This window comes from Antechinus flavipes, chromosome 4 (genome assembly GCF_016432865.1).
Source record: "Antechinus flavipes isolate AdamAnt ecotype Samford, QLD, Australia chromosome 4, AdamAnt_v2, whole genome shotgun sequence".
Taxonomy (NCBI): domain Eukaryota; kingdom Metazoa; phylum Chordata; class Mammalia; order Dasyuromorphia; family Dasyuridae; genus Antechinus; species Antechinus flavipes.
The window spans coordinates 290,126,324-290,248,219 of NC_067401.1; the positions used below are offsets into that span (position 1 = coordinate 290,126,324).

At 35.7% G+C, this 121,896-nt stretch overlaps 3 protein-coding genes across 10 annotated transcripts; 2 read left to right on the forward strand and 1 right to left on the reverse strand.

Annotated features, from left to right (window-relative positions):
• The first annotated feature begins 23,473 nt into the window (after positions 1-23,473).
• On the forward strand, positions 23,474-81,203 carry CCN6 (cellular communication network factor 6). Its single transcript, XM_051996728.1, has 6 exons — positions 23,474-23,667; positions 40,085-40,336; positions 66,107-66,396; positions 67,506-67,748; positions 75,539-75,732; positions 80,874-81,203. Exons 1-6 carry the CDS (start codon positions 23,474-23,476, stop codon positions 81,153-81,155), a joined length of 1,455 nt encoding a protein of 484 aa, XP_051852688.1. The 3' UTR covers positions 81,156-81,203.
• A 1,311-nt stretch (positions 81,204-82,514) lies between these two features.
• Positions 82,515-112,671, reverse strand: TUBE1 (tubulin epsilon 1). Of its 2 annotated transcripts, XM_051997559.1 has the most exons (12): positions 112,489-112,671; positions 112,282-112,355; positions 109,035-109,087; positions 107,410-107,467; positions 100,459-100,574; positions 94,820-94,941; positions 93,588-93,775; positions 93,191-93,369; positions 91,798-91,938; positions 87,081-87,221; positions 86,400-86,574; positions 82,515-83,392 (listed from the first exon to the last, which is right to left on the reverse strand). In XM_051997559.1, the coding sequence occupies exons 1-12, from the start codon at positions 112,511-112,513 to the stop codon at positions 83,234-83,236; spliced, it is 1,431 nt and encodes a 476-aa protein (XP_051853519.1). In that variant the 5' UTR covers positions 112,514-112,671; the 3' UTR covers positions 82,515-83,233. The 2 variants fall into 2 exon arrangements, with proteins under 2 accessions (XP_051853519.1, XP_051853520.1); XM_051997560.1 differs by lacking the exon at positions 87,081-87,221.
• Positions 112,672-112,760: 89 nt separating this feature from the next.
• On the forward strand, positions 112,761-118,453 carry FAM229B (family with sequence similarity 229 member B). 7 transcript variants are annotated; one of them, XM_051997563.1, is made up of 4 exons: positions 112,761-112,849; positions 116,545-116,706; positions 117,480-117,618; positions 118,211-118,453. In XM_051997563.1, the coding sequence occupies exons 3-4, from the start codon at positions 117,494-117,496 to the stop codon at positions 118,326-118,328; spliced, it is 243 nt and encodes an 80-aa protein (XP_051853523.1). In that variant the 5' UTR covers positions 112,761-112,849; positions 116,545-116,706; positions 117,480-117,493; the 3' UTR covers positions 118,329-118,453. The 7 variants fall into 7 exon arrangements, with proteins under 7 accessions (XP_051853523.1, XP_051853526.1, XP_051853525.1 ...); XM_051997561.1 differs by lacking the exon at positions 112,761-112,849 and adding an exon at positions 113,220-113,342; XM_051997564.1 differs by lacking the exon at positions 112,761-112,849 and adding an exon at positions 113,220-113,342 and having other exon boundaries at positions 116,548-116,706.
• The last annotated feature ends 3,443 nt before the right edge of the window (positions 118,454-121,896 follow it).

Below are 121,896 nucleotides of genomic sequence, written 5' to 3' on the forward strand. Positions count from 1 at the left end.
AGGGGAAGTGATGTATTTAGATCACTTAGATTTGGTAAAGTCAGAATTTGAACTTACTTCCTATAACCTCAAGTTCAGTGCTCTTTTTACCTACCACACCATTCTGCCTCCCTATGTCCAAAATCGTGAGTGCGGGTTTAAAATGATGATTCTAAAGGATAGAGGTCATATCCAGGTAAGATGTCTTGGAGAAGGTCCAAGCCAAGTTTATTTATATGAAGATGCTTATTAAATGCTATGTAATTATGATTACGAAAGTGCTTGAAATATGTGTGCCGCATGTTTTTAAACTAACAAACTAATAAATGTATAATAGGAATACCAATCAAGGACAGAGAGAACAGTTAGCTTCAGAATTGCAGAAAATAGTCCTTTTCTCCCTGTCTCTGCAGCCTGGCAGGCTTTGGTTACATGTGGGCTTTCCCTCTGTTTTCATTTCCAGTGGGTATGTTTTGAGTTGGCATACAAATCTGATGTGTGAATGGCGTGGGAGTTTCAAAAGTTGCGTTGGTATTTCTCCTTTTAAAATTAATAGTGGAATCTTTATGAGAGTTGTGTAGGCTCAGGAATGTGCCACACATGGCTTCCTAACTGCATAATTAGGGAGATCAGTATAATAAAATAATTCTCATTCATGCCAAGGTAGGCTTATCCCACCCCTATCCCCATCTATCAACTGAGAAGCAGCTGACACCAGGAGTCATGAAAACCTCACAGTGTCCTTTGATTTCATTATTAATATTGATTTGGATTGTCCTGGGATCCTGGTCATGTTCAAGTTATTTCATGGTGTTCCATGGAGTTATAAAATAGAACTTTCAACTTGGACTCAAGGAGACCCAAGGAGATTGAAGCCCATCTCAGTTTCTTACTGTGTAACTCTGCACAAGTCACTTGACTTCTCTGTGCTTCATCTTCCTCATTTATAAAATGAGATAATAGTATTGCCTACTTAATAGGGTTGTTGGGAGGACCATATGAAATAATGTATGTAAAGCATTTTGGAAATCATAATATATTATTTAATTTCAGCCAATATTATCTACTAGACTAGGGGTTCTAAACCTTATTTGTGTCATAGAAGCTTTGGAAAGACTGGTAAAACCCATGTGTTTTTAGATACATAAAAGAAAATACACAAAACACAAAGAAAATTAATTATTTTGAAATATAGTTTTCAAAATATATAAAAAACAAACAAACCCAAGTACATATGAAGAGGTTGGGCTCCCTTTGATTCCCGGTGTCAGGGAGCTAAATGAAGAACTTTGCGGTTGTGTCCCCAAATGATGAGGTTTGGTGCAGGGCAGGGTGTTGTGGGAACCCCTTTGGTCAGCGCAGAGGTCCTTCGTAAAGGAATTTATGAACCCAAAAAGGTAGACTGGCAAAAAGAAGTTTATTATTGGTATTGGGAAGTCAGCCTTTGCTATGCATGAAGAGAAGGACTGAATTCCTTGGTGGCAAGGTCCCGACAGAGAGATATAAAGTTTGAAGCAGAGAAATCCCAGCAGGAAGGTAAATAGGGCATAATCCTATGATGACCTCGTTAGCACCCTGGATACCTTAGAATCAACCAGAGTCAGGATAAGCAAAAGTCCTCGGTCTTTATTCTTGATCTTTAGAGGTAGGATTGAATTGGATGGAAGCAGAATTTCCATGATCTTCTTCTTCCTGGTCTATAGTCAAAGTGACCCTGGCTAGTCTTACTCCATCCCCTAGTCCCTCCTACAATTCTCTATATATACCAATCATCGAGCCAGCACAGGATAGTGGGAAGGACCATTTTCCAAGTATATACTAATAGAGTATTATCCAATCAGTAATTAGCCTTAAGTGCTCGGTTGTCTGGACCTTAGTGCATGAACTCAAGAGTTTCAGTCCTCTACATAGTCCTGGTAGGGAAATAGGAGAGAGAGATAAAGAGGGAGTAATACTGAAGGAGAATATCATTTCAGCGTGCAGAGGATCGCAGCTCATGTCAAGGGGAGAGAGTGGTTCCTTGGCAGGGCATGGCATGCTAGGTCCTCTGCAAAGAAATAAATTTAAAATCACCATTTTACAAGGAAATCTGAGACAGACATTTCAACCAAATGACATTCCCTCAGTGCTGTCACTGCCCCAGACCTAGATGAGACCACTTACTGGGATTTAAGCCAATTTTCAGCTCAATAGCGGAAATCTAGATCTCCAGCTAAATGAGATTATTTCAATTAGTCCCACCAAGATAAACCACTTTGTCTTGATTCCCTGGGGCGGATCTCACAGAGGCAAGTACAAGGAGAATCTCTCCTTCAAGGAGCTTCTCAAGTGCTTTACTTCATGGCTCATCCCCAAAGTCAGAGAGAGAGAAAGAGAAAGAGTTTCGGGGCTCCCCTTGCCCCATAGACCCAGGTTAAACATACCTTTTTAAAGAACTAAATAGTGAACTCCATTAGGGTAAGGAATATCTTATCTAAACTTTGCCTAGCATAGTACTCTGTATACAATGAGGACATAATAAATGTTAGCTGAATTGAAATTAATTGCTTTGGCATACATGTTATAGAATTATGGAACTTGCAAGGATGTGCTGCTGACAAAGTGAGCTGATTGCTAAATTTCTGAAATCAGCAAACTAAAAGTCAAGGTTTCGTTTATTCCTTTGTGGATTGACTAAACTTAAGAAAGTGGTAGAGAAAATATTAATAATGTAGGTGAAACTTAAAAGTATTTCTTGTAGGAAGTAATTTTCCAATATACCCTTGCCTTTAGGATGGGAAAGTTACTCCAATGATCTTTAAGCTCAGAGGCATCTTTATTATTACACTTTCTAATTTATAGCACTATGTTGTTCTCCCTATTGTCTAGATGGATCTGTAACTTGAATTTGAGATCCTGATTCAACACACTCATGTTACTTATGAATGATCTAAGTTCCAGAGTCTTGAAATGCTTTGTCATTGGGTTAGCAGAACATGTAGGGATAAAAGCACTGGAATTAAAGTCAAGGGAGTTTGCATCAATCAATAAGCATTTATTAAGTTCCTACAATATGATAGGCATTCTGCTAAACTCTAGGTATACAAAAGATAATCCCTACCCTCAGGGGGTTTACAATCCAATGAGGAGATAATATGCAAATAAATATATACAAAGTAAGCTAAATATAGAATAAATGGGAATTAAGAGGGGTTGGGAAAGGTTTCCTGTAGGCAGTAGGATTTTATTTTATTTTATTTGTATTTAAAGCTTTTTATTTTCAAAATATATGCTCCTATCTTAGATGGTAAACAATCCATTATATGTTGTACATGTTAAAATATACGTTAAATTCAATATGTGTGAACGTATTTATACAATTATCTTGTTGCACAAGAAAAATCAGATCAAAAAGGAAAGAAAATGAGTAAAAAAACAAAATGCAAGTGAACAACATCAAAGAGTGAGAATGTTATGTTGTGATCCACACTCAGTTGCCATAGTCCTATCTCTGGGTGTAGATGGCTCTCTTCACAAGATCATTGGAACTGGCATCAGTCATCTGATTGTTGAAAAGAGTCACATTCATCAGAATTGGTCATCCTCTAATATTGATGTTGCCTTGTACAATGATCTCCTGGTTCTGCTCATTTCACTTTGCATCAGTTCATGTTAAGTCTCTCCAAACCTCTCTAAAATCATCCTCCTAATAGTTTCTTATAGAACAATAATATTTTATAACATTCATATACCATAACTTATTCAGCCATTCTCTAACTGATGGGCATTCACTCAGTTTCCAGTTTTTTGCCATTATTAGAAGGACTGTCACAAACAATTTTGCACATGTGGGTCTCTTTCCCTCTTTTAAGATATCTTTGGGAGATAAGCCCAATAGAGACACTGCTGGATGAAAGGATATGAATACTTTGATAACTTTTTGATCATAGTTCCAAATTGCTAATGGCTGGATTTGTTCATAGCTCCACCAACAATGTATTAGTGTCCCTGTTTTCTCACATCCCCTCCAACATTCGTTATCTTTTCCTATCATCTTAGCCATCTCAGAGGAATGTAGTGATGTCTCAGAGTTGTCTTAATTTGCTTTTCTCTCATCAGTAGTGATTTAGAGCATCTTTTCATATGATTAGAAATGGTTTTAATTTCTTCATCTAAAAATTGTCTCTTCATATTCTTTAACCATTTATCAGTTGGAGAATGGCTTGAATTCTTGGAAATTTGAGTCAATTCTCTATATATTTTAGAAATGATGCCTTTATCAGAACCCTTAAATGTAAAAAAATGTTTTCCCAATTTATTGCTTCTCTTTTAATCTTGTCTGCGTTAGTTTTTTTTGCGCAAAAAGTTTTTAACTTAATATAATCAAAATTATCTATTTGGTGTTCAATTATGAGTTCCAGTTCTTTGGACACAAATTCAGAAGGTAGGATTTTAGCTGAGAATTCCAGGCTATTGCCAGTTTTCTTGATTTTTGTCTTGCACTGGATTTGAATGACCCTGGAACTAAAAGTGAGGCTGATGACTTTGTGCAGCTCTGCTTCATTTTAAATCCATCCAATTCTTGGGCAATTCAAGACAAAACAAAAAAGAACAAGAGGAAACCAGGGAGGTCAGTGTTCTGAGATGTGCTGCCTCTTCAACTTACAACATGTGTAACTTTGAGAATGTCATTTCAAGTTCCCTCTCTAAGACTCAGTTTTCATCTTCTATAAAGTGACACATTTAGACTCCTTGATCTCTAAGGGTCTTTTTAGATGAAAATCTTCTGAATCCAAGTGTTTCTCTTCTTTACCACTATCCTCATATTCTGCCTGTTTGGACTCCTCAAATAAGTGAGCAAGTCTTCCTTTTTAGAGTCTTTAAGTTGTTTTTTCCTCTTCTAAATTTATCACAAACAGCTGAGTAAATCTCATGTGTTTTCTGTTATACACATACATACACAACACACATTCTCTGAATTATATATTCCTAAGTATTTCACTTTTGATTTTGTGAAATAAACATTGGTAGACTTGCTCAGAAAAACATTGTAGACCTCAATATTTATTCTTATTGATTATAGCAGTATAGCTTTAGAGCTAGATGGGATAGTAAGTAGAACCCTCTATTAGAGATTCTTAACATGGAGTCTACTGACCCCTTGAAAGATTCCAATGGATCAGTGAATTTGGATGGAAAAAATAAACATATAAACACATATATGTACATATATGTGTGTATACACACTCATATATATATGTAGATACTCATATATATGAGTATGACACATTCATCTATATCTAGATATAACATTTTCACTAATTTCAAACTGAAATTTAGCATTTCCTTCAATTATATAAAGTCACTATTCTGAGAAAGGGTCCATAGACTTTGCCAGACTATCAAAGGGGTTCATAACACAGAATAAAGTTTAAAAACTCTTGCCTTATTTTAAAAATGAGCTATTGAGACAGAGGCCCACAGAAATGGATCAACTTGCTAAAGATCACACAGGCAGTAAATATTAGAGTTAAGATTCACCTCAGGCTCTTAAGATTCCTAATCCAGTGTATTTTCCACTCTTTCCCATCATTAATCATTCAATCAATCAGCAAACCTTTATTGTGCTCTGTTACCATGAATGTGGAGGCCACATGTTGCTTGTGGTTCTCAAGTAAGAATAATTTTCTTGTTAGTGCTGAAGGGTCAGTGAGTTATCAGAACTATTCTGGCTGCTGCTTTGTCAACACCAGCAGGGAAGGTGGCAAAGTTGGCAATGTTTTTGATCATTCTGTTGCTCTTGGATAAGCTGAAGTTGGAATGTAGTTTGTCTTTGTGCAGATATTTATTATGATTCTATCATACTGGGTGGCCAGTGCTGATGGTAGAGGAAAAACTTGTTTGGGGTTTAGCTTCAAAGCATTGGCAAGGACAGGCAGGCACACAGATCTGAGATCCTATTATGACTTCAGTTTTCAGTTCCATTCAGAAGACACATACTAAGCATCTACTATGTTTCAGCAACTGTTCTGGGCATTAGGGATACAAAGACAAAAAGAAACAGTTCTTATCCTTGAAGTACCATTGGGAAGAAACAATAAGTGCACCAAAGTAAGTGTAACAAATCTGTACAAAGTAAGTACTCAGTCGTTTGGGTGAGTGAAAACCATTAATACCTGGGCAAATCCAGAAAATGTCTCCTAGGAAGTTGTGCTTGAGTTGGGATTTCAAAGGAGAGACATTTCAAGAAAGGGGATCAGTTTCTGCAAAGGCTCTCCGGTGGACAATGTAGCATAGAGGGACAGCAAGCAGGGAAAATGGTTGTAATGTAGTGTGTGTCTCTGTGTGTATGTATCTGACAGACAGAGACAGAGACAAAAAGACAGTGACAGAGAAACAGAGAGAAAGGAGAGACAGAGAAATAGAGCCAGAGAGAAAGGAGAGACAGAAACAAACAGAGAAACAGAGAGAGCCAGAAAACTAGAGAAAGAGGAGAGCCAGAGAGATGAGATATATATAGAGAGAAGAGACAGAGAAGACAGTGAGAGAGAGAGAGAAAGAAAGAGAGAGAGAGAGAGAAAGAGAGAGAGAGAGAGAGAGAGAGAGAGAGAGAGAGAGAGAGAGAGAGAGAGAGAGAGAGAGAGAATGTATGAAAAGATAGATTGGAGAGAGATTGTTAAGAGTTTTTAATGCAAAGGAATTTCTATTATATCCTAGAGGCAATAGGAAGCTACTGAAGCAACTTGAACAAGGAGAATGTCTTGTTCAAATCTTCAGAATGTCAATTTGGCAATTGTGTGAAGAAACTAGAAAGAGGAGAGAATGGAATGATTTTACACATCTTACAACTTTAGACATATTTTAAAGTCCAAGTGGATTTTTATAGGTAGAAACCATCCCTCATCTACCCTCAGGGCACTTCATTTGTACTATCCACCACAATTACATAATTTCATATATTCCAAGTACTACCTTGAGGTCATCTTTGATTTTTCTATTTTTCATTCACCTCATTCAATTTGTCACCAAAGCTTGCTTCCAAATTGGGAAATACCTTTTACTCTGAAACATTTTCTTCATCTTGTGGCCACCACACTTCTGAGGTCTGCCACCTCACTCTGAGATGAGTACATAGCTTCAAGAAATCACTGGTCTAGGCAGCAGAGATTCAAACCTCCCCCATCCTCAGCAATATTCCAGACTTACTTTGAAAAACATGACTTAAATTTTCTTAAGCAGTGTTCAGGAAGAGCCTGAGTTTGAAAAGCTTACACTAAGTAGATCTCACCTTCAATTTTATTTCCCAATCTTCCTTATTTTATCCTGTCACTCTATTTGTCCCCTATATATGCTTATATTCATTCTGTGTTTGTGCCTTATTGCATATTGTTCTCTCCACTTGGAACAACTCCTACATCTCTCCTCTGCTGATCCTACTAATCCTTTAGGATCCAGCTCAAGTCTTTATCTCCCCTGAGAGACCTTCTTCAATGACCATAGCCTATTTTGATTTCTGCCTTCTCTGAACCCTAACTTATTTTAATAGTCAGCACCCCATGGTTCTAGGTATTATGGGTGCTACTTTTCTCCCTGTAGCTAAATTACAGGCTCCTGTAGGGTAAAGAGCACATTTTAGGTTTCCTTTGTATGTGCCAAAGCACTAAATGTGATTTTGGTTCTGTTGAAGATACTTCTTGTTCCAAAAGAAAAACACACATATGTAAGTGGGAGTAGTTAAAATGATGTGGGATTTGTCCTTTGTTTATGTGTGAATTAAATTTAAGTGAGGCAGAGTTTGCACAAAGTTGTCAGCTTCACTTTCCCTTCCAAAGTCATGGAAATCCAGGAAAAAAATCAAAATATCTAGTGATGGACCAGGATACAATGGATGAACTTGGTACCTTCAATAACTGACCAAGCTATAAGCTCTTCCTCCACAATACATGCTTCATTTGCCTTCGTGACTGTTGGAACAAATTGTTTTTAACCATCTATTGTACTGGAGAAGTCTTCATCTGCTTGGAGTAGACATCGCCCAATGCATCAAAGGGTTTGATGCCTGTAAGTTACCATTAACCTGGTTTAGTCCATTTGTCAAGATGGCTTACCAGAGTGTGGCCATTATATCCCTGCTACAGATTCTTGGAGACATAGGTGAGAGTTGAGTGCCAGATAGACACCAAAAGTAGATGAGCATCCCTGAAAAAGGTTTGGCAAGTGCTCACATCAGAGGTACTAGTTTTCCTGAACACCCTATAAACTCCATACAAATGATGGGGATACAGGAGGCAGCAAGGAAGGGTTGAATCTGAACTCAGATCCCAGTTCTGCTTCTTACTACCTGTATGTCCTTGAGAAAATATGGTAACTTCAGTTTCTATATGCAAAAAAAAGTAGTTCCACTTGATGCCTTCTGCATTCCCTTCCAGGTCTAGATTACTACTGCTAGCTACTAACTGTCTGGCTCCTAGTGATGTAGCTTGAGGTCCAACGTGATGTGGGTGATGTAGATACCAGATGAAATGGGTTTGGTCATCTGAAGAATTTACAATGGCCATTCTATTTAATAAAAGATAGATTTGTTTAGCTCACAGACAAAATGAAAGAATACAATAGACCCTAGGAATGGTAAATATGAAAGAGTTGGAAGAGTATATGAAAAACAAGTTCCCCAGTGGAACTCACAATTACAAAGGGAGCACGCCATGATGTTGGGACATGCCCTTAGCTGGCAGGTTAAATACTGAAAGGGACTGAGTGCCCTAGAAGAGCTAATTAGTGATAAGGAAGAAAAGTGGGGTTGAGAAGCATAGTGGAGTTAGGGGAGATACCACATGGCATGGGTAAGGAGGGATAAGGAGGAAGATACCATGAGGAAGAGTGTCATGGTAGACTGATCCTGTAGAAAGCCACAACTCTGGAGAAATATACTTAGGCAAGGATTCTTACAACAAGGTGTTAACTCAGTAGAATTGATAAGACAATGGTTATCTAATTTAGCATGGTGATTAATAGTTCTCTAGGTCAGTACAGGTACTTAGTACTTACTATAGTTCTATAAGACTGACACCTATTCTACAAGATTCACACCTGTGATGATGTAATTATAATAGAGTATATAAGAGCCACAAGGCCTGGATGAGAGACATTCACTCCATCTCCCATCACTGTGGTGGCTGATCTGTCCTTCTTCATTTCTCCTCTGAGACCAAGGTCCACCTGAAGGGCTTCCAGAAAGCTAGCTTGAGCCCCAGGCAAGGAGACAGATTGTGAAGGAGACAATAAAGACTTCTGGACTTTTTTTGTTTTAATAGCTTTTTATTTACAAGTTATATGCATGGATCATTTTACAGCATTGACAATTGCCAAACCTTTTGTTCCAATTTTTCCCCTCCTTCCCCCCACCTCCTCACCTAGATGGCAGGTTGACCAATACATGTTAAATATGTTAAAGTATAAATTAAATACAATATAAGTATACATGTCCAAACAGTTATTTTGCTGTATAAAAATAATCAGACTTTGAAATAGTGTACTATTAGCCTGTGAAGGAAATAAAAAATGCAGGTGGACAAAAATAGAGGGATTGGGAATTCAACGTAATGGTTCTTAGTCATCTCCCAGAGTTTTTTCACTGGCTGTAGCTGGTTCAATTCATTACTGCTCTACTGTAATTGATTTGGTTCATCTCACTGCTGAAGAGAGCCATGTCCATCAGAACTGATCATCATACAGTATTGTTGTTGAAGTGTATAATGATCTCCTGGTCCTGCTCATTTCACTCAGCATCAGTTCATGTAATCTCTCCAAGCCTCTCTGTATTCATCCTGCTGGTCATTTCTTACCAAACAATAATATTCCATAATATTCATATACCACAATTTATTCAGCCATTCTCCATTTGATGGGCATCCACTCAGTTTCCAGTTTCTGGCCACTACAAAGAAACCTGCCACAAACATTTTGGCACATACAGGTCCCTTTCCCTTCTTTAGTATTTCTTTGGGATATAAGCCCAGTAATAACACTGCTGGATCAAACTGTGCATACACAGTTTGATAATTTTTTGAGCATAGTTCCAAATTGCTCTCCAGAATGGCTGGATGTGTTCACAATTCCACCAACAATGTATCAGTGTCCCTGTTTTCCCACATTCCCTCCAACATTCCGCATTATCTTTCCCTGTCTCTCTGGCCAATCTGACAGGTGTGTAGTGATATCTCAGAGTTGTCTTAATTTGCATTTCTCTGATTAATAATGACTTGGAGCATCTTTTCATATGCCTAGAAATAGTTTCAATTTCTTCATCTGAGAATTGTCTGTTCATATCCTTTGACCATTTATCAATTGGAGAATGGCTTGATTTCTTATAAATTAGAGTCAATTCTCTATATATTTTAGAAATGAGGCCTTTATCAGAACCTTTGACTGTAAAAATGTTTTCCCAGTTTATTGCTTCACTTCTAATCTTGTCTGCATTAGTTTTGTTTGTACAAAAACTTTTCAAATTGATATAATCAAAATTTTCTATTTTGTGATCAATAATAATCTCTAGTTCTTCTTTGGTCATAAATTCCTTCCTCTTCCACAGGTCTGAGAGGAAAACTATTCTATGTTCCTCTATTTATTTATAATCTCATTCTTTATGCCTAGGTCATGAACTCATTTTGATCTTATCTTGGTGTATGGTGTTAAGTGTGGGTCAGTGCCTAAGACTTTTGGACTTTATTCCTGGCTATTCTCACATTGTACATTTCTGAACAAAAGCTAATCCAAAGATTTTAAGAAAGCTAATCAGAACATTACAAATCCAAAGGAAGATAGCAGCCATGGGATGGCCCATGTGTAGATTTTATAGGGAAAATTTAACTTCAGGGACATGACTGGGATTTCTGACAGGGCAGGGCAAGGTGACTTGAAACCTCTACAGAGAGTGGGTCTCAGGGGTTGACATAACTTGGATTTCAGACTGGAAAACTTCTTAGAGGGTAGGACCATGGAGCTAAACTGATCTCTCAGTACTTCTGCCTGTTTGCCTCAGGGATCAATTCTTCAGTTTCTCTCAGTTCAAAATACCATTCAGAACCTCATCACTAGCTACCTAGCATTTATGTAGATAGCATTTAAAGTTTTCGATGCACTTTACAATTTTTATCTCACTTTATCCTCATCACAACCCTGGGAGGTAGGTACTATTATTATTCCTATTTTATAGAAGAGGAAACTGAGGCAAATAAAGGTAAGCGATTTTTCCAGGATCACATAAGCTAATTAGCATTAGAGACTAAATTTGAACTTGTTTTTTGTTTTGTTTTGGTTTGTTTTTTTGACTCAGCTCACTGTTTTTCCTAATAACCATTTCACTGGTTATCCTGTGATGATCTATGATTACATGAAATCACAACTTCACTGGGATTCAGTTTCCTAATCTGAAAAATGAGAAGGTTGGATTAGATCAGTGAGCTAAAAAACATTTATTAAGCATCTATTATATTTTAGGCACTTTACTAGCACTGAAGGGGAAAAAAGCAAAGAGTAGTCCTTCTTCTCAAGGAGCTCACAATCTAATAGTGGAGGTATTATATGTATGTATAACTATGCACAGAAAATATTATAAATTGGAGATGATCAATAAAGGAAAGGTGCTTAAACGTTGATAAGATCACAGAATTGATACTGTAAATCCAAGAGGGTGAGGAATGGGATGGAGGACAGGGATAGGCTTCTTATAGGAGGGATTTTAGCTGGGGCTTAAAAAAGCTAGAAGATAGAGATGGGAGTGGAGGGAACATTCCAAGCATGGAAGACAGCCAGAGAAAATTCCCAGTCAGTAGACAGAATTTCTTCTGTGAGGAATAGAAGGAGGCCAGTGTCACTGGATTAAGGAGTATATGGAGGTATGAAAGGTGTTGTTGTCTGATCTTTGTTCTAAAAGAGGACCATGACATCAGGGAGGTGACACTATGAGAGGTAAGTGAACCGGATGTAAGTGGGGAAGGGCTGTGCAAAATCACCTGCCTCACTTTTCCCTCCAGGGCCATCTTGGTCCAGTGGTCAGATAAAAATCAGGATGACTGATGATGATCCTGAATGCGATAGGAAACCTTGACATTTTTAAGCTGAGGTCTTCAACAGGTTTAACTGAGGTTGCATCTATCCAGAAATCAAAGCTAGGTAGCAATTGAGGCAAAAAAAAAAAAAATCTAAATAAATACATCTAGGAGGGGAAGACACTGGCTGAAGCAGAAATGATTGCTATTTACATTCAACCTAAATCATTCAGGAACCAAACAAAAGACCAAATGAGAGTTGGTCTTGTACATATATTGGTGGCCAATCAAAAAGAATCTGAGTGCTTTTGGTTTAAGATTTGGTCCTTAAGGTGTAAGACTAGAAAGGGATATGTGTGTGTGTGTGAGGGAGGGTTAGGTTATGAAAGTTATTTAATGCCAGATAGAGGGATTTATATTTGATCTTGGAGCCAATAGAGAGCCATTAAAATTTATTGAGGAGGGAGTAAGTAAGTCTGACAACTGAATGGAGAATGTTGATTGTAGGGAGAAAAACTTCAGGCAGGAAGGCTAAACAGGCTATTATAACAGTCTTGCTATGACATTCTGAGGATTTACACCTGATGATGGTAGCAGTATTGAGGAGAGAAGTAGGACATATATGAGAAATGATACAAAGGACTTACCAGCATAATGGATATGGAAATAGAGAGAGGTTAAGAAATTAAGAAAGATACTTAGGTAGGGAATCACTGTGATCAGGAATATGGTGGTACCCTTAACAGTAATAGGGAAGTTAAAAAGATGGGATAGTGTGTGGGGAATGATTATGAAATAAATCAGTTTTGGATATGTTGAGTTTAAGATATCTGTGAAACATCCAGTTCAAGATACCTGATAGACAATTAGAGAAAGATAAGAGAAGTTTGGTCTATAAAAATAGATTTAAATCCATGGGAACTGACAAGATCACTAGTAAGAATAATAGAGTGGAAGAAGAAAGGGCCCATGTCAGAGGCCTATAGGACACTCACAGTGAGTGGGTAGTATGGTCTGGATGAAGATCCAACAAAGGAGAATGAGAAGGATCAGTTAGGTTGGAAGAGAAGTAGGTTCAAATAATGTTATAGAAGCCTAAAGAGGAGAGAGTATTAATTAAAACAGGACACTTGACAGTGCCAAAGACCACAAAAGTCAAGAAGAATAAGGATTGAAAAAAGACCATTAGATCGGTCAATTAAGAGACCACTGGTAACTTTGGAGAGAGCAGTTTCAGTGGAATGATGAGGTCAGAAGTCAAGTTGTAGAAAAATTAAAGAGAGCAAGAGGAAAGGAAGTGATGACATTTATTGTAGATAACCTTCTCAAGGAGTTTAGCCACAAAAAAGAGAAGAGCTATGACATAATAGCGTGAAGGGAATGGATGAATGGATCTAAAGAGTATTTTTTGAGGATGGAAGAGACATGGGTATGTGTGTGGGTGGTGGGGAAGTAGTCAGGAGACAAGGAAAGATTGAAGATAACTGATGGAGCAAATTTCCTATGACCTATTTCACCACAGGAATAGTGCAATTAGCAATTAGCAATAGTGCAAATAGGATAGAGCAATATTCTTGAAAAGAAGAATAGAAGAATAGGATCACTTGTGCATGAAAAGGGGTTTATCTTGGTAGATACAAAAGCCACCTGTTTCTGTGAGACAGGGCTAAAGGAGGAGATAGTGGCAGAAAGCATCTAAGTTATGTGAGATGAAGAAGAAGAAGAAGAAGAGGAACTCTTGGTAAATGACTTTAATTTTTTCAGTGAAATATGAGACGTGATTCTTAGCTGAGAAGATAGGAGAAAAGGAACCATGAGAAGTTTAAAGAGGGAAGAAAAGGTTTGGAAAAGCTGCTGTGCTCAGCTGTGTCATATAGTAATGAGAGCCCAGTTGGATATGTCACATTAATTTGCACTGAATCCAGTCAATCCAGTTTCATAGTTTTCTCCAGTTCTGACTAGCAGAACATGAATAAAATAGAATAATAATCCAAGACTGAAGCTTGGAAGGACAAGATTGGCAACAGGATAAGGGGGCAAAGGACTCAAGAGAAGATAAAAGTATAGAATCAAACTGATTCACTGAAAGGTCAAGACGAACAGGAGAGGAGAGTAGCCAGTGTAGTACTGATGATCTGGGAAAGAATCGAGGAATTGGAAGCCTTAGTTTAAAAAAAAAGACAAGTTTTGGATTTGTAGAGTGAGGGGTAGAATGACAAGAATAGTGAACAGATAAGGGAATTTGATGAAGAGTTTGTGAACATTAAAGAGGTCCATTTTGGTATGATGACAATTAAGAGTATGCACATCTCTTTGTGTAGTTGAGGTGGGGTGGTGGAATGGGTCATGGGAAATGAATAAGCATAGCTAGCTATCTCCTGCTCTTATACTATCCCTTAGTATAACAGCAGGAGTTGGGGAGAAGAGAAAAACTATGAGTCAGTTGTTGAACTCTGAGGAAAGAAGATAATTACCTTGGAAGATGTTAGATAAAGCTACAAAAATTTTGACTAGGTGATAAATAAAGACTGAAAAAAATCTAGAAGGAGAGGTTACTGAGTGTTGGTGGTAGGGGGTGAGTTTAGAAGTGTCCATAGGAGCAAGGAGTATTCCAATGTTCCTTTCTTGACCAATGAGAGGAGAAATGAGTGAAAGTACAGTCATTGCTGGAAAGACTGTCAAGAAGGATGTGCTTTCAGGAGGAAACCGGTCTCAGTGAGAGCCAGAAGATGGAAAGAGTGGGAAAGGAAAAAAAAATAGAAGATGAAAGCACATTTGTTCTTTCTGGAGTGAGCATTCTAGGGAGCACAGTTGAAGAGATGGATAACTTTCGATGGGACATTGAGGTTAGGGTTGAGGGAGATGGAAATAAGGGAGCAAGTGAAGTCTGAATAATGATAGTCAAAGATTTCGAATCATTGGGATAGGCAGGGTATATGAGCAGGTGAATTCAGGGAGGTTATCTACATTACTTAGGACCTGGCACAAGTTAAACTCTTTTAAGCATATTAATAAGTTCAGTCAAGGGGTCCAGTGTAGGAAGTTGTTGTTTGTTGGTATTTCTTTTCTTTCCCTTTAGACTAGGTCAGACAAGCCCAGGAGAGCAGTGGATTGAGTATGATAAAGTAGAACGTCTCTCCATCCAGGCAGGCAAGAATAGGTAAAGGGAGTATGATAGAATGGCATCTTTCTTCTGCCCCTGCACTCAGGAAGAGACTAAGAGAGGAGGATGGTTGTTAATGAAATGGTATCAGTCTGTCCTCTTGCCACTGAATCCAAGCAAGTGGATCATGTCTATGATCATTTCCAGCATCGTATCTATGATCTTATGAAGTCACTTAATCTCGCTCCGTCTCAGTTTCCTCTTTTATAAAATAAGGAGTTTGGAAAAGGTGATCTCTGGAGCTATGGGTCTATTACAGATATAATCCTGTGATTTTATCAATGTAATCTTTATGGGGTGAGTCACTGGAGAAAGGTGGATTTTTACTGTGCTCCAGAAGACAGGTAATTGTTGATCAGAGGAGGTCATAAATAAAGACCCTCTGTATTTATATTTATATAAATAAAGGCCCTCTAAAGGCCTGCTCTTAGGTTTCTATTCTTGGAAATCATTAGGATGCATATGAAGAGCTATGAGGAAAATCTGAAATGTAGGTGCTAAGAGACAAGACAAGAAATCTGAATTAAAACACATCAAACATAGATAAGCTCTCCCTTCTACATATTCTCTGAAGAATTGTATATTAGATGCTGACAGAAACAAAAGACAATTTTTTCTAACTTAAGAGGGGGCTTACCAGCTGTAGGCTTTATTCAAATGCAGAAGCACCTGCATTTGTGTCCTTGCAACTTGTTATATCAGTGAGGATGTTTTAGGGCTCGAGATGCATTATCCCATTGAATATCTTCATTATAATAGTAGAAAGGTTTAATTACCAACTCTGAAACTGCTCCCTAGGATGAAAAGCAAGCAAACAAACAGAAACAGCTTCCTGTTAGTACTGAGAAAGTGTCCTGGAAAGTCAACTTTGCTCAGATGTAGTTTCTCCATCTGCTCCCAAACTTAGTTTGGATGTGTCAGCCAAATTGGATTCATGCTGGGTTTTAGAAGAGCTCATTGTCCAAGATGACTAGTATGTAAGATGCTCAGAACTCCCCTAAACCATTCATTCTCCTCTGAAATATCCCATTATTAAGAACATCCAATCAACATGCATAACATCTAAATTAAATACTTATGCAAATTACGGGCATGTGTTCTGAGGGGAGAAAAAAGAAGTGTCATTGGGATTAAGGAATATTCTAATTCTTTCTTCTTGACCAATGAGTCAGAGGGAATGAGTGAAAGTACATTCATTGCTTGAAAGAGTAGTCAAGAAGGCTCTGTCATTGGGAGGATATCAAGAACCATCCCATAGTTCTTACCCTTAAGGACCTTGGAATCTAAGGTAGAAAATAAGACATGAATATAAATAACTAGGATATCAAAAGGAATATCAGCATATAATATGGGAAAAAAGTGTAATTATGAGAATTCAACAGAATTAGATGTAACTTCTAGATAGAACAACCAGGGAAAATTTCCTAGAGAAAATGGTGTTTGAGTTTGTTCTGTAACAAGCAATGTAAAAGAGCTGTGTTCATTATGTAAGCAGGCTTACACTTTTTAAGAGCCCCAGTCAAATGTGCTGGGATTGAGAAAGCTTAAAAACATGGCAAGAAGACCGTCAACAGAGGCAAAAACTCTTGTATCTATTTTCATCACCTACTGTCCCTATTGAAAACAATTAGTCTAGTCCTTTTGAACCAGTATCAGGGATGTTTCTGATCCTGGTGATCTGACTCTGGTCATTTGCTTAAGCTTAGCTGGAAAAAAATATTATTGCATATGCAATTTTGTGTGGGTTGGCAGAGTAAGAAATTCAAGCAAGATCATGTGACCCAAGAAATTTTCCATCTGAAATGGAAAATTCTGCTGTTCTATATGTCTTCCCTAGGTAGGAAACACCTAGTTTTGATTGAGACAGGGAGCTATGTCTTGTCTGTATATGCCCAGGGTAGTTTATATTTATCTGCAGGTAGTAACAAGAAATCAGGAAGCTATTCTGATTGCTGGGAGTGGGGGCTGCTGATAAGAACCAAAAAATCTGAACCTGAGACTTCCTTTCTTTCTATTCTCAAGGAAAAGGATCTAGGAGAATGTAAAGTAGAAATGGTTTTGAAATAGTATTCAAGAGATGTGAGGATTAAAATCTCAGCTTTTACAGTTATTAGATGGATAACTATAAGAAATTCATTTACTTTTTAAATCTCGGTTTTTTTCATTTGTAAAACTAAGCTGGTAATAATACATGCTACAGAAATAGGGACTAAAATTATTCTTTCTAGGGAAAGAACATAGTTCCTTTATAGCTGGCCCTTGAAAGGTAGTTCCACAGCACTGCTGTTCCACAGCAATGTATATATATATATATATATAGCATGCTAAATATAATGAAATATGGATAGCATTTTAATGGGCAGATATGAAGAGAATATATACTAGATATAAAGAATGATTTGAACAAAAGTATGAAAAGAGGAAAAGAAGAAAGATCAGAACCATATTGTAGAAGGACTTAGATGCCAGGGTTGAAGAATTTAAACTATAGTTGGTAGATAATGCGATGTTTATTACAGAAATGTCAGGAGAGGAATAGATTTGTGTATTAAAAAGACTAATCTCATTGAAGGGATGCCTATCAATTGGGGAATGAATGAACAAGTTGTGTGTGGTACATGAATATAATAGAATACTATTGTTCTATGAGAAGCAAGATTTAAGGAAAACTTGAAAAGATCTACTTGAACTGATGCTGAGTGAAGCGAGCAGAATCAGAACATTGGACAGTAACAGTAACATTGTGTGATGATCAACTGAAAGTGAGAGTGAGGAAGAAGAAACACCCTCAGGGAAAGAAAAGGCTGAAAAGATTTATGAGACATGGGGGTTGAATAAAGCCTTACCAATGGCACTGAACCTCTCTCCTCTTTCTGTCTCCATTTGGTTCCATCCCTGTTCAAGCGCCACTTGAGACCAGCTCAAGGACCTCGATGAGGAGAAAGTATGACTTCAGGACAGACAGGTGCTTCAGCAAAGAAGTCCATTTATTCATTTGAGAGTCCAAGTTTATATACACAGAAGAGAACTGTTTTTCTATAGGAATCTTGGACTGTGTGATTTACTGATGTCTTCATGTTTTCATGCACTACTTCCTTATTTTTTATTTTCTTGTGCTTAATTAACAGCACTTCTTTGATCCCACCAGAATCAGTAATAGGTCAGGACATCCTGCTCTTTATCTTGATCATGGAAGAGTGGTGAGCCTGCATTTTAGAACAAACCTCAGCTCTCAGAGTGTATTAACCCCTGTAAAGCTTCAGGCAGCTCCATTAGTGCTGGCCCTCTACAATCAACTATGATTGACTTAGTTCTTCTCAATAATATAATGATCTAAAACAATTCCAAAAGTCTCATGAGGGAAAATACTGTTCACACTATGCCCAAAGAGCCACAAAACTAGTACCACTACTGGGTCTGTAACCCAAAGAGATCATAAAAAAGGGAAAAGAACCCACTTGTGCCGAAATGTTTGTAGCAGAAAAGATGCTTTTTGAAGTGGCAAACTGGAAACTGAGTGGATGCCCATCAAATGGGGAATGACTGAACAAATTATGGTATATAAATGTAATGAAATATTATTGTTCTGTAAGAAATGATGAGCAGCCTGGTTTCAGAAAAGCCTGGAAAGACTTGTATGTGCTTAATGCTAAGTGAATTGAGTAGAACCAAGAGAACATTGTATATAGATAGCAACAAGAAGATTTCATGATGATCAAATGTGATGATCTTGGCTCTTTTCAACAGTAAAATGATTCAAGGCATTTCTAATAGACTTGTGAAAGAAAGAGCCACACATATCCAGAGAGAGAACTATGGAGACTGAATGTTGTTCAAGGCATAGGTTTTTCACCTTTTTGGTTGTTGTTGTTGCATTTTCCCCCTTTTGATCTGATTTTTCTTGTGTAATATGACAAAGGTGGAAATATGTTTAGAAGAATTGCACATGTTTAACTTATATTGCATTACTTGCTGTCTAGGGGAGTGGGGCAGGGGCTGGAAGGGGAGAAGAGGACAGGGAGAGAGAAAAATATGGAATGCAAGGTTTTGTAAGGGTGAATGTTGAAAACTATCTTTGCATGTATTTTGAAAAATAAAAAACTATTATAAAAGTGAATTTTTAAAAGTATGTATAGAATGATTAAAAAAGAAAGAAAGAAAGAAAGAAAGAAAGAAAGAAAGAAAGAAAGAAAGAAAGAAAATGTCATTCCCACCCAGAAAAAGAATTATAGAGTCTGAATGTAGATTGAAGTATGTTGTTTTCAATTTTTTTTTTCATGGCTTTTCCTTTTTGTTCTGTTTTTTTCTCTTACATCGTGACTAAGGTAGAAAAATGTTTAACATAATTGCACATGTATTACCTCCATCAGATTGTTTGCCATCTTGGGCAAGAGGATGAGGACAGAGGGAGAAAAATTTAGACTTCAAAATCTTATTTAAAATAAGTGTTAAAAACTATCTTTACATTAATTGGAAAAATAAAACTACTTACTTATTTCTTTTTGCTAATTTCTATTCTATTTACAGATAAAACAAAATAAATGGTTCTAAATTTTGCTCTTTTTTGCTTGTTTCTACTCTAAAATATTATTTACTGAAAAACCCCACCTCATTAATCTTACATTAGGACAGATAGAAAGGACAGTATGGAGAGATTGATAGGAAACTATTTCAATAATGCAGGTGATAGGTAATTTGATAATAAACATAATAGCATTATATATAACTTTATATAGTTTTTTACAAAGCACTTTACAAATATCTCACTTGATACTCACAACAATCCCACAGATAGGTACTATTTCTGTCTCCTTTTTACAAAAGATGAAATTAAAGCAAACAAAGGTTAAATGACTTGCCTAGCACCACAGGGTAGTAAATGATTAAGGATAATCTGAACTAACATCATCCTAATTCCATGTCTTGTTGTCTTAATTTGGGTCTAAACAAGTGTAGTGGATGGTGGTAATGACAAGGAAAAGGCAAATGAAAAATATTGTGAAGGTAGATCCAAGAGCCTTGGTGACTGATTGGAGATAGTGGGTGATGATTTTAAGGGAGTAAAAGATAATTTTATGAGATTATGAAAATGGGTCACTGGGAAAATCATAGAAATCATTGACCAAGGAAGGAAAATATTCTAGAAGGTAATTAACTGACAAAAAAAGATTGGGGGAGGGATAGTTTGTGGTATCATGTATGTATGTTTTATGTCTGCCTAAAACATGGGGAAGTATATATAGAGGAAGATTATAAGAAAGAAATTTCTAGAGAAAATTGTGTCTTCTGAAATGAAATTATCATAAATTATTTAATCAATGCAGAATATAAATTTACTAATTTAAATTATAAGGTCATTATTGTAGCTATTCTGGTATCTCTTTATGAAGGATGGGATGAATATGGAATTTGGATACAAATTAAACAATTTTTAGGAATGTTTGTGTTCATTTCAGATTGAATTGCAATAATAGTGTCATAGACTTGGAGACCATCAAAACCAATACCTTTATTTTATTTAGGAATGAGAAAATTAAAGCTGGGTCAATGTTAAGTGACTTGCCCAAGGTCTCCCACAGTTAATATTGTCTCAAGCAGGATTCTGAACAGCTAGAGGCGGAGTAGAGCTCTGAGCCTAGTCAGGAAAACCTGAGTTCAAATCCAGCCCCAGACACTTACTAGCTGTGTGACCCCAGACAAATCATCTAACCCTGTTTGTCTCAGTTTCTTGAGCTGTAAAAGGAATTGGAGAAGGGCAAATCATTCCAGTATTTTTGCCAAGAAAATCCCTAATGGGGTCACACAAAGTGTTGGATATGACTGAAATGACTGAATGACGATAACAGTAAAAGCAGAACTCCCACTCAGGTCTTCCTAACTCCAGGACCAGGAATGCATTTTCAGTGTATCACTTCATTGCCTCAAATCAACCATTTGGTTAATTGGTGCTGGGGATATTATAGTGGTCCTGGCAAATACACTGTCACTGTGATTTCATCCATAAGATAGGCTGTCAAGTGCAGTATTCATGCCAAATATAGCCATTCACATTGCAAATTCCATGAATTCAAACTGTGTGTGTTCACTTTATTCCCTACAGAATCTTGTACATCTATGGCACATAGCCGGGAAAAGCATACTGAGTTAGAGGATAGAGTGTTGAACTTGTAGTCAGAAAGACCTGGATTCAAATCCTGCTTCTGGCACTATGTACCATGGGTAAATTGGGTAACCTCTTTTCAGTTTGCTCATTTGCAAATTTGGGATAATATTATCTATACTACTACCTAGTGGGATGTTATTTCAAGTGAGATAACAGATGTAAAGTGTTTTGTAAACCTTAATGTATTATATAAATGTCAACTGTGATTATTAGTTGATGGCGGAATATCCAAAACTCTAATGTTGCTTAGTATCTGTCTACATTCATTTCTGCTGTCATTGCTCAAGATTTAAAAGAGAATAGACTACAATAAAAACTCATATTTATCTAGCACTTACAATTTCATGAAGCATTTTCCTCATGACAACCCTATGGTCTAGGAAATGCTGACTTAAGTATGCTCACTTTCCATTTTACAGTTGAGAAAATGAGCTAGACAGCCAGCTGGTACAGTAAATAGAGGGCTGGATTTGGAGTCAGGAGAACATTAGCTCAAATTCTGCCTCAAACATTTTATGTGGGAGACCCTAGGTTAGTCATTTACCTTCTACCTATCTCAATTTCTTTATCTGTGAAATGGGGGTAATAAGATTATTATGAGAGTCAAATGAGATAACATATATAGAGTGCTCTGCAACCCTTAAAGATCTACATAAATGCTTGTAGTAGTAGTAGTAGTCACAGCAACAACACCACTAGTAGTAGTGATAGTGATAGTAGTAGTAGTTGTAGTAGTAGTAGTAGTCACAGCAACAACACTACTAGTAGTAGTGATGGGGATAGTAGTAGTCGTTGTAGTGGTAGTAGTAGTCACAGCAACAACACTACTAGTAGTAGTGATGGTGATAGTAGTAGTAGTTGTAGTGGTAGTAGTTGTATTGATAGTAGAATAGTAGTGGTAGTGGTGAGAGTAGTAGTAGTAGCAGTAAAAACAACAACACTACTAGTAGTGGTGATGGTTGTGATAATAGTAGTAACAGTAGTATTAGTAGTGGTGATGGTGGTGGTAGTAAAAAGTATTGACTCAAAATCATCTCTTCCCATTCTAAAATCAGCTCTCCTTCTGCAATTAAATACCTCCATCTTTGAAAAGTGAAATATCCAAATCATTGTATACTCAATCCACTTTTAGAGTACATGATCAATCTAACTATAGTTTGAAAAATCTTGGCTGCAAAATATATTCAGGTACCAAATTAGAGGCACAGAGCATAGTTCCAAAGTTTAGCCTTGTCCCATGATATGAAGCTGGTTCATCCCTTATCCCAAGCTAGCTGGGCTTTATTTCTTAGTCCCTGATTCTTGAGAAAAGCAAGATTCTTTCCTAGGTCTTTTGGATGATCTCTCACAGATTTAGGACAAAGTTGTTTTTACCATTGTTCTTATAAAGGCATTCTGAATTTATTGTTCTTTAATATACTAGGTTCCATATCAAGAATTTCTTGCCTTACACTTCAATTTAAGAGAGTTCAGTTCCATAAACTGATATCATGGATAATTGAAACTCATATAATCTGAAATCATATCATCTAAGGTTTTTTTTTTTTGTTAATTCTTTTTTAGTCTTGTCTTATTCTTTATCTGAGAGTCATCATTGTCCCCAGAGTGAGAAGATCCTAAAATCATGAAAGATTATTGTGGGATCCTGTTATCCTAGAGAGAGAGAGGACTCTCAGAAAGAATACAATAGTGTCCAAAATTCCCATCCTGCCTTAAGGAAATCTGACTTCATTTCATTCATAAGACTTGAACAACTGACTGTTTTGACCCTATAACGTACTAAACTGCAGTAAAGTAGCTTTCCCAGAAGCAAAATAAAGAATTGTCTTTGTTTAGTCATTTTTCCTGCTGATCTCCCCACCCAACTTGATCACCCTTGAGGCAGGGAGGGAGTCACACAGCAGAAACTTGCCTACATCGGGTCTTCAAACCTTTGGGAGAAAATAGGGGTGATGTTGAGTTATCTCTCTTAGTCTTCAGAGACCACTCTGTTCTGGTCCTATCCTTCTGGTTCCTGCACAGCTCCCTAGTCACAACAATGGCGTGGTCCCGTCTTTGCTTCAGATCTCTGTTTTGCTATTGTGATTCAAAGAGCTTTATCCTGAAGATCATCCTTTCTCGTGTCCAATTTGTGATATAATGACCACTTGCAAAGTAGCAGCAGCTGTAGGCTGTCCGCCCCACCAGGAGCTCCAGAGCCTCTCTGTTCCCAGCTGCATGGAAAGAATGGAATGCAATGGGATTGTGGACCGGAAATCTCTTCAAGGGCAAAAGAAGAGGAAACTTAAACTTGCTGGAAAATATGACTCCATACATTTCCTGCTTTTGCCATGGTCACGTCTCCATTTCTTCCAGTAAATTTCATTGAGGTACTGTGAATATTAATTATACCAACAAGTGTGTGTGTGTGTGTGTGTGTGTGTGTATAAATGAAATTATTTCCTTTGTTAGGTAAAAAGTTAGCCATCACTCTAATATTTAAGCAGAAGCTGCATGTTCTAGAAAGGTGAGGTCCTTCACTGAATGAAATATGGGACTAGATGACTACTAAAATCCCTTCTAATTCTAGATTCTATTTTTCAGCATACAGGATATAGCACCAGGACACACAGAGACTTCTGCAGACTGAGATATCTCAACCCCTACTAAGGGAGACAATCCCAATCCCTATTAGTTTTGCCATGTGAAGGCTGCTTTTCTAGTAAATGATGTGGACAAAACAGCAAATTGTCCAAGCCTTATGAAATGAAGTCTCTTCCATCATTATTTAGTCCCCAGTCAATATATTTCTATTTAACAATATTGATATAATAAGGCATTAGCCAATGGAATGCCATCCCCAAAACATGTACAATACTGCTTATGACCAATCAAAGTGAAAGAAGTTGAGGAGATTGTTGCTATAAAAGCCTGGTAATATGTTTGGTGAAAGGTTTTGCTTTCCATTTTAGAACATGTGCAAATCTATAACTGATTTCCATTTGCCAGCTCTGTAGGAAAGAGATCAAATGGAGTACATTTAAATGGCATAAATTGGCCCAAGTCTCTCTGTCTCTGTCTGTGTCTCTATCTCTCTGTCTCTGTGTCTTTTGTTGGTAAATTTTTAAGTTTCCCCTTCTTTTGCTCTTGAAGAGATTTATGGTCCATAATTCTATTACATTTCATTCTTTCTATGCAGCTGGAACAGAGAGACTCTGGAGACTGGGAGCTCCTGGGAGATCAGACAGCCATAGCTGCCTCCTATTTTGCAAGCAATCACAGTTTCACATTTATGTGTCTGTCTCTCACACACATACTCATTTTTCATTTTTCCTGCCCAGCAATGGGAGAGACATGCTATAAGCCTCTAGATAGGGTAAGGTCTTACTTCTCATTTGAGATCAACATATGACCTGTGAATATGGACTCCAATTCTTTGTCTTTTTTATGTCTATGTTTCCTGCTTTTAGATAAAGGGGTATTGGAGATAGTTATGACTTTCTGAGTTTGCAAAGGTCATAATAGTAAGAAACAAGAATTCTAGGAGCTAGAATCTATGCCATGAATTTGTGGTCAGTCTATATGGTGAGGAACGAAGTCCCTAGTGACCTGTTTCACCCAGCATAGTTCCAGTTTAACCATTTGGGAACCACAGTGATTTATTCATCAGCTATTCTGAATTTTGAAGTCAAGTTGGGATGAATACTATATATAAACTATTTTTAATTTGAGCCCTCTTTCCCCAGGGACTGAAATAATGTAAAAGAGAATGTATTCCCCAATTGTTGGGAAAACATGCTTCTTTTGTTCATGCTGTATCTTCTCAGTAAATATTTCTTTGTAAAAACTAATTGGTTAAAAGAAACTAGAACACTAATCACTAATAAGATATTGGGTGGCACATACTAGAATTTGAACTTGAGCAAATAGAATTAGAGAAATGTACCCCCAAGCTCCTCAGGGGATAGTTCTAGCACCCTGAAGGGTAGCCTTGCAGGATCCAACTCATTTGTTGAAGTGGGAGTTGGTATAAGGAACTTCAGAGCTTTACAAAATCTATGTTAGCATTTTCAAGCCCCCAGTCAAACTCTTCACAAAATCTATATTCCTATGACAAAGAAACCAAATTATCCCTTGTCTATGGCTAAAAAAAAAAAGGTGAGGAGAGATAATAATTGTACCACTCATATTTTGGTGGAAAATAGAATTATCATCAACAATGAAGTTGATCATGTATTGTATTTCATATATATATATATATTCCATTTGAATTGTAAATATGATTTCAGAAATTCATAATATGGAAATATTGGACAATAAGATTTTGAATTTTGTGCCTAAAACATTTGTAGGGTGTCTAGTCCTATGATTTCTTCAGGATGAGAAAATCCTGATGTGGAAATTCCCTCCATTTAATGTATCAATAACTAGGCAACTTTATTCTCAGAGAATAGCTTGGAGGCAATGAGAGAACTTGCTTATGGTCAGACACTTGGTATTTATCAAAATTCATTTGGTCTCAGACCCACGTGTTCCTGACCCCGAGACTGATCCTTCATTATGGAGGATGTAATACATATTTCTGCATTCTCTAGAAATGTGCCAGGCCAGAATGCCTCGAGAGCTGGAGGTGATAGTGAGGTTGCATCCAATAGAGATTGTGGGACTGAGATGAGCAGGCACAGAAAAGGAAATCAAATGATGATGTACCATGTAAAATGATGTACAAAGACATCAGTGGTACAGACGGATCGGACTGTGAGCTCCTCCTCTTCCCTCATAGCTCTCTAGTTGCAAACTATGAGCTGTCCACTCTTACAGATGCTGCATGTGTATTGTGCTGCAGGATTGTGGGGAATGCCGTATTGCTACCATTCTTTCAGTGCTATTTCAGCAAGGCTTTTTCCTGACTTGATGGGTTAATTGGCTGATTTGAAGCTAATTTGGCTGGACACTGGTGAGCTAGCTAGTTTTAGAATTGGGAGCCCACAAAATATCTTGAACTTGGGCTAGTCATTCCAGCCTGAGAATGAATTGAGTAGAACAGCTCACAGCAGTATTCCAAATCCTTTCCTAGTTACATTCTGAACCTGATTAGAATTGATGCTCAAAGCTGTGTAAAATGGCAGTAATAAGAAGTAGTCAAGACATATGTAGACTGAATACCCTCTGGTGGCCAATGCGGACACTGCAGCCTTTTGTGTGGCCAGAGCACCCATGTGGCTTGGAGAAACTGAGGTGACTTCTGAGTTGATGGCTCTAGGAAAATAACATGTGGTAGGATTCTTAGATATATTGATCTCTCTTAATGGATAATCAATTCAATGGCAAACTGATTTTTTGTAGGCTTATGGGAAGTAGTATATAAACTGATTTAAACTTACACTGCACATCTAAATTGTTACAAAAAGTAATACTTCTTATACTACAGCAAATCACAGCCTATTTATATCTCCAACTATGCAATTTTTGACCTTGTTTTTCCATAATTTCTCTATAGGGAATCTGTCTAATATTCTGAAGGTCTTATTCTAGATAGTTAAACATTGTACGTATACAACATAGCATTTAAGGTGTCCATTCCACCTTTTTTTTTTCTCAGTCACATATATTTTTGATGATTTCTTTTTACTCCATTTACTATCTGTCATCATTGATAAGGTTCTATAGTCTATTACTATCTGTCATATACCTCACCCTCCATTACCCTTTTGGTTCCACATGATTTTGATTTTTTGGAAAAGATAGCAGTTTAAAAAGAACTTCTCTTCCATTGATACTTTGTTCAGGCAATGCTTTATGACATGTACTGATGGATAGAATGCTGAACTTGGAATCAAGAAGATCCAGGTTTGAACCTGCTTCAGACACTTAGTAGCTGTGTGGTCCTGGACTAATCAGTTAACATTTCTGAACCTTACTTTTCTCATCTGTAAAAAAAAAAAATAGGTCTCATCTGACCTATAAGGCCCCTTACAGGATATCTGTTGCATGTCTGTTGCTGGATAGCTATATAAAGGATTGGTGTTTTTTTAAAATAGTATTTTATTTTTCCAAATACATGTAAAGATAATTTATATCATTCATTTTTGTAAAATATTGTGTTCCAAATTTTTTCCCCCGTCCCTTAATCTCACTTCCCCCCAAGAGAGCAAATAATCTGATATAGGTTAAATATGTACAAACACATTTCCATATTTGTTACATTGTACAAGAAAAATCAGCCCCAAAGGGGAAAAAAACATGAAAAAGAAAAAACAAACAATAACAAAAATGGTAAAAATAGTATGCTTCATTGCACATTAGTCTCTAGAATTCTTTCTCTAGTTTCAGATGGCATTTTCCATCCCAATAGACTGTTAGAATTGCCTTGAATCACTACATTTTGTTGAGAAGAGACAAGTCCATCACAGTTGATCATCACATAATGTTATTGTGTACAATGTTTTCTTGGTTCTGCTAACTTCATTTAGCATCAGTTGATGTAAGTCTTTCTAGGCTTTTCTGAAATCAGTCTGCTCATCATTTTTTATAGAATAATAACTTTCCATTTCATTCATAGACCACAACTTATTCTGCCATAGCCCAACTGATGGTTATCCACTTAATTTCTAGCTCAAAGGTTATATTCATACTAGCTCTGTGATTGCTTCTATCAAATAAACCTTATGGGATCTTAGATGCATGACAGCTACCTTGCTAAAAGACAGCTTTTGAGACTTCTTTTTGCTTTATTGCATGAGTTTTTAAAAATTAAGAAATAATAAAAATGAAGATATCTTGTATTTTCTACACTTTTCAGTAAATTATGTGACTATGAAACTGGGTTTAGCTATACAAAATCATCTATGAAAACCTATGTGTTATCTTTTCAAATATCAAAGATACATGTATGGAGACCTTTCTCATATTTTATAAAGGTGATAAAGTAGGAATATGTCCTTACTTCCCAGTAACTGATGTCTTAGATACTTACTAGTTGTTTCATTCTGGGAAAGTTACTTTATCTTTCAGCCATAAGTTTCCTCTTCTATAAAATGACAATGATAATAAAACTTCACAATGATAATAGTTATGAGGATGAAATAAGGTAATATATATATATATAAAGCTTTTTGTAAACTTTAAAGTCATATATAAATGCTAGCTGTTATCTTCCTGCCTTTGAGAAGTTCTCCAAATATCCTTAAAATCAAACTGGCTATGAGATGATTTTCTTCTGCATGTATTTGGGCATATTCTGACTAAAAGTGCTCCTTCTACTTTCTCATGCAGATTATCAAAATGTGTTGGAGTATTATAGAAAATCATCATAGTCAGAGATTTTGAGAATAGAGTACCATAAAGAAATTGGTAAATCTGTTCCACTTTGCATTTACTTGTTGTCCTTTCTAGTTTCATCTATGAATGCTCTTAGGTGCATCTCAGAAGAAGCTTTCTATGGTTTTTTTCTTTTTTTATTGCTTGGCTTGTTTTGTGAGGTGAAATTGTTCAATTTTCCATCATCCTTCTGTTATATTTTGCAAATGAGTTTGTATTATGCACTGGCTTTGACCTTCACTACCATGTTTCTGTACTTGTCAAGGATATCAAATCTTTGTTGTCTGAGACAGTTCCTGAGACCATTTGTAAACTTCATTGTAGTAACTGCTTCATATCAATTTTATTTTTCAAGGAATAATGAAAAGCAGATTGAAGTTATTTATTTTAATCTATTTCTCAATTTCGGAGACAATTACTTACTGACACAGGTCAGGTGGAAACTTTGGTAATTGTATATCATTATCTTCCTGTCATTTTTATCCTTTTTAATAATCTGTTAATAATTTTGAGTTTTGCTGTATCTACTTTATAATCTCATTGCACACAGACATGCAACTCTTAAATGACTCCCACATAGTTAACCTCTTGTTTTGTCTTGCAGGCTTCAATCCTGGGCTTCTAGCAGAAAGCATAAGGAGATGTGGATATAGTGTTTATCAAATATGCTGGTGACACAAGGCTGAAAGGTTCTATTCATACTAGATAAGGATAGAAAAAGACCTTAACAGATTAGAATAATGAGATGAATTTTAAAAGAATTAAGCATAAAGTTTTTTGCAGATTAAAAAAAGATCAATTTAATGAGTCAATTGCTTTGACAATAAATTGTGTGGGAAAAAAAATTTAGAGGTTGTTTTTTTTTTTTTTTTCCCCTGAGGCAACTGGGATTAAGTGACTTGCCCAAGGTCACACAGCTAGGAAGTGTTAAGTGTCTGAGACCATATTTGAACTCAGGTCCTCCTGACTTCAGGGATGGTGCTCTACTCATTGAGCCACCTAGCTACCCCAAATTTAGAGACTTCAAATTTAGAACTTTACAGACTCAATGTTAGTGAAAAGGTTGACTTGACAACCAAAAAAACCGATAACATTAGGGGTATTGTTGTTGTGCACAGTTACTTTTTGATGTCCTGACCTAATTTCCCTAATTGTCCTATTTAGTTACTCTGCCTCAGGTTATAACCTTTCCCTCTTAATGTTTGATGAGATAAAGGTCTACCTCAGTTGCTCTGCCCCAAAACCCCAGGCTATAATCATTCCCTCTTAAATGGTTGATAAGATAAAGGTTTTATATCTTTCTTCTTAATGTTTGACAGGATAAAGGTTTATCCATTTTAGATGTCATTAGAATACCAGTAACCTCTCCAGTACCTCCCTCCATTATGTCATCCTAGGTGCTTCCCCCCCCCCCCATTAGGTTATCCCCATCCAGGTACCTCCCCCATTATGTCATTGTTCATGTTATCCTATAAAAAAAGCTTGCCCTCTGATACTTAGGGTTGGATTCTTTGAGATGATAGTCTCATCCAGCCCTGGGACCAAGATCCATTTGGTCCTAGTATATCTCTCCATTTAATAATCTATGAAATTGGTCTCTAACCTCTGTCTTGCTCAGTTTCTCCAGCATTACACTGTGTTGACAACTTGGGAGATAATTATTTCGCTTTACTTTGCCTTGCTCAGATACATCTGGGTTTTGGTTCTAGGTGCCATTTTAGGAAGGACATGAGCACAATGGGAGGTGGGAAATGGGCAGTTTTCTCTTAATACCAGGTCATACAGGATTTGGTTCAATGAACTAGAGTTTTTAGCCTGAAAAAGAAAACACCCTGGGGGGAAAGAAGAGTAAGGGAGACCAAGATAGTCAATTTCAAGTTTTTGAAGGGTTTCATTTACACTAGAAATGTATCTTCTTGTTGTTGGGTCCACTAAGAAAATGGGTGCAAGTTATAGAAAGGTGGATTTCAGTTTGATGTAAGAGAAAAACTTTAATAGCTAAAATGAAACAAACTAGAGTGGGTTGTTGTTAAGGGCACCCTCTTAAGTTCTGTTTTGATTGTAGGACTGAATGAAGAACTCATATTATAGCAATTATAGCAAGGATATGCCATAAGGATACAGTGGCATTAGTCTCTAGAAGATGTCCCCCTCATTTCCACATGTCTGATCAACAGAGCAGGGTATAATGACTCAAGGAGTCTTGAAGTCTACCAAGTCTGAGGATAATTCAGTTTTATGTGGATGGAGATGGGGATGGAAGCTGGGAAGTTGATCCTTGTAGATATTTGTCCTTTCCAATGGTATGTTGGTAACTAATGATTCTTCTCCAGGGGAAAAATGTATTCATGACACACTTTTAAATTTAATCTGCCTATTAACATTTTTTCAAGTCTAGACAATCAACAAATCAATAAATTAAGCTGATTTCTGAAATGTAAATCCTAACACTGAACTTAATTGGCTCTAGGTTTGAGCTGGTTCCAGCATGCCTCAGATCATTTTGATTACATTAAGAGGTTATAAGTAGAAGCTGCATGAACATATCACAATAAAATCATAGAGGGAACTCTTCTTTAGGTGTGGATTATAGTAAGTATACTCTCTATCATCTTGAACATCATTTTCATAAATAACAATCAGGTACCACGCTAAGAGCTAGAGATACAAAGAGAGGCAAAAATGTGGTTCCTGTCTTCAAGGAGATTGAATTCAAATGAAGGAGACAGTATGCACAGTATTGTGTGTGTGTGTGTGTGTGTGTGTGTGTGTGTGTGTATCTATGTATATAAATATATGTGTATATATAATATTAAACTTTATGTGTTATATAAAGTATGAAAGGCAGGTAGTCTGAGGGGAAAGGCACTTGAGGAAGAGAATTGGACCAGAACAGGCCTCTTGCAAGAGATGTGAATCATCTTGAAGGACATTAGAGGGAAAAAATGAAGTTGAGGTGAGGAAGGAACACATTCCAACAACTGAGGACAGTCTTGTTCCAGAAAAGGCTAAAAAATTACGTGAAGATAGTCAATTTTCTTTCTACATTGTTGTTGGTATTTTGCAAGTCTCAGCACTTTCTGACTCTTTGAAGAAAATATTAATGCTATTCAAGCTGAGTTCTAATTTATAAGCCTCTGACTTCTTTCATTTTTTAGTCTTAAACTATATTTTCTACATATTTTTCACCATCATCAGTTTCTTTGCCCACCATCACATTGATGTTGCTAAGCTCCAAGGCATATATTTAGTTGAATGAACTAGTTAATTTTATATAGAATTTCTCTACTTCTTTATATTTTGTAGTATACAAATACTATATACAAATACAAATACAAATACAAATACAAAATATGGCATCTGTCCAAGAATAAGCTTCAACTAACTTAATGGCTCCTCTTGCCATGAAATGGTGCTTCTCGTTAGCTACAATGTATGATGAAATCAACCCTATCAATAATATTATTTGTCTCCAAAGGAAATAATGAAAGATAGCCTTCCATTTTGATGAAAGCATATATTTGGCTGAAGAGCCAGAAAGTTTTTTCAATTTAAAAAAGATTTTATGAACATATTATTTTCTCCCCTCAGACCTCTGATTTCATTGTAGGATGCTGTGAAAACACCCTGTTCAATCACCTCTGCAGCTTACTACCTGTGTGACCTTGGGCAAGTCAATTTAGTCAATAAATCAACAGACAGTTTCTAAACACCTACCAGAAAACATAGGAGGGAATGAAATAATACGTTCTGAAGAGCAATGAGACTCAAGATACAGCCCAACGTGACCTACCCTGCAAATCTGAGCTAATTGCTTGCAGAATTTGTTGTTTCTGAATTTAATTAGCATAGAGCCTGGCATATAGTAGGTTCCTAATAAGTGTTTATTAATTGATCGATTAATGTGCTTTGCAGTATGCTAGATGTTGGAGATATAAATAAAAAAGACAGTCCCTAACCCTCAAGAGCTATTGGGGGAGACCACATGTTCACATTAAGGTAAAAATAGGATATGGACAAAATAAATACACAGTGATTGGGAGGGAATAGAGGACAGATGCTCACAACTGAGGGATTTAGGAAAGGTATCTTGAAAAATATACTTCTGGATCTAGTTTCCTCTTCTGTAAAATGAGGGGGTTGAGCTAAATGAATTTTAAAGTTCCTTATGTTTCCAAACCTTTGTAGTCTATGAAGACAGAGATATTGATGAGATTCATCTTGTTGGGATTTAAGTCTCAAAAGAGTATTATGGATTATCATTTATCATTTAGTTATATTGTTTCAACCTAGAAAATTGTGGCTGGAAAATTTTCTAACCCCAAAGACTTATAGTAGAGGTCAGTCTGACCTCAGAGACACTCCAGGAAACCCAGATGGTTGTAAAGAATGCTTAGATTCCATCCAGTATTTGTTTGTTTTGTGTCCCTTCAGGTCTTGTTTTGGGCCCACCAAATGTTTTGGGTTTGCTAAATTAGGCTGACTTATTGGATGCTATACATCTCAAACTGCTCTTCTCTTGGAGACTACCTACTACCTATGTGTAGCCAACCAAGCATGTGTCCTTATACCTTTATCCAAACTCTTTATAACTTAAAAACTTAAACTTAAAAAAACAAAATAAAACAAAACAAAACTTAAAGAGAGACTCACCCTTTCCTTCCTGCTTTTTTTTTTTTCTAACAAACAACTTAATAATTTTTTTTATAAAATTATTTCAGATTTTGGAGTTTGCTTTCCTGAACAACAATTTCCCAGGTTATCTAGGCAAAGCTTTCATATTTAAAGTAGCAGCAGTTGAATAAAAGCATGTGGACAAGATAAACTGTGACTCTCAGCAACTTCTGTCCCCTTCACCACCCTTTCTTTGCTATATAATAATAATTGCTTTCCTTTTTCCTTTTATTTCATTGGTGTTTTGGTCATATCATTGGGTAAGAACCTTGCAATAAACACATATGGGATCATAGATTTAGTAATGGAAGGAGTCTTAAAGATCTAATCCTACTAGCTTTTCATTTGTTCTTTCAGCTCCCACAAAACCTCCTGCAGTTTTAGTGCTTCTATCTACCATATAAATTGCCTTGAAGCTTCCATAAGCCTCAGTAACCTTGGAGTGGATGAGGAAAGGGGGGAAGCTGAGCTAGTGCCCTTGCCCTGAATTCTTCCTTCTGTAGCATAAAGCTTTTGTTTTGTTTGCCTTTTCCTTACTCTTAAAGAGCCTTTAAGAAATAAGAATTGATCTCTAGGTCATATGAGTAACAAAATAGAATACTAGTTTCTCTGATTCTCACAGCCTTTCAAAATTTTCCAAAATAGAAATTATGTACCAAAGATAAAAGCAACTTTAGCTGTCTCCATGCTCAAAATTCTGTAAAATAGAAGTTATGTATTAAAAATAAAATCAATTTTAGCTGTCTCCATGTTCTAAGGATACCCCCAGCATCCAAAAAGATTGAAAAACTAAACTCCATGTACTGATGCTCATTGACTTTGAGCTCACTTGATATGCTTTTCCCTTCTCACATGTTAGCAGCATTGAGGATACACTAGCAGTCGCAGAGACTCACAATACAATCTTACAATCCTGTTGATCTTCCTCTTTCTAATTCTGTGGAGACCCCTGGCTCCTGCCTGTCTGGGCAGGAACAGACAAGCAGCAAGGCAGATGGAATAAAAGATTTCAGGAATAAAAGTCTGCAGGGGCCACAACTAGGTACCAGTGCTGCAAAGTTGCTGGTACTGAGAATTAGGAACAGAGAGCCAGAAAGAACATGTTGTAAAGGGGACTGAACAGCATTCTACTACGTCTAAGAGAATTAACACAGTATCTACCTGGGCCCAGTTCTGATCATCCAAAAGTCAAGAGACCTGAGCTGGTGAACCACGAATTGCCCAAGGAGGAAGCTGAGGTGCCTCGAGATCCAATCCCCCTAAAAACTACCTTTTTAAGGGACAGAATCAAAAAGGGAAAAAGAGAAAATCATGGGGGAAAGGTTGAAATTGCAAGATTTCTAGAATTAGAAAACTCAAACATCTTGAACATAAGCACTTATATAAATAGGGAAACATTAACAACCAACAAAAATCTAGTAGATTTTTATTTAGAGGAATTTGTGCATCTATGAATAAATACTGCAAAGCAAAATAAAATGATCTAGTACTTCATGAGAATGAGTATCCTGTAAAATGTGAGAACATGGAACCACAACATTTTGTTTCTGAGTGGTTTAAAGGAGAAATGAGAATTATGGGAGCAGAATTTATAGCCTGCATAGCAAAATAATGCACAAAATAGAAAAAATTGAATCTGTAATGGCAAAGAAACAAAAAAAAATAAGATATTAGAAATGCAAATATACAGAAGTAGAGAACAATTTAGAAGGAAAGCAAACATTATTTTTTAAAAATATGCTCACTATGCAAGCATAATATACTGATCTCAAAGACAGGATGAACAGAGATAACCAATGGATCATAAATCTCCCAGAAGAACATGGCAAGACAAAAAACTTAACACTATGATGCAGGAAATATTAAAACTTCTGAACATAGAAAATAAAATACCAATGTAAAGCTTTGATGGATCACCTTCAAAAAGTAAAACAAAAACAACTGAAAGCTGTAGAGAGGCATAGTGGTCCTCAAACTACGGCCCGCGGGCCAAATGCAGCAGCTGAGGACGTTTATCCCCCTCACCCAGGACTATGAAGTTTCTTTATTTAAAGGCCCACAAAACAAAGTTTTTGTTTTTACTATAGTCTGGCCCTCCAACAGTCTGAAGGACAGTGAACTGGCCCCCTATTTAAAAAATTTGAGGACTCCTGCGTAGACTCTGAGACACACAATAGTTAAATTTAGCAATTTACTTCAGAAACTAACAACTTCTGCAAGCAATCTGAAGAAAGACCTTCAAATACAAAGGAAAGGAAATTCTAATAATTCAAGATTATTCTAAACCCATCAGAAAATGCAGGAAGGAATGGAATAATGTCTTCTGAAGAGCAATGGAACTCAGGATGTACAGCTCAGGATGATGTACCCTGCAAATCTGTGCTTAATTATAAATGAAAAAAAAAAGAACTAGAGATCATTATTGATCACAAAATAGATAATTTCGATTATATTAACCTAAAAAGTTTTTGTACAAACAAAACTAATGCAAACAAGATTAGAAGGGAAACAATAAACTGCGAAAACATTTTTACATTCAAAGATTCTTATAAAGGCCTCATTTCTAAAATAGAGAATTGACTCAAATTAATAAGAAATCAAGCCATTCTCCAATTGATAAATGGGCAAAGAATATGAACAGACAATTTTCAGACAAAGAAATTGAATGACTATTTCTAGTCATATGAAAAGGTGCTCCAAATCACTATTGATAAGAGAAATGCAAATTAAGACAACTCTTAAATACCACTACATACCTCTCAGATTGGCTAAGACGATAGGAAAAGATAATGACGAATGTTGGAAGCGATGTGGGAAAACTGGGACACGGATACATTGTTGGTGGAACTGTGAATGAATCAACAAAGAGATTCTGGAGAGCGATTTGGTACTATGCTCAAAATGTTATCAAACTGTGCATACCGTTTGACCCAACAGTGTTACTGGTGAAATTATATCCCAAAGAGATTTTAAAGGAAGATGTGCAAAAATGTTTGTCAGCCCCTTTTTGTAGTGGCTAGAAACTGGAAACTGAATGGATGCCCATCAGTTGGAGAATGGCTGGATAAATTGTGATATATGAATGTTATAGAATGTTTTTGTTCTGTAAGAAATGGCCAACAGAATGATTTCAGAGACACCTGTAGAGACTTATATGAATTGATGCTAAGTGAAATGAGCAGAACTAGGAGATCATTATTCACAGCAACAAGACTATACAATGATTAATTCTGATGTACGAGGCTCTCTTCAACAATGAGATGATTCCAACCAGTTGTAATTGTTCAGTGATGAAGAGAGCCATCCACACCCAGAGAGAGGACGATGGGAGCTGAGTGTGGACCACAACATAGCATTTTTACTCTTTCTGTTATTGTTTGTTTGCATTTTTATTTTTCTTCTCAGGTTTTTTTCTTTCTAGATCCAATTTTTCTTGTGCAGCAATATAACTGTATCAGTATGTATACATATATTGGATTTAACATATATTTTTAACATATTTAACATATATTGAACTAGCTGCCATCTAGGGGAGGTGGTGGAGGAAAGGAGGGGAAAATTTGGAACAGAAGGTTTTGCAAGGGTCAGTGTTGAAAGATTTGCCAGAGAGGACTGGCGAGACTTACATGAACTGATGCTAAGTGAAATGAGCAGAACCAGGAGATCATTATATACCTCAACAATGATACTGTTTGAGGATGTATTCTGATGGAAGTGGATCTCTTCGATAAAGAGAGCTAATTCAGTTTCAATTGATCAAAGATGGACAGAAGCAGCTACACCCAAAGAAAGAACACTGGGAAATGAATATAAACTGCTTGCATTTTTGTTTTTCTTCCTGGGTTATTTATACCTTCTGAATCCAATTCTCCCTGTGCAACAAGAAAACTGTTCAGTTCTGCACACATATATTGTATCTAGGATATACTGTAACCTATTCAACATGTAAAGGATTGCTTGCCATCTGGGGGAGGGGGTGGAGGGAGGGAGGGGAAAAATCGGAACAGAAGTGAGTGCAAGGAATAATGCTGTAAAAAATTACGCTGGCATGGGTTCTATCAATAAAAAGTTATTAAAAAGTTAAAAAAAAGAGAAAGATTATCCATGCATATGTTTTGTAAATAAAAAGCTATAATTAAAAAAGAAAAAGAAGAATTAATAGGATCATAGGATTTGGAAAAGGGGTCTTTGAAATTATCTAGCTCATTTTACAGATGAGGGAATGGATCCAAGGAAATGATGTGACTTGTCCAGGTTTATATAGGTAGTAATGTTGAAGTCTAGATTTGGGGTACCTAAATGAAATTAGGGTTTAATTGAGGTCTAGTGGTAGATTTGGGGTATAGGGAGTCAAAAGGAGCTCCCTTGCAACCCCTTGGATTCAGCGCAAAGATATAGCCGTAAATGAGGTCTAGTAGGCACAAGTCCCCAATAAAGGCATTTATTGGCCTGAGAGCTAGATTGATAAAAGAGGTTTATTATTGGGTTTGGAAGTAAGGAGATAGGGGAAGGTAGAGATAAGGAGGGCCCTGGACAGAGGGTCCAGTGGACAGAGTCTTAACATGGCTAGCATGTTTGGGACCTCTGCAAAGAGAGGGTCCCAGCATGTCCCTTTTATAATGGGAGATTTAGCTCAAGGGGCTTTTGAGTGTAGCCCCAAAGTTGGCTCAGAGGCGGGCGGAGCTGGGACAAGCAAAGGATCTTCTATTGGAATACACAGGGACCAGGATTTGTGAGTCAAAGGGTAATTACATTAACTAGGAGGGGTGGGAATCTTAAAGAAAGGAATCTTTTCCACATCAGTACCAGAACCAGAACCAGTACTGAACTCAATTCCTGTGAGCCCAAATTTAGTAATCTTCTCATTATATCTATCATCTATATCATTCAACCAACCAGCAAATATTTATTAAATACCTATTATGTGCCAGGTGCTGTACTAGATGCTGGGATTGCAAAGACAAAAGTCAAACAGATCTTATTCTTAAGGAACTTACCTTGATGGTAAAATTACTATGATGATTTTTTTAAAGTGTGAACTTCTACTCTAGGTATTTGGTATGAAATATATTAATGAACACTGATTAAATACGTAGAATGTGCAACCAATACAATATCTTACATGGGGACCTAAATTTAGCTCCTTTTCTGCTAATATATGGATGTGGAATACATTGCACTATCTTCTCTTAATGTTTAAAAGGCAGTATTTCTCCCTCAAATGACTTTTGAACCTTTATCTGATAATCCCAGAAAAATTTACAATTTTCAAAGAAGAAGGTCTGCTGAGCCCTGTTATCCAGAACTCTCACCTGAAGGAAATCACCAATCACACACCAGTGATTAAAACAAAACCAAGTGACAAACTAAACCTAGAATCACATTTGATTAAAACAATGGGTCTTGTACCACACCCGACAGAAAAACTACACTTTATTCTTAAGGATAGTTAAGGATCAGAGCATTCTTCTGCCAAGTATCCACTTCCTGAAGATGCTCTTTCTGCAGTGCCTGAAGATTTGTTAAGAGACTGATCTCTGGGTGTGGTTTTTGGAGTCAGAATTAGGTTCCTTACTTTACAATCATGCTGGGCCTAACAGCAAGACTGGTTTTATTCTGCCAAGTTTTAACTGCTGTAATGCTGTAATTTAGCATAGATTAGACCATAAATATAAATCTGTCCGAGTCTTCCCGGGTTAATATGGATATGCTAGGGCATACTTTTTTTAATGTCTTTTTTCAGAACTATGCACAATTGCGGTTTCACTCTGGGGGTGTGTCCTTTCAGATTTATATTATAATGTTCTATGAAAATATAGTACTTATAAAACAATTATTTTCAGACTCTACAAAAATATCTGACAGACAACCAATCAAGGTGTAAGGAGAATCAATAAGATCTGGATTCAAGCCTAGTCTCTGACATATATAGGCTTATATGATCCTGGGTAAATCACAGTGCTCAGGGGAACTTTCTAATTCGAAGTTAAATGATTGCTAATCTGATTCCATGGAATGTAGTGTCTTTACAGAATCATACAATGAAATCAGATGGGAGGGGGGAAATGATATATTTATAAAATCTTCCTTGAAAAACTTGAAAAAAATGAAATCTTTGATAGGAAATCCCTCTCTCTTAAAAAAATGCTAGTTTTTACTGGCAACTAGTAAGATATCCAAATATATGTCTATATGTAATAATATATGGAGAGAGAGAGGGAGAGGGAGAAGGGAGAGAAAGAGAGAGTCAGATGCAGGGACACACACACACACAGACAGAGAGACAGAGGCAGAGAGAGAGAGACAGAGAGACAGAAAGAGACAGAGAGACAGAAACACACACACACACACACACACACACACACACACAGACAGAGAGAGAGAGAAGAAAAAAAGGAGAGAGAAGGAAGAAGGAAGAGACAGAGACACACACACACACAAAGACAGAGACAGAGAAAGGGGAGGGGAGACAGAGAAACAAAGAGCGTGTGATCTTACAATGTTGCATTAAATGTGTGTTGGCTCATTTTGCTTAACTACTTTGTTACAAAGGAGGTGTCTGTGGGGAGAGGGGATGGTTGAAAAGAGACAGTGATGGAAGAAAAACATTTTTCTGTATAGCATCTAAACTGACAGATAAATAAAAGAGACAGATAAACAGACATATCTAGATAGATAAATAATTTAAAGACATCTTAAAATTGCATTTATTTCCATTTAGGGTTGAATGAAAATTTTATAATGAACCTGGTTCTTAAAGGGAATTGTTCTTCTAAGGAAGAGCAATAGTAATCCCAAAGAGAGCGTTTTCTTTAGGAACTATGTGAGCTTGGGAGAAGACAAAGGTTGCCGGCAGGGGAATGAATCGGAAGAGACCGGCCAGGACGATGACAATGTAACACGCTGGGACCCGCGGCAGAGCAAGCAGTCTAGCAGGGCGCGGCGGGGCGGGCTTGGAGCTCGGCTGCACTCCCTGCAGTGGCAACCTCGCCATCAATGCGGCAGTGTTCAGGCACTAAAGAGCAGAAGGCGGGGTTTTTCCTATTGAATATAGCGGGTTGAATTGAGCGGCCAGCTCTGCAAGACCTATAAGTTAGCGCATTGCGCCACCCAAAGTCCTACAACTTTCACTGCAAGTGAAGATGGGAGATGTATCCTGCATAAAGAATTGCATACATAAGAATCCAATTCATAGGTTTAAGGCTGGAAGATAAAACCTCCTAATTTTGCAAGAAATTGAGGATGAGAGTGATTAAACTGTGATCTCACAGGATCACACAGATAGTAAATATCTGAGACAGGATTTGAGCGTAGTTATTCCTGGTTTCTCTACCTGTCCCTAAAGTCCCAGTACCACAACATAAAATTTGTGCCTTCCTCAGCTCTTCCTTTCACCAGCCTTCAAGAACCCAGGAACACATTTGTGGCAAGATGAGACCTTTGCTGGAGTTAAAATACTAGGATTAGGATTTAGAACTGGAAGAGACCATCTGTTCCCCAAGTTCTCCAAGTATGGTCCCTGAGATCCTTGTAGGGGGTGCATATAATAATACTAAGATGTGATTTGATGATGAAAATACTCCTTCTTTTTCCAACTATGTGGTGCCAGAGTTTTGTCACACACTTCAATCAGAACAACAAACTGAGTGCAGAGAGAACCTGTCTTCTATATATAACACTTTAAGGTCTGCTAAGTAATTCACAAATATTACTTTGTTCCTTATAACAACTCTGAGATGAAGGTATTATTATTATTTCCATTTTACAGATGAGGAAACTGAGGCAGGTGGCATTCAAGTGATTTGGGGGGAAGGTCATATTGTTAATGTCTGAGATCAGATTTGAATTTAGGTTTTCTTGACTCCAGGTCCATCACTCTATCGACTACAGCCCAGGGGTCCTCAAACTACAGCTGAGCTTGTGGGCCAGATGCGGCAGCTGAGGATGTTTAACCCCCTCACCCAGGACTATGAAGTTTCTTTATTTAAAGGCCCACAAAACAAAGTTTTTATTTTTACTATAGTCTGGCTCTCCAACAGTCTGAGGGACAGTGAACTGACCCCCTATTTAAAAAATTTGAGGACCCCTGGACGACACCATCTAGGTGCCTCACATTAAAGAGATTTGCAGAATTTAGATATTAAAGAAACTTGCAAACATATGTAAAATAATGCCACTCTTCTCACAAAATTTTTGTTTTGGAAAAGTTTTTTTCCATAAAAATATTTTTATGTTAACATATAATGGACTTATTTTAAATGAATTAATATCTTAGAACTATATTGATTTTAATTTGTAGTGTGGTTAATATTGATAGATATTACCCAAACATAGTTCCTCAAAGATTTTTGTAAAGTATAAAACAGTCTTGAAAGCAAAAAGTTTGAGAACAATTATTCTAGGATATTAAGCACAAAAATTTTTCTTTGGGATTCATTAGGCCTCATATAGTAGCTTTCATTCTTACTTAATGGAAAGTACAATGGTGACCTTTAAAAAGCTTCTTAGCAGCCCTTGCTAACTTTCCATTCTCCTTACATTTTAACCTCTCCCTTCCTCCTACTACCATCCATCCCACAGTGATCCATTTGACACTGGCCTTTTCACTGCTCCTCAAACAGGAAACTCCATCTCCAGTCTTTGAATTTTCATTGATTGAACCGCAAGCTTGGAATTCTCTATCCCTCCTCTCAGCCTTCTGGCTTCCTTCAAATCTCAACTAAAATCCCACTTTCTGTACAAGAAGGCTTTTAGTTTACCCTTAATTCTACTGTCTTATCTCCAGTTTATCCTTTTTATGTCTTATACATACATAATTGTTTGTATTGTCTCTTCTATTACAATGTCAACTTTCTTGAGGGAAGAGACTGACTCAGTATGCTGCCTGGTGGTGTTGTTCACTTAAGCATGCCCAATTCTACCTGACTCCATGGACAAAATCCATAGGGTTTTCTTGGCGAAAATACTGGAGTGGTTTGCTGTTTTTTCCTCAGTGTGTCCCCATTTTACAGATGAGGAAATGAAGAAACTAGGGTTTAAGTAATTAGCTCAGGGTCCCTCAGTAGTAAGTGTCTGAAGCTGGATTTAAACTCACAGGCTGGGTTGGTTGGTGTACTTAATTTTTGAAGAGAACCAAAACATCATTATGTTAGAGTCAAATTAGTGACCAATATGAGCTTGGAATGCTTTGCCATGGATAAGATACAAACAGTTCCTATGGACATTTAGGGTGGATTTTCTGATTTTGAACATCTCACATTTTTTTTGACCTAATTCAATTCTGCTTTGCTGATAGAGTTCTTGGATGAGGGCATACCATGCTCAGTGCTCCTGTGCCAGTGTCTTCCATCTCATGCAATCAATTCTAAAGTTCTTAAGAGAGACCTCTAGAGTGTCCTTGACCGCCTTTTCTGACCACCTTGTGAACACTTGCCCTGCATGAATTCTCTGAAATAGTCCTTTTGGAAAGCATACATTTGGAATTCAAACCATGTGGTCAGCCAAACAGAATTGTGCTCTCTGCAGTAGAGTTGGAATGCTTGGCAGTGTAGTTGGAGAAAGGACCTCAGTGTCTGGTACCTTATCCTGCCAGGTGACCTTCACAATCTTCCTAAGACAATTCAAATGGAAGCAATTCAGTTTCCTGGTATGGTGCTGGTGTACGTCCAGATTTCACAGGCACAACAGTGAGGTCAGCACAGCGACTCTGTAGACCTTCAATTTGGTAGTCAGTCTAATACTTCTCCTCACCCACTCTTTCCTTTAGAGCCTCCCCATCACTGAGATAGCTCTGGCAATGTGTGCCAACCTCGAATGTATGTATATATTCCTGGGAAGTATACTGCCAAGATGAGTGAATTTATCCATAGCATTCAAAATTTCACCATTTGCTGTAATCTGATGATGGTTTCACATATGGATGGTGTGGTACTGGCTGATGGAGTAACTGAATTTTCTTGGTATTAATTGTTAGGACAAAATTAGTACAAGTGGCAGAAAATCTATCATACTTTGTTGCAAATCAGGTTTGGAGGCATTATTGAGTGTACAATCATTTGCAAACAACAACAACAAAAAATCATACACCAACACTCCTTCCAGTTTAGTTTTGGTTTGTTACACCTCTTAGCTGTCCTTCATAAACAATTCTCTTGATAAATAGTTGCTGATTGACTGACTGGACTTTGGTTACTCATCTATAAAATGACAAGGCTAGGTCTAATTGTAATGCCGGAGAAACTGAGGCAGGAGAGAGATTAGAGAGTTTTTAATATTTTATTAATGGGAGAGTAAGATTGCCTGGACAGGACTCTCGTCTCAGATTATCCAGTCAGACAGAGATAAGTATACTGGGACCAAGGAATCCATATTGGTCCCAGGGCTGGAGGACCCAAAGAATCCAGCGTCCAGCATACAGCTGCCAGATGCCATTCTCCAGCAATGAATGGAGGAACCCCAACTTCTTAAATACCTTTTTGGAGACAAAGAAGAGAAAGGGAGGGAAGGTTTTTTTATCAGGGAGGGGAAGCCATAAAACCTAAAAATTCCAGAGACAAAGAAGTAAAGATATCATGGGTTGGTCTTGGAATATTCTAAAGGAATATTGTAAATCCATAAAAGAATCAGGAGATCTACTCTTTTATCTTGCTAATTTATAACCCGAGAGCGAATAATCCTTAGTTTTACTGGGTCAGAGACAGAACAGTTAAGGAAACTGAGACAGGGAAACTGAGTCAGGACAGTTAAAGAAAACTGTGGCATAACATTCCACACTCTCTCTCCTAAATATTCAAACCTTTGAATCTTAGCACCTTCCTCTAGGTATCCAGGAGGTCTTTGACCCACCCTATGTAAAGCAAACGAGCAAAAATAAAACTAGAAAAAATGTAAGGACTCATATGGCAAGAGCAAGTCTCTCCCTGATAATCCCAGAGTTAACAGCTGTACAAAGGCTCCCTTGTTGCAAGCATGTCAGGTCCTTTCCAGTTCTGGAGCACCATCTCAGCCAGAGAATCCAGTTTGAGATGGACAGTTAGGTCTGTGGTCATTTGTGCACTTAACTCAGTCTCTGCTTACAAAGCAGCAGGGTCCAAGGCCCAGTCAGAGAGGCAGCCCTCTCCATGGGGGAAGGATGAGGCTTGTAGTAGCTCCACCCGTCCCCACCCAGAGAAACAGGCAGGGCTGCTACTAGAATACAGATTTCTGAGCAGATTATGCACAGTTAGACCATCAAGGCAGGCAAACTCCAAACTTTTTAGGTGCCTCAAGCCAAACTTCAAGGTCCTTTGAAATCCTGAACTACTTAATGAACTGGGGTTACAGGAATGGAAAAACAGATCAGAGAGACTGCCAGTGTCACGACAGGTGTCTGATTTCTAAAACTTTTCTAAAAAAAATAATCTCAAAACTGAGTCTGCCAGGGAAATTTTAACAAAATAAGGGATTCTAAAACTAAAGCATCCAAATTCAATCTGAACTAAGTGAGATAGGGGGTGGGGCAGAAATGCCTAAGGCAAAGTGAATAGGAGCTAGGGGTTCCCATTCTTTCAGGTATTTTGAAAAAAATATACCAGTTTCCCCAATGTTCTATCTCTACCTCCCCCTTTTTTTTCTCACGGAAAGGAATTATCAAATGACCATTCCCCATATAAATCCCAAGAGCAAATCAAAATCCCTACACATAACAGACTAATACAGTAGCATTTCCTAAAAAGGCCTAAAAACATATCAGCAATAATTTACACAATTTTAACAAATCCCATCCCAAATCTTAAAACACACAGTAATAGATGATCCAGGAAAGGTTTAACAGTCAGTCATCAACCATTCCCAAAGTCCCTCATATCAGTCCAAAGTACAGTCGATGCAGGGTCAAGTCCATGGTCTCATTTTAAAACTGCTGCTTCAGGCTGTGAAGTGACAGGAGGCTCTCATTCCTTGCAGAGTGGGTGTGTGCCGTGGTGACAATCAAAGCTGATCAAAGCTGATCCAGGTTCCAGAAGCAAGCCAATAGCTGTAATTTGACCAAAATCTAGAACAAAAACACAAATCTAACACATAAAGATTGGATCAGTCTCAGATAGACTCAGTTCACCAGACTGTTGCAAAATACGAGGAGGCCAAAATAAATTGGCCAGCAGTTTCCTATGTGACGAGACGAGTTTGCTTTACAGGCCAAGCAAACGGCTGCAGTCTTACAGACCCCTGTTAATTGTCCACTTATCATGTAGAAACCTTAAAGAAACAAAACACAAATATCCAGTAACAGACAGATGACCAGGCGAAATAGTTGCCCAAGCATTTAGGATACAATGATTACATATGACCAGACTGAAAATAGCAAGGCACGACATAATTGAATTGCATTAACAATTCTATTGACCATTGCTCTGATCAGAGAGATCAGTTACAGAAGGAAAAATTCAAGAACATAACTATAACATTAACAGCTTATTAGTCAATTGTCCCAGTAACTGTCACAGGGTGGAGCTTTAAAACTCCCAAATAGCATTAACTAATTAACTCTAAGCCCAAAAACTCCAATAACAGATGTCATTAATCAAATTTCTGATAAATCTTAAACAATTATTTATCATATCATTATAAGTCATAACAGAAAGCAATTTTGTCTCAGTAAGTTCACAACTCAGAACAATTATCATATCTAGGTAGATGTTACATGAGTGAACATTATACATACAAATTATTTTGCTTTTAAAATACCCAATACATAGAAAAATATCCCAAATTGCATATTGTCCATAACATAAACATTTTCAAAAGGACAAAGAAAAAAAACTATTATGTTCAGAGGCCCTTTAAATAACCTCAGGATGACCCAATACAATCAATTTAAACTTATACAAAACACCCAATTCCACATAAAAGAATTCAAGGTTTTTTTAACATAGCAATTAAACTTTTAGAAATATTCAGACCAAAGTATGGATCACATTTATGACCATATCTCTTAACCAAGAAAACCTTTATGAAGAAACAAATATTCAATCAATTACCTAAAAGTATGTCCTTAAAAATCACACTTTGCTGCACTGCCGCAATCAGATAAGAGAAAAAAAAACAGCAGGAACATACTCAGGGGGGTGAGGGAAGGAGAGGATTCCATATGGCCATCCTTCCCCAACTCCTGACCCCTAGGAAAAAAACTTCCCTCAGCTTCCCCACTCAATTTCCTACATGGGGATCCTTTTCAAGATTTCACCCATCAGTTTCCCAATATCAGGTTTTTCCCCAAATCCACCCATTTCCAACTTTCTCTTTCCCCCTTTTTCTCACAGGCTGCTGCAGTCAGCCAGAGACAGAGAGAGAGAGAGAGAAAGATTTTTCAAACTTCTTGATATTTTCTAAGCCTGCAACACAGAGGCTGAATCCTTATCTCTTACAAGCTTACTAACTTTTAACACAGACACACAGACAAACATGGAGCTCCAATTTACTATGCACAGTTGCAACGTTGTTTTCCAACCAACAACATAACAGACAAACCACACAGAACATAGAACATATATGACAGACTACACAGTTACAACATTAAGCAAACATACCCAGAGGATATTCTCCAGCGTCCCAGAAAATACCCGTCTCAGAATTTTTAAACCCGTCGGCATTTATTCTGAGACCACAGGTTGCTAGCAACAGAACAGACCAGAACCAGAACCAGAACCAGATGGTACCGCAAAAGGTACCCAGACAGACTTACTCTCCCGAATGCCGAATCAAATGCCGAATCGATTTTGTTGTCCACTGTAGGCCGGACTGAGGCTGAAGAACCGCTTCAAGGAACAGACCCAGGTCCTGAGCCCCCCTCAGGCCTAGGTGGAGACCGAGAGGTCTCTAATCTCTAATCCAGTTCTCAGTTTCTATTATCTCGGTGGGAACCTCCAAATTGTAATGCCGGAGAAACTGAGGCAGGAGAGAGATTAGAGAGTTTTTAATATTTTATTAATGGGAGAGTAAGATTGCCTGGACAGGACTCTCGTCTCAGATTATCCAGTCAGACAGAGATAAGTATACTGGGACCAAGGAATCCATATTGGTCCCAGGGCTGGAGGACCCAAAGAATCCAGCGTCCAGCATACAGCTGCCAGATGCCATTCTCCAGCAATGAATGGAGGAACCCCAACTTCTTAAATACCTTTTTGGAGACAAAGAAGAGAAAGGGAGGGAAGGTTTTTTTTATCAGGGAGGGGAAGCCATAAAACCTAAAAATTCCAGAGACAAAGAAGTAAAGATATCATGGGTTAATCTTGGAATATTCTAAAGGAATATTGTAAATCCATAAAAGAATCAGGAGATCTACTCTTTTATCTTGCTAATTTATAACCCGAGAGCGAATAATCCTTAGTTTTACTGGGTCAGAGACAGAACAGTTAAGGAAACTGAGACAGGGAAACTGAGTCAGGACAGTTAAAGAAAACTGTGGCATAACATATTAAGCTCCACAGCTCCTTCTACCTCAAATATTTTCTGATTCTAAGCGACCCAGACTTTTAAAAGCTCATCTATTGTGTTGGACTGTCTTGGATTGTATTATGAAGTACATGGCAGTTGGTTCTAGCCCAATGGAAATATATAGTGTGAACCAGAATAATATGACCACTTCACGACTTTCCTTGTTCACATTAAATTGGAACCTAACTATAAAATTAGAACATTCAGAATTAGAAAGCCACACACAGAATTGGAAATTATCTTAGAAGATCATCTTTTTTGGCCTTGAAAATTCATTAGAAAATTACTGTAACACAATAATCCAATGAGCCAAAGAAATCTCATTGGCTTCAACTACAGACAGTACTAGTATAGTCCCTGCCCCACCTCTCCATTTCCTCTTTTATTGTCTCTCTTCTTGTAAGTTTAAGGAATTTAAATTTAACTTATTTAAATTTAAATTTAAGGTATTTGTTCTCTGAGTTCTCCTTATCATTTAAACTCCCTAATTTGTCTGATAAATTCTCTCCTACACTTGTCTTCTTTTGAAAACCCAGCAAATAGGGAATAGAGGTAGTGGACAGAACAGATTACATTTATTTTACATACTCTGAATTTTTAAAAAACTTGTACTTGATTTCATTTAGGCTCTGAAATGCTCAAGGCTCTTTATTTCCATAGAGGTTCCCTTTCCATCTAGGTAAAATTGATGGGGTGAATCCTGAAACTGTCCTCCTTGACTTTTGGGGTGAGCTCTGAAACTCTCCTCTGACAAAGATCCATCCTTCAGGACAGTTAAATAGTTTCATTAAGATTAGCCCAGGACCACTCCCTACTTAGCTGGAACTTAAGTAGTTTCATTCAGTTGGAGATTTAGACCTGATATAACTAGTCTCATTCACTGGAAATCTAGGCCTGGGGACAGTGATAACATTGAAGGAATTTCATTCAATAGAAGCCCTACCCCCAGATTTCTTATAAAATGACCATTTTAAACTCCAGATCTTTGCAGAAGTCTGAAGTAGGATTATGCTTTGCCTTGTTACCGCTGCCTACCAGGACTCTTGCCTGCTGTGAAGATATTCTTTTCTCAGTGCTAACCTTTTGTTATTTCTCTGCCAGGACCTCTTGCCACTCAGAAGACTGTCTTCCTAGCAAAGCTGGCATCTCAGCCAACAATAAAAATCCCTTTTCTTGCCATATTCAGATTTTGGGTTTGTGAATTCTTTCACATTGGACCTGCATGGACCAGAGGGGATTCCCACAACTCTCTGCACTGCCACTAACTGCATCAGAATGACACCTAATTTTACTTTCATTCTCGAGTAGATTCAAGGCCAAAAATTACATTGCTGTACTTGGAAGGGGAAGGAGTTAAAAGGTCATACTGTACTCTTTATCATTACTCCTAATAGATCACTGCTACTTTCCTGGTTAACTAAATATGCTTATAGCTTAAGGAAGACATCAGAGATGGTAAATCTATGTACATTTATCTTAGGAATTATCTACAGACTTAGGAAGGCCATTTTATTTATTACTTGGCTAACAAAGGCAAAAGGATAAGAGAACAGAAAGGAAAAGAAAAATAATTAAGAGATAAATTTCAGTTTGGGTCAAACTTTAGAATATATTATTATTCTCAGATAGAGAAGGCTGGACTTGTGATTTTATTCATTTAAAGAGTTCCCAGTGAGAAACTTCTTCTCATCAAAGGACATCAGCTCTTTAAAATTCTAAGTCCAAGAGAGTAGCGTGGAGCCTGAAGAAATGAAATACCTGTTTATGCTTAGTATGCCAGAACATACTTGACTATGAGGCTAGCTCTGCAGCTATGACTCCATAGTTCCTCTCTTAGAATGCTATTATTATTTTTAGGCAGTCAGAATTAAATGACTGGCCAAGGGTCACACAGCTACTAAGTGTCTGAACACATACCTAGTATATATCTGAGGCTGTATTTGAACTCATGTTTTCCTGACTTGAGGGCTGGTGCTCTATCTACTGAAACACCTAAACTGCTCCTTAGAATGTATCTTTTTAATAAAAAGATATTTTATTGTCATTTGTGAAAGGGACGTAGTCATTATTACCTTAATGGGCTCTTTAAGGATATGTCACACCAGACAAACCTCATTTCCTTTTTTGAGGGGATTATTAAAGTAAAAGAAAGTCAAGTGATTTACATATGGAACAGATGATCTGGTTATCAATTTTTCAACTGGCAAAATGCTTGTTAGGTGGTATGTCCAATATATTGGATCAAAGAATAAAAATCCAAAAGATCTTGCCTGATTAGAAGGATGAGCTATGTCTAATATTAGGAAATAATTAATGACTAAAAATATAATTGTATGTTAAAAAATCTACTTCAGAAGTATAGATAATAATTCATTTGAGAAAGATCTGAGGGTTTTAGTGGACTTCAAATACAATACAATGTCATGGCAGTGAAAAAAAGATGGGATCTTGGGCATTCATTAATAGAGATATAGGATCTATATCCAGGGAACTGACCTGACATTCCCTATTCTTGCTATAGATAGCATAGGACCTGACACATAGGAGATGCTTAATAAATATTGATTGATTGATTGATTGATTGATTTCTGAATCTAAGCGACCCAGACTTTTAAAAGCTCATCTATTGTGTTGGACTGTCTTGGATTGTATTATGAAGTACATGGCAGTTGGTTCTAGCCCAATGGAAATATATAGTGTGAACCAGAATAATATGACCACTTCACGACTTTCCTTGTTCACATTAAATTGGAACCTAACTATAAAATTAGAACATTCAGAATTAGAAAGCCACACACAGAATTGGAAATTATCTTAGAAGATCATCTTTTTTGGCCTTGAAAATTCATTAGAAAATTACTGTAACACAATAATCCAATGAGCCAAAGAAATCTCATTGGCTTCAACTACAGACAGTACTAGTATAGTCCCTGCCCCACCTCTCCATTTCCTCTTTTATTGTCTCTCTTCTTGTAAGTTTAAGGGAATTTAAATTTAACTTATTTAAATTTAAATTTAAGGTATTTGTTCTCTGAGTTCTCCTTATCATTTAAACTCCCTAATTTGTCTGATAAATTCTCTCCTAGACTTGTCTTCTTTTGAAAACCCAGCAAATAGGGAATAGAGGTAGTGGACAGAACAGATTACATTTATTTTACATACTCTGAATTTTTTAAAAACTTGTACTTGATTTTATTTAGGCTCTGAAATGCTCAAGGCTCTTTATTTCCATAGAGGTTCCCTTTCCATCTAGGTAAAATTGATGGGGTGAATCCTGAAACTGTCCTCCTTGACTTTTGGGGTGAGCTCTGAAACTCTCCTCTGACAAAGATCCATCCTTCAGGACAGTTAAATAGTTTCATTAAGATTAGCCCAGGACCACTCCCTACTTAGCTGGAACTTAAGTAGTTTCATTCAGCTGGAGATTTAGACCTGATATAACTAGTCTCATTCACTGGAAATCTAGGCCTGGGGACAGTGACAACATTGAAGGAATTTCATTCAATAGAAGCCCTACCCCCAGATTTCTTATAAAATGACCATTTTAAACTCCAGATCTTTGCAGAAGTCTGAAGTAGGATTATGCTTTGCCTTGTTACCGCTGCCTACCAGGACTCTTGCCTGCTGTGAAGATATTCTTTTCTCAGTGCTAACCTTTTGTTATTTCTCTGCCAGGACCTCTTGCCACTCAGAAGACTGTCTTCCTAGCAAAGCTGGCATCTCAGCCAACAATAAAAATCCCTTTTCTTGCCATATTCAGATTTTGGGTTTGTGAATTCTTTCACATTGGACCTGCATGGACCAGAGGGGATTCCCACAACTCTCTGCACTGCCACTAACTGCATCAGAATGACACCTAATTTTACTTTCATTCTCGAGTAGATTCAAGGCCAAAAATTACATTGCTGTACTTGGAAGGGGAAGGAGTTAAAAGGTCATACTGTACTCTTTATCATTACTCCTAATAGATCACTGCTACTTTCCTGGTTAACTAAATATGCTTATAGCTTAAGGAAGACATCAGAGATGGTAAATCTATGTACATTTATCTTAGGAATTATCTACAGACTTAGGAAGGCCATTTTATTTATTACTTGGCTAACAAAGGCAAAAGGATAAGAGAACAGAAAGGAAAAGAAAAATAATTAAGAGATAAATTTCAGTTTGGGTCAAACTTTAGAATATATTATTATTCTCAGATAGAGAAGGCTGGACTTGTGATTTTATTCATTTAAAGAGTTCCCAGTGAGAAACTTCTTCTCATCAAAGGACATCAGCTCTTTAAAATTCTAAGTCCAAGAGAGTAGCGTGGAGCCTGAAGAAATGAAATACCTGTTTATGCTTAGTATGCCAGAACATACTTGACTATGAGGCTAGCTCTGCAGCTATGACTCCATAGTTCCTCTCTTAGAATGCTATTATTATTTTTAGGCAGTCAGAATTAAATGACTGGCCAAGGGTCACACAGCTACTAAGTGTCTGAACACATAGCTAGTATATATCTGAGGCTGTATTTGAACTCATGTTTTCCTGACTTGAGGGCTGGTGCTCTATCTACTGAAACACCTAAACTGCTCCTTAGAATGTATCTTTTTAATAAAAAGATATTTTATTGTCATTTGTGAAAGGGACGTAGTCATTATTACCTTAATGGGCTCTTTAAGGATATGTCACACCAGACAAACCTCATTTCCTTTTTGAGGGGATTATTAAAGTAAAAGAAAGTCAAGTGATTTACATATGGAACAGATGATCTGGTTATCAATTTTTCAACTGGCAAAATGCTTGTTAGGTGGTATGTCCAATATATTGGATCAAAGAATAAAAATCCAAAAGATCTTGCCTGATTAGAAGGATGAGCTATGTCTAATATTAGGAAATAATTAATGACTAAAAATATAATTGTATGTTAAAAAATCTACTTCAGAAGTATAGATAATAATTCATTTGAGAAAGATCTGAGGGTTTTAGTGGACTTCAAATACAATACAATGTCATGGCAGTGAAAAAAAGATGGGATCTTGGGCATTCATTAATAGAGATATAGGATCTATATCCAGGGAACTGACCTGACATTCCCTATTCTTGCTATAGATAGCATAGGACCTGACACATAGGAGATGCTTAATAAATATTGATTGATTGATTGATTTCTGAATCTGAAGTACTGACTTCAATTCTGGGAGCCACATTTTAGACAACAATAACAGATTGAATAGTGTCCAATCTAAGGTCACCAGCTGGTAAAAGAGATGGGAGATTAAGCTAGGTAAGGATAAATTAACTTTTTTTTTGTTTATCTGGAATTATTTATCATGAAGCATCAATAAATCAGCAAAGATTTGTTAAGCACCAATTGTGTTCTAGGCTCAGAGCTATATATTAGAGATACCAGATCAAACAACAACAACAACAACAACAAACAAAAAACAAAAAACCCAAACAAATTACAAATTGTTCCTGCCTTCAAGGAGTTTATATTCTACTAGGGATTATATTATGTCACACCTCTCACATTTAGAGTAGAAGGTGTCATATAAGTGGGACAAACAAGAAACTTCTAGTCAAGATATTTTGATCTTTTACTGGACAGAATCTGAGGTCTTCAGGACAGCATTCTGCCTTTTGAATTGAATGGAATTGAATCTTTGTCTTCAGATAGAAGATAACTATTCATATCAATTCTGAGATACTGAGTTGTAACTAATTTAGCGTTACCAGGATTTTAATATCTGGGAAGAGGTCTTGTCCTTTTTGTTTTTTAACACCTTTAAAATTTTTTTAAAAAAACATTTTTTACTTAAAGTTTTTGATTTCAAATTCTATCTCTGTCTCCCTCCCTTCCCAACCTTCTTCCTAAAATGGTAAGCAGATATAGGTTATACATGTGCAATTATGTAAAACATTTCTCTATTAGTCATTTTATATAAGAAGACTTGAATAAAAGAAAAAAATAAAGTGAAAAATAGCATGCTTTAGAGTTTAGACTATTAAATAAATATCACTTCTTTCTCTGAAGGCAAATAGTATACATCATTAGTCCTTTGGAATTGTCTTAGATTATTGTATTGCTGAGAACAGCTATATTGCTGTCACTTATACAATGCTCTCCTGGTTCTGCTTGCTTCACTTTGCATCAGTTCATGTAATTCCTTCCAAGTTTTTCTAAACTCATCCTGCTTGTCATTTCTTACACACAATAATATTCTAGTATAATCATATACCAAAGTTTGTTCAGTCATTCCCCAATTGTTGGACTTCTCTTTGATTCTCAATTCTTAGCCCAAGAGAGGTCTTCTCTTTATACCTTAGTTCAATTTTTATGCTCTGCTGACATAACTTAGAAGCAGTGTATATATCTCATGGCTATATTGCTTCTGGCTCAAGGATCACCTTGTCCTATCAACCCTTGTGGTCTGGAGGACGAGCTGTCTCATTTTCTGGCACAATAATTTTTGTTGTTCAACTATTCAGATTGTGTCTGACTATTTGTAATCCTGTGTACCATACTGTCCATGAGGTTTCTTGGCAAAGACATTGTAATGGCTTTTCATTTCTTGCTCCAGTGGATTAATGTAAACAGGTTGAGTGACTTAATAAGTTTCTGAGACTTCAAGCCCAAGATTCTATCCACTGAGTCATGTAGTTGATTTTAAGTTGCACAGATTGTCCTCTGTGCTATAGCTGTCTTCCGTTCTGAAACTAAATTTATAAGACTTCATGTTTATGTTTCTGCTGAGAGTACCAAAGGTCAAAGCATCCCTTGGTTTATTAGTAATCATATATTTCTAGGTAGACAGAATCTTCTGAGAAATAGCTAGTGGAATAATTGCTGACACCAGAGCTATGAATCACCAAAAAAAAAAAAAAAAAAAAAAGAACTCTTCATGGATCAGGAAAGAACCATGTATTTTTTTGGTGGATAGCATCCATGCCCAGATAGTAGTAAAACCTCTTACCTAACAATGTGAGACTCTTGGGGACTTTGTGCCTGGGTTCCAGTCAAAGAAATAATGTCAGCCAAAGTGTGAGGTGCTCTTGCTGGATTACCAATATTCAGTTTTTCTGGCTATCAGAAAACAAACAAACTGATACTCTGAGAATAGGGTAGCATTCTAATATTCCCCTCATTCATTCATTCATTTAACAAATTCTCATTAAACAACTTTGATATACAACTCAGGTGTCAAACTCAAATAGAAATGGATCTTTGTAGCTTCATATTGACTTAGAAAACCACAAATTAACATCATCTCTATTGAAATGTATTTTTATTTACTTTGTTAAATATTTCTCAATTATACTCATACCTCCCTATACTGCTTACACATATTGCAATTTTTAAAAACAAATCGAAGATTTGTGGCAATCATATGCAGTGCCATTTTTCCAAAAGCATGTGATCACATTGTGTCTCTGTAACATTTTGGTAATTCTACATTTCAATATTTCAAATATTTTCACTATTATTATTATTATATCTAATATATTGGTGATTTGTGATCAGTTATTTTTGATGACATTATTGAAATTGTTTCAGGGCACCACAAACTGTGCTCATTTAAGAATGTGAATTTAATTGATAAATATGTGCTTTGACTACTGCACGAGCCATTCCCAGTCTCTCTGTCTTTGTCTGTCTCTGTATCTTCTTGGGTGTCTCCTCTATTCCCTGCGACACAACAATATTGAAATTAGGCCAATTAACAACATGTTATGTTGGCTTCTTAGTATCCAAGTGAAAGAAAGAATTAATCAATGAGATAAACTTTATTGTTGTTTCATTTTAAGAAATTTCCCCAGTTGGCTCAAACTTTGGCAACCACCACTCTGATGCAAGACCCTCCACCAGCAAAAAAGATTATGACTCATTTAAAGATCAGATGATGGTTAGTATTATTTAGCAATAAAGCATTTTTAAAATTAAAATATATACATTTTTTAAGAGTAGTACTATTGCACACTTGACAGACTATAAGCATAACTTTCATATGCACTAAAATCAGAAAATTCTTTCGACTTCTTTTATTGCTTTATGGCAATATTCACTTTACTGTGATGGTCTGGAATTGAACCTTCAATATTTCTGAGGTATGCCAGTACATTTAATCTGGTTTCCTGGAGGCAGTGAATTTGACACCTCTGAATTACATAACACTGTGCTGCGAGGGGATAAAAAGAAGCTTCTTCCCTCAAGGACCTTTTAATGTTATTCAGAGGACAAGATTCACATACTTTAAAAATATACTCCCAAGGTCAGAGAAGGATGCTAGGGCCAGTGATAGTTTTATAATTCCCATAGCTATTGGGGCTGGCTACTGAATCCACTCACGGGTTTTGTGATGGGTTAGATTTAGTCAGATGAAGACCCTGCCACGATAATATAGCCAAGAATGCTAGTGCCTTCCCTCTGAGATTACCTCCAATTTACCTCTAGATATATATAGTTTTTTGCAGATTGTCTCCTCTGTTAAATTGTGTACTCCTTGAGGTCAGGGACCTCACTTTTGCCTTTATATCCTCAGAGCTTAATAAGTGCATAATAAGTATTTTTGACTAAGTGATCAAAGAGGTCACTTGCTGTGGGCACTTCTCTCAAGAACAACAGAATCTTTCAACAATTATAGGGTAGTCCTTTGTGTGGTCAAAGGGGAATAATAGTAGCGAACCCATGTGTCACAGAGATATATCTTGGGAAGGGAGGAAGACTGGGAATTTGTGATTTTGACTGCTGGGGTTTGGTATTTTGTTATACATTGTGTTCTTTCCTTATAATTGATTTGCATATCGGTTATATTCTGAGTAAATGCTGGATACAGTATTCAAGCGTATTTGTGTGTTCATATGTAGAAATGATTCTATTATGTCAAGATCATCACATGACTAGGATTCACTGAAATAGAATGAAGTCCAGAAGTAAGTAAAGTTTACTAGTAAATGGGAACTCAAAGCTAAGTTATGGGAAAAAAGTTGGCACTTCCTCACAGTATAGCAAAGGGATATAATGTCACTGATCCTCTAAAAATCAGGGAATATGGCACTTAATCAAGAGATTTTCATGGTACTCAGGCAGGTGTTGTGAAAACCACTGGGGAATCATTGCTGCTAGTAGTTGTTGAAGCCAGCTGCTGGCTATATAAATGCTCATATTTTTAATGTTAGAAAATTCTGTTTTCTGCATATATATATTTATTTTGTGATAGATCAAGTTGCACACATTTTATGAAGGCACAAAGCATCTAGTAGAGAGTAACATGGATGAGTAGGTTCATAGTTTTCTAATTTCACCTAGGGCTCACAAGTGCCTTGTTTTAGCTCTAAAGACACCATCCATCAACCAACAGGCATTTATTAAGGACCTACTATGTACAAATACAGGGAATACAAAGACACATATATTTTATTCTCAAGGAGTGTACATTCTATTGAATTATATTACTAAGTGTCAAATGAAGAGTATGGACTCTTCATTTGTTAAGAGATCATTGTGGGTTGGCGTTATTGGGCAAATCCGCATGGAATAAGTGGTGTTTGACCTTGGAGAAAGGCTAGGATATGGATGGATGGAGAAAGGATGGGTAGGAAGAGCAGGAACAAAGGCAGAGAGGATTTGTATAGAAATTCTTGCACTATTCAAATATCATCCATTTTAGCCTGAAGCTCTTTCTTGTGGTTCTGCCTTATTCCTTCAAATAGAAGCATCTCATCCAAATGTACAGAAACTAACAAGAAACTAACTTCTCACATTGAGAAGTTAAGAGAGAAAACAGAGTGATTGCCAAGGGAAGGTAAGTAGCCCTTTTTCATCATTTTAATCCAAATTTATCCTCTTGAATTTAGGATTCACTGAATTCCTTCTTGGGTAATGACAGATTAAAAATTTAAGCCTCTGAAAAAGGAGTCTTTGAATGTTTTTCTTCTTTTTCTTGTCCCCTTAGAGTGCCCCTGGCATGTCAATCATTTGCTCAATGTCTATTATATGTCTAGCTCTCTGCTAGGCACTTGGGAGGGAAAGAGGAATTTTGTGAAGAAATGGAAGACATGATCTCCTGCTATCCACCTCTCAGGATTTCTTTGAGAAAAGTGCTTTATAAAACCTAAGGGGCTAAATAAATGTGAGCTACCTTCAGTGACTTTGCAATCATATTTATGAAATAATATGCTTCTTTAATCAGAGAGAAATATAGAATATTAAAAACTTAACCTCCAAAAGGGCAGGTAGATGATATGCCAGGCATGGTGTGAAGATCTGAGTTTAAATCCAATTTCACTTACTAATTGTGTGACCCTGGGCAAGTCACTTAACTGTCTGCCTCAGTTTCCCCATCTATAAAATGTGCTGGAGAAGGAAATGATAAACCACTACAGTATGTCTGCTAAGAAAGCCTGAAATGGTTATGAAAAGTCAGATATGGCTCAACAACAATACTCTGACCTTCTCATTTTACAAATGATCAAAATGAGTCAATGAGGGGTCCTATGACTTGGTCAGCATCACACAGCTAAACACTGGAGACAACTGATTAATATATTATAAATGAAATATTTTCAAATGCAATAGATGATTGAACATGTTCATTCAAAAATATTCAATAAGCATTAATTAAGGGCATAGCATGTGCCAGGAACTGTTACAGGCAATGAAGATATAAAGAAAAAAATGATTTAGTTTTTCCTTCTCAAGACAGCATATTTTCAAGGAGTATACGTATATTCTATTGGGGGAGACAATATGTGCATAGAAAATTAAATTGGGGAATGGAATGAGCATTTATATATATATATATATATATATATATATATATATCAGGCACTGTGCTAAGCATTTTTAAAATATTATTTCATTTGATAATTCAAATATAAAATAAGTGAATAAAGTACTAGAACTTTCTTATTATTATGGCAGTTAGAAGGCATACATATCTATATATCTATATAGACAGAGAAGCTTTGTCTGCTTTGCCATTGTACCTTAAGGAAAGCAAAGCAGGCAAAGCAGAAAATGCATTTTCTTTAATGTATTTTCCATTGATAAAATCACATCAGTTTCAGATGCTGAACCACTGGACCCTGCCAAAGACTTGGGTAACAAGAATTTTCCTTTCTTAGTATTTTGTAGCTGTGGGTGTAGCACCTGCAGAAACAATGATTGGGCTGCATCCCCACAAAGAGTTTGCTTCCCAGGATGATGACTGAAGGACTTGGGCTGGAAGCATTGCAACCCCCAAAGCTTTTAGGCTCAAGGTGTTGGGCTGACTCATCAGGGTCTGAGGGGAGAGGTGGTGGGAGTGCTTTGATTTGCCTGGCACATGTACCTTGCTGCTTCAGGTAGGCTGGTTTGCCTGTCCTGTGAAAGCAGGTGGTTGACAGTTGGTAATGATGGTTACCATCTCCAGGGGAATTGTTTCTCTGGCTAACGGTTGTGAGGGTTGGATTGGAATTAGGATTGGTGTCTGGGAAATGTTACCACGCCCAACAATCTATATGTTCATTGTTGGCAGCTGGTCATCAGTATAGTTTCTGGCTGATTCACTCAATTTCTCTCCTTAATAAAAGCTTTTGGGATTGACCTGGAAGCAGACTTACTCATTTGTGGGATGCTGCTTTTCCGAGACTCCTGGGCTAAGGGACTGAGGTTGCTTCCAAAACTCTAAGGAGAAATTGTGATCAAGGTGGTGGTGGTTTGATTTTTACCGGCACCTTCTGCCTTCTGTTTCTCCTTCAGTGTCCCCTGCTGCTTTGGCAGATTTTTTCAGCACAAATTTCCAGAGGAGAGTACTAGCAATTGGAGCATTGGTTTTCTTACTTAAGGGCAATGAATTGTTTGACGTGAATGAAGTGTTTGACAATTGAATGAAGAGAAGATAGGGAAAGTCTTTTGGGAAACACTTTTTTTTTCCTTTTTCTAAAGAAAATATATACAGCTGATTGCAAAACTGCCTGCATAAGCATAGGAGCAACTGTTTTTGTCCATCTACACATTGATGGAAGTTGAAGAAATAAAACAATTTTGATTTCTCTTTGTTCTGGAAGACTTTATTACCTTGCATTCTCAGAGGAGTTTTTTCTATAATACACACTGGGCTTCAGGGACAACATTTTTAAAAAGTTTTTATTTTTTGCTAAGAAGTTGGAGTTGGGATAGTGAGATGACTTGTCCAGGAGGAAAAGGTACAATCATTATTCTTAGCAACATTCACAGCATCCCTGCTGCACTCCTATCCTTAATCTACCTTGAGATATACCTTCCAGCATCAGGGTCCAATTATTCTTAAGATTTACTTTCTTTCCTAAACTTCTTATCTTTCTTCCAACTTTTTACTCCAGAGCTTTTATGTCATTTAAAAATCTTTTATTTAATTTCTTCTAGGCATTCATTTTTTCTTTGTGGAAAAACCTGTTTTTAAGCCTCTACTGTTGCTAGGGAATTTTTTTTTTTACTCCTTTTTAGAGATCTCTAAATTTGCAATAATTTTTTTTTTGATTTAGTCATTTTTCCAGCTTTAGTTCCTCAACTGAAGCTTTGTGCCCACTGATGCTCTTTTAGGTGGAGTGATTGGCTAGGTTTGGTTTTGTCCTGGGTCTACTTGCTGCCTGCTTTAACCTGGGTTAGACTAGCTCCTCCCTCCTTGAATCTTTGAGATTTAGTTAAACAAAACAAAACAAAATACCGACTCATGTTCCCAAGTTTAAATCTTCCCTCAGACACTTATGAATTATATGATGTTGGATGAGTCATGTAACTCAAATTACTCAAATTCCTCATCTGTGAAATGATCTGGAGAAGGAAATCTAGTATCCTTGCCAAGAAAACCCAAATGGGGTTTTGTAGAGTTGGACATGACTAAAAAATGGCTAAAAAACTTCTTTAAGATCAAATAACAATAAATATTGTTATTGATGAATAAATATATTTCCATACATTTTAAATATTTGCTCATATATGAATAGGATTAATAAAATATACTCATATTTTGAACACGGAATACAATCACATAATATATGAACATATATGCTTGTATATGAACAAATATTTTATTCATCAATAACAACACATTATTCATTGCTTTCTTACTGTTTTCACTGTTAATTCAAATCAAAGAGATTCTTGAACAATTCATTATTCTCCTCTTTTTTACACTTAAGGTTTTTTAGACCATAGCATGGGTGAATAAAATAAATACTTTTTTAAAATGGAATGAGAGCATTGGGATTTTAGCTCATCCTCTATTAGTTGTTATTGATGATGGGGATGATGATGATGATGATACTGGCTATAATGGACGGAGAGCCAGCCTATGTGCTAGTGAGATCTGGGCTCAAAACCAATTTCTGCCACATACTAACTGTAATCCTGGAAAACTCAATTGCTAAGGGCCCCAGGCAATTTTCTAAGACTAAGTTGCAGAACTTGCATTGGTTGAGAGAGTTTCCTCATTGACCAGGGACTTGTCTATACCAATAACATCCCTGGTCTGGTTCATTCCTAAATTATTATTATTATAATGCATTAGAACAGGTTAGTGTGGCTGTGAAATGAATTCTGAACTTTGAAAATGAAAATTCAGCTCAAAAGCATCAGCACAGACTTATGTATGAGGCAGTGTGTGTGTGTGTGTGTGTGTGTGTGTGTGTGTGTGTGTGTCCTCCCAGGCAGAGGAAAGGTAGGTTTTTCAGAGAAGACAGAGGCGAGCTTTGTGTAAGCAATGAGCAGGCCCAGTCTTCTCTCTATCTCTCATTTTTCCTTGGAGGCTGAGCGTAGTAACATGAAGGGACTGCTCTCCTTCTCTCTTCTCATCACTACTTGGGCTTCCCAGGTAAGCTCTGACCGGTTGGTCTTTCTATCTTAGAGGTCTAGAAAAGCACTTATTTCTTTAGGTGAGAAATGAAAAAAAAAAAAGGAAGAAGTAACAGGGGGCAAATGGAATAGCACAGAAGATGTTGGGGAATTGCTTGAAGAAATCCTTCATCACAATTAGCAATCTATTTTCCACACTGAATGAAATCTTGTATTAGTTTAAATACTGAATGAATCCAAGGTGTTTCAAACAGTGTTCATGTTGTAATAATTAGTATGTCTCCTAATAATCTTTGATTTTGATTTTTAATCATTTGGGGGCTAGGAGTGAATGAGTAGGGATTGGGGGATTCTCCTTGATAAATCATCTCATTGGGAAGTTGCAGCATTGCTGGGGCCTACAGTAGGGGTAAACACAGCTTCTTCATTCCCATTCCAGGCCAGGGCCCAGCTTTCCACAACCTGGTTACAGAATGTGCAAAAGCTTGCTGGAAAAAACAGACTTTTGCAAACAAAAAGTTTCCGTTATGTCTGCTTCTTTTTGGAGAAGGAATTGAGGGAACAGTTACCTTTTATAATCTACAGAAGATTATTCTTCTCAAAATGTATGTTTTTCACTTCTTCCAAAGAGCTAGGACTATTTTTGAAATATTTAAAATCCTATCCCCAAAGAAAAGTTTGTTTTCAAAATAAAACTACCTTGTGTGGTCTTGCCATTGACTCGGTTTTGAAAAACAAACAAAAAAAAATAAAGCAAAACAAAAAACTGGGGTGGGAGTGATAGAAATAGAATATGGTGAGTGTTTTTATTTTTGGTTCTACCTAGGAACTGATGATACACAGTCAAATCTATTTTTAAAATTTATTCAGCATTTTAGAAAACATAGGAAGGTATCCACGGCTTCTTGAGAGCAGGACATGGAATTGTCAATGGGGTGGTCTTGGAACAATCTCCTCAGTATTTTACTGTGAAAATATTTTACTGTGAAAACCAAGAGACCTCTTGATGTGTATATTATGGCTGTTAGGATTTTTTTTTTTTTTGTTTTTGCTTTCTGGTTTTGAGGAAGAGACAATATTATTTTTCCTGATTGTATTTCATAAGATTTATATCTGGAATGGACCTCAGAGGTCATCTAAGCTAACCACCTTCATTTTACATATAGGGAAACTGAGTCCCAGGGAAGTAAAAGGCCACTTAGGTTGTAAAGGTAGTAATTGTAGAGCATAATTAGAATACAAGTCTTCCAACTCAAAATTTTGTGTTCTTTCTGTTCCAACATAGTGTCCAATGCGTAGAATGGTGTTCTTGAGGTGCTTAATAATTAATGATTGAACTGAATTGAAATGGTTCAAGAGTCAAGTCTAATAAAGAAGCTGGGGTTGGGAGGGGAGGGGAGGAGAGCTAGAGAGAGGTTTATAGTAATGAAATACACACACACATTTTTTGGGGAGAGGGAGAGGTTACACCTAAAATTTAGTGTCTTTAGGGAATTCCAAGTGAGGAAACTCTCTATGTGGAATGGCAATTGTTTTTCAACTTGCCCTCTTAGAAAGCTGATCCAGGCACTGAACAATCAGATAACTTGTCCACATGGCCATTCTGTGTCATGGTCAGGGCTTAACCCCATGCCTTCCTGGTTCTTGAAATCAGTTATCTAACCAGTAGGCAACCCAGCCTCTAATTCAACCCTAGATTTTAAAAAATGATCACAGTTGAAATGATGGACTTGGCTCTTCTCCGCAATGAAGTGATTCAAGGCAATTCCAATAGGCTTGGGATAGAAAATGCCAATTATATCCAAAGAAAGGACTATGGAGACTGTGTGGATTAAAACAGTATTTTCACTTTTTTGTTTGTTTTTTTTCTTTTTCACATTTTTTCCCTTTTAGTCTGATTTTTCTTCACAACATGAGAAATATGGAAATATGTTTAAAAGGATTGCAATACATATATTAATATTTATTATTATTATTATTATTATTAATAAGTTATATAACCTAAATCAGATTGTTTGCTGTCTTGGGAAGAGAAGAAGTAAGGAAAGAAGAGAGAAAAATGTAGAACACAAAGTTTTATAAAATTGTATGTTGAAAATGATCTTTACATATATTTGAAAAAATAAAATTATTAAATTTAAAAAAAGGTTAAAGTTGAGAGTCTAAGGAGCAACAAAACTGAAATATATTTTATCAGTCTTGAATAGAACTCTTCAGATAGGAGTAGGGAAAAAATCCAGGAAAATTTAAGTAAAGGAAGGAATTCAGGTGAGCTGTGTTAAATTAGCTGACATTTCTACAATCTTTAGTGGTGACTGTTTTGGTAATGTAGATTAGTCAGAATTGCTAAATATGACCAAACTTCAATGATAGGAAAATTTTTTTTCAAGTAAAATCTGACATGGAATTGGTTGGGTGGGTTGGTGTAGCAGAATAGGATTATACATCATAGATTTAGAGCAAGAAAGAACATTATAAGCCACTGAGTCCTATTCCTACCTTTGAGAGATGAATTGGAGAGTCACACAGTTTGTAGATTTCTTAGATGAGATTAGAATCCAAGTTCTTCCAATTCAGTACACTATTCACTCTCAAGTTGCTTCTAAGTGACAAGGTGAGGAGATATCAAGGGCTGATCTTCACTAGTTTTGATGGGATTGTGTTTGTAAATAAAACAAACAAAAAAACTTTTGCAGGGTTCATTGTGAGTATCAGACTATGTAGATAAGTGAATTAATATTTCATATTCTCAGGAAAGACTTTTTCAAGCTCATAAACTAGAACCCTTCTTATCAGATCCAGGCAGAAATGCCCTGAAGATAGCTGGAAATGAAGTTTTGGAAAGAAGTCTGGACCAGAAAAGTAATTCATCTGGTTCTGATACTTCTTGCTTCTTGAGTGACCTTTGGCAACATGATCACTTCCCAGTGTCTCAGTGTCTTCATCAAAAGTGATAGTTGAGATTATGGGAAAGAATGAGATTTCTGAGGATGAGAGTATAAAGTGGAAAAAGAGGATGGCATAATGTAAAGACCTCTAGATAGAAAGAGCTGGATTCTATATCAGACTTAATTACTGACTTCAGGCACATCACTGGACTTTAGTTTCCTCATTTGGAAAAAAATGGAATTTGGAGTATCTAAAGACCGAGTTAGCACTCTGGATGCCTTAGAATCAGCCGGAGTCAGCATAAGCAAAAGTCCTTAGTCTTTATTCTTGGTCTTTAGGGGGAGAAATGAAGGGAATGGACACAGGATCTCCACAACTTCCCTTCTCTTCGTCCACTGCAAAAGTGACCCTGGCTTGTCTTACTTCACCCCTAATCCCTCCTACAATTCTCTGTATACACCAAAAGATTGAGTCAGCACAGAATAGTGGGAAGGGCCATTTTCCAAGCATATGCTAATAATGGGTAATTAACCTTAAGTGCTCAGTTGTCTGATTCCAGTGCACATATTCAGAGTTTCAACCCTTTACAAGAATAGATGATTTTTGAAGTTCTCTAATTGGTCTAATCTTCTATGCATCTGAAATATAGTTACAAGGGAGTGCTGGAGTCTACTTCTACTGGAGAGCTGATTGTTAAAATTTCATATTGTCTTTCTTTAAGAAGGATGAAGGATATTTATAATACAGATTAAACTTTAAAATCTTTTGCATCTTTTTGGGGAGCCAGTCATCCATATATCTGGCCACTGGATCCCAATGGCTCTAGAGGGGAAAGTGAGACAGGTGACTTTGCGCAGCCCTTCCTTCCTTAAATCCAGTTCACTTGTATGTCATAACATCACCTCCTTGATGTCATGGTCTTTTCAAGAACAAAGAACAAATCTTGCCCATATTCTATAACAGCTTCTGTGATATAGCCTATGTGGAATGGAAAAGAAAGATGGAAGTCTACATCATAAATCCATTAGGAATTGCTTTCTAGGAAGTTTTTTTTTTCTTGAGAATCTTTATAAAAAGAATTTTGGGGTTTGATAAATACATAATCTGTTTTACATAAAGCATCAAGTATTTATGATGCTTTGGGGATGAGAGGGCTAGACAGATGCAGATATTACCCTTTTCTTTCCTACCTTACAGAATTAAAGGGGCAGTTGAAAAAGGAAGCAATTGCTTATGATCCTACAGGAATGTTTAAAAGCATCAAGAAGAAGCCAGAACACTGATAGATCTATATCTATATACACACACACACACATATAGATATAGATATATATATGTATATAGATATAGATAGTAATGAATAAATAAATTGATCAATGTATAATTCAGTGCTATGCTATTTAACACTGTCTTGGAGAACTTGTCTGCCACGTACACTCAGAGTTCATAGGACTAAAAAAATCATCCAACTCTTTGTCAAATAATATTTTATAGGGACAATGGGACTTGAACCAGGATTAAAGACTAGGTAGAATTTGGTCTTATTGAGAGGAAAGAAGAGAAGGCATTTTAGGTGAGGGGAGATGCCTAAAACTTTGGTGTGATCCTCAATATCAAACTATCTCTAAGTCCTACTGCAGGACTCATGGCAACAGTCAAGCTGCTGATGGAGAGTCTGAAGCAAAGGTAACAGAAGTTCCTGAAGTGCATCACAGGAAAGAGTTCTGCCATTGGCCCTGCCAGTGCCCTCAGAAGAAGCCCAGGTGCTCACCCGGGGTGAGCCTGGTGAAGGATGGCTGTGGATGCTGTAAAATCTGTGCTAAGCAGCGTGGGGACACCTGCAATGAGGCGGAGGTCTGTGATCCCCACAAAGGTCTTTACTGTGATTATTCGGTGGACAAGCCTAGGTATGAGACAGGAGTGTGTGCATGTAAGTGACATGTTTACATCTTCTTCTTGGCAAGGATGGGAAAAGAGAATTTCTTTCTACAATGATGTGATTTAAAAAAAAAGAAAAGCTATTCGTTTAGAAGATCTACTTTAATATTTAGCTATAAACAAAATGGGCTTTCATTCTTTATATGGATGGGCTCCATGCATAAGCATTGGTGAGAAAATAGAAAGAGATGCAAGTGTATTTAGGGACCTCTGAGGTTTTTGTTAAATAATCAATTTTAAGAGTTTCTTAGTTGCCTTTATGGAGTCTGAGCCATTTGAAAATGCTTGGAAGATTTAAAATCTACATAGAAGCAATTAATGAAGTAAAATGCTTTTTATTAAGTGTTTACTATGTGCCATAGACCATGTTGAGTTTCTTCCTAAATTTAGCCCTTTTGTAATGAAAAAAAAACCCAACTACTGTGATTTCATGAATTTGGATATTTTCAGCATGGACACTTCTTCCACTAATGTAGTTTTATTGATTTATAATGTAGTTTTAGAAAGTTGCCACATCACCAGTTTCACTGCTGGCCAGAATCATTAACTTCTATTCATAATTTGACTCTTGCAGATGTTATAACTGAACTCTCACCATCTTTTAGGCAAAGCAGATGGTTGATTGGTCTAAATACGTCCTAAAGTTCCTTCCTATCACAGTCTCCTCATTGTTTCTTTCCCTTTAAAATAGATGCATATCTAAAATCAGAGAGAACAACCCCAAATCCCAGTCTGGATCTTTTAAAGTCCCACTGAAGTGCAACAGAAATTGATCTCCTTTATGGCTGGCTTCCTCTGTAGCTATTATACTTTCATATTTCCTGCTGTCCTTGGTGCTTAAATATCCAGAAAATGGAAGGAGAAAACAGGTGATTGTTATTTATATAACAATGAGAGTCATTCATATGTAATATTTAAAAAAAGAATCTCTAATTCCTGTTTTGTATATTTAGGTGTGAAAGAAGGTTTACAATGCAGTATACATAGTAGAGACTTTTATATCAGAAAAGGCACAGATATGACTTTTCCTATTTTTGAAGGGAGATATGAAATAGCACAGCTCATTTCTCCTTTTATAATTTGGTTATTTTCTACTTTCAGATCTCATAGCTGTAGGATGTGAACTCAACAAGGTGCATTATCACAATGGCCAAGTTTTTCAACCTAATCCCCTATACAAATGCTTATGTGTGAGTGGTGCCATTGGGTGTACCCCCTTATTTATACCAAAGCAAGTGGACAGTCAATGCTCTGGCCCTAAAGGTGGCAAAAAGTCCGACCAATCCTACTGCAGCTTGAAACTGCTGCAACAACAGATCTCAACAAGCTACCAAACCATGCCAGGTGAGTACAACTAGAGCTATGGCAAATTCCTTTTTAGTTCAATTGATTGAGATAAATTTTGTTTTAATTTATTGTTTTAAATTTTAAATTTCATATTTAGATAAAACAAAATTAATGTTTGCTGCCATTTTTCTTACTATTTACTTTATATAGCCTGGTACCTTGTACAGAGTAGTTGCCCAATAAATATTTGCTACTTCGACTGAACTTAAGTTTGTTGGTGGTGGGTGGGTACAGATCTGAATGTTTTACCTTTTATTGCTATTTAGTTTGAGTTCTTGATCATAAATCATTGTCCAATTGGAATGAAAGAGACCCTGAGCTAGCACCTCATCTAGTCTTTTGCTTATAGGGAGGTGAATTTATGAATCATCTGCAAATGCTATTTTGTGAATTTTCTTTGGTAAAGCATTCTACCTTTTAAAATAACACTTTGAATCAGGGAAATTATTTTGATATTTCATATCCTACCCCATTCTCGAAACTCCTTTCTTCTCATCCTGTCTGTGAATAAAAGTGCTTGTTAACCATGCATCTTCTCAAAATTTACTTGCATTGCTATGTTATAGTCAATTATTACTATGTCTCAGTAACAAACATCTGGAATTATATTTTCTATGTGAAATCAAAAGCTGAGATATAGTATAAATAAGCGAGTTAGAAATTGACTTGGAATTAAAAGTACTGTTTGATTCTATCGTTATTATCTGAACTTGTAAATATATACATATATGTATTTATAAATATGTGTATACTTGCAAATATAGATGTGTGTTTAATTTTTTGAGAACAAGTCTTCCTCTCACATTAGGCTAGAAGAATAGTCGCTTCTCATGGGCCTGATCCCAATACTGATTGACATGGGCATTTGGACATGTTCCATTTTGGATCTGGACCATTTTGCCCTTCCTTGGGCATCCTGGTGCCCCCTTCACCACTTGCTGGACTCAGTGGGGATGCTTGATCAGCTTTTAGCACACTGTAGCTCAGAATTCTTTTACTCACATCCAGCAGCTCTAATCACCTCTGAAATGCAGATTATAAGTGTGTAGTATTGCATGTGGCCCAAATATATTTTTTCTATAAAAACCTATTTTGATGCCAATTTTTTTTATTATTTTGAAAATAGGAACAAAACCCACTAACCTATTATTATTACTTTTTTGTGTTTATGCTTTAATAACTTTCCTATAGAAGGTAAATTTATAATCACAAACTTTGATAGAACTAGGCTCTTAATGGAAGGCAGGAAACAAATACCCAGCACTAATTTGCTAAATGTATCTTTATAAATGCTATCTCAACTGCTTCCCACAACAACTCTGGGAAGTAGGTACTATTATTATTCCCACTTTACAAGTGGAGAAACTGAGGTAAATAAAGATTAAAGTAATTTGCCCAGAGTTATTCATTTATTAAGTGTCTGAATTTAAGGACTTGATTCCAGGTCTCTCTCCAGGGCTCTACCCACTGTGCCTCCTATCTACCTCATAAACCTTATGTCATTTATTCCTCTTAACAGTCCTGGGAGGTAGGTATTATCTTCATTTTACAGATGGGAAACTGAGGCACAGAGCAGTTAATAGTCTTGCCCAGGGTCACATAGCTAGTAAGCATCTAAGGTCAGATTTGAACTTGAGTCCTTCGGACCAAGCCTAGAGCTCCATCTCCTATGGCACTTAATTGTCTGCTGATAGGCATTCGTGGTCTTTGGGCTAAGATCATGGCATAGAAGAGCCCAGTTCCTATACAAATAAATCTCCCCAAAGGCACCAGAAGGAATAATCACAAAAAAATTCAAAATGAAAAGGCTGTTTCTCCATCGATCCAGAACTTTCATAAGATTGCCAGAACCTGTGTAGGCTCTGAGCAGAGAAAGGACAGGTTAGACAGGAAGCATGTTACAAGAGACAAGGCCCAGTTAGTCTGCACTAGAGCTTTTATGAAGACTCATTTTCCTGAGTTCAAATCCAGCCTCAGACATTTACTACATGTATGATCGAGGGCAAATCACTTAAAAGCCTCAGTTTCCTCATTTGTAAAATGAACTGGAGAAGGAAATGGCAAATCATTCCAGTATCTTTGCCAAGAAAATCTCAGATAGGGTCATGAAGAGTTGGACACAAGTGAAAGTGATTGAATGATAAAAGTTTGACCTAAGTGGAAAATCAATCCAGAAACTGAGAGTGGAAAATTTTGAATGCAATGAAGAAATAGTATGGACCAAGAAAAGCCCCAAAGGAAAACTCAGAAGAAAAGAGTAACTTCACAACAAATTTGATTAGCACATCAAAGAAAAGAATGATTTAGCCAAAAGGATTTTAAAATACCTAGAAGAAATGAAGCAAAATATAAAATGTAATGTTAAATGAAATGAGAGCTAAGGAGGAAAGAATATAAAAGAGAATAGACTATAATAGAAAATGGTAAACTTTACCTAAAAATTAGACTTCCTGGAAACTAAAGTGGGCCAAAGAAAAAGCAAAATTAAGATAAGAAATAGTGAAAGAAAATAATGTTCTCCTTCCACCATAAATAAAGATATTCTAACAGACATTAAGTGAGATTAGAAATCAACCTGAACAAGAACCTTTTTAAAAGGGTTGTTAATAGTAATTAGAGTTGTACAACTTCTTGATTTTTTTTTTTTACTAACTATAAATTAATATCCTGTTTAAGTGCCAAAGTATTATAGGGTTAAGTGTATACATAGCTACAATGTGATGCATAAAAATTTTGAGAGACAAAGTTTCTGGATAATTAATCATTTTATTACTCATGCTAGCAAATAAAAGGAGTCAATAGAAGTCTTGAATGACAAAGTTCCGTCTTGAAATGTTTATATGTGCTTAGAAAAGTGGTTGTTCCTGAGGGTGACAATCAACTCCGACTGGTTAATAAGTAATGAATGAATAATATGGTGAGAAGCAGGCTTATTCTAATGATATTTGGGGAGACATGATTGATCATTCAGTCTTGGTTAAAGAGACTTGTCTATGTCCCCATCACCCTAGCTAGGACAATCTAGACAAAAGGGGAATCCCTTCTTACTTGTCTGAATAAAAAATGATGGGCCAGAATCCCATCTAATTCTAATCTAAACTAATAGATCAATATTAATTGATCAAATTAATCTAAACTAAAATTTCTTCACCTTTCAAAAAGATCAAAAATTTTCAATTCAGTCGGTTTCGCCCATATTCAAGGCTGAATAACCTACAAGGAGGAAAGAATATAAAAGAGAATAGACTATAATAGAAAATGGTAAACTGATTTCTAAATGAGGAAAGGAGAATGACTTTAGTCCTAGTTCAATCACTGACTATTAATATACAAGAAAAATAATCACTTTCTTCAATGGAAAGGGAAGCCTGAGATGTGGTGAGGGGGCGGCTAAGCAGTAGTGTTTTGACTACTCTACCATGTTGATTCCCAAAGGAGTTTACTTTTAATGAGGGAAGACAACACATGCAATCAAAGGGGAAAGGGTGGGAACAAGGAGCTGCAGATTAAGGTAACCAGTACACAGGTATGATAAAAGTCTGGAATGCATCCCAGAGAGGAAGGAAACATAGCTGATTGTCCTCAAATGGGGACTCTGGGAAGACCTATCCAATCATAGGGGGAAGCTGTAAGGGGTGGCTACTTTCATTGTTTGAATTCAGGGCTAGAAGGAACTTCAGGATGAAAAGCTGGACTATAATAGAAGCCCAGAGGGTATTCTGAGGAAGAACGAGACATTCTTGGCCTCCTGAAATGGAGTTTCTGGTGATCTTGTCAGTTTCCATGGTTTCAATTATCCTCTCTATACAAATTACTCCCAGATTTACACATCCAGCCAAGTCTCTCTCCTGAGCACCACTAACTGCCATCTGGACATCTCTATCAGAATTTTCCATTGACAACACAGCTTATACACAGCTAAAATCAAACCTATTATCTTTCTTCCCAACTAACTTATTTCTGTCAAGGGCATCATTTTTCAGTTTTCAAGGTTTGTAACCTTGGAATCAACTCCAACTCATCATTTTCTCTCTCTCTCTTCACCTTATCTTGATTTGATCTCTATAATATCTCCATCAGTTCCCATTTCTCTTATGAATTACCACTTTAATTTAGGCCCTTATTACCTCTTACCCAAACTATTAAAAAGACTCCTCTTTGATTTTCTTATTTCTAGTCCATTGCCTCTCCAATCCACACAGATGCCAAATTGATGTTTTTAAAGCACAGGTCTGAACATATTCCTGATCAAGCAGGTTCTGTGGCTTATCATTCCTAGCATATACTATACATTCCTATGTTTGATTTTTAAAACTCTTTACAATCTGATATTAACCTATCTTTCCAGTATTATTTAACATTTCTTTCACCCATGCACTTGAAATTTCAGCTGGAATGGACTATTTGCTATGGAAATGTGAAATAGCTGTACATGCTAAAGAACTTTGTCCTGTGTATAAAGTGCCTTTAGGGATATTTGAAAAAGCAACCTTACTCAGGCGAATGGGTTTTAGATGGGTTTCAAAAATATCTAGTTTCATGAAGAGAACAATCTCAAGAGCTCAATTAAATCGGTTAACTTAGAAGTTCATTAACATATTATAGCTATCTTGCTCTTTTAATGCTGGCCCCACTATTGCTAACAGCTTAGCCCAGCTCCTTTCACAGTACATTAACATCTCTGAAATCATAAGCCATTTAAAGCACATGTTGGTTTCTGGAGATCTAGAACCTCTCAGAATCTGTTATTAAAAAAACAAATCCAAGACTCATAAATATGATTGTCTTTAGGATCCACATACTGTGACTGGGATATCTGGCAAGTCAGAGCTTCCCAACATTTTCCATACTGTGACATTGTGCTGGGTTTAGGGAAACAAAAATAGGAAATAGATTCTTCTCTCAAGTAACTTATAGTTGGAGGATGGGGAGTGGCTTGAGAGGGAAAAGAAATGCTTCAATAATCATAATATTAGGAAGAGCTATAAGTATAAAATGTTAGTATATGCACTTGGGTCCAGGCTGGGAACAACAACAATATTAAAAGAAAATCAGTATTGTAGAGTGTTAAGACCTTTGAACCTGGGTTCAAGTTCAGATACTGTCATTCATTACATAAATCACATAAGTTCTCAGGGACTCAGTTTCCTCAAATGTAAATGTAAAACAGGAGGGTTGTATTAAGCAATCTCTAGGTTCCCTGCACCTTTAATTTTGTGTGAAATTATTCTATTGATATTTTAAAATACAGATTTAGAAATGGGAGAGAATTTTAATATCAGTACAATTCTCTCATTTAACAATTGATGAAAGTAAGCTCCAGGGATGTTACCTAATTTACCTATGGTCCACGATGATTAAATCGTACTTTACCTGGTATATTGTGTTCAGTTCTGAGCACTCTGGCTTAAGAATGATGCAGGTAAGTTGGAGAATGTCCAGAGCAAGGCAACCAGGATGGTGAAAGGCTTTAAGACCACATCTCAAAGAATAGAAGTTATTTTGCCTAGAAAATTCTCAAGGTAGATATTAATTTACAAGTGTTTGATGGGCTGTCTTATGGAGGAGCCTCTCAAAATTTTAAAAAATTTCCTCAAGGCTCATGATACTGTGATCCTTAGGATGAGAATTTTTAGACTTATTCTATTTGGGCAGAACCAGGTTCAATGGGTAACAGTCAGAAAAAAAGCATATTTAGGCTTGATGTTAAGAAAGTTTTCCTATTAGAGGTATTCAAAATTATGATTTTTCTCAGAAATGGCAAGCAAATAATGTTTGATCACTTGCTGTAGGAGTTCTTTACATAGATGGGTTGGATTGGTTGACTACTAAGGTCCCATCCAAATCTTAAACTTTATGAAATTTCAGGACTGGAATTTAAATCCAGGTATTCTGGTTTGGGGCTATTTGGGTTTTGTTACAAAAGGAGTTTAATCTACTCCCCCCAGATCCCTCTACTTTGATTAACTGAATTCCTGTATTAATGAATCTTAATAAATTCCAGTGTTTCTTTACACATACAGACAGACTCACAAAGGCACACATCCTCTCTCACATCAATGTTCTTTATATAGTTGGGCAGTTATGAGGTGTAATGGATAGAATTATGGATCCAGAGTCAGAAAGACACATCTTCCTGAATTCAAATCTGGCCTCAGTTACTAGTTGGGTGGGTCTGGGAACCCACTTAAGCCCTGGTAGCCTCAGTTTCCTCATTTGTAAAATGAACTGGAAAAGGATATAGCAAACTTCTCCATTATCTCTGACAAGAAAACTCCAAATGGGGTCATGAAGAGTCAAAAATGACTAAACATTTATATACTTAATTCCAGATTAGAATCTAGCTTCAGCTTAGTCAGCATGAAATTATGCAGTGGCATAATACTCTCTGCTTTTTTCCATGCTTACTAGTACTGAGTTTTTTTTTAATTTTTATTTTTTTAAAAACTGCTCCCTCCAATTTTTTGCTTTTTGAAAATGTATTCTTTGTCAATCAGATTTCTAAACTTCATCTCCTGGCTTAATTTTAAGTGATGTGATGCAGCTGATTTGCAAAAAATTATTTTCCCTTTATTTATTGCAGATGTGCCAGGCTTTTAATCTACTTCCTGCATTGAGGTCCTTAATTGCTATCTACCTTCCAGATACCCACATTTGTGTCCCCTATCCATCATCTATGAACATATTTCAGATACTACTGTTGCAGAGCCACACTTTTTTTTGGTTCAAGGTTGTATATAATTCAAAGCAACTGATGTTTCTTAGCTGACAAGAAGATAGATTTCTTCTTTTTCTTTCTTTCAAATTGACATTTTGTCATTGTGCCCAGAATTTTTCACACAACAACTGAATGCAAGTTTTAAAATGTTAATTATTTTCCTATTCTCTTTAAGGAATAAATGGGAAATCAATTCTAGAAATGCCTTGGGACTCTGAGAATACCAACATGTAGCTTGTTCAAAATTAAAGAGCTTGACTCTGTGACAGGCATGAGTAAGTCTGGACTGAGACAGCAAGCTCCCACTCAACTTTACTTGGGAATGGAAGAATTATGTCTCCTGCTCCCCACCCAAAACAAAACTAAGCCAAATCAAGCCAGCAGCAGCTAGTGGATATTGCAACAATAGCCCTGCACAATTAGAATGGGAAATTTTGATTGAACTAGAGGGTCAGAGTTTAGGACTCTATATTAAGACTTTTTCAGTATCAGCCTCTAAGATTATTTTTCAGTCTTTAATGAATTTCAAAAGCAGAAGGACTATCTTCTAACAAATTTGAATGAGGAACAAATTAGGGAGAAATACTATACTTGAAGATTAGTTGTCTTGGCCCTCAAAGTACTCTCATATGTCATGAAATTTCCTATTAAGCTTACATTATTTACTAACATTTTGCTTCTCCATATCCCACTAACATCTATTTTAATGTTTATTCTGTAAGAGAACAATTTAGGAAGGAGGCAAAGATTGTGGTTGTATGTATGGAAAAAACAAATTATAAATCAGAATATAGCAAGGATAGTCTAGATAGAAGTATAAATAGATAGAAGTAAGAAAACAAAAACTGCAGTTTTATTTCAGAGGTTATTTTTAAGATCAAGGTAACATTCCTATTCATAAAAGAAACTGGTTTGTTGAAATTTATTTGGGAATTTGGGGAGTGGGATAAAGAGATGTAGAACTAATTTTCCAAAAATTAAGCTACTATGGAAATTTACTTGGTAGATCAATAATTTAATAAAACTGGAAATTAATAATTGGCAGTCTTTTTTCTTCTTTCTATTCCAGTATATAAGAATCTCCCACTTTTCTGGAAGAGGAAATGCCTTGTGCAGGCCACAACATGGACACCTTGTTCTAGAACATGTGGGCTAGGAATATCCAATAGGGTGACCAATGAAAATAGTCACTGTGAAATGAGGAAAGAGAAAAGACTTTGTTATATTCAGCCTTGTGACAGTAACATATTAAAAGCTGTGAAGGTAAGATCTGACTCAAAGCACATTTTGTGGTCCTGCTGATAATTGATCATGGGTGGTTAGAATCTGACAGGGAGCTTAGAGATCACCTTTCCAACTGTTTCATTTTATAAAGGGAGAGATGTCACAGTGGATAGAGCCCAGGCCCTAAAGTCAGGAGGACCAGAGTTCAAATCTGGCCTCAGACATTTTAACAATTACTAGTTGTGTGACCCTGGGCAAGTCACTTAACTCCAATTGCCTTTAAAAAAAAATTAGCTCATTTTACAGAGAAGGAAATTGTTCTGGAAAAGTAATGCGACTTAGCTAAGATCACACAGATATTTAACAGCAGATCTGGGATTTAAATTTAAGTTCTTTCATCTGTTTCTAATTACTCTAATCCTAATCTAATTCTAATTCTCCTGCCCAGCTTTTGTTAGTTTTTAGAATTTCATTTCCTGTGTCTTTCTAAAAAGGGCCTGTCCTTATTCTTTATTCTCTTTCCTCTGAACATTCTAGTTATATTCTTTAAGTCCTTTATATTTATTCTTTTAGTTTCTGTATTCCACATGGAATTAAAGCTTCTAAGGTACCTATTTTGAGTTCCTTCTACTGAGTTATTGTTTTGTATATTTGGCTTCCTGGATTGCTCCTCTCTTTTTTTTTTTTTCCTGGTGAGAACAAATATAGATAAATATTGACATATGATAGGAATTTTCCCATGTTGCTTCATTATGACTCTATGCTCTCCTCATAATTTTTCTCTATATGCAACGAGATCTGAGTTCTGCTCTTCTGGGTGTCAGCTGCCCCTTAGGAGCTCTGGATTCCTCTTCTCCTGAGGCAGGATGAATAGTCTCTCTAAGAAATTACATCCACTGCTTGCCATCTGGGGAGGGGGTGGAGGGAGGGAGGGGAAAAAAAAAATCGGAACAGAAACGAGTGTCAATATAAAGTAATTATTAAATAAAAAATTAAAAAAAAAAAAAGAAATTACATCCACTGTAAGCCTCTTTCACTCCATTTTGAGAGTATTGTTCTTCCTCTGTGTTCTTCAGTGGGACCCATGTCATTTCTGAAATAACATTCCTCCATTTCAAAAGTTCCCTTCCCTCTAAAAGGGAAAAGAATAAGCATTTGTTAAATGCCTATGTGATAGGCATTGTATTAAGTGCTTTACAAATAATATCTCATTTGATCCTTACAAGAATGTTATACTTGTACTTATTATTCTCATTGGATCCATACTGAAGTGTCTTGCCTAGGACAGCTTCTTAAGATTCTGAGGTGAATTTGAAATAGGATCTTCCTGGTGAAGCACTCTATCTTTGTCCTTCCTTTTGCTTTTTCATTTGTTCTATGAGCCCTCTATAACCCGTCAGAAATGCAAAAAAGTTGCATCTTTTCCTCTTTTTTCTTTCCTGTTCTATTTTGTCCCATTCAGTAATTTAGTCTCAGAAAAAAACAACTTCCCTCCCCCCAAATAAAGATATCATTCTTAGACCTTTTAGGGGTCCTCAAACTTTTTAAATAGGGGGCCGGTTCACTGTTCCTCAGACTGTTGGAGGGCTGGACTATAGTAAAAACAAAAACTTTGTTTTGTGGGCCTTTAAATAAAAAAAAAAACTTCATAGCCCTGGGTGAGGGGGATAACCATCCTCAGCTGCTGCATCTGGCTCAGTTTGAGGACCCCTGCAAGTTTTAGTTAGGTTCCTCAACCACGTATTTGACTTCTGATTTCATTGTTATCTTCTTGTGTGTTTTTAGGAAAAAAATCTTTTAATATTTGTTATTTGTTGTTAAATCCTGTGTCTGCTTCCTTCTGTGTAAACATTTGTTTACCTTTTTGTGTTTTTGTTGTTTGGGATATTTATAAAGCAAATAATTTGCTAAGATTTGGTTTTCTCTATAGGATTACTGTGTCTCTCTCTTTTTTTTTAAACAGCCATCTTTTTTTCATCAGGCTCGGTATGTTGCCAGCCTCCTGGAGATCTTTTGTTCTTTGAAACATAATTCTATTTCCTCCTTTGTTTTCTATTGGATGCAGAATAGGCTTGTGTTATTTAAATCTTTTATTTACAGTTGAATGTCTTTATCCTGGTCGGTTATATTTGTTTTTTTATATTTATTTTTATATTTATATTTTATATTTATATTTAAATTGGGTGATAGGAATTATTATATATCCTGGAGTTTGCAGCATGGATTTTCCCCTTAACCTTGAGGGGAAGGAACCTTGAGGTAGTCTGTGGATTCTTTTGATTAGTACTTTGTTTTCTCTGCTCTAAATTTTGAGCAATTATTTCTTGCATTATGGTGTTGAGGTTTTTTAATTTGTCTTAAACTGTCTCTATGAGTAATGTCTTGGGAGATCAATATTTTTTTTGTATAGAGATCAATTTTTCATTTCTTTTTCATTCTTCTGATTCTTTGGTGAGGTTTGTTGTCAAGGAATTCAAATTTTTCTGTTGAGTCAATTATTTATGCTGTGCAGGCCATAAATTCTTTTATAATTTTTTCAAGCTTTTTAAGGGACATCCTACAAATTTTGGCAGACTTTTCCCATATCAGGCCACCAAAATGATGAGATTTAGTCACCAAAATGATGGGGTGACACTCCAAAAGCATATTGGGGTTTATGGGCTGATGGAGCTAGATATCTCAAAAGAATTTGTAGGCATAGACCTCCAAATCAAGGAGCAAAGATTTTGTTACACTGCTAAGAGCAGGATAAATTCCAAGAGAAGTTAGCTATTGTGACGCTTGACAAGTGGACTAACCCCCCAAAAGGAGTTAGCTATAACAAAGATACCATAATCCTGCTTTACAGTGGGCTATCCCCTAAAAGGAATTAGGGAGTTAGTGGGGTACAGTTAAGTCCTTTTATAGGAGAAATATGGGGATTTATCATAACCGTGGTATTATAATGATTTCCACTAGAGACCCTCACCTGGGGTGGGGCTGCGATCAAAAATGCACTTGCACAAAAGATCCACTTAAAGCTGAGATGAATCTCTTCTGTGCTCCCCTCTGCTTGCTTCAGGGAGTAGCTAGACTTCCAGATTTTTCCCCAGTGATTCAGGCTTTCTCAGCGAGGACCTCCTCATTTCTATGCTGTCTTGAAAATCTAGCATATCTTCTGCCTTATCAGGTTCATTTTTCTATCTTATACTCATTCATAGCTGTCTGGACTTCTTTGGATGGTCTGGATCCCATCTTCCATTGCTAACTATTTTCCGTTAATCTGCTTGTGCTCAACATCCTTTCCTCCTGCTGGGATCTAAGATAATTTCAATTTTTCCCTTTTCTCACGTTTTGACGCTTCCCCTTTGAGGGTAAGTCTCCTTGGAGACAGATATTGAAAGCTGTCTCAGCCTCCTCCTACACTGGCAAATTATAATTTACCGGCCTTTCTTTCTGACCCCAGTTCTGAGGGAATAAAAGTAGGCCCGAGGGATGCCAGTTCCCTTTTCTCTAAGGCTAGCGGATGCACAGACAGGCTGCCGACCTGCCACAGTTCCCTCTGGTTCTATGGCGGAGCACTGTAGTAACTCAAAGAACTGTCACGGTACAGACCCAACCAGAGCAAGGCCCAATTTTCATTTTTTTAAAAAAATTTTTCATTTTATAATAACTTTTTATTGACAGAATTTTTATTTTTAAATGTATAACCAATGGGTGTGTGCATGTAGATGTATTTCCTATTTTTTTCCAATGTGGGAACTGCCATCCTACACTACCAACTACAGGGTGTACCACAGGCATTTCACATTCAACATGTCCACAACAGAATTACCTTCACCTGTATTATTAACTGCCACCCCTAATTTCTTTATTCTAAGATTATTCATTTTGAGTTATTTCCTGCACTCTTCCCACCCCCATATAAAATTAATTTTGGGCATTTGACCTCCCTCTCTCTTGCATCCATCCCTTTTATCCTATTAGGAAGACCACTACCCTGGTTTAGGAATTTATCACCTCGCTTGTACTATATACAACTTATACTATATAAACTGAATTGGATTCCATGTTTCTTTTCTCAGTCCTTCCTTCACAGTTAACAAAATCTTCCTAAAGTATCATTTAAAAAATCTTCAGTGGTCTATAAAATAGAAACCCCTTAGCCCTGCATTTGAAGCTGTGCAATCTGATTTCAATCTACTTTTTTGGGGCTATTTAATATTTTTACCCCCCTACATGCCCTTTGTTCCTGAACCCTGAATCCAATATTCCATCTCCCTGTCCTTGTCTCCTTACAAGCTTTCATTTAGATGTTACCATGGGAATACTCATAGTGCCCTCTCCCTCCTCAAATTGCTTTACCTTATTTTTACTTGTATAAAGTGTGACATGGTGCATCTTTCCAGTAGAATAAAACCTTTTTGAAGGTAGGAAGAAGACCTTTTTTTGAGCTTTTTATCCTTAGTATGTGGCATATGCTTAAAGATTAATAAATGATTCATACACTAATATTAAAGAACTGGCCAGGACCCCAGCTCTCAGGAGGTAAGATTATTGTAGGAAGAAAAAAATCTTGTTTCTGAGACTAGGACAAAAGATATCAAGAAGCCTCAGTCAAATCCTTCCGTAGGTGTAAGAAAATCTAATAATTTACTCAATAACAGGTTATTTGGTGACAAGGCCAGACAGACCTACAATAAGATCAACTTTTCAGTTCAGTGCTCCACAACACTGCTCCCCTTAAGATTCGTTTCTTTATTCAAGCACCTACCATACTATACTTTTTGTTAATAATTGTAAACTGCAGTTCATGGCGCAGTGGCTAAGAATGCTAGGTTTGAAGTTAGAAAGACATCTTTCTGAGCTCAAATGTGGACTCAGACATGTACTAGCTTGTGTGACCTTAGGCAAGTCAGCCTCAGTGCCTCATCAGTAAACAAGCTGGAAAATGAAATGTAAAACAGTTCCAGCATTTTTGCCAAGTAAACCCCAAATGGGGTCAAGAAGAGGTGGACAGAGCTGAACATGACTGAAATGATTAAATCACCACAAAAAAGTAAACTATGTATGTATATATGTGTGTGTGCGTGTGCACGTATACATATCAAATGTTTTCTAAATTTGCATCCCCCTTGCATTCAAATTTTAAAAATTTCCTTTTATTTGCTACTTTTTTTTTTTTTTTTTTTTTTTTTTAGATACCCAAAGGAAAAACATGCCAGCCTACTTTTCAACTTTCTAAAGGAGAGAAGCTTTCCTTTTCTGGATGCTTGAGTACTCAGAGCTACAAACCAACTTTCTGTGGAAAATGCTTGGATAAGAGATGCTGCATTCCCAATAAGTCTAAGATGATAACCATACAATTTGATTGCCCAAATGAAGGGTCATTTAAGTGGAGGATGATGTGGATCACCTCTTGTGTATGTCAAAAAATCTGCAGGGATCCGGGGGATATCTTTTCTGAACTTAAGATTCTATAAAGAGTTTTAACTAAAAATAGTAAATATTAAATATTAGTATAAGCATAATCTTTACAGCACCAAATACTTCTTCCAATAATTCGTGTGGCTAAAAAAAGTGAAAAAAAAATACATTAATGATAAAAAGAATAAGCATAGTTATGTCTAGTCATATGAATTGTGTATGGTTTGAATTTCTGGAAGTTCTTTAAACAATATCAAATTGACTCTGAAAAACAAGAAATGTTGAGTTCTAAAATCTCGATACCATAATTGACTATCATAGCAAGATTTGATCATATATTTAGTAATTCTATAAAGAAAAATACAACCTATTATGTATAGTATTAGAACAGCTGATGCTTTTTATAAAAACAAGTAAACATACTATTTTTTAAAAAAATAGCGATTTAAAAAGTCTAAGAATGACTAGTCCCCAGAACTGTATCTCGATCCCTTAACCGAAGGGTTATAATGTATTACCTTTTGAAAATACGCCTGCATCAGGACTAGGAGATCATTATATACTTCATCAACAGTATTATATGATGATCAATTCTGATGGATGTGGCCATCTTCAGCAATGAGATGAATCAAATCAGTTCCAATAGAGCATAATGAACTGAACCAGCTACACCCAGAGAAAGAACTCTGGGAGATGACTAAGAACTATTACATAGAATTCCCAATCTCTCTATTTTTGTTCGCCTGCATTTTGGATTTCCTTCACAGGCTAATTGTACACTATTTCAAAGTCTGATTCTTTTTGTACAGCAAAATAACTATTTGGACATGTATACTTATGTTGTATTTAATTTATACTCATATTTAACATGTATTGGTCAACCTTCCATCTGGAGGAGGGAGTGGGGGAAAGGAGGGAAAATATTGGAACAAAAGGTTTGGCAATTGTCAATACTATAAAATTACCCATGCATCTAACTTGTAAACAAAAAGATATATAATATATATGTAATATATATCATATATATATTATATAAATATTATATAATATATAAAGATACCTGCATCCCTTTAATTCTTGTGAAGAAATAAGACTAAAGAATTATATAAAAACAAATTTCTCCATATTTTTCACTACCCTACCATTCTTTGGCTATCAGCCATTGTAACATTTTTAATTCACAAAAGTTTTTTTTTCCTTTTCCATATTTCATTAAAGGCTCTCTACCTGGATAGAAAAAGTTTCTGACATAAATGAGATAGGAAAAATCTAATGATTTATTTCAATTGATTTACTAGCAGAAAAAAAAAAGAGTAAAGGATTACCCTTGAATTATAAATGAAATATCTTGTATAGAAGTATATAGAAGTGTATAGAAGTCATGCTACAAATGAATATAATTTAAACATTTCAGATTATAGCAACTTTATATTTATTTCACTTGCTTATATAAACAATGTCCAGAAAATGTTGAGCATAGAAAAGTTCTGTGCTTTTGTATACACCTTATTGTGCAAAGTAATTATAAATAATAGAATTTTATAAATAAAGCAAATTTACTACTATGGAATCAATCTGGTTGTATAATAAAATCACATATTTTGAAATTATTTTATATTATTTTGAATGAAAAATCCAAAGTTGATTTCACCCCCAACTGCTGATAAAATCAATGTTTACTTATATATATTTTTAAACAACTACCACTATTATCACTATATATCAGATCAATTTTAAAAAAGAATTGGAGGCCCTATAATGTATTTTTAAAAAAACATAACCAACACAAGGCTTTTTACTAGTGTACAACTCCTGAATATCAGGTTATAAAAAGACAAATAGATTTCATAAATTTTAAATCTTATTCTCATAACTCTTAAAAAAAATTATGGTTCTTGTAAAGATGGCAAGTAAGGTTTAGAGATTGCAGTGATGCCAGATGTAATATGGCATATTTCCATCAAACAACCTTAAAAGACACTTTTCTCCTAGACAATAATGTTATCTGTTACTCTGAAGAAAATCGACAAAGATTTCTTGAATGATAAGTTTTTCTGAGTGACAGAATACTAATAAGTCAATCATCAGGAAACCAAAAATTTTTAACTGAAAATAAAAGTTTGTGAATGTGTTTTTATATAACTATATTTAGTCTCAGTTGATCTTCTACAGGCAAGTCTTTCGTAGCATCTAATTCATCATATCTCTCTATAAGAGATGACAAAGATGATACAGCTTCTGTAAAACAACTTTCTTCCATTCCATCTACTTGTAGATAGTGATGAAGATGAGCCTAGAAAAAAATTGGTTGAATTTGATCACTTTGGCAATTTCTTCCTTCAACAAGCATCTATTAAGTATCTATTGTGAACTGAGTTAGGTCCTAGCGAAATTCCAACTCTAATGGAGATTACAACATAGTTGGGGGATGAGGTACAAACCTAGATAACTAAAGATAACTATAACTATGAAGATAACTAATATTAAAGAAGTTATGTTACAAATGTACAAAAACAAGTACTATGTGCAATCCAAGGCAACTAATCAGAGATAAGGGACTGCTTAATAGAGGAAATGGCATTTGAGTTGAGTTTAGAGAATCACTAGGAATTCAAAACGTGAAAAAGGGATTAAAGGCAATAAAAATGCATCTTTTTTTTGGAATTTCTCTAAATAGTGGTTTAGTAATCACTTTTCAATTAGCTTTTTCAGGACTATTGAGTAGAATTCATCTAGGCATAGTGAGTTGAAGTCACTAAGTGCAGCTGGAGCCCTACCTGATCATTTCCTCACTTATTTTAGTTGCCTTCTCCCTGCTAAGCACACACAAAAAGGAGGAAATTTGACCATGAACTTGATAAGAGGAGACTCAAGACTGGACTTTAGCCCAAGAATATTAAAATTTATTCAAAAGGAACTGAAAAAGGGTTGGAAGGTAAAGTACCACGATATGGTAATATATACTACTATAAAGAAATTTAGGAAACTGAGGGGAAAACATGGTTAAGACCATTCTGTTGAGGATCATAAAATATTAAACCATCCCTCAGTTTCCTCATCTCTAAAACTAGAGTTTTCTAATCACAGGATTTCCATGAGGTTCAAATGAGATAATATATACAAAGTCCTTTGTAAACCTTAAAGGCATATATGATGGCAGTGATTATAGAGATAGAAATGATATTATAGGGGATATATTACAAACCCCCTAAACAAGGAGAAGAAATTAGATGAAGAATTTCAGAAATTGGTCACAAACCTAGTCCAAGTTTAATGAGATATGGAGAAGCTTTGTGAATTAAGAAGATAGTAATGGCAATATGCAAAGACCATTCATACAAAAAAAATTCAGTAATGGGGATTTTAACTATATGAACAATTAAGTGATATGTTCTGTTTGCCAAAAGCTAAAAAATTGAGAAATATGTGATTTGACTTCATAATAATTTCATCTTTTAAAAAGTGATTAAAATAAAAAACAAAGAAAATTTTGGTTCTAGATTTGACTCTTTATTAATTGTTTGCTAAAGTAGAAAAGAACTGATTCTTCTGAACAAGTGACTTCTCTACCACAAAACTCATGGTAGAGAAGAAAGCCTACTATTCCAAAATGTGCATTTTAGATTTTAGAAGAGCACATTTCAAAGTGCAAGAGGAAAAGATATGGTCTAATTTTTAAAAAAAATTATGTAATTGTATTGGACTACCTGTCATCTATGGGAGAGGGTGGGGGAAAGGGGGGAAAAGTTGGAACAGAAGGTTTTACAATGGTCAATGTTGAAAAATTACCCATGCATATGTTTTGTAAATAAAAAGCTATAAATAAAAAAAATAAAATCTATGTAAGAGTAATGATATGTTCTCAAGAATGAGATTTTTAAAACACAAGCAGAACTGATTTCAGTGAGGAAGAAAAAGAACTGTTGTCAAATTTGACTGGCATGAATGCACGAAAACTCTAACTCCAAGCTTAGGTTTTAAAAAGACATTGATGTATAGAAATTAGGACATAATGGAAGATATCCAATAGGAGTATGAAGGCTTGGAATATACCAGGAATGTCAAAGAACTGATAGGCCGGGTGTATGGCTAATAATAATTGGGGATGATAAGGTTAAGCTATTCTTATTTTGCTTTTTCTCCAAAGAAAAATATTTTTTAGATTATAAATAACAGAAAAAATGAGCAGGGAGAAGGGAACTAAAATAAGTGAGGAGATGATCAGGTAGGCTCTAGCTGCACTTAGTGACTTCAACTCACTATGCCTAGATGAATTCTACTCAATAGTCCTGAAAAAGCTAATTGAAAAATGATTACTAAACTACTATTTAGAGAACTTCCCCCTTCCCCCGCCCAAAAAAAGAATGGGGAAACTGCTAAAAAAAAGTGGAAAAAAGGCAAATTTTCAGAAAAGGGGGGAAAGATAAACTATGGATCAATGAACTTAACTTCTTTTCCCGTCAAAGTTCTATGGTAAATGTTTAATATTTCTTATTATATAGAGAAAACATGATCAGCATAAGCCAGTACAGTTCATTAAGAAAATCTAATCTGATATAAATATAATAAAAAATAAATATAAATACAAATCTAATATTTCATTTCTGGATAGGAAAACTAGAGTAGTAAATCAGGTTAATGCTGAATATACATATATAGTTTGACAAGATTTAAAGAAAGCATTTGACAAAGTCTCATACTATGCTTATAGATAAGATGGCTATGAACTACATAATTTAGTATTGATATAAAACAATTGATTGATCAGACCCAAAGAATAATGATTAATGACACCAACTCTGAGGGAATGTAGTGCCCCTTATAGCTATCACTGATCCTACAATGTTCAATATATTTATTGGTGATTTGGATAAAAATATAAATTGCATTGCTTGCCAAATTTGCAGGTGACATAAAGCTTAGAGGTAAAACCAACTGATAATAGTTCAGATCCAGGTACATCTCAACAAATTAGAACAGGATCCCCATTGGGCCTATGGATAGATTTTGGGGAGTATGTAAAACTTGGATGGAAAAATAAACATAAAACTAAAGCTTTATTTCAGCATAATTGGTCTCCTTTGTAATTCATGTCTTTTATTTTATTCACTTAAGATATTCTTAAAAGCCAAAGGCTTCACACCAGTATACAAAAGAGTTGCTTACCACACAGAAAGGTTAAGAATTTCTATGATGATAATAATGCTAAGTACAAAAGTCTGAATTATGTGATATGTCGACATGGTCATATCTAAAAGTAACTAAAGTTAGTATATTCTTTATGTTTTACTGATAATTACCTTTTTCTTGTACAGTTTTGTGAATCTTCTTTTAAGTTCTATGAAGGTTGGTTTTACACAGGTGTTGTTTGCTAGTGCCAAGAGAGAATGAGAATGGCCCACAGGTGGTACTGAACACAAGCTTGTTTTCCAGCCTTCTTGATTCCATGAGACAAAGTGGAGAGAAGATTTCAATCTAAGAATCAAAATGTACAACTAAGAATCAAGTAATATATGAAAATATGAACAATGAATTAGACCAGTGCTACATTCACTCTTGCAAAATCTTGTATTCCAAAATTTTCTCCTTCCCTTTCCCTCACCCCTTTTCCCTAGACAGCAAGTAATCCAATATATATTAAACACGTGTAATTTTTCTTCCATGATTATCATGCTGCACAAGAAAAATCAGATCAAAAAGGAAAAAAAAATGAGAAAGAAAAAGAAAAAAGCAAACAACAAAAAAGGGTGAAAATACTGCATTATGATCTATATTCAGTCCCCACAGTTCTCTTTGTTGATGCAGATGGTTTATCCATCACAAATCTATTGGAATTGGCCTGAATCACATCTCACTGTTAAACCAAATTTCTAACAGACATTAAACACAAATAATCTTAAATACACTGAAAAAGTCATCTTGAATAGAATAGACAAAAGACATGAATAAAACTTTGTTTTAAGTAAAAGACAAGAACAAACCTTTCAATATTTCTTCGAAGATCAGAAATCTGTACATTTCCTCGAACTAACAAGGCACAAGCAAGGTAGAGACTATGCTTTGGGTCAGCCTGAATGAGCTGGTGATTTTTGCTAAAAGCATCTGAAAACATTTGATCTAACCTAAAAAAAAAAAAAAATCATCTAATATAGAAAAATGTAATGAAAAAATTCAGCAATCTTGTAAATTATTGCCATTTAATGAGAAGTCCATTATCAAAATCAGTTAAAAGTTATAACATAAAATTTACATATATATGATCTTAGCTATATTATCTAACATTATAATAACTTTAATAACTGACCATCAATGAAGAGATAAGCATTTAATAGAAATCTTAGATAAGTGTTAAATCAGCATCGTTATCTCTAGAACTTAAATTATGTTTAAGGAATTTATGTTATGGAATTATGGAATAATTTATGTTAAGGAATTAATTTTAGTATCTTGTTCTTTAGTCACCATAATTACTCCTTTTAGCATTTTTTATTACTTCAGTCCAGCATATGTTCTTTACTTCAAACATGAGCTTCTACTAAAACTTAGCAAGTATAATTCAACCTAGATCCATGACTCATTAATACACATTACAACATTGGTCTCAGACATCCTACGAGCATGCTGAAAGGGTCATCTCTAATTTCATAACTATTTTGGAAAGCTAGATGACAGTGTCTGGTCTATAGTGAGGAAGATTAGAATTCAAATCTGGCCTCAGACTTGGCTTTGTGATTCTGGACAAGTTACTTAACACTGTTTATCTCAGTTTCCCCATTTGTAAAGTGAGCTGGAAAAGAAATGGCAAACCACTTCAGTATTTTTGTCAAGAAAACCCCAAATGGGGTTCACAGAAAACAAATGAAATGCCTGAACAATAACAACAAAACTTATTTTATTAAATAACAAATCTCAAGACACAATATGCATTGATGAAAGAATCGGAACCATCAGACAATTCAAGGTAAACTAGGAACTTAGATTAAGACTGATTGACTGTAAAAATTGAGCACAGATGACATTATCTTCTGGAAATGATTCATGACAGGCCATCATATGAGATCACATCCAGAACTAAATCTTGGATCCTTATTTCTAGATATTTACTGATCTATCCAGCCCCAAACACCTTCATCAAAATCCACTTCCATCTGAGGACTCTCGCTAGTACTTCTTCCAGTCCTGGTTAGACTTGCACCTCTAGCTCTCCTAATCCCACTGATCTGTGCAAAGGCAAAAAATGTTTTCTTTGCTATCTCTCCCCATGTTCTCATTTCCATTCAGCTGTCCTTATTCTAGATTCCTTGTTTTCACAACTTTACATCATCCTATACTAAGGGCAATCTGCTTTCTTCCAGAAAATGCTACCTCCCTGACTACTATGCCCTACACATCGTTACTTCTTTCATGCCTTGCCCTTGCTGGACTAGGAGGAGGAGGAGTCCTTATTTCCTTACTGCCACTTTCAGATCCTATTTTTCTGTCATCATTTAGAAAGTAGGGAGACTGACCTGAAGGCCAAAGATTTGCATTAGGTGATATAAATGTATGGATTAAACCATGAGGAAAAGGTTGCTAAGAACGTCCAATTCTTATCTCAAAATCTCCCCATTCAATTCATTCCTTTCCCTCATCTTTGTGCTCTTCAATATATATGCTGATCATTCTTTGAATGTACTTGCCTGAATTTACTGAGCTTTCCAACATCCATGATGTAGACCCTTTATTCTACCTATTTATTCAATCTCTTTGGATTAGCTCTTCACTTCTGCCTCATAGACTCTTTTCTTCCTTAAATGTTGGCTATATTCAAGATGAAGATCAAATTTCACCTTCTATGTGAACCCCTTCCTGACTCTCCCCAACTCCTAGGGCTGGTCCTTCCTCCCAAACTATTTTTAAAGTTATTCCCCTTTATTCCACACACACACACACACACACACACACACACACACACACACACACACACACACACGTCTTCCTACTTCCTACTATAATGTAAACTTGTGATGCAGAAAAATTTTGTTTATTATTCACTAATCACTCACAGGGATAGTTCACAATTGTAGCCTCTCACATCATCTAAAAGTGTGCCACCTTCTTAATCAAGAATTCTGAAATTCTCCTATGGATTATATTGTTATCCTTTTATCTCTCCGTTCTATTCCTCTTAAACCCATTCTTCTTCCTGACTGCAAACTCTAGACCCAGTCCATCTTTCTCCATTTACCCATTTCATTATTTCTGCTCTCAATATATTTTTCTTCTGTCCACAATAATTAAATGAATGAAAAGGATTTTTTAAAAATGTAAATACATTTCTTAAGCATTCATCAGATGTCAAACACTGTGCTAAGTGTTGGGGATATAGAAAAATGAAGCTAGCCCCTTCTTTCAAGGAATTTAGACTGAGGAGCATTATATATTTGAGTGTTCAGTTCCAATTTGAGGGTTCAGGTTGGGGCTTAGAAGTCCTGAGATTGTACTGGCAAACAACTTAAAATTCAATTATACAATGTCCTCCAACCTTATCCCTTTTGCCTTTTTGTTTTTCTACTATCTATACCCTGCAAATTTTCTTCCTTAAGACACCCCCACCATATGCTTTTTCTGATCCTAATTCTACAATGATGACTCTTGTTAGAAGTCATTAAACTGAGTGCATCCACTAGAAATTCCAGTTATATAATCTCCACTGATCCCTCACTGTTGCACGGCAATCCTTTCATTATTCCATGATTCTACTGTACTTCCTTCTGTACTACCTTAATCCTTTAAAATAAAACCATTTCAGTCTGGTGATTTAAGGTCCTTTTTGATTTGGTTCCATCCTATCATTGCAGATTTTGTGGCATTTATCCTTATATATGTCTTGTTTGAGCCAAACTGAACCCTAGCAGTTCCATAAGTCTGATATATCATCTGTCTCCACTGTGAATTTTCATAAATTTGTGCCTGTACCTGGATAACACACACCTTCCTCATCTCTGGCTCCCAGAATTCCTTTCTTCTCCAAGATTAGCTCGTTTTATTTCTTAAATGAACATTTTCCTGACCTACCCAGTTGCTAATGCTCCCTCCTGCCTCAAATTACCTTCAATTATGCTTATTTGTGCATATGTTCTAATCCCTCCAGTAGTACAGAAGTTCCTTGAACACAGGGGTTATTAGAAAAAGGAAAATGGTATCTTGATTTTTTTTAAGGGGTGAGGAAAATAGAAATTCAATCTGCTTGACTTCTATTCCTGGCCAAATTTGAATGTATTATTAAAGAAATGGTTAGTGGAGACCTAAAAAAAAATGAACCAAAGAGTTGATATGAACACCAAACAAGTTATACAAGCATAGCCATTTCTTTTTTGACGACGGTAACCTGGTAGATTAGGGGAACATTACAGATAATTTTACTTAAATTTTAGCAAAGTATTTGAATAGAATATTCCATGCTGTTCTCAAAGGAAAACAGAGATATGGAATAGATAATACAATTTAATCAACTCAGATCTGCTTGAAGGGTTGGACTCAAAAAGAAGTCATTAATGTTCAATGTAAACCTGAAAGCAAAGAGTTTCCCAGAGAGCTGTACTTGGCTTGTGCTATCTAACATTATCATCAATTATTTGGATTAAGGCATAAATAACATTCTTATTGAAACTATAGATGGGATAAAGCTAGGAAAGATAGCTAATAAACTAGATGACAATCAGGATTAAAAAAAACAAAAACAAAAAAAAACCCTGATAAATATTGAACCAAATCTAAAAAGATGAAACCTAATTCAATGTAAAGTCTTAGAATCAGAATTGTGAAATTTGTTTTAGGTTTATGTCACCTGGGGAGGATTGGAGAAACAAATAGCTGTGACCAAATATTTAAAATATCTTCTGAAAAAAGTATTAGCTTCTTAGGATCATAGATTCATGGCAGGAAGCAACCTTATAGATCATCTTACAGAAAAAAAAAAAAAAAAAAAAAAAACAACAACAACCAAAAAAAACATATCCCAGTGAAGTAAAAAGGGACTTGGTCACATTTGCACAGGCAAAATTTGAATCCAGGTCTTCTAAATTCCAAAGCCAGACTCTTCATTTTACCACACTGACTCCATGACTTGTTCTAACTAGCACAAAAGGCTACAAAACTAATAGATGAAATTTGCAAAGAAAAAATTTAAGTTTTATTTAAGAAAAAACTTCCTAACAATTAAATTATTAGAGTTATTTGAAAATGAAATGTTGCTTCAAAAAGTAGAAAATTCTTCCGGATGATTATTTGTTAGATATTTGTATTGGGGAGTTTTTTTTTTTTTTTTTTTTTTCAGGAATGGACTGAACAACCATTTAAGTAAGGTAGGTTGCATTCAACTCTAAATCCGTCTTATGTGATAAATTATAGAATTTTTCCTGAGCCACATATTTTTAAATTATAAACTGCATATTTCACTATCATAAATATTTAACCTACATGAATTTAAAGATCAAATGTAAACATTTTAAAAGCTGACATCCTAATTACATGTACAGATTTTTGGCAAAAACATCTATTTTCAATTGGATCTTCCAAATCCAACACAAATAATCTAAAAACATAAACTAAGTGGAAATCTATTATAATAAAAACTATTATTAATATTTTCTTAAATGTATTTTTAAAATGTTTTATAAGACAAGATTCTCTAGATATTATGTCAGTATATCTTACCTTCGAGGAGGAATGTTTACATCTGCCAATGTATATAAAGGTGTGAGGCTTGAAACAAGATAATGAAGTTGAGGAAAGGGAACTAAATTCATAGTAATTTCATTAAGATCCATATTAAGGGAACCTTCAAATCTGGCAGAACTGAAATATGAATATTATAAATGAACAAACATTTAATTCTTATATTATATTCAAACTTAAAAATCAACTTTTTTCAGTTAGTGAACATTTTGTCAAGCCATTACAATATCTGACATTTAGATAATACTGTCAGGTTTAGAAAGCTCCTTCATGTATTATATTGTTATCTATATTTAGTACTGTGAAATCTTTTTTTTTTCCTGTTAAGAGATCTACTAGTAGGGATGTAGATCCATGTTTCATCAGCATAAATATAGAAACTCTATTCATCAATATCAATAAGGATATCTCTTTTAAATTTAGTCTTTAAAAAAGGGTTTCATGGGTAAGTAATTTGTCTACAGTAAGGCAGCTGGAATGTGTCAAAAGCAGAATCTGAACCCGGTCTTCCAGACTCCAGGGTTGGTTTTTTTTATCACTACTCAATAATGCTCTTTGTGAAATTTCATTTATAATAATAATTTAAAGATCACACACATACCTAACAATTTTAGCATATCAACTTCTGGATTTTTTTTAATAGTTAAAAACCTACAAGTCACGTTGGCTTTTCAATCTATTCAAAGAAATCTGATTTAAAATGCATCAATAGTCTCAAGTTACTCATACAAAAATTCACATACTAAGATCTTAATTACATCAAGAATGTTTAATGAAATCTCTTTAGTCTACCTGGGTACATATCACATTTTATTTACCCTATTCAAGCTTTGATTTTCCTCTATGGTTAAGTTCTTTATTTCATACTAGATAAATGATCTAGTTTTTACTTTTCTTTATGAAACTAATCTGCTAATATATGATCTGGTAAATGTATACCAAGGTCTAGACCATGGCTTCTTAAGACTTTTTCCACTTATGACACCTTTTAGTCCAAGAAATTTTAATGTGACTCTGGGTATATAAGTATACAAATCAAACCAATTGCTAATAATAAATCAAATTTTACAACCCCTATATCCAGTTGCAAGACCCCATATGGGATCATAAAAAACAGTTTAAGAAGTTGGGGTCTAGATATTTAGAATTTGAATTTCTTGTCAGCTATTAGAAAATCTGAAAAAAAAAATCAGGTTCATAAAATATTTTTTTGAACTAAATAGTAAATTAGTTATTTGCAAAATAATTAGTAGTAAATAACTAAGTATAAGTAACTTAAGGGTCCAGAAGCTGTATTAAGAGTGTTCTAGGTTTGTAAATTCTTTCAATAATACCAGCTAACATTTTCCCAATGAGTATGCAATAAAATTACCTTGTTAAGTTGAGCAGCAAATTTCCTACAATATTGTTCATTGTATCAAATGGTTTTTTTTGAGGCTTTTTCTTAATACCACCTTCATTTGAAGTTACCAAACTCTCTGGCTTCACAGTTGTTCCAGGCTTTCCAGATGTTACCATTTGATTAATTTTGCTAACGATGTCAAATAAAGACTTTTGAGGAAAAAAATCAGGAGAGAAAGTAAAAATTCAATGCATATAAATGGCAAATATAGAATTGAGAAGGACAGGGGAAAATAAGTTTCTTGAATCAGAAGGTTAAGTAAAAATAGAATACACTATATATATATATATATATATATCAATAACAATGTATTTATAATGTGTCAGCTGAAATATTTATAAGATAAAATACCAAGAGTGTTTCTTACTTCATTTTCGATGGGCAACACACAGTCTGCATGCTCATTAAGTTCTTTCATTGCCAAAACACTATTATATGGTGAAGTAATGACATCATCCTCACCAGATGGAAAAACTGAAGTCACAAATCTGTATACTTCTGGGAATTCATCCTCAAGCACATTTAAAATATATGTGCCAAGACCAGAACCTGTCCCTAAGAATGACAACAGAAGAATACATAAATTGTATGCATAATTTATAATTTGGTTACACTCTTTTTATTATTTCTATATATTCCATAAGTGTACTTTCTCTCTATGAAAAACAATACATTTATTCCATTTTACATTAGGAAATAAAGAGTAGTTAGTTTATAGCCACTGACTGCCATTTGTTATGAACAGAGGCTTTTCAAGATTTTATTTTTTGTAACAACTGTGTTATGACAAAACAAATGATAGAAGAGTGAAAAAATGTGATATTAGCTTGTTTTACTTAATATAACAATTATAAAATGTAGCTATTCAAGTATAAATTTTAATTTTTAAAATTAATACTAAAAATTAAATGCAACTATTTGTGAAGTTTATTCAAAAATTAAAATGTTATATGAAAATTTCTACATCAATTAGAAAAAGTTCCTGTGGTTTAAAAAACAAAGCCTAAAATACTACTGTTCTAAAATGTGCTTATATCTGTGCTGATTTTCAGTTCTGCTATAGTTAATATGAATACATTATATATGTAGTTGGAAAAGGCTTTTAATATTCTAAAAGAATGGGAAATTGTTATCTGTGAAGCTGTAAAAAGCTATCACAAAATGTAAATTAAACTATTTATGTAAAATCATTCAAAACATTAATTCTGTTAGGACGTTAAGAAAACTTGCTACCAAATTTAATGTAAACTGCATCTTCAATGTTATAATAGGATCTTAAATATATGTACATTCACACAACCCTCATATTAGCATTAAGCAGTGCCAAGTTTCCATTTGCAAAACTGGCCAGTTCTGTTTTAGATTTCAAAAGATTCTAATGTCTTCCACTTCATGGATAGGTAAAAATTCAGTTCCTATTCACGAGCTTTCTCAAATTCAGTAGTATATTCATTTCCAGGTCCCTCTTAGTAGGCTAAGGAATGATTAATTAAATAATACCACATATATCGATTATAGGCTCTAAAAAGGAATTTATTTAAAATTATACAGTCAGTTCTAATTAAACAGCTGTGGACAATTACAAGAAAGAAGACTTACCTCCTCCCATGGAGTGAATTATAAAGAAACACTGCAAACAATCACAGTGCTCTGCTGTCTGTCTGAGTCTCTCTACAATTTGATCCCGGTACAGAGAACCAAAAAATTTGTACCCTACTGCCCTGAAAAAAAAAACATTAAATCAAAATGAAACGAACAAGACCTTTTACACTTAATATCTCCTGATTTTTCCTTTTCTGAGACATACAAGCAAGCATAATGTACTTTTCCTCCCTAAAAAACTATATATTATTGCCAATCTGTAGTTTCATAGCTTCACAGGCAGGGCTTAGCAATGGAAAGAGATTTTATAGGTCCCATTTAGTCTAATCCCCTCACTTTCCAGATGAGAAAACTGAGACTCAGAGAGGTTATGAACATCTCACAGGTAAAATTGCAGATCTTGGACTTGAATCTAAACCTTTTGGGTTCAAATACAGTGCAACTTTTAATATACAATATGCTTTCTTTTTTAATGTAAATTTACTTCATATTGTAATACTATATGAAATCCACATGGAACATTTAACCAACTTATATAAAGTCTAAAATATCTTAAAGGGCATTCTTATCAATGGACAAGGAACTGTGTTTTTCCAAATTCATCTTTGCTCCAAGATTTTATCTAAAATGTTTAAGTATATAATTTATTTTGTCCCCTTTATTCTTCCCTAGTATAGATATTAGTACTATATTTGTTTCACAGGAGTTTTGTAAGAGTATTTTCTTTCTCAGTTTTTGATAGACCAATAAATTCATCTAGACCAGAGTTTTTTCTCTTTAGCAATTCCTTAGTTCTAGTTTCTTTTCTGAAATTGGATAATTTAAGATCACTAATTGGTGTTATTAAGCTTAAGTAGCTTGTTTTTTTAAAAATAAGTCTTTTATTTCTTTTTTGTTCATTTGTTGGCATGTAATTGTGCATAGTAAACTAACAATTATTTTGTTTTTTAATATCTTTTGATTTTACCTTTTTTTCAATTATTTTGTTGATCTTATTTCCTTTCTCTTTCAAAAAAAAAAATCAGACTGGCTAACGATTTATCAATTTCATTTTTTCAAATTCAATTTTATTTTCAGTTTCATCTCCCCGACTGAGAAAGCAAGAAATATAACCTATATTACACATAAAAAAGTTATGCATCTGCATTAGCCACATTATTCATTTCAAAGAACCAGTTTTTAGTTTTATTAGTTCTGTAATCCTTTTGGTTCCTAATTTAATGATTTCTTCTCTAATATTAAAAATTTTCTCTTTTGTACTTATCCAAGGTTTATATGTTGGATTTTAAATGTTTTAAAGTGAACATTCAGTTAAGTATTCCTTTTTCTAATTTGCTAATATATGTTCTTAGGTACGTTATTTTTTCCTGAGGATTACTATAGCATCCTAGAAATTTGAGCATACTGTCTAATCATTATTATTCACATAATTACTGTTTCTATGATTTGTTTTTTGACCCATTCATTTAAGATTTCATTAAGCCTCCACTGCAGGTTTATGCCTTTTGTTTGTACTCCCTGAACGAATGAATCATTTTTACTGTGTGGTGTCTGGAAAAGATATGTATAATATTTCTAACTTTACACATTTATTTTTAATTTCTCTGTGCTGGTGTATATAGGTATAGTCTTTACTGGTATCATTTAGAAGGCCCTATAAACCTTTTATTTCTAATTTTCTGACAGTTTGTTCAATTCTCTATTTTCCCTTTTATTGATTTTTCTGTTAGATAATCTATGCCCAACCCTGGCAGAGGAAAATTAAAGTCTCCTATTGTTGTGTTACTATTTATATTTTCACAATTCAGTTAATTTTTCCTTTATGAGTTTAGATCCTATGTATTTTGAGTATATAATTTTAATATTGGTGTTGGTTTCTTGTATATCTTTAATTGTTTATATTGTCAATTTTCCCTTTGTGTAAAAGCATGATTGCATATCGCCTTTTTGGAGATTCACCTGATGCACAGCAAATTTTGTTCTAGTCTTTCTCTTTCATTCTATTCATATCTTTGCTTTTTCCATGTATTGTAAGTAATATATTTTAGGGTTTTCTTCATTGTCCTTTGCTGGTTGAGTCTTTATTAAGGTTCTTTTGGCTTCCTTATTAAAGCTATTGATTTACATTAAACTATCCTAGAAAATTGCGATATCTGGTATCCAAATTCATTGTCTCACTTTTTATATGGACATAACCCTAGGTTTAGGAAGATTATGCTAGGGGAGCACAAGGCCTAGCGGATTCAATTGTACTAGAAAGATTTAGACTATGATGATATACTGCATTCTGCTTTCCCAAGATCATCATCATTAGTCTGGCCACTATGTGATAAATTCTTTGGCCATAACACTTCCTAAAGAAAAATACAAAATCGTCCTTAGGCTTAGCTGGTTTATTAACACTTCTGCAGTGGTAATGACAGAAAAGGAGGCAGAAGCTACTAAGAATCATATAGGCTTTACAAGGTCATTTTTACATATTAAAGGATCAAGACAAATATATTTAAACATTCTTAATATAAATGATTGAAAAAACAAGGGATCTCTAATCCTATTGCTCTAGATGTTAGAGATAGAGGAGAGATACAATGAATGAGGGAGATTTCTTTTAACACTATGAAGATATTAATTACTGTCTGTCACTGCTTGCCCTCAACATGTGTCTGATCAGTCCATATTCTCCTTCTATATATTTCGCTGAGATCTTTCATTCTTATTCTTTGAAACTGCTCATTGGTTGTAGGTTGCATTCTGATTACAACTAACCTCTTCTTTGATAGTGACAGTAATTTTCAATTCTTTGGAGTCTGCTCAGTTTAATATATTATTGTCATACAACAGTGGTAGAATGATTTAAACAAGGATGAACATGAATTTAGAAGAATTGAGTTTATTTAAGGAATGCTGTAATTTCCTGAAGCAATCAAGTCTTTTTTCCCCCTCCTATTTAATTCTAGGTTCAAATCATTGTCCATTTGTGCTAAGATATATAAGCTCTGAGGCAAAATTTACCAAACATCACAAAAAATGACTAATAGAGAATGATAAGTAGTACTGTCTCATGAAATAATAAAAAGGGAAAGGATAAATACATTTGTAGAAAACTTGGTAAGATAAGCAATCAAGCCAAATCACACAAAAGATAATTAAAGATAGAATCGGAATAATGATAGAACTAAAATATGTAAAGAGATCTGTCAAAACTTTTAAAAGACTATTTTCTTCAATACTGAAATTGAAGGCCTGCATTTTGACTCTAATGTGCTAAAGAAATAATACTAAAGAAAACAAAATAAAAAAAAACCAGATGACTAAATATACTCTGAGATCTTTGTTGGAAGTGACAATTTCGAGGGTCTTACTTTTCAAGATATCTAAAATAGGGAAATGATTAAAAATTAATGCTTATCATAACTACCCAAGAAAGATCACTGAGAAAATTTCAAGTATCAATGCATATGCCTACTTTCCTATTCCTTCAAAATTTGTATAAGAAGATTTCAATAAAATAATCTACACATACACTGAAGACATCTCTGATGAAGGTCAGGCTTTTGCAAAGGCTATCCTTTAGCAGACCACATCATTATATTATACACTGCTGACAGAAAAGTTCAGAAAATACAAGGTTCCATTTAGGCTGTTTTTGTTGATCATATAAAAGCATTTAGTTAGAGGCTCTCCTCTAACACGTTTCCCAAACATATGTGAAAATTATGAAACATTACTTTAAAAATGCAACAATGGAGAACTTTGATGACCCTTTGATTATTGATAAAGCAGGGCATAAAATATGCTCACTATAGGTCTTTGTAAATATTATAAAGGATGCCCACCAAAGAATATAAATGGATAAGGAATTCTCATAGATGTTGAAGTCCTTCAAATGTTATTAGCAGACAATTAGTAGATGCTGATAAACATTAAAGACAAACTGTATTGTCTCCTAAGTGAGATCAAAGATTTCTGCATAAACTGATCTAACTATTCTTACAGGGGGAAAAAAGGGTAGATGAAGAATGTCCATTCTATAATATACAGTTGGTTGAACAGAGCTGATCCATTAGTGCATCTATTTTGGCAAACATAGATGGACAATGAACTGATCCTAAAACTAAAGAGAAATACAATAGGTTAGATTACACTTGGGAAATTGTGAAGTATTTTTTTAAATGATTTCAAATTTTAATATGGAACAACTTTTTAATATCAACATTCTTTTCCAGGGATATTACATGGCTGTAAGTCATGTAATTATCAGTCTCCAAAGATTTATAGATAGTCAAAGCACAATGGAGAAAACACATAGTGAGTTTGGATAGGTAACAACAAAATCAGCATACAATATATGATAAAGAGAGTCCAAGGAGCCAGTGTGCTTCATTCGTACCCATATAATGTTGAAAGACCCAAAGATACCTGCAGTACTTTGGATAGACAGCCCATCTTCTTCATTATAAGAAAACATGAACAAGAGACACATAAGATGAGAGAAAGCATGGACAGAAAGGTTACAATTTATATCATGAGAGGGAATAACTACATCAATAAGGTTATAGATTGTATTTTCTTAGAATTTTGTTCTTGATGAAAACACAAAATTGAATATTATAAAAAATTTTAAAAAAACAGGAGAAAATATCACTTCAGAAAACATTTTAAAAATAACAAGTCTATAAAAGTTTAAAATGTGAAGAAGGAAGTAAATCAAAGACTATTTCTATTTTATTGAGAAAACATATTTTACAAAAAATAAAAATAGTATAAATGTAGTTTTTTTGGTAATATTGTAACTAATAAATTCATGCTATAGGATTTCTATTTCATCAAATATAATGTGAATATATTAATTGTAAGCTAATGAGTAATTATAAGATGATGAATGAATCCTGGGATGCCATTCTGGCTAGGCTTAAGACTAGAATTAGTTGGTTCTGTCACATACTAGCCCAACCTTTTTAATCCCCAGTTTTTCTATACATAAAATCGAAAGAATAAATCTTGTACTACCTACCTCAAACCTATTGTGATAAAATTCTTTCATAATTTACAAAAACTAAATAAATATTGTGGTGTTACTGTTTTTCTCTTTTTTTATTTTTTTTTTTGGCATTAATTCTTTTAAGCAGCTAGATAAAAACTAAATCTAAGAATTTAAAGCTCCAAATCACAGAAGGATATTAAGTAATAATCTGTTAATCAAGGAAACCTTAAAGACCAAATATCATAGGTAAATGGTTAAACAGATCTAAAAATTTCACTATTAGAAATTTATTTTCTAAAACATTTTTGTATAAGTCTTGAAAATTTCCAGCAGCAAAGTAATATGGGAAAATTTTTCCTCTCTCTCCCCTCCTCAAAAAGTGATAAAAAAAATCTGAGGGTTATTAATAATGCAAAACAAAATATATAGCTCTCTAAGAAACTAGGTTTATTTTATATATCAAAGGGAAATGGGATCAAAGACAAAAGCTAGCAACTGAAAAGCTAATAGAAAGCGAGACATACCAATAAGTATGGGAGTGTACTTTCATACTAAAAACTCCTTTAATATATTTCTTTTATACATGCAATAGCATCTACTAGAAAAAAAAGTTGATTGCTTCAGTTTTAGCTGCTGTTTTACATATTCTCACCAATTATTCCCTGAGCCAGAAATACTTGTGATGAGTTGCTTGCTATCAAATATATCTTTCAATGGTCCCTGAAGGATTTCATTTACTACTCCTTCTTCCATGTCAATCAAGACTGCCTAAGAAAAAAGAATTAAAGTTTAATTAGCATATTTCACTTCAAATTCATTACCCAATGAAATCAACACATTTAAATTGAAACAATTTTTTTTTCCAGATTTAATTAAAATGTTCCATTAAGAAAACTGTTTCAGAAACAGTTTAAAAGGAAATGTAACTTTTATTAAAAGGTAAAATTCACTTAAAAATTGGATTTTACTAGTACTCTATCTTATTCCAAAAAAAAGGACATAAAGTCAACATACATTCACATTTTATTTTCCCCAAATCTCCTATTTTACTAGAAAGATATAATGACCTTTGCTAATAATAAATAGGTCAAACCTAATTACAAATACAAAGAAATTGACTTTTTTTGGGGGAGAGTAAACAATATTTTAATCAAATGATTCCATGATCATTACAAAGCTGTTAACACTTTTGTTTATTTGTTACGGAGGAACTAAGTGATGTGGATAAGCTTTTTTTCTGTTAGTGAGACAAGATTCAAAAATGCAATTCAACAAACATGCATTAAATATTTTCTCTTATACAGTGTATAAAAAGTTGAAATGTTGGGTGAGAAAACATTACTAATACACAAATATATTTAATGTATATAAATAAAACCTATATTAGACTGTTTGCTGTCTTGGGGAGTGAAAGGAGGGAGAAAAAAATTTGGGACTCAAACTCTTACAAAAGTGAATGTTGAAAACTACATGTAACTGGAAAAAGTAAAATATTATTAAATGAAAAAAATGTTGGGTGAAATTTGAAGTTTACATAAAATTTGTTCTTCAGCAGGCAAATATGATGTGAACAAAAAACATACATGCCAAAAAGCAGAAAGAGGTGTAAGAAAAAGACCATAAATGACTTGGAATAGGAAGAGCAGAATATGAATTGGCATCTGATAACCAGTCAGGGTATAAAACTAGAGAGCATTTATTCCAGGCAAGAGACATAAAACAGTTGAGTATTTGGAAGGTATTAATATAAAAATAAAGCTAGAAATGTATTATGGAGTCTTGAATGCCATATACAAAAGTATGAACTGTACTTGATATACAATAGGAAGTCACTGGAAATTTCTGAATACCATATCTAGATGTATGAAGAAATTGCTTGTCAATAGTGTGAAGAATGAATGAAAAAAGAGCAGCTTGTGAATATTATGTAATTAGATTCACATGAGGTAACCAATAAAATAGTACAACTAAGGAGGTAAATGAGTGCTTAAACCAGAATAATAACAGAACAGAGAAATAGGACAGATGTGAGGGGTATCATATATAACTGTACAATTAACTAGATAAGTACTATTAACTACTAACTAGATGTGAGATGAAAAAAAGCAGTAAAAGACAACACCAAAATTTCAAATATGGTTCAATGGTATACCATGAAAAGGACAGTAAAGTCAGAAGGAGGGGCAGATTTGTTTAGAGATTAAGATATTGAGTGTCATATATCTATCATTTTTGATGAGAGAAAACTGGCCAATATGTCCTTACAGAGTATCTGTTGTATCCAATCCCTCTCGGAGGAGCTATAAGAGATTATTAACACTAGCACACAGTAAGAGTTTAATAAATACTTGATGACTGATATTTAAAAAAAAAAAAAAAGGCAGGCTAAAAAACTGTATAATAAATAGAGCTGCATATGCACCTGCACAGAAACATAGACAAAGATACACAACATTTGCAAAACATATAATAGGCATGAATTGGCATACAGGAATATAAAATATATACATAAGTAGTGGTAACTTACATTTTTATAGTGCTTTAAAGGTTTATTTTTCTTACAATTTTGTGAAGATAGTACAAGTATTATCCACATTTTACAGATAATAAAATTGAAGTATCAAAGAAGTTGACCAAGTTAGCCTCTAAGTCAGAGGTAAAATATCTGTCTCTTGACTAAGTCCAGCACTCTTTCCACTATATAATACTTTCTCTAAATAGACAAAATAAAGTTGTTAACAGTCAGTGTGGTTAAACAAAAAAACCTCTCCAGAAAGAGGAGCTCTACTACTTTAAAGATATAAAGATGTATCTTGTCCAAAGATCAGGAAAGGTCAGAACTTGTTGGAATCCTTACTAACTGCTAACTAATTAGAGTTGATCTAATCTTACAAGAAGATGTTTTGGCCAGAACCTGAAACAAGGTACTAAGTAGAACTAATTAATACAAGGCTTGTGTTCACACCTTTACTCATTGGAGTTCAATGAGTTCATACCTCCCTTGAAGCTCTTTGGGCCAGAGAGCACTATGGGAGAAAACCCATAATCCCTCTCTCTGGAAGGAGCATAAATAGGCCAATGGGCCAGTCGAAGAAGTTCTTCAGAGTGAAGAAGCTACAAGTCGAGATTTCAGCAGAATTACGCCAGAAGCCCTCTCTTCAAGGCAAGACAGATTCATCTTGGTGCTGGCTCTGGAGGCTGAAGAAAGCAGAGGCAGAAGCAAAGGACAAAGCGGCAAGAGCTCTTGGAACCAAGCAGAGAGATAGGCCTCTAAGTTAACCGGGCTATATTGGAGACAATAAAAGATCTGAACTTTTATCACCTGGCTGCGTTTTGAGAAGAAAAAGTTCACCACATTTTGGCGCCCGAACAGGGACCAGCTTGAACAAGGGCATTTACAACCTTCTCTAAGTCCTTGGAATTCACCAGTGTTCGTTGTAAAAAAGAAATCGGGAAAATGGAGGATGCTCACTGATTTAAGAAAAGTGAACGAACAGATGGAAACTATGGGAACTCTTCAGCCTGGACTTCCTAGAGAATGGCCTCTTTGGGTTATAGACATCAAGGATTGTTTCCTATTCCATTCCTCTGGATAAGGAGGATATGAAGAGATTTGCCTTTTCAGTGCCCAGCATTAACTTAGCTGAGCCTTATAAAAGATATGAATGGACAGTTTTGCCACAGAGAATGAAGAACAGCCCCATGTTGGGCGCCAAAATGTTGGAGTTCTAATGTTGGCGTTCTTGTTCTTCTCAAAGCACAGCCAGTTTAGAGGCTTAGAGCCCTTCGGATGTCTCCAAATCCAAAGGTTCTGTCCTTCAGCCTCTGCCTCTGCTTTCTTCGGCCTCCAACCAACACAGAGATGGAATGTCTCTCTTTTCTCCTTCTGGGGAGCCCAGCCACCAACTTGCTGCGGAGAGAGGGCTTCTGGCATAGCTCCACTGAAATCCGTCAAAGTGTTCTCTGCACCAAAGTCGCTCCTCTTGAGTCCAGCGCGACCAGCCAGCCAAGAGGAAAAAATGTATTCTGCCATAGATCCCTCATCACTGGCCTTTTATCTGACTCTTCTGAGAGAATGGAATTATGGGTTTTCTCCCATAGTGCTCTCTGGCCCAATGAGCTTTAAGGGAGGTGTGGACTCCCTTGAAGTTAGAAAGTGTACTTTGTGAAGCTAGCATACTTGTGGACTCCAATGAGTAAAGGTGTGAACACAAGCCTTGTCTTAATTAGTTCTACTTAGTACCTTGTTTCAGGTTCTGGCCAAAACATCTTCTTGTAAGATTAGATCAACTCTAATTAGTTAGCAGTTAGTAAGGATTCCAACAAGAACTAGGATTCAAACTCAGATTCTATGACTCCAAATTCTGTCCTCTTTCTGCTTTCACCATCTTATGAATGAGCATAAATTAGATTAAAGGTAAATCTGTCAAGACTCAGATTTGGCAAAACTGGGATAAATTGAGAACAATTTAAAGAAAAATCTCCCAGCCCAGATGACACTTCTGGGGTATTTGTTGTTTGTACTTTGTTCTCGAAGAGGACCATGACATCAGGTGGGTGATGCCCAAATATGCAAATGAGTTGGATTTATTGGAGGTGGGCCATGGAAAATCACCAGTCTCACTTTCTCCTCCAGAGCCACCTGGGTCCAGGGCAAGATACAGATAAAAATGAGTGCAGATGGCTCTGGATGCAGTGCGAGACTTAAACTCTTTAAGGTAAGGTCTTTAATGTCTGATTGAGGCAACGCCCATCCAGATTGAGGTTATAAAAAGTGAGGGAAAGAATGACCTCTCTGATGAGAGAAAGAGAGAGAGAGAAGAGAGAGAGAGAGAGAGAGAGAGAAAGAGAAAGAAGAGAAGAGAGAGAAAAGAGAGACAGAGAGAGACAGAAGAGAGGAGGGAAAGGGAGAGAAAAGGAACAAATTGGTAAAATAAGTGGGTTTAAGAACAAAGAAAAGGTGGGTGAGGATGTAGAATCATTGTGGCTAAGGAGAACAAATTGAGTAAATTATTAAGAGGCAATGAAAGGCAGCAAAAATTTTAACCATTTATATGCAGTCCAAAAGAACATGGTTAAAATCTCAACAATTATGGAAAGTCAAAGAAATTGCACAGTAATTTCTAATGAGACTATGATGCTTGTATTTCTTCTGCAAACTAGTGATTATTTTTCATGTCCTAAGTGTAGGAAATCCTTTCTCCAGGAGAAGATGAAGGGATTTGAAGAAAATATCTTCACACATTATGTTATTAAGGAGTATAAGGTGTTTCTAAAGTGATATTTTAATGGGGGGAAAAGTTTTCAATGGGGGATTTGAGGTAAACCAAAAGGAACCTGATTCTTGTGAAGAAGGCTGGTGAGTAAAAATTAGTACAGAGAGGAGAAAGTGAAGAAAAAAAGAGTCAGCTATATCACTAGAGTTTAAAAATAGACGAGGCTCTTTCTTAAGAGATAAAGGGATATTCTGAGAATATGCTATTTGTCATTTAGAGAACTGCATAATAGAATCATAGAAACTATCTAATATAATCATCCATTAAGATCAGAGGAATAAGAGAAGAGTAAGTAGGAGATGACACAGGGATACTAAATAAAGCTATGCATCAATTCTGTAATAATATAGAGGTCTCATTGTTTTCCCAAGTCATATATCTGAGGAAAAAAAGAGAAACTCTCAAGAATTCATAAGGGACGACAATTATTAAATTCTGGTGATTACTATGAGCACAACGGACACTGCCAGAAAGAATCTGAAAAGCATTAACTGAAAGCCAAGGAATTATAGACTGTGTTTAACTGATTGTTGCTCACTGAAAGAAAGGGATGCAGAAGAAAAAACTGAGATATGAACAACAGTTGGCTAAAAAAGTGGTTTCTAAGAATGGGGTTTGAATTTCTGGAGCACAGCTTAAAATGAAATTGACATAATCCTGGCCAGGAGGTAGCCCAAGTGGGTCTGGAGATGCTCAACAATAAAATTCTAAAGACAAAAAGGGAAACTATAATGAAAAGGGAGGAAAAAATGGGAACTGTCTGCAGAAACAGAAATGCATAGGGAAAACACCAATAAACTTAGATTTTAAACGTGAAATATAAAGAAGATGAAAATAAGTCTAGGTAGCTGAAGATGAAAGCTAAATCTCAAAATGAACTGAGGATGGTAAAGGAAGGTAAAAAACAGCTAGTTTTTGTTTTTGCTTTTTAAATCTATATTGAGACAACTGGAAAATCAAAAGTGGAAATGAATTGTTGCTTGAAGGTGTGTAAGGACAACTGGCAGAGTAAGGGCAGAACTGATGAATTCTTATTCATTTCTATGGTTTCAGTCAAGACTGGCTTTTGCCATTCAGGAAATGACAGACGATGATAGGGAGAAAATAGCATTTTAAAAAGTTATAGTATAAGAAAGCATTTACCTGCCCCAAGTGAATCTAAGTCACCCAGATCAGATAAATGACTTCTTGGGTGATGGCAGATATTACTGTAATCAGTGATAAGACTATGGAAGAGGTAACGCAAGATTGGAGAAGGGCAAATGCTTAATTACACACTTGATGTGAATTTTTAATAAGCTGACAGACAAGCAATCTAATTAGCACAGAGGACATTCTAAGGCCAACACTTCAATCTGAATCTGTGAGAGGAAATTCCTAATTGAGTCTAATCCATGCTGGTTTCCTTAAGTTTGTGCTGAGAAAAACCAGGTGTATGACAGCTTTTTTTTTTTTTTAAATAACAGGGATTGGAGAAGAAATCTTGGGGAACATAAAATACTGCTTAGAATTAGTAGTAATGAAAATTCACAGTATTGAATAAAATACTAATACTATGGCCTTGTGATCTTTTTATTGTACTGATATTATTAGGCACTAGTGTAGAATGGGAAAGAGTACTGGATAAGGTCTGAATTTTAGTTGTGTGACCACAGACAACTTAATGAAACTCTGAGTCTCAGTTTTCTTATCTATAAAATTGATTAATATTATCTGTCCTAATCATTTCTCAGTGATATTGGGAGAACCGTCTGAGATAATGTGAAAGGAAATTCAAAATCTGTGAAATAGTATTAAAATATAAGAGGGGCTGACCTTGGAGTTGGGAAGGTCTGAGTTCAAATTCTTCTCCTTACCCATTCTAGCTGTGGACCACAGAGAAGTTACTACCCTCAACTCTCTCGTGAATTCAATTTTATCAGAAAAGAGAGTTTCCATACAGAGATTACAAATCTATACAAAAAAAAACTGCTGGATTCACCCTCCTTCCACACAAAAAAGTGATTATGTAGTATTATGGTATTTCATCTATCCTTGTATTAAAAAAGTGGCCAGAACAACAAAATTACCTTAAAATATTGCATATATTTGCTTTTAATATAAACTGTTTTTATAGCATTTGATTTGTCTGGAAATTTGTCACCATTAGTCAAGTTTAAAAAAAAGTCTAAGGTGCAATACATAGCATTCATGCAAATTGGGTGTTTATAAATATTCTGTGTTTTACTGATTTAAATTGAACAGAGAAAATTTAATTTGGATTAAAATGATAGCAGCAAAACTATTATCAAAACATATAAAGTAAAAATCTTAATGTAATATCTTACTCGTGCTTTTAATGAGCAAATTTTTCCTTTGGAAATATCTACACCATCACCAGCTCCTCTAAAAGATTAAGAAAAAGGAAAAAAGATTATTGGAAAAAAACAATAGTTAACAATATTGTAATATAATTTATTAAACTTCAGTCTATACAATGCATTCCTAGGAATATGAAATGTTAAATCATTAGGAGTAAATTAATCTGGATAAATAAAATGTATCTGAACTAAATATTCATTTTTACTTAAAATCTCTCTCTCTATATATAGACACACTTGATATAGGGAAAACATGAATTACATGTCCAAAATTGAGATTTCATCACTGGGGAGAACTCTGGGTAAAGAAACTCCCTCCATCAAAAGAGACCAGCAACTTAAAAACTTGTAAGCAACTTAAAAACTACAATCTCTGGCTGTCTGAAACCTTGAGAAGTGAGAGCTTCATCAGGGTTTTACTCTAAATCGCTAAAAATATTTTTGTATAGGTTAGTCCTTTAATGACATTTTAAGAAATTCTAGTAATGAAATCACCAAGTTCTGGCATATGAGAAGTTTTGGCGACCAATACATTTTGCTGTTTTTGTACAAAGTATTTTGGTTTTACTCAATTCTTAGAGGTACATACAATGCATTATTTTGGGTACTGATCTTAAAATTCCACAAAAATTTCCACTGCTCTCACGTTCCTTTTTTGTTGACCATTTTGTTTTCTAGGTATTCTACCGTTACTAAAAATAGAGCTGTATTCTACCATTACTAAAAATAGAGCTGTACTATAGAATAGTTGTGACTTGGGTGAATATTACTTTCAATGTGGAATAGGAAGAGAAATTACTTTGCCTGCCTAATGGCCCACAACAGGTATCTAGCCTAGAAACAATATCTGTGACAAATCAATACCATTCTGGGAGGTGTTTTTTTCTTTTTTTTCTTTTTTGATTCAGTCTCCAGGATGATTTACTTTATAAGAACTTATTGGTTTGGACTTTTTAGATGTTCTTCTCTGGTCCTTACTATGTCTGGAATATAGTAGGTGCTTAATAAGTGTTTATTGATTGTGACTAACTGAACACAGTGCTCTTGTGTGTATGTATGTATTCTATGTTTAATAAATATCTGAAATGAAGCTATTGAACACATTTTACTTCAGCTAATTACTCTATCCCCAATATTCTTGATTTCTTGGTTTTGTTGGGGCACGCTTTAAATGGGAGATGTTCTATACTACTCAGGATAGAAGTTAGAACTAGGTAGTTAATCTTCCTTTATGTTTGTATTTTTTTTTTTTTTTTAATCAAGAGAAGTAAGCAATGTGACTATTTGGGTAAGATGGGTTGCAAAAATGAGAGAGACATTAGGATTAGCACATCTGAAGATTTTTGTCTTAGACATATTATATTCTTGGTCCACTTTTTTGTAAGCTTAACTATCAACTCTACATTAGTGCATTAAAGGGTGGAAGGATGACTACAGGAATCACTTTGTGAACTCTTAAGAATACAAAGCTTTGAGATCACTTGAACTACATTCATGTACTATAAACCATGCTGTAATCCCAAAGGAGGAATAGATACCCACAAACTTATCATATATTCAGATGAACTTGAAATAAATAAAATACATTTTACCTAGTATCCACATTTCTAAAGAAGTTCTTCAGTGAATCATCATAAATTCCTTTCTAAAAATTGAAAAAAAAATCATTTAAGTACAACTATTTTATAAGTTCTATACTTCCACTCAAGAAGTCTTTCAAACTTTTAAATGACAATCAATCATTAGATGACAATAGTTAGACATTTTTTTCCTAAGGAATTTAATACCTATTACAAAGCAAAGTCAGGCAATTAGTAAGCAGTGTATGTGGGACTCAGAAGGCAGGCTTTTTCTAAATTAAATCCTCCTTTCCTCTGTACCACACTAGCTATCTCTGGTACTACCAGCTGAATGTATGTGGATTTTTCTTTCTAGAGCAAAGATTTTAATATCTTTTTTTGTGTTGCATGGGGGCAAAACCTATGTATTACTTCTCTAAATATGTTTTATATTCATAAAATAAAATACATAGGACTACCCAGAAACCAAAGGTTACAAGAGAGATGTAATTTTTTCTTTCATCCAAGTTCAAAGACCTCTTTGAAATCTATCCCCAAGTTAAGAATCTATATTCTAACATTATCAGATAGACACACACACACATATATATGTATATATGTGTACACACACACACACACACACACACACACAAACACACACACAGTTTGTTGATGCTGGATCTTAAATAAGATGCTATTTAGTTCCTTTGCTTGAGATCCTCAGATTTAAGAAAGAGCCCTGGCTTGAAAGTTAGAAGAAATTTGGATTTTAACCTGTCTTCTGACATTTAACTAGTTATATGACTAAGATGAGGTGCTGGGTATCTAGATGTTCGTGGACAGAGAGAGCTTGAATTACTGTAAACAATATGAACATCTAAGCTCCTCCCCAGAAGCAAACCAGGAGGATCACTGTTAGGAGTAAAAGTGAAATTTTTTTTAAATTCTGATTTGGTCTTTTGTTCAAGAGGATCTTTATTACAGTCTCACCCTAAGAAGAGGTGTCTGGTAGAATTCCTAATGGAATTCTTTGCATGGACCAAACCATCATAATTCCACAGTTATGAATCCAATCAGAAAGCCACGCTAGATTTAGACCAGCAGATTGCCATTCTACACTAGCAGGTGGCTCCTGTAATAAATGGTGCCCAACACGGGGCACAAGAAATAAAGTAGCAGTGTTCAAGAGCTGTTTATGAGTAGGTTTCTCCCAGGAGAGTTCCTTCAGTAACCCATGAGGAAGGAAAGGGAGAAGAGACCCAGTAAGACTTTTTCAGACTTCGAGATTAAAATGAGCCGGGCCAGGAGACCGATGAGGGACTGATGAAAAATGCCTATTCTGACTACAATCTTCTTCTCCATTTGTCAGAAAATTTGTCTCCATGACATCTCACAGCATTCGATATCTGCTATAGCATCTTACCCTGCAACCATTCAGAAGAATAGGACGGAAAAGACTCTGATAGTGTTGTTCGCATCCCTCAACATGCAAACTCAGATAACAGCCACTTCACGATACCGGACAAAAGTATTGACCATGCTGGTGGGGGGAAAATAATCATGTTCCCATAAAACAAAAAATGGGGAATTGTTAAAGACCATGCCTAAGGTGTAAAAGGGCAGGTCAATTCTCCAAAAGCTCCCACAGCTGTGAATCATAACATACTTGAAGGAATTACAAATCAGCCTATACTGACACAGATGTTGCTTGTGGATTGAGAATGAAATAAATTGAAGGGAAGAGGAGAGAGGTCAGAGAATGCAACTGCCTCTGACTCCTTGTATCATTATCTTCACGTGAAGAGATCTATTTTGCTGGACAGGATTAGAACCCCAGCAGCTACTAGCAGGCAGCTCCCATAACAATCAATCAATGATATAGTCACCTTCTTCCTACCCCCAACTCCTTTTTTGGGGGTTAGTCTACTTGCTAAGAGTCCTAATAGCTAAACTTTAGGAATTTAGCTTGACAGTCAATGGTATAATCTACTAGCAATCCATGGTGTCTTCCCCTTAACAACAGTTAAGGCCCTTTAAAAATTGCTAAACCACTTTCCTTAATAACAAACCATTATGGATTTTGCCAGCTTTTAGCAGCATAATAAAATCTTTGCCCTTTGATTTGAGAAAATCTCAATCTACAAATTCTTACAAGACACCTTGCAAAACTGGCAGATAACCCAATATACTTTTGAGAATGATAAATTTTCCTGAGGCCACGCTCAGCACTTTATCCTTGTGCCATTTAGCTTTCCCATGTGACTATGGGTTAGTTACTTTACCTTAGGTTTGCCAGAGATGTAGGGAGCCTTCAGAAGCCAAAGTATAGTCCAGCCTCCTCATTTTACAAAGGAGGAGACTGAAGCCTAAGGGATTTAAAAATGACTTGCCCAGGACCACACAGGTAGTAAGCTATCAAAAGCAGGATATGAACTAGGTTCTTATACTTCAAACAGGTAAAATAGCACATCTCAGAAACTTATGTTAACAATCAAATTAGATGTAAATGCCCTTTTTAAGACACAAATTACCATATAAATGTTAATAGTTAATATTACTGGAAGGCTTCTCCAACCTCTTAATCCTGTCTTTCCTGTTGATTATTTCTTATTTATTTTGATTACAATTTGCTTTGCATATCTTTGAACATGGTCTCTGCCATTAGAATGGAAACAAAAAATGTCTTTTGCCTCTTTTTGTGTCCCCAGGACTTAGCACAACTCATGGCACATCTTAGAATGTAAAACTTAATGTTTACTGATTGATTACTCAGTTATTTTAGAGCCCTTGACCAGAGGGGTGCAGAAAAGCAGCAGGAACTACTGACTTTCCAGGCAAGCCTAGGTAGGAACAGAGTGGGATGAAGGTGGGATTGTGAAGGTGAAAATGGGGGGAGAGCATAGGAACATAGTGGGAAGGAGAGGAAAACGAAGGGAGCAGGAAGACAGAGGAGAGTGACAGGAACATGAGTGGAGGAAGTGGAGGTGGGACCGAAAATGGGGCCAGAAAAGAGAACAGGGAGAGAATAGATATATGGAAGAGAGCTGGGAAGATGGGGGAAGGGTCTAGGGACGGAGATGAAAGATGGAGAAGGGAACAAGGGAAGGGGGAAAGATGCAGCTAGAAAGCAAGGAGAAGGAGGAGGAGGAAGAGGACGATGAGGGTGGGGAGGAACGGGGGAATAGGAAGGGGAAATAAAAGGAAATGGGGTAAGGGACAGGAACAAGATGTGGGAAGGAAGCAGGTGTAGGGGGGATCCGCAGAGTGAGCTGTCGCTTACCTTGTTGACAGCCGCGTGTTCCCTCAGGGCCAGGTCCCAGAAGCAGCAGCCCACCTGGTTCCCACACTGCCCGACTGCCGTCGGCAGGCACATAAACAAAGAGAACAGGACATTAGTGCAAGAGTTCCGCAGCTGCAGTTCGGGTTTTCCGCCCCGGAGTTACGGGGCCTTTGGGGGTAGGTCCCCTCAGCCTCCGAAGCAGCTCACCTTGCACTATGACAGACTGGGCCATGCTGCAGCTCCTGCAGCCGCGGCGGTTCGCGCCAACAAAGGAGCTCGCGGGCTGCAGGGACTCCGGGGCCGCGTACACCGGAGAGACAGTTCAACAGTTAGCAAAAGAATTTACTTTCGAGGGCCCAGCTCGCGCCTGCGCCTCGCGCCTGCGCACACTGGAGCCGGCCGAGGAGGGTTGGGGTAGGGGCGGAGCAACGGACAGCTCCTCGAAGGCGCTTGCGTTTTATCTGTTGCCATAGCGACCAGGAACGCAGTCCTCAGCCTGGCTTCCAATCTGGGTGCCCTCAACGTCTTAAGTCGGAGTGTCTGAGGTTTCCGGAGCCCGCACCAGCGGGTAATTCAAGATTTTTAATTTGGTTGACAGCGTCCTTCACCTGCTCCTCCTAGTCCACAGTCTCCAATTTTTCTTGGGCGGCGGGGAAGGGCGTCTCCTCTTACTGCGGTCACTCCCTTCCCCGCAAGAGTTTTATTAGCCTCAACCCGAGCAACTTGAGTCTTTAACCAGCCCCATTGGACAAAAACATTGAAGCGGACTGACCAACTGCAGCCCCTAGCGTCTGGGGGGTGGGTGGACAGCGAGGCCGGGTGACTGGTACATGAGATTCGCGGAAAGAATAGCGAAAGCCAATCCTTGGTTGGGGGGTGGGGTGGGATGTCTCACTGAGCTCGTGGGCGGGAGCGCGGGGAGAGCCTTGCCTCGCGTTTATTTGGGAGTGTAGCGGTACTCTTGTGAGAGGCGGCTGCTCCCTAGGGTGTAAACCCATGAAACAACATGGGAGCTCGGGTTTAATCTAATAGGATGCCACCACCACCTCTCATCCCTCCAGGTAGGAATGATCAGTTGGTTTTCTAGCCCTCATTAATTCCATAAAATAAGATTACTGGGTCTATTTTGATAGTGACAATTCAAGAGTACCAGTGAAAACCTTGTGGTGCCCAAGGCAGAAAATTACGACTAAATAATATATGAAATCAGTCACAGATCTATCAAAAATACAAACAATATGGAATGGAAAACACTAAATTTGAGAACTAAAACTCAGTTATCTTTACTGCTTTAAACCTATATGACTTCGGATAAATTAACTCTCTTTGAGAGTATCTCTCCATCTGTAAAATGTCGTTAACACTTTCCCAGCCTACTTCTTGGGTTATTGTAAAGAGGAATATAATTATGAAGTGCTATTCAAAAATAGAATGATGATGATGATGGTCATCTTGAAAAATCCCTGTTAAAAGTGATTCAGACAAATCTTTCCATTAGACCCAGTGATTTTAATGGAGGCTTTTAGGAGCTGTCTTGTTATTCCATATTTGTCATCTAAAGTCCAGCAGTCAAGAACTGCACCTAGATGTTTAGAACTCTACATGGATATTTTTGCAACTTAGAAAGTGTCCTGTCAAAATAGTTAAAATGGCTATGCACCTAGAAATTTGTTGTCGTTTCCTTCTTAGGCTTAATGTGAATCAACATAATGGAATGGAAAAAAGTCCTAAAATGAGAACTAATCCTTAGTTCTGTTTACTGCTTTAAAACTAAATGGCAAAAAAAGAGTATTTTCCCATCTATAAAATGAGGGTAATGCTTTCATTTCATTGAATTCTTCTCATAGTACAAGGCTTGCTGAGATTTTGTATTGTGCAGAATTTGAAAATATCTTCAAAAAACCCCTCCAAAATACAAACATAAATATATGCATACACTTGTTGTATCTCCCAAACCATCTTTCTCCTCCCTCCCTCTAAATTTTCTTCTTAAAAACAAACAAAAAACAAAAAACTTTGAAAAACTGTCTCCTCCTGGAGAATTTCATGGTTTTGTTTTTGTTTGGGGCTTATTGTAGTTTTCTTTACATTAATGTCAGAAAAGGATCATCTTTTTGTTATGATACAGTGTCCTAATATGTTTTTTATCTAGTATATATAGGAAATTCACACAGTGTTTTGATATTGGTCCCAAACAGTTAAGTATTTGCTGCTCAAAAAAAAGCCTATAAATGCTTCTCTATACTTAGGAAGTGACCATTCTTCTCTTATTTTTGTACATTACTATAAGATGAGCAGTGACTCAACTTAGGTGACTTACTGAAAAAAGTGGCTCAACCATTTTTAAAAAATTCTTCATTTACATGTCAATTCTAGATAACAAAAGGAGTGGTTTTTTTGGTCACACTCAAAATAGGTTATTGTGATGGAATTTTTTGGCACTTTTTCAAATTGGGCTTTTGATTTTGTCTGTCACTATTTTCATTAGTATCAGTTTTTTAGGTTTTTTTTAGCCAAATAAAATTATATTCATACAGTAAATAAAAACATATCTACTGATGATTTCCTGTTGGGTTTTCACCTGTGGAAAACACAGCATATAGCAGTCAATATTTCACATTTGTTTGAAAAGAAAAGGGAGATTAGAAAAGATTAAAGAGACTTCACTTTTCTGCAATTTATTATTTTTTTTTGGGGGGGATAAACAGTTTCTCACAGTTGAACGCAAATTGTTTTTGAATAAGGATTATTTTGTATTTTTATTCCCAGCATTCAGCCCTGTGACTGAACAACAACAAAAAAATAACCTCAACTTTACTGATTTCATCAGTATAGTTTTTTTTTTTCAATCAGCCTTGTCATTTTTTTATTTAAAAAATTTTAGAAGACATTCAGCAAATTTAGAATATTTTAAGGGTTAACAAGAAAGGTTGTTTTACTGAAAAACTATGAGAACTACTGTGGAGAGAGCCTCAGTTTACTCATTTGTAAAATGAGAAGTTTTGACTAGATGAACTCTTGTTCAAGATTCGTGCTGTATTTCCATTCCCTTCTTTGGCTGTGCTCAAAATGGCTATATTTGTAGTTCTTTGTTGCAGTAGAATGTTGTCTTTAAGGATTCTTGTAGACAGTTCAGAAAACACAGTTTTAAGTAATGATTGAATCATACTTGATTATAGTATCTTTTATTTGAAATTTTAAAAATCGTAATGATTATAATAAAATGTTGATTAATTGTTGCTAGCAGTTACTAAAGTGCGTAGATTGGTGTAATGATGGAATAAAGAGAAAGTGAAAATAAGATAATATCCTACTTCTATAAAAAGTTATTTTTATACTTTTAAGGATAATTTCATAGTTACATAAACCACTGAAAACGTTATTCATAAATGTAGGGACTTAGTGTTTATGATGAATCAATGCATTAGCTAACAATCGCCTGCAGCAATCTCAATTTATCTGAACTATTATTACACAGTTAGTTAGGTGGCTTTCCCCCAGCCAACCAGACTTGTAGTTAACTTGCTCATAGATGTTTTAGCTACTAAGGCAAAAAGAAAGTGGAGGTAAGACTGAACAACTTGAGTAAGATGAGTTTCCTATAATATATCACGTGAAAATAGAACAATAGGAACACACAGAGCAATCGTAATGTGAAAATTTTGATTAAGATAAAGTTTACTTGGATTTTACATTGGAAAATTTAGTTCTCACTTGTGCTGAAACAATAGTTTGCTTTAGATGATTTAGTTCTAAAATGTACTTGAGTTAGACTAATTCTGAAAAGTTTGGGGTGGGTTAATAAACATCTTTAAAATTAGTGTTACTAAAAGAAGTGCCAAATTGACTTTTCTTATTTATAATACTATGTAAGTTGAAATTTTGTGTTTTACTGTTGATTTCATATGATTCGTATATTTTTGTGAGAAGTTTGGGGAATTGGAAGTGGGATAAGATTATGATTAGACCATTAGGCAGGGAGAGGTCTGAGAATAGCCAGAAAAACTGGGCTATAAATTCATGTTATGTATATCACTGTTAATTGAAAAGATTCAGATCTGGAACACAGATTTAGTCAGTAGCCCTGAATAATGACCTTAATTATATTTGACTCTTTCCTGTTACACAATATTTGAGAAAAACAAACAAAGGAAAAAACCCAAATCAACATTTTTAAGGGTAGTTAGCTTTTTTAGCAAAACAGAAATCTTTTCAATTTAATTCTCCCATCATGAATTCAGAATGAAAACTTCTATTCTTTAGCAGGTAGGAAACTATGTGAAAGAATTCTCTGATGTCATAATTTCTGGGTGTCACTGGCTCATTCGACCAGCCTTCCTTTGGCACATTCCATCCTCCTATGGAAGGAGAATAGAAGCATTTGATTTATTTAGCCTCTACAGGAATCAAACTTCACTTATTTTGGTAAGTGTATGTATCTTTGGCTTAGTTAGCCAAAACCATGTTTTACTTCCTTCAAAAAAGACATGATTCTTGAACTTACCTACCTTGAAGACTTTTCTTAAACTAAACCATGGGGAAAAAAAGGAGAAAAAAAAAAAAACTTCACTGGGTGTGTAGCAATTTGAAGGACTTCCCTAAAATCTTTGTGCAATTAAAATTTTAAATTTTAATAATTTCAATTCATCATTATCATCATCATCAACAAAAAAATATTTGTTAGGACATGTGTTAGGTGCTAGGGATATACAAGTATAATAGAGTATTAAAATACTCTTGGACAAACAAAATATACATATTAAAAATAAATAAAAGTGTGGTATATGTAAAGTGACAGATAGTTGGCAGAGACAGTATTATAGGAATCAGAGGAGAGAGCAATCAGATATTAGAAATTTTTGAAGCTGGGCCTTGAGGGGAAACCTAGGCTTTAGATAATAGGTAGCAATTTTCAAGGAGTCATAATGGGAGTAATTTATAAATACCTTTTAAAGGCACATTGAATTACAGTTTATGTGAACTTAAGTTTTGTTAGTCTTAAGAGAGTTTACTCTCATCTATGATAGTGATTGCTTATTATTGAAACTGAAGAATAAATGCAAACAACTGAGAAAAAGTTATAGATAAGAGTTATAGATCTATAAGAGGTATATATTCTATCATGCCTATAATAGAAATTATAAAGGTTTAAAAGGGCAAAAGACTACTATGTGTTTTTTCTTTAATTTCAAATTTAGGTTTTCAGTGAATTATGCCTTTTCGGTTTGGTACTCAGCCAAGGAGGTTTCCAGTGGAAGGAGGAGATTCTTCAATTGGTCCTGAACCTGGCCTGAGCTCCAGTACTGCATGGTATAGGAAAGAGACTCCACCAACCAGGTAAATTTACTGATTCTGATAAGTATATTTGTGTTACAGTGCAAATTTTAACACTGGTTAATGTTATCTTAATATCTATTCTAATTTTAAATGTTGACAGAACAAAGGAAAACTTTAAAAATTTAAACATCACTAAATTAGTACTTTTTTTGTTGCTTATTAGAGGCAGTGTTAAGAGAATCAATATATATGGAATATTCTCTGTTTTGGAACATTTCCCAGATATCCTACTCTTTATGTGATAATGCTTTTGGAATGATTTTTGAAAGATACAAAATATATACCCATGAAAGGTACCTATCCACCCACATACATTTTATTGCCATTTAGTGAACAAAAAATGCCTTTTTAAATTAGAAGCTAAAAATTTCTTTTGTTTTTACCAGTTTCATATGATTAAAATGGTAGCAATATAGCTTTTCTGGAATGAAAGTCTTGATTTCTGCCTCATCAGTTCTTCTGACATAGAATTATGAATGGCATTTAAAGAAATTAAAATTGATTTAAGAAAGAATGATTAGTGAGATTTTTAGCACTTTAATATCATTTCCTGGTAGGCAATTAAACAAAGGTCATTTTCCCTGTTGTATAGGCAACTCCGAAGATGCCCTGGAAGTCACTGTCTGACAATCACTGATGTTCCTGTCAATCTTTATGCGACAATGAGAAAACCACCTGCTCAAAGCAGCAAGGAAATGCACCCCAAATAGCCGCTCCTTTGGTGAAGATCATCATAAGGCTTTTGTAGAGGTTTGACTAGGTCAAGGTAATGGGCCAGTATCATTTTATGATCTGGTAAACAAATAAAAGTGGTGACACCATTGGATGTTCACAACGGTTTTCACTTGTCATTTATTTTTTGTGGGATATGAGGAGAAATTTATAAAATACAATGGGCCAATATATAATCAAAATTATCTACATGACAGGATATAACCATTAGTATGATAAATTATATTAAATTGATAAGTACCATTTTGCTGAAATAATTGCATGTCAGCTCCTACCTGCTCTGGATAGTTTACTTCATGTTATTTTTGGACTATTCTTTGATTAAATTTTATTACAACAGAACTTAGCCAGAAAATTAAAGAGGGAAGAAGACACATGTGTGGCTGTGGCACTTCACTCAGCCTGAGAAAAAGTGTTTAGCATCCAAATGGGACCAAATTTTCATTCCTCTAGAAATCAGTTACTTAGAATGAGAAGGCTGAGATGTAACTCTCAGAGAAACTGTTTACTCAAAGGAGAAGAAAAGTGATAGAGGAAAAGAAGGAAAAGAGGTTGAAGTTGCCAAAGAACCGAGAGGAAGAAAACTTAAAACACTTTGAGCCAAGAGGAATTAAGAGAATATAAAAACTTAGGTGGTAAGGACCATTAATCAAAGAACAAAAGTCTAGGACAGAAAGGGAAGATAAATAATAAAATGAGTGAAGAAAGCCATATAAAGAAGATGCAGAAAATGAAAATTTAAAAATTTAGCATAATAGGATGAAAAGGACAGGGAAATTCTAATTTACTACTTGAGGCAGGGGAGGAAGATGGGAAGAATTAAGCTAGATAAGAACAAGACAGAAAAAGGAACTAATAGGCAAACTAAAACTAAAATGGGAGGTAATTGGGAATGTGTAAAAAAATGAAGAGGACTTTGATGATGAGGAAAAGCAAGGCAATTGGAATAGGGTTTCCTTAAAAATAGATGAAGGTAAAATATTTAAAAGAGATATATAGTACTATATTTTCAGAGTTAGGATACTTTTAGTCAAGAGTAGGTGGAAGCCCTGAGGGGATAGTATCACTTCCAGCCCCAAGATATTAGGGAAATGAACAATATTGTTTCTAGCCCCAAAGGAGGAGGGAACCTAGGAAACAGTATTAATTGCAATCGCAATCAGTGTGCAGAGCAAGAGAACAGTGATCACACTTCTTCCACTTTGGAAGCACCCCAAAATTTCAAATTTCTAGAACTACTGAAAACGGTGTGAAAAAGCTTGAAACATTAGAGGTTCCCCTCCACCCTTCCTCTAGGAACATAGCTCACTATCAAGAGAAATACAAAGGGTAGAAAGAAAAAACCTGACCAAAAATGTTACTGTAGTGAAAAGGGAAAATCAGGACACAAACTCAGACGATGACTATGAAGGCAAAACAGCCATGAGAATACGTCTCAAAAATAAGTGTGAATTTGACAAAAGTTTAACAAGAATAACAAGAATTCTTGGAGAAGCTTAAAAAACAACTTTCAAAAGAGTGCTACCACTCTGAAAATTAGGGAGAAATAAAAGCAAAGGAAGAAAATTATAAGATTAAATAGTTTGGTAAAAGGAGGCACAAAATATTAAAAACACCTTTAAAAACAGAATTGGTCAAATAAAAAAGGAGAGGGGTAAAAGCTCACTGAAGAAAATAATTTAAAAAATTAGAATTGGGCAAGTAAAAATGACATAAAATCAAAAGAATGAAAGTAAAGGAAAATGTGAAGTATCTCATTGAAAAAACAACTGACTTGGAAAGTAGATTGAGGAGAGGATACTGATTGGTCAAGAACATCAGTTCTTACAAGAATGTAAAATCTTTGCTGCTTTCATCAGTGAATCAGTGGAGCTCTTGGTAAGTTATTTTGTTTCTTAAAAATGGGGGTTCATCGAGGATGTAGACATTGAGTTCAGGGGTCTCAAAACATCAAAACACAAGAAGATGTATCCTGTTGATTATGGATTTCAGTGTCCACATGGATTAGCCGCAGCATTGCCCACTCATAAACTGTCCAAGATCTAGGATCATGAATCCAGGAAATCGGGAAGGGGAAAAAAGGCAATTCTGTGCACAGACCAAAGGGGTGTGAAATTGGACAATCTCATATTTGGTGGTTGGGGCCATTTTTAGGGAGTCTGAGGTGTCAGATTAGTAAAATAGGAAATTTAATGGCATAAAGGGGTGGGAATCCCTGAGATGTACCTCTAATATAGTCTTAGAAGAGAGGGGATGCTAGGAAATCTAAATATTAGAGATCTAGGATCACTGGAGTGTGAAGGATCTCCATGCTGGAGTCTAGGAAATATCTTCATAGAGAGATTTACAAGAAACTAAGGGAGAAGGAGTAAAGAAGTGGGGCCTTGGAAAAAAAGAGGTACTTCTCCAGGAGATAGGGAAGGAACAACCTTGTACTAGACAGAAGAGAAGGAAAAGCAATTTAAAAGCTCTGTGTGTGTGTGTATGCATGTGTGTGTTTTGTCTTCTATATTTCTCAGTCAGTTGAATTTATAAAGAAAAAGATCTGGCCATTTAGGACATAAAGTGCTTGTTTTATATCTCTGATTTAAGTCTGCCAGTCAAGCATTTTTATTCAAACTAAACTGGATTTTTCTTATAAGTTAAGTTTTCAAACTTCTTTTCTTAGACTGAGAAATGGCCAGGGCTGCTTTGTGTGGATTTATGTCCAGTTCAGTCTCTCCAAAGAATGGTAAACTCCCTCAGAAACTTCACCCCATACTCTGGAGGCAGCCTCAGTTTCTCCCTAGATAAATCCCTACATCCTCTGATTCTCCAGAATCTCGAAATTCTTCTCAGGGAACTCTGGTCTCTATAAAAGGGTGTGAACTATCTCCATGTGGCTTGGGGAAATCTAGGGAAATCCATTTTACACTTTTAAAATCTTTCCCCCTTATATGAGCAGTCCTCATGGGTTTAGGGAAGAGTACAAAATTTAGGGGGGGGGAATAGGAACCATTGCCATTTTGATCCCAGAGGCCTATAACTCCCATCTCAGATCTCAAATAGTTTATTGTCATTTCAAAGATTTTTTTTTGAGGGGAAAAGGGAGTTTTCTCCCAAAAATGTGACCTAAATTTTTGTATTTAAATTGTATATGATATAGTATCTTGCTTTCCAAATTGTATATTGGGCAATTTGTAATATGAGTTTTGCTTTAAAATTTTGTCAGCTCTACGGGATACATTGTATAAATTTTGTGAAATGTGGTCCAAAGTTTTTTAGATACTATCTATATTCTGAATCTTAAGGTTTGTCTTGCTTTTTTCTCCCTTTAACAAAGAAATTATAAAGAACTGAGTTTATAAAATTTCATAGAAAATTTTTGAAAAGGTGGTTTAAAAATAAGGAACAACAAAAGATTGCAAAAACAATTAAGATTAAAAGGGCTATAAGAGGCTTGTATTGCAATTAACAGGACTCAGGTTAATGGGGTTGTGTTGGTGACAGCTTCAGGGTGAAAAGGCCTGCATTCTTGAGGTGGAATCAAACACTTCACCCTTTCTT

What these genes read in the sequence shown, in the direction of transcription:
- FAM229B (XM_051997563.1), top strand. Translation starts at nt 117,494, where the DNA reads ATGCCTTTTCGGTTTGGTACTCAGCCAAGGAGGTTTCCAGTGGAAGGA. An exon ending in AAAGAGACTCCACCAACCAG is followed by an intron (nt 117,619 to 118,210) that starts GTAAATTTACTG and finishes CCTGTTGTATAG; the next exon opens with GCAACTCCGAAGATGCCCTG.
- TUBE1 (XM_051997559.1), bottom strand. Translation starts at nt 112,513, where the DNA reads ATGGCCCAGTCTGTCATAGTGCAAG. An exon ending in CTTCGAAGAAATATTGAAAG is followed by an intron (nt 86,575 to 87,080) that starts GTTTGTTCTTGT and finishes TTTGATTCTTAG; the next exon opens with ATTGAAATCTTCTCTCCACT. An exon ending in CAAAACTGTACAAGAAAAAG is followed by an intron (nt 83,393 to 86,399) that starts GTAATTATCAGT and finishes ATTTTTTTCTAG; the next exon opens with GCTCATCTTCATCACTATCT.
- CCN6 (XM_051996728.1), top strand. Translation starts at nt 23,474, where the DNA reads ATGACCACTTGCAAAGTAGCAGCAGCTGTAGGCTGTCCGCCCCACCAG. An exon ending in TGAGACAGGAGTGTGTGCAT is followed by an intron (nt 66,397 to 67,505) that starts GTAAGTGACATG and finishes TTCTACTTTCAG; the next exon opens with ATCTCATAGCTGTAGGATGT. An exon ending in AAGCTACCAAACCATGCCAG is followed by an intron (nt 67,749 to 75,538) that starts GTGAGTACAACT and finishes TTTCTATTCCAG; the next exon opens with TATATAAGAATCTCCCACTT.